Genomic DNA, 144,179 nt, shown 5'->3' on the forward strand with positions numbered 1-144,179 from the left:
GAAGCAAGCGTTGCAGAACTTTATGAAGTTCAAGTATCGCACGACCCACGCATGAGAGTGGGCCAGCGAAGAGTCCTTTCTAGGATTCCAGACCCTGTTGGCGATCTCCCTCGATGCCATACAGTTCGGTACCAGTACCTCACTTTGAAAAGGAGGGGATGTCACGTGACACATCCAACCTTATGTGTCCGTGGACAAGCTACAGCATGACCAGGGTTCAGTTCAGTCAAGTCAGTCTAGAATAGGAAGTGATCTGGCACTTTTGTGAGTCTGTTTGTAGACCGTGTATGTCCACACACTTAGATTAGATGCATATCCTCTCGTTGCACACATCATGATCATCAACATTCCTATCAGAGCCCATCAGGAGCATTTTCCAGTGCACAGAACCTATTTTTCCTATTTTTGATATTTTCCACTTATTATTTTTAAGTGACTTTTGTTGGAATGTAGGTAGGGCAATTTTGCTAAGTTGTATAAATAGAAACCTAGCGCTAGCACTTTCTGGAGAAGAGGTAGCAGGAGCATCTTGCTTAACAGACAACTTCTCAGTAGAACCCCATCAAAAGACCTAGCGTTTGCAAACTGCAACACCTAGCGTTTTTTGCATCAGATCAGCCAGCGTTTTTGCATGGCAACCACCTAGCAACAGAACCACAACAGATCAGCCCAACGTTATGAGATTTCCACCACAAGAAGACATTCCAACCACTAGCATTTTTGCATCAGCCTGAGACCAGCAATGTTTTGCAGATCTTCGAGACAAGACCTCAGTTAGCATCAGCGTTTTCAGTTTTCAGCAGTCAGTACCCGCAGTAGAACCCCCAAGCCTCGCAGATTTCACCTTCTCGCAGCAGATCCTCGCTACACGATCAGATCCCGCATAGTTTGCAGTTTCAGCCTGAAAAATGCAGATTTCAGCATCTACGTTTTCAGCACGTCGTCGTCGCATCGTCGTCATTGTCGTCATCACTAACATAGAGTCAATATTCAACAGATAAAGATTTTGCAGATTTCAGCCATTAGCATTTTCAGATTTCAACCCGTCTCGTCGTTGTCCTCATCGTCGTTGACATCGTCGACAAGTCCAAGCATTGTAGAGATTTGTGCAATCATAAGTAGACCGCTCTCGCCGTAGAGAGTGGGGCCTTCGGAGGAGGGTTTTACAACTTCCCTGTGTCCTATTCTCTTCTCTCTCTATCTCTCAATCTCAACACCTTCACGCACAGTGTCTATTCACTTTTTTTGTGATCAATTGCACCCTCTCTCAGTAAAGAACGGAAGGCTCCCCCTTCCCTAAGTAAAAAAAGGAACCTTGAGCAAAGTTCGGAGCACTCATCTTGAGAAAGTTCAACATTCATTCCGCTACACCTTACACCATGATATTTAAAGATATTGCCCACGAATATCTTGACCATGTGTTCTGGCTTTATCTTCTTCTTGACAGGAATGAATGCGTCTGCTTACAAATCCCATCATTGCCTATTTGCGTTCTTGGAAGGTCAAAGATAAAGTTCATCGCTATGCTTTCCCATGGCCTATTAGGGATCGTTAATGGCTGCAACAATCCCAATTTCTTTTGCCGGTCAAATTTGAATTTTTGGATACTAAGCATGATCTTACAAATGTGTCAACATCTTGACGTAAAGCTGGCCAATAGAAAAATACCTCAATGCCTTTCACTGTCACATCAATTCCATGATGCCCAGCATATGGTGGAGCACGGCTTTCCATCAAAACTTTTCGCTGTGCTCAGTGCTTCATGGCACCGGATCGGGTTGATTCGGTGGCGGATATGGTACGGATCGAAGAGATCAACGGTTCCCGGCTACCCGACACGCGCAGCCCTCTTGGCTTGGAGGGAGATTCTTGAGGATTCTTGCAGGCATTGGAGAACTCCAGAGGTTGAAGACAAAGAGCAGAAAAAGCTTTAGTGAGCTCAAGAGTTTTAGAAACTCAGCAGGTCTACACAGAGCCTGTGGTGTGGTGTGTGTAGAAACACACAAACTCACTCTACTGTGCAGATCGAGCAGTCACAGGGGAATGAGAGGGTGAGTACACCCGGGAGCAAGCAAAAGAGCTTGGAGCTGTGGTGTGTAACACACACACACACACACCACGGCATCGCAACAGTAGAAACCAAGACAATTGGGAAATTTGGAGCTCGTGAGTAAGGATTGGGGGAAGAAAGTGTCGTGCAAGGCAATCGATGGTCAGCTGTGCAGGTCGAGCAGAGGTAGGAGAGCAAAACCCTCTTGCTTGTGTGTGTAGACACACACACATACACCGGCCCGCCATCAAGTCTCTGACAGTCGCCTACTTCGTCAGTTCTTGCAGTCAAAATTGATTTTGTTTTATTTTTCAATCAAACACACCTTGTGTGCAAGGGTGGGTTCCCACGTAGCCACCTCCCCCGACTCCTCGGACCCCGTTTCTCGACCCGTTCTCACACACTCCATGCTGAGAGACTGAGTGAGAGATTAAGAGCGAGTGACAGAAAGATAGCAAGCGAGCCCTCTTTTTCTGGCGTGCGCTCACGTGCACACACAAGCGTTCGCGATGTTTGTGAGCCTTGGCGAGTAAGCCCCGGCATCAGCCCTACATCGGCGTTCTCCTCATCATCGGAGACTCCCGCCTGACGGCGAGAGGCGGCATTGATTTTGATGTTTTTTCTCGGCATCACTCCTCTATGGCTTCGAGCATCGACTATTGGCATCAGTTTACGACACTGATTTAGCGGCTCGGCTTTAGCGTTCTCCTCGACGTTTCGCATCGGCTCGGCATAAGCTTCAACCATCGGCCAGACGGTGAAAGACGGCATCCATTTCGACGGTTTTCTCTAGTTTTGGCCTCGATGGCACATACCGCCACATACGGCTCCGACAGCTCATTCCGGAGCGGGTTTTTCTTAGAGCGCACTCAGCTCTTGGACGGGTTATTTTGGCTGACGTGTTTACCAACCATTGAGGTAGTGTGTGCCAGTTTTCTAGCGGTTTTGCTCACAAGTTGCAGTGCAGCTTGTGAGGAGCACTAGAGAGCAGTTTTTGCACGGTCTTGTGCAGTTTCATGCTATGTATGCATATGTGGATAGAGCTTGAGCTAGATGTAGCTCGCATGTAGCAAGTTTACAGATGTAGCTCACACGTAGCAAGTTTACAGATTGTCAGCGTTTTTGGACAGGTACATGTCTTTAGAGCCACTTGGTCATGAGTGAGTCAGTTTGCCAGGCTTTTGGCATTGCATGTAGACCATTTGTGGATCTGTTTACTAAGACATTGAGTGTCTGTTCTTTATGCAATTTGGTGAGACTTTTTTGAGTTTTTGCTCAGTTTCAAAGAGAAACTTTACCGGATTTTTTCGAGGATTTCTTGCTATGGTTTTATGCGTATTCGCAGTTTGTGCTTGGATGGTTTAGTGGTGGAGCTAGACTTCCACTTTGATAGTGATCGAGTGTTCACTCTCACTTTTGACATGTTTTGTCAGTTTGGACAAAGTTTAGTGTTCTTGTACCCACTCTCGCAGGAGTGAGGATTTGCGTATCCTTGTGTGGCTATAGTACAGGCGGTCACAAGTTTCACAGGTTTTTTGAAAGCAGTTTCTCTTTTGGGATGTGTTTTGCGCTAGTTTGCTCTCTACTTGCGTATATGGTTATGCGCTTTATGCTCGGTTGAGTAGTTTGTCCCAATTTATGCTTGTAGATAGCAGATTATGGAGCTGCTTTTAGGCATAGGTGAGCATCAGTTTTGATGCGTTTGATCATGCTTTCGATGATTGTATAGTGGTCGAGTTACCTCCCACTTTGTTTCCAGTTTTTGGCATGGTTTATGGTTGAGATCGTACTTGAGGTTTTGCTCTCTTTACAGGGGAGATTCTGCCAGGTTTTTCTCTATTTCTCGTCATACTTTGGTTCTTAGCCATTCACTTATGGTTGCAAATATGTGTGACAGTGTAGAGTCCACTGTCGTCACTTTTGAGAGACGGTCGTCTCGTTCTTGTGGATACTTGCGTTGTTGGCATTGCAGTCACACAGGGCACATTAACCGCCGTTGTTTTAGACGTATGAGGCAAAGCGGAGATGTATGCGTAGTGCAGACACGTCTTTGACACAGGTTAGAGAGGCAGTTCCAGTGGCAGTCTACCTAGTGACGGTGATGTCATGCTTGCCTCCAATGCACCTCTTGCAGTTTTGTCTATGGATAGCACACTTTCTCGACAATGGTTACTAGATAGAAATGTTGCTTTCCATGTCACACCGCATCGTGACTGGTTTAACACTTTTTCTAGTGGGAGACTTGGTTGTGTGAACTTGGCCGATGGTTCGGCGTTTGACAAAGAGGGTGCATGCAGCGTTTATATGTCTTTGCCCAGTGGTGCATCATACACGCTACGTCATGTGCGCTACATTCCTCAGCTGAGACAAAGCTTGATCTCAGTGAGATAGTTAGCAGACTTTGGTTGTCAGATATTGCTTAGAGAGTAGTCTTTCCAGATGCATTGTGGTTTATTAGTGATTGCCAGAGGAGCCCACAGCAGCCTGGTATATCCTATGCATGTGTCTGAGGTTTGAGACGGCATAGTCTTGGTTTTGTTGATGGCATGCTTTGAGCGAGAGACGAGATGTGTCTCTTTCAAGGGTCAGCTCCACCATGGTCACGAGACAGAGCAGTTAGCTGTGCAGGTCGTGCTAGTAGACTTCGTAGAGACAGAGATAGAGCGGTAGTGCTCTAGTGAGACAACAGGAGTTGTCAGACTTTGTGGAGGCAGAGGTAGAGCAGGTATGCTTCCTAGAGACACAGACAAGAGCTGACATATATAGAGTTCTTTGATATGCTCATGTTAGAGGCTGATGAGTCGGTATCAAGACGCACATTTTTGCCTATGGGCGAGAGGGACGTAGCTTCCCCAGTGTCGGTGTTGACACATCCGTAAACGCGATGGGTAATCTTGATGATGCAGTGATTGCAGATAGCGCAGGGGAGGCGAGTACAGCCAGGTTTGCGTAGATTTCGTCATCAGGCGTCTCATGTTCAACTTGTTAGTGTCGAGGCCCGATCTAGCAGGTGCAGTGGGAGCATTTGCAGCTGGGATAGTCAGTCGTACGGTGATTGACACTAGCATGATGCTTGGTGGAGCTTTGCAGACCATACAGAGTAGTCTGCAAGATTTACATGCAGGCTCTAGCGTGGGTACGCACACTTGCCTACCACTAGAGCCAATACGACTGCGTGTAGATCGACAGAGTGAGCCAGTGGGCATAGGTTGAGAGAGTCTCTCACCTAGTTTCTTGTACATACTAGTAGTTTAGCTAGTAGGTCTCACTTATCGGTGCATTGCCTTTAAGTGGGAGATTGTTGTGGTAAAGGCGCTCCGTCTTTTGCTCGAGGCTGGACGTCCAGTGTCCGGCCCCCCGTCCACATGTGTACATACCCTTATTCTCATGTATGAGAAAAAGGAGCTCCTCACTACCACTTCTTCATGAGGCTGCTCCGCCCACACCGGCTTGTGCTCTTCCGAGACTCTGTGAAGTTTCCTCTAGCATAAGCTACATCGAATGTTGTATGAAGGTCAAAGCCTTCGTTTGATCCTTAGTTCCCTTGAAAGTCTCAAACTTCACTCCCTGCCCACCTTCCTTGTAATTCTTAGGCTTACTCAAAGGAGTCAAATCATCATAAATAGGTACCCGTAAAGTGGTGCTCCAAGATTGACCATTCGAGCACTCGCATCACCTGTTTTACATATCATAACTGCATTGTGGACATATGGCTTCAAAAAACCAGCCATACCAAACTGTGTTCCAAGCATTCAAAATTGACCATAGGCAAAGCACCTTGAAAACCTGGTTGGACACCCATGTTCCCATACGTAGGGTTAGCTATGTCTGTTTGCATTATCCCAAACACATTCCATGGCATATTACATGTGGAAGGTCCAGCCATAGCTTGAAACATTGAACCACCTCCAAAATAACCAGGGTAGGAAGTAGGTAACGGAACGGTCTGACGTATAGCCTGCTCATTACTCCCTTGACCATTCACGAACAATTCATGTCTAGGTAAAGCAAATTACTTGGGATTAATGGACACCGCTGGTTGCTCAATCACATGGGCTTTCCCTCGAGCATCATGAGTCCTTTGTGCATTGGATATTTCCTTTTCGTGCAACTGCTCAGTCATGCCCTATGTTGGAGCCTGAAAACCATGTGTCGGAGACTGTAAGAACTCCTGCACCCTTGGGTTGTTAGCCAACTGTTGAAACATTTCCATGCAGCTACGCAGTTGAGCTTTGAACAACCTATCCTCTTCTTCAAGAGTTGAAGGAAATTTCCCTGTGCCATGCGAGGAAGATCCCTCTTCAAGTACTTGGGCTCTCTTCTCTCCCATAGCAACAAGCTTTGTGTTGCTTTCACCCACACAAAGATCTCTCTAAGCAAGGCTGGCACTTTCTTGAAAGGGAATGCGCTTCAATGGTGGACCGCATTATTGAATCAGGGTCAAGTCCCAACAACATGGGTCCAATTCAAACAGCTTTTTGCACCTGCATGGCTTACAAACACTTTTGAAGTGGATGTGATAAGAGAATGGCACAAGTTAAATGCTAAACAGTGTGCGAATCTTGAAGAGTACAATAAATAGTTATGGGCCGCACTGTTGCCCTTAACCTCCTATAGGTTTGTGCCATTGTCAGAACAGATTGAGAAGTACTGTTGCAAATTGCCTAGGAAAATCAGGGACTAATGCACAAAGACTATTGTCATGAATATGGCGTAGTTGATTGAGAATGCAAGAGTGGCCAGTAATCTGTCAAAGGGAGATTCCAATGGATTTAACAGGCACAAGAAAGGGTCCCAAGGTAAACAGTTTTCAGCCAAGGGCAATGCTACAGCAAAGCCTTTTGTGCCTCCCACAAAGAAACCCTCCATTGATGATGCTGACACGTCCAAGAAGCCGTCTAAATCTTCTTATGGGCGAGTACAAGGACAAAAAATTGCATTTTTCAGGCAAGTCTTTTGAAGAAAGGAAACCTCTATGAGAGGCAAAGAAATGCTACATTTGTGAAGAGGAGGGACATTTTACGATTGAATGCCCACAAAAGAAGTCATAGGATAAGGATGATAAGTCATAGCATAAAGGGAGCCCAGTACAAGACTCCTAAATTTGGTTGGTGACCAGCCAAACATAGATGCCACGAAACTTTGCAGAGCTTGGGGAAAAGTTAGGGACCATACAGTGCTGGTTTTCTTTGATCCAGGATCTCGTGCAAATTTCATATCACACATCAAAGTTGGGCATTCGTGCAAAGGAGATGGGTGTGCACAAATGATGGGAATGGCAAGTGAAGTAGGTTTGGCATGCCTAAGTCATTCAGAACCTGTTACTCTCATTTTGAGGAAACTTTGTTTTCACATTCAAAGTTATGTGGATGCGGAAGAGTTTCATATTATGCCACTTGAGGGCTGTGATGTGTTATTGGGTAGGTATCCCATGGTGTTACAAGTTACATGCTATGGTGGATCATCCTAGTACATAAAGGAAAGACTCATGTCCTTGATGTAAAGCTTAAAGGCAAGTCTATTCCAGTTGTTTTTGCTTCTGCTATTTTATCTGTAATAAGAATCATCTTTTTGCGTACTTGATCTTTGCATAAGAAATACCTGAAGTTGTATCTAATTTGTCTACCTTACATAAAGATAAGTCAACTTTTTTTAGTGGTTTCAATGATTGTTTTTCGGACTCTTTGCCAAGGGAGTTACCTCTTGAGAAGCCTGAGGATCATACCATAGATCTTGTGCCAGGTTCTAGGCCATCGAATAGACCACCATACAGGGTTAGTGCAGCCTAGCAGAGAGAGATTATGAGTCAAATCAACGAGCTTTTAGAGAAGGGTTGATTCAGCCTAGTTCATCCCATTTTTGTTCGCCTATACTCCTAGTGCAGAAGAAGGATGGTTCATGGCACATGTGCATTGACTACCGCGCTTTGAATAAGAATACCATCAAGAACAGGTTCCCCATACCGAGGATAGATGACATCCTTGATCGGCTTGAGCGAGGGTCAGTGTTTACCAGGATAGACCTAAAGAGTGGGTACCACCAGATACGCATTAGGCCAGAAGATGTCCATAAGACTGCGTTCAGGACAACATTTGGTCTTTATGAGTTTCTTGTCATTCCATTCGGTCTCACAAATGCTCTTGCCACGTTCACTAGAATGATGGATAGAATATTTAGACCACATAGAAACTTCGTGGGTACCTTCTTTGATGACATGATTGTCTACTCACAGTATGAAGAGGAGTACAGGTATCACTTGACCGATTACGTAAGAATAGGCTACTCATTGATGCGAAGAAGAGTGAATTCTTTTTGGAAGAGATTCACTTCCTTGGGCAAATTGTTTCAAAGGATAGGGTATGCATGGATCCCCCCAAAGTGGAAGCAATTAGGTCATGGCCAGACTTGAAGTTCGTACATGATATCCAAAGATTTCTAGGCTTATGTTCCTACTACAGGAGGTTCATCCAAAATTTTGCTGAGATTGCTTCTTTACTCCATGCATTGCAAGGGGAAGGAGTTACTTTCAAGTGGACAACCAAGGAAATTCTAGCATTCAAACACTTGAAAGAGAAGCTGACTTCAGATTTGGTAATCATTTTGCCAGATCTTTCGAAACCTTTTGTGGTTGAGTGTGATGCATGTGGCCACAGTCTTGGTGCAATTCTAATGCTAAATGGCCGAGTAGTCGCATATGAGAGCAAAATTCTTTTGAAGACCGAAAGTAACCTGCAAGTTTATGAGAAAGAATTGCCGGCACTAATTCACGCTCTCACAAGTTGGAAACATTATCTGCTAGGGGCTGATTTTGTTGTCCAAAACAGATCATGAAACCTTGCGATATTTTCTCACACAAACAAAGTTGTTTGAGAAACACATGCGATGGGCAAACATCTTGTAAATGTTCTATTTTCAAATTGAGCATATGCAAAGGGAAAAAAACGTAGTGGTTTTGCAAGGATTTATGATCAGCTTGTTGATGGGCAACATCATGAGCACTATATGCTTAAGAATGACTTTCTCATGATGCATGGAAAGTTATGTGTTACTAAGCTCCGCCACCCCCAAACCAAAGCTCTGTTACCACTTGTGAGTGTGCGTGTGTGGTGCGGTGCGTGCGAGGAAGGGGAAACAAGCCGGTGTGGGTGGAGCAGCCGCAGGAAAAAGTTGTAGTGAGGAGCTCCTTATTCTCATGTATATGAAGAATAAGGGTATGTACACATGTGGGCGAGTGGCCGAACACTGGACGTCCGGCCTCGGGCAAAAGGCGGAGCGCCTTTACCCCAACAAGAATGTCACTGCGCACACGAAGACCACGACCTTGTAGGCCCCAAGCGTCCCTTTCGGTATTTCTTTATTCAATTAAGAATAGACAATCCGGACACGTCGATCAAAGTCTCATAAAGCTGTCCAAACTTGGCAAGTGCTGAATTGCACGTTTCTGACCCAATTTTGGCAACATAACAAAGCCAAATCTCCTGTAGGTCAAAAGTACTTGTGTAGGACGGATTCCCTTGCAATTTAGAAGTTGTCTGGTGAGCTGCAATAGAATTTCAGTGTGTTGTAATTCCTTGTTTTGTCACTATTAGGTGCCCAAAGCCCTGTACAAGCATGCCAAGGCCTTCTCAATGCTCCCTTGGTGCTCTCTTGCAGATTAGGTGCGAAACCCTAAACCTAAAAAAAACACAGCAGGCTGTAATTCTCTGTTTTGAATCGTTTTTAGTGGAGCAAACAGCCTACGTGTGTCCCACAGGCTCCCGCAAGCAACGCAACAGTTCCCTTGTGATTTGAACAGATTCTCACGCGAGAAAACTCTCCAAATTCGCAATCTTTCATGATGGAACTGTGCGTACCTATCGAGAACTAGCAATTAGCTAATCCGGTTCCTGTTTAGAAGGCTCTTGCCTGTGCAAACGCGCATAAAACGCCAGAACTGTACATAGTCAACCGAGAAGCCTAACTAGTGGGGCATTACAATATGTGCAAAGGGGAGAGAGAGATGCACGAGAGCAAATCATCGCGCTACATGAGACAAAGAAGAAGGTAAGCTTTCCATTAAAGCTGTGAACCTACACCCACTACTCTCTCTCTCTCTCTCTCTCTCTCTCTCTCACACACACACACACACACACACACACACACACACACACACACACACACACTGTAAATGCACACTTGTATTAAAAATCAGCCTCTACTCTCAAAAATGGGTGCCCCCTCTTGGGATGGATCTGGCAAAACACCGCGGAGCCGCCAAGTGTCCAGTTTGCCCCTTTGGTTTAATTCCCCTAGTTCCCACCAACTTATAAAGTTGTAAGTGACTTGCCGAGTGGCCCAAATTCCATTTGGCGTACATAGGCTTCCATACTCATTAGAATTCAGTGCTAACTAGCCCGACCTATCCCAGACTGATCGACCTAAGCTCCCGCCGTGAGAAACCTATTTGGCTGCAGCCGTTTCACACGGGCCATGCAATGTCCACTTGCACTTTTACAAGGGTTTTGGGGAAAACAAGTAAAAATAAAACAAATAAAAATATGTAGTACATATTTAAAGAAGGCAACATGAAAAAAACTTGCATACCATCACACATTAATGTTGAAACAGTATGGATGAAAGTTTTAAGTGATGGAACTCTTGATCATGGATGAAAGTTTTAAGTGATGGAACTCTTGATCATCAGACCAATCAACAAGAAACTTCGAAGGAGCAAGAAACAAAACAACACAGAAGGAAAAGGCAAAGAGCTAGCTTTGGCAGGATAAAAAAGAACAACAGCTCTGTCAAAAGCTGGCACTTTAGAACCAGCAGCAAAGAAAAGAAAGACCACAGACTTGTTGGCGCAACTCCGTGCAAAATTGAAGAGGCCAACAAAGAAAACACCATCTAGTGATATTGACTAGACCAAAGATACTTTAGCGGATAAGGCAATTGAGTTGCCCAACACTCCACCAGAGTCCACGATGGAAAAAGACAAGCCCACGACGAGCAAAGATAGTGTGCCTGTGAGTGCTTCCTAGACCAGACAACTACAAATAAAGCCACTTCTGATAAGGGAAAAGGTAGTGTGCCGGAGGGAGCACTTCTCAGACTCAGACGGCTCCAGTAGTGCTTGCACAAGCTCTTCGCTGTCGTCGACATGGCCGACACTCACAAGCGTACTCACACACTCACAAGGTGTTGTGCCTGTTTGCAAAAGTTTTGTTCTTGGAGGCCTGGCCGCTCCCTTTGCTTTGTTGCACTCCTCCGAACCTCTTCCTCTTCTCACCACCAAAAAGAAAAAAATCCCTTCCCTCGTCGAAGGTGAAGCCCCTCCTTTTCTTTTTCACCTTCACTTTCTAAAATAAGCCCATCTAGCGCTATTGCTCTTTGTAACTCTCCCTCCAAGATCCCCCCCCCCCCCCCCCCCCCCCCCACAGCTCTTGGGGCTCACCTCGTTTTCTTTACTCAACCCTCCAACCATTCTTTCCTTTTGCAAGTCCACCCACCATTTTCTTTTCTCATTTACAACCAAAGAGATTTTTGTGTTTTTTTCCCACATGGTCAGTGCTTCCACCGACTCGAACTCACCGAACACCTATGATTCCACATTGGAATTTTACTTTGCTAACAGCAAACCCCGAGAATTTGTTGCATCTCAACCATCCCTGAGCCCTAGACAACGGGTTATCAAAATGGAAAATTAAGTACGATTTGTCGTCTTTGTGATTATCCGTCAACTTGAAGCGGACGTAACTTAATGCCATCGACTCCAATCGACGAGCCAAAAATTTTGGCTAACCCTATGCAATCCATATGACATTCTAGAATCCAATCGAAGCCCAAAATCTCTCGACATGCACGCTTCCCTATGGGGGCGAGTTGGCCCTTGACGGGCCCCTAGCAAACATTCGATTGCACATATCTTTCTTTTTGAAGCTTCGATTGAAAATCCAAGAAGACCAGCATGCTCCACAACTTGAGCTCTACACCTCTATCTACCCTAGCTTTGACCATGTGTCATCACCTGCCTTATCCGTTGGGGACCTGCAAAGCTTTCTAACTTGGAACTTCAATATCTTCCACCACGAGTCTCCATTTGACGAGTCATCTAGACAGGCTTTTAGAACGTCTCAGGCACTACACCCTCGGGCACTATTCTAGCACTTTGGACATTTGGACCTATCACCCAAGTTGGACCTTCCTTGGAGCCTTCTTGGACCAAAAACCCACATTAAACATGCATTTCCATTGGCCTTTGCCTGCCCATGCCTTACATACCAACCCTAACATTTGGCCTTGCACCTATAGGCATGCATAGCCTTGTATACCACCGCTTCTAGCTCGAACCAACTTTGTTTGCACCAACCTGAATTTGAAGCACAATGTACTCTTGGATATAGAGGCCTTAAAAGGAATGGTCACTCTTCTTGAGGAGGAGGAGGAGGAGGACGGGTAGCAATAAGAGAAGATCCGTGAGGAGGCTACACTCTTGGAAGGAGGGAAAAGCAGCACAAAGCTGCAAGGAAAAATTTAGGAGCTCCGGAGAATAGAGAGCGACAAGCAGAGCTAATGCAGGGTGGAATAAGTAGAATGAGAAAAGCAAGCAGAGTTTTTGGGAAGGCCGATAAGAAGTCTAGCTGGTTGCTACGAGTTCTCTCCGTCGTTCCCAGCATGTGGTGCATCAATTAGGTGGCCATGGTGATGCCTACGCGTGGCTCTTGCTCGATGGTACGCGGCCCTTGCCCGACCATGTAACATGGCTAATATTTGGAAGGGATAAGCACCTCCCCCTGTGGGCCCTATGGTGTGTCGAAAAAAAAAAGTCTAGTTAATTGGACTTTAATTTCTTATTCAATTTAATTAACTTTTCATATAGGAGCCGCTTCCACTTTTAATTAAGTGCATATTGGACTTCAATTATAAAGAATCCATGAGTCTCGTAACTTGTTGCTAAACACTATTTCATTAATTAATTTGTTTGGCAGATTCGCTTAGACCTTAAGTATTGAATCCAAACTCTGAGCTGGATATCATGCACACGCCAACTCGTCTGTTCTGTATCCCTCCCTCTCTACATGGGGCTCCTGCGACCTTCGCCCCCTGGCGGATCTCCATCTCACCCTGTTGGACCTGCTAGCAGTCTCTTCGCGACCTCCTACAATGCCCCTGCAACATCCCCCAATGGCTCCATTGCGATCTCCCCTTCCCGCTTGAGTTCCCAACCTGCCTCATGTGCATGCCCTAGTCCTTCTGCTGCGCTGCCCTGACCACCTCCGTAGCTCCTCCCATCGCGCACAATCAAGAGACACAGCATACCGACGGAGATAGAGAGAGAGTAACATGCAGCATCCGAGCTGCGCTATTCTGCTGCACGAATCCAACAGTTGCCCCGCCTCATCGCGTCATCAGCACTCAGAACGTTCGTGCAGACCAGAGAGAGAGAGAGAGAGAGAGAGAGAGAGAGAGAGAGAGAGAGCCCTCATGCGCAAGGTGGCCATCATGAGGCGACCCAAGTGTCACCACCTCCCTGGCTCCCATTTTTGACCCGAAGACGAAATGGAGAATCTGACGAGATTCCTAGTAATTTGACCTGCTTTCCAAGATTGGGACAACATACTTGTTGGTTTATGATTGAAGAAACCACTCTTCACTATTTCTCTAGACATCAAAGCAAATCTTTTCTAGACAACAAAGCAAAGGATTCTTATTGTAAACTCAAAATTCATGAAAAGGACGAGGAAGTTATTAGAGGTTCTTTTAAGTTCAAAGAGGACTAAAGCAAGTGAAGGCAAAGTTTGTGCTTGTGAAGGATGGCATAGACACTACCAGCTGAGATGCAGTCCAATCTAGTAGTAGCCAAATTCCAATCAGAGAAACGAGAGTCCACATCCAAAGGAGGAATGGGTGAGTAAACAACAAGCATCCTTTAAATCTCGTGCCAGAGAGGAGAATAGTAAAGACCCAACCGAAAGTGGGACACTGCATCAGCGAATGAAAGAACATAACCCGAGTCATCAACCACCTGATGCACCTGACAGATTCCTTTTTGGGAAAGAAAATACGCTTTGCGAGGAGATCGTTGAACCAAAGTTGATGCGAAAGCCCTGCTCCACTGCAGACTCTCCAAGCGAAGAGAGTTACTCACAAAATATTGTCGACCATTCCAAGCCAAATGTGAAGTGACAACCTTCCAATCAACAAGTAGAGAAGAAGTAAAGGGACATCTAGGAATGTGTCCTTCAAGCTTCCCAAAAACAACATCCCAATAAGTCGGTTTCCAGTGACCAAAAGATGGGGTGACAATGTGTGTACACAAATGTGTGACCATGAGAGCCCAGGGTTGCTGTTGCTCCACCAAAACTGGCAACAACATAACTTTCCGAGCCAGAAGATGACGTCTCAAGTCCAAAATATTTAACCCTCCAAGCCGCTTGGGAGAACATGGCTTGTCCATAGATAAAAGCCGAAGACCCTTCTTGCTAGAAGAGGTCCGCCAAAAATGCTCTAAAATATTGGACATGAGGGACTGCAAGCGCAACCGAGGCCAAGATAACAAAGGCAAGTAAAACTACACATAAGCCACAAGGATGCATTGCGCAATCCTGCGACGCAAATGAAGTGGCCACGTGGACAGTTTCCAATAATTCAACTTGGAATGCAGACGTTGGAGCACCCAATCCAGTTTTTGCATAGTCGATACATTCCAACCTAGCGTTCAGAAGGTAAAGTCAGGCCATGTAGCCTACCAGTGGAAGTCGAGGAATCCAAATACATAAACAAGGGATGAGTAGCGATCGCATGAAGCAAAGCACTCAGAGGGCAGCCTTGCGTTACCAACCGTCCCAAAGGCCAAGATTCTATGAGAGATCCATCCAGCAAGCCTACAAAAGTGTTGTGTGCATACAAGAAAAGCACGACACGGGATAGCCTAGGCCCAAAGCCCAGGTGTTGCATGGTATCCGCAATATAATCCCAAAGAACAATATCTAATGACTTTTCAATGTCAACCTGCATGACCAAGATATCCTGTCGAGTATATTTTTGCACATTCCATTCCAATGATGACATTCACAAGCTTATCAGTAATTTGATGTCGTGGAATGAAGCCGTATTGAGATTGATGCAAGCCTTCATGCAAAAAGCACTTGAGTCGGTTAGCAATCATTTTGCCATTAATTTATATACCACGGGCATAAGTGTAATAGGCCGCCAATGAGAGAATTCTTCACACAATGCATGCTTAGGTATAAGCTTGAGCAAACCTTCTTTCCAAGAGGAGGGCAATTCCTGTTGTTCCCAAGCTGTATTCATCATGAACAACAGAGGCAACTTCAAATAATCCCAGAAAGACAAGAAAAATTCCACGAGAGAAGCTCTCCATCGACCGAAATCAAGCAAGCTAGCATACAAGTTCGACTCAGTGAAAACAACTTCCAAGTCTTGAGCGTGCCGCATTGAAAGAATGGGAGTAACATGCGATAGAAACATGTGACGCGCTTGGCGAGCTTCTCTCGTGGGAGAAGAAGGGGCCTCAAAAATCTTGCTATAATGAGAGTGTAAGGCTAGTGCTAACTCTCGGAAAGTGGAGGTCCACTCCCTTGACGGTAATTTAACTCTCCGTATAGCTTGAGACTGCTTGGAGTGATGCAAATGCTGGAAGAATTGTTTAGAAACACATCCTTTATCTGCAAAAGCCTGTTGATGAGCTTGAGTCCGCCATTTGACCAATTTTCTCTCATCATTGTGCCGTAACATAACGTGACAGAAAGCAACTCAGTCATTTGAGTGACAGTAAGAGAAGAATGATTAGCCAAGTGCATTATCTGCTACAAGCAAGCATCCTTTGCCTGAATAACCTGTTCCCTTAATTGTGACATATAATCCCTGCCATAATCCTGGATAGCACATTGAACTCGCATAACAAAGCGGAACCAAGCTATGTCCATATCAACATACATCTGGGAGATCAAAGGCGGGATGATATCCACAATCATAGTGCGAAAAGGCTCATGCTTGAGATAAGCATTATTGACATGCAAAAGTCTCTTCTTGGATAGGCGGTCATCAAAAGAGCCAAAATCAAGTTTCAAGCATACGGGAAAACGATATGAGAGACACATAGCATAATCAATCCTCATCTCGCATACAAAGTCATCATACTATTTCATGTGAAAAAGATACCAATCATCCAGCCGAGCGCAATACATAGATTGAGCATTATGCTGAAAAGTGAATCTTGGATCAGTTGCATGCAAAAAGGGCCACAAATCAAGCCCATTACATGTCAACATAAATTTGTCCCATGATTGCCGTTCCATATGAAGCATGTGAGAATGGCCACTAGTATTATCCGCAAGGTTTGGGGCATTATTAAAATCCCTGCAGAGAAAGGCATTGGAACGCCAACAACAAGAGGAGATAGCACTCCACAACTGTGCCCTATCTGTGAAAGCTGTGTATGCATATAATCCTCCAAATTCAAAAACTTCCCCATTAACAATACATTGGATGACCATCCATCTCCCAGCCGGGTCATTGAAAAACAAGGTCAAGAAGATTTTATGTCGAACAAGTATAAGCACTCCAGAATAGCTGGTTGATCCTGGCTGAGCTATCCAACATCCCACAAAGTAATAAGTCTATCCTAAAATTGATGCTGGTTATGCTCTTGAAGAACCACAATGTCCGCTTTACATGTATGTACATAGTGCCAGGTAAGCCGCCACTTGTCATGATTGCATAACCCACGCACACTATAGGAGATGCAATTCAAAGAACTATGCATTCTATATGGTATATACAACGGGCAAGGAAACGAGGGAAAAGGGAGAAAACTCAAGTACCATTGCCCATCGACACATCCTCTTCAGTTGTAGGTACCTGAGGAGGTGGGTCAAGACCTGGACGTGGATGATTGAAAATAAAGGCACCTTGTGATGAAGAGGCTTCTCTTGTAACAACTTCCTTGTAAAAGCGAACCGCCACTGTTTTCATTAGAAGGGAGTTTTTTCGGAGCAACATTCTTCAAAGGGCACACATAATTACGAGAAGATGCCAGAATACGGACTGAAGCAGCTTTAGTGAGTTTCTTGGACACTATCCAAATTTGAGAGATCAAAATCTGTTCTTTTCCTTTGTCTTTAATATTTGGAGAAGCAGAAAGTGCAGACAATTGTAATTGTTTCCCTTTGCCTTTATTCGTCCGAGTTGTCGAGGAGGAGGTTGAAGCACCTTTGGTTTGAACCTCAATAGAAGATTTCAAAGGGATGCGAGGTGGAGGAGTAGGGACGACTGAAAAGGTGATTGCAGATTTGGTTCCGGACATTCGGACTGCATATGACCAAATTTGCCACGACGAAAGCAAGAATCGGCAAACTTGCCCCATTTAAGCTTAAAAGGACGCTTTCTAATCACTGCATCCCCATAATCGATGGAAATACCTGCATGTGGGAATATCTATGTCCCACAGAATAAAAAAACGGTTTGTGTTTGCGTCCAGCTTAGGAGGGCAAACGACTTTGCCTAGCTAAGTAGCCAACAAAGGAAGAAAGTGACGCCAAGTGCGAGAAAAGTCAACCACCTCAACCCAAACGGAACACTGAGACTCTGATAGTCCTTGATGAGGGCCCAGGACAGTACATGAATCATTTGCGTATTGAAAAAAAGAGGAGACATTTCAACCAGAGCATTCCGAGCATCCATGTTGGCCAGTAAGACTTCATAGAACCCTCATGCGCCGAAGGAAACCCCTCGGACTGGTTGCCGTTTGAGTAGGAAATCAACCCATTGGCCTACATCCTGAGCCGTATGCATTCTACCCGGGAAAAAAAGAATCACCGCGTTAAGTGCATATTGAGCAACAGGATCCATAAACTCCTATATAGGGATGTGCACTTCCATGACGGGAGCGGATCCTTCCGAGGCTTGACCTGTATCCTCGAAGTCCTCATGCAAACATTCTTTGATAAGGCTTAAAGCATCCATACCCGACAATTCCATGGCTTTCCGACGCTTGTATATACACTGATGAGTCGAATCGATGTGAAGCTCACACACACACACACACACACACACACACACACACACACACACACACACACACACACACACACACACTTTTTTGGGGTTTTTTATATTTGACTGCTATTGACACAGACACACACACACACAGACTGGTTGTACAGAAACACTCACACCTCTCTATCTCACACAAAATGACAGAAGGACCGCGTGCAAGCGAAATCAAACTTTAACCACTACCGGCGCGCTATGAAGGGCCTACAGAGGGTAGATGTTGGCAGAACAAAGTCGCGCGATTGACGAGTGGCAGAAGGATTTACCACTCACCCAAATCCCCTAAGTGTGCGCGCACACACACACACACACACTCGACAGCATACCCTACAACATGACTGCACACCCGGCTGGCTGCAACAGCAAGCCACACAAGTCGCAGGCAAGGAACAAGGTGTGCAGCAGGCAGCAGAGTCTCCTGCGAGCTACAGAGAGCACGCGCAAGGGAGCTGAGGACGTTGTTGGAGATCGCGCAGGTGGACATGGGGGGCTTAGGGTTCAACTCAGCAGTCCCACGATCTCTCAAATACGCACCTCTCTCTCTCTCTCACACACACACACACACACACACACACCAACCCAAACACCTCTCACCCTCTCAAATCATCGTGCCCCTTTCTCTCTCTTGATCTCTCTCTTCTATTGAACATACTCTTAATCTTGCTATCAATTAATTGGAACGATGGTAGAAGACTACCGAATTGGTGGGCGCCATCACATGACGATGCTTATCATATCTACGACGTATTGGTCACATAAGGTTCATAGATGAGGTTCTTGCCATGATATACTATACTGGGTCTATTTTGAGTTTATTATTAATTAATTCATCCCCAAGATTCCGTCTTATTAACCTTAGGAAAGCTAAAGCCTCCCGCTTCTCCTCCGTTCCTGCGCTCACGCCTACCCGTCGCTTCTGATCTCGAACTCCCTCAGCATTGTGCCTCCTAGCAGACCCCTCCAAGCTCTTTGCATTCAAGACAAAACCTCTCTTGAGGAAAGCCTCTCCCCCGCTTGGAGCGTGCAGAGAAATGAGACACATATAGACAAGCAATGCGAGGCATAACAAAATGAAAACCTTTGTGTGTGTGTGTGTGTGTGTGTGTTCACACAAAATCTGTGTGTCTCCCCTGGCCAAGCAAAAAACCATGGTCATGCTCCAATAATCGGAGGCAAGTTGGATGATCTATTGTCCGAGTAGCATGCCCTACTGTGCAAGGCATTGCTCATTTCACAAATGGCCAGGCATGATGAGCAACGACTCCAACCGAAAGTTTAGCACCAACAAGCGACCAAATGATTGTTTAGCTTGCAAAGAGGCGCCAACGCAATTGGGGCACAGAGGCGCCATTGCCTATGAGGAACCATCGAACTGCGCCTCCAATATCAATGCCTCAGAGCCACATATGTCCCTTCTCCACAACCACTTTCCCTTTTGCTCCATCTGCAACTCGAATGACCTTGCACTCTCATGTGCCCCGGTGCACCTTCAAGGCGCTATAGTGGAGCCCTCCCATTTATCGTCCCGAGCGAACTACAGCAGGAAGAGGCAAGATCGAATCCAACTGCCATGCAACTCGCCCTGCAAGCAGAACCTGCGCATTCTCCTCTCTCTCTCTCTCAAAAGAAAATCTCCCGCCACTACTGCAAACGTTGCATCCGCTATGAATGGTCTTGTATAGTTTTTTTGGTCTCGGATTGAGATTATCAATGCTACTACATGGTGGTTACATCTCCATGGTCTGCAAGTCTTGGGCTATTAATGCTAAGCTAGATCCAATAATTTGTGATTCATGTTTCTGGACATTTTTAAATTCTTTTAGAATTTACTATTCTTCAAGGCTCGTGTGACTTTCAACAACTTATGGTACATAGTTTCAAATATTATTTACAAAGAAAGACATGCCATGCCTACTTCACTACTTGAAATTATGTATTTACAATGCATGAATAGGCTTATATATTGTGTAATTCCTAGTGCCTAATACGTGCTATTTGCTACTAAGGCTTTAAAGGAATAAAGCCTTAGTAGCAGATTATATAGTATTACAAGTGGTTTTGATGTCTACACACATTGATTTGTATAGTTTTTGTTGTTGGCATAGGCATCTGCGTTACTACCAAATAGATGGTTTATGAGGGGGTGAGTGATAAAGAAGAGGAGAGACAACCTTCTCGAGGCTGACCAAATAGGACCCTACAACAACTGCTTGAATGTGCCAAACGTATTGGACCACACCATGCCATAAACCTTGAATTAAGATGTGCTCTTGTTTCTCATGGGGATAAGTATCTATTTTTGTTGTATCCTTATTCTCCATTCTCCCTTTCCTTTCCCCTCCCCTTCGGCATTATCACACACACATGATTATCTCATGCTTTTCAAAATTGAATAAGAGAGTTGACTATATAAACTGATCATTTTCTCAAACCCAAGTACATCACATATGAGAGTTACTTCTTACGATAATGAGAGAGACTGTTAAACACAAGGAGACACAACCTTTGCTACGCCTACCAAGTAAGAGGACCCTACCAATCTCTCAACCGTGCTCAACACATTCTGCCACACAATGTTTGTCATAGAGGCAGTATCACAAACCTTCAACTAAGATATGCTTTTGGGGTCGATTGGGGAGCAGCATAATTTTGTGTTGTATCAATGGTATCCTTTTCCCTTTTGTTTCCCCCTGGTGCATTTTCTTTTCTTTTTTTTTTAATAGCAAAACTCACAATTGTGAGTGAATTATATTGAATAGCCCAAAAAATTACAAGGTCTTGTCATGCTCATGTTAAGCCATGACAACATTCAGGGACCATAATTACATCGGTTATCAAGGCAACCACCCCTACCAACCTACCCTCTTATCCTTGATACACAAGGTCCATAATCTTGTCATTTTGAGATCTTTTATTTACCGATGGCCAAGATTTGCCCCCATCCTAGGCATTCCATCTGCTGACAACAAGGCACAAGTAGTCCTAAACCAATCCTCCAAGTGTTGCTTGCGCCCGAGTGTCCATGTTAGCACTTTGCTTTCTTGTATAGTTTCTGCGAAGCTTGCCACCTCAAAACCTCTTTCAAACACATGGCGGTTCCTTGTCTGCCATACATTATGTAAGAAGAAGTATCTGACGATCTTAGTGCTGATGAGGAGTGCTGGACTACCTGAATTCTTACCTCCAAGAAATAGGTCAATCTTAAAAAAACTAATTTTCCATGTTCTTTGGACCCACTTGCATATTTTCCCTACGAGCCCTTTGATAGTTGGGCAGTCCATGAATAGGTGGGCTAGATCTTCACTAGCCAACCTGCACCCCAAGCATCAATCTGACGCAATCCCTCTCTCCTGAATCTTCACCCCCGTCGATAAAGCACCCCAAATAACCTTCCATAAGAAAACCTTTATGTGCTACGAAACCTTTGGCTTCCATATGTTCTCCATAACATACTCCCACCTTTCCTCCGGCCATTATTCCCCCCTTTGCATTTTCACATAGACCAATTATTCCCTCATATCTTTTAAACTCCTAATCACACATGGCTCTACTGAATTCGTCATATACTCAAAGCCAAGCATATTACAGATGAGAGTTAGCTCATAGTGTAGTAGGACAATCAAAGCTAGAAAAGTTTACTAAGAACACTATACATAGCTCTCAACTCATTAGGACCCCCAATCTCGGATAAATAAAAATCCTATCAAAACATCTTAAGTCCATAGGTGAAGGGTGAGTTTAGAAAAAGAAAAGACACATGAAAGTTGAAAGTCAAAAGACTTTTTGTGTCCATATAAAGAGAGGTAGTCTAGTGCACTTGTGTCTCTCTTCTCTTTTGTTTTTCTTTCAATGTTTTCTTGTGGAGTGTTTTTTAAGCATGTGGGCAGTGTTTTTTCTTTTGGAAGCCATTAAAAATACCTTATAAAGGTGTTATGAGTCTTTGCCATTATATTCTCCAAAAGAAGAAACACCAAATAAGTAATGGGATAGGGCAGGGACCATTCCCCTGATATGTGCGACCACATGGCAATTGACGGAGGCTGGGATCCATGGTGGGAGCACATATTATGAGGGAAAGGCTCTCGCTGAAGGGGTAGAAAAAGGACCTTTCCTCGTAAAAAGTGCGACCCCATGGCGACCGACGACCGACGACCGACGGGGAGCCAGGAGGCATGGCAGGAGCAACTTTTACAGAGGGAAAGGTCAACAAAAGACCTTTCCCAGCCGTCAAGGTCTAACAGAGGGGGGCCAAGCACTGGACTATGACTATGACGAGCGCGCGCAGTCCTACAGCGCAAGTACAAGCAACCATTTTTCCGCATGCTAAGGAATCTCAAAATGATTGCCAAATATTGCCATGCATTATTACGCGCGCTGACTTGTCGGCATCTGACAGCAAAGAGCAAACATTAATGTACGTAATTGCTACTAGATGAGCGGCTGAGATCCCCTACCCCGCGACCCTGGACCTTGACGGTCGGGGGTCAAGGGGCCGTCTATCCTGCTGCCATTACTAGATAGAATAAACATGTAGCGCTGCTGGATGATTGCCAAGTCAACGTTCGGAATCTGAAAAATGTAGCTGACAGTCTGCACGCCACTGTACGATCTCCAGCTCAGCACCCGTAATCAGCGTTGCCTCCTCCAATCATTTTCAACATCATTTCCAATCATTGCATGGCAAGTCAACGCTCGTAATAATCCACCGTTTCCTCTAATCCAAGTCAACACGCGTAATCCTTCCTCGCTTCGCTGTCTCCCCCAATCATTGTGGAACACCTCAGTGCACGTAATTTTACAGAGCTCACTGCATGGCCCCCCTCCCCCCGACCCTTGATGGCCGGAAATGGTCATTTAATGACCATTCCCATAATATTGACTCCCACCATGGCTCTCGGCCTCCACCGGTCGCCATGGGGTCGTTAATATTATGAAGAATGGTCAAACAATGACCATTCCCTGCCCCATCAAGGTCGGGACTCGGGGGGCAGCAGATGTGCGCCCTCCATCCCCTTGCCTTTCCTACTCAGAAAATCGGATGTGACCGTCAGATGATTAACTCAGCAATCGGAATTGCCAGAAGCTACATTCAATCAGCACACCAATCAGGGTTATCCAACTCAGCATGCAGAATGTCACAGAGCTATGCACAGTCTGCAGCTCAACCAGATCTCTCCACCTCAGCACTGGGAATATGGCAGGTCAGCAGCTGGAATGGGATGAGGTGATGCCACCTCAGCACACATAATATTGCGGATAATGGTCGGTTCTCTCTGCGTGCGTACCTGATTATAGGTGTAATTGAATCATCAAAATGATGACAGCACCACCCTGCAGAGTTCCTATGGAAGCTCTCTGTTGCAGCTACAGCTACTTCCATCATAGCCAGACATCTCTCTTTCTCTCTCACACATGACATCACATGGACACTGGCACGCTTATGTATATTGTTGTGGTACACACACAGACCATCTCTCTCTCTCTCTCTCTCTCTCTCTCTCTCTCTCTCTCTCTCTCTCTCTCAGTTTGGCCGCCTATCACGAGCAATATCGACCTGCAATGTCATCCACATCGCACAGAATTTGACTCTAACTCTAGGGACGCACATGATGGCCGAAATGTCATGATGAACACAAGAAGACATCAGCAGCAGGAGAAGAGGTGGCCTTCCCTGCATTTCCCTGCCATGATGACGTCGATGATGATATAAGCAGGCAGGCAGGCTGTACGGCTACCTCTTGAGTATGATGATGATGATGTGCGTGATGAATGCTTTGCATATGCTGATGACTACTCTCATGGTGGCATGGGCTCCTCAGCTCCGCCATCTTCTCTTTGCTGCAGGGGCGTATGTCATCCAGGAAAAGCATGCTCTGCCTCCAATCCCTGTCTCTGCTTCTCATGGTCCCCCCTCCTCCCGACCCTCGACGGCCGGGAATGGTCTTTTGGTGACCATTCCCCATAATGTTGACTCCCACATGGCTCCTGGCCTCCGCCGGTCGCCGTGTGGTCGTCAACATTATGGGAAATGGTCACTAAATGATCATTCCCTACCCCGTCACAGTCAGGGGGAAGGGGGCCAGTATATGCAGGTCAATTACTGTGCGTGCTGGTGCCTCCAAAAGCGAAAAAAACTACACACAGTTATTGCAAATACTGCACAATATTCTGTCTGCTCAGATGGTGCAGATCAGGCAGCTTCAAAATTCCGCTCCCTGACTTCGCACAGATTAGGTGCTGCACTGATTCCTGACGCAGGATGAGTTGGCATGATGTCATCGGCAAGCAATGGATTCGTGCCTTGTCAGTAGCCAGAATACTGATGAACAGCGGCAAACATTATGGTGAGGACGGAAACTTACGCATCTGACATCTTGAATTGATACAAGATATGGCATGTGATGTTTACAAAGACCCTTCAGGTAACAGAGTACAAAATTCAAGAAAGGTCAGTGGAATTTGCACTACAAAAAGAAAATGCACTCAGCCGAGAGAGAGAGAGAGAGAGAGAGAGAGAGAGAGAGAGAGAGAGAGAGAGAGGCCGAAAGCTCATTAATGAAAGAATCAAAAAATTCAAAACTTTCCGTAGCCATACACTTGAGTCCCATTCGCTTTCAGCAGGCGAGTTGATATTGCTGTGCAGTCAGTGCCCGGGCGATTACAACTTCCACCCTGCTTATCAAGGGACCAGTAAAATACAACGTGACCTCTCTCTGTAGAGAAGAGTTTTGTGCTTGGGTGGATGATGAATGGAGCTCCGCCTATCTCGCAAAATAGCTAAAATCATCCGGTTGAGCAGCACAAGCTTGTTGACAGCAGGCGAGCACAGCATCACAAACCTTGACAAATCATAATGTATGTCTGTCTGGACTCTTGTCTTAGCCAGAGCTTATCTGTCTAGACAATGTTACATCGTCACTAATGCTTCCTTTCCTGTTCATGCACTTCTTGGTATCATAACCTTGTAGCCACGTTTTGCTTGATCTTAAAGGCCCAGAGAGGCTGTGCCTCCTAAATGAGTTGGAGTGACGCCTAAAAAACCGTGCAGAAGTCGATAAAACCACAGATATGGAAAGAGGTCCACTTGGGACAGACCCCGCTGCTGCATGGCTATGGCTAGGACCCGAATCATAGTCTATAGAGACAAAGGACGTGTTATCAGGCAGCTCAGTCTCCTCCTCCTTTTGCTCCATCCACCCCTGCCCAACATCTGCCCTGGTTTCACTTTCAGCCAACGAGTCTTCTATTTGGCTGCCATTGCTAGAGCCAGTTCCATTATGTATGTCTGAATCATTATATACTAGTTTTAATGCTTGTACCACTTCACCCATAAATGGGCGATGAGAAACTTCTGGCTGCACACACATGGATGCTATGGCTGCTACCTTAGCTAGGTTGTCAAGAGGATAGTTACTCCTCAACGCCGGATCGACAAGAACTTCCAATCCTTCCCTGCTTGTAAGAAGGGGTCTGGCCCAAGTCACAAGATTCTCCTGCCCAGGAGGTTGCGACATGTCAACAGGTTTTCTGCCTGACAGCAACTCCAACAGCACTACCCCATAGCTGTACACATCACTTTTTACAAGCAAATGCCCTGTCATTGCATACTCAGGGGCTACATACCTGCAAGAATGGTAACAAATTAGTAATCTAGAAAGACTATTGTCTGAAAATTCTCATGTTAGACACAGTGATTTTATCTACCCGAAGGTCCCCATTACTCTGGTAGAAAGGTGCCCGCTGCCTTCATCTGGAGCAGCCTTTGCCAGCCCAAAGTCAGAAACCTTCGGATTAAATTCATTCTCCAAGAGAATGTTGCTTGCCTTGAAGTCACGATGAATGACGCGAGGGTTTGAATCTTCATGAAGATAAGCCAATCCTCGAGCTGCACCAAGAGCTATTTTCATGCGAGCCTCCCAATCTAGTGTGGAGGTCTCCTTGTCAATACCTGAAATCAAGTAGCAGTGACAATCAAGCTGCATGAAACAGAACAGACTGATAGAAACATCCAAGCTCTACAAACATTTCAAAAGAGTCGTTCAGAGCAGCCAGTTAAGCACCATGAAGATGAGACTCCACACTCCCATTTGGGATCAGCTCATACACCAGGCAGCGGTTGTGCTCTTCTGTACATATTCCAATCAGCTTCACCAAGTTGCGGTGATGAAGACGACTCAGCATCTCTACCTCTGCAATGAATTCTTTCCCTCCATGCTGATTATCACGAGTGAGAACTTTGACCGCAACCTTTTGTCCATCTTCTAAGACCCCGGAGTAAACCCTGCCAAAGCCACCCTCTCCAATCACATTGTCTGATCGGAACCTGCCAGTAGCCCTGTCCAGCTCCACGAACGTGAAGGTTCTTGCAGTGCTCACATATGCCGCTATACTTGAAGTAAATGAGATTGAAGTTGAGCTTCCCATTTCGCTTGACAACGCAGCTGTCCAAACCACAACACATCTTGCTCTCTCTCACTTCTTCCTCTCTCTCTCTCTCTCTCTCTCTCTCTCTCTCTCTCTGTTCTTAGGGTTTTGTCACTTCTTCTTTGTTGTTTTTAGGGTTTCGAAATTGCTTTTTGGCTGTTGTTAAGGTTTCGTCACTATTTTTTTCTGTTTTAAGGGTTTCGAAACTGTTTTTTGGCTGTTTTTTTGGGGTTTCGTCACTGTTTTTTTTTTTTAAAAGGGTTTCAAATCTGTGTTTTGCTGTTTTTTAAGGTTTCACAAGCGTTTCTTGCTATTTTTAGGGTTTCTTGTAATTTTTTGTTGTTTTAGTATCTCTCTCTCTCTTGCGCGTGAAATTCTTGCGCGTGAGCAGTTCGCGAATACTCCTGCGCGCTGCTGCAACCCACTGCACCTGCGCCAGCAGGTGTATGTGAGTGTGTGTGTGCGTGCGTGTGTGTGGGCAAGAGATTCCTGCACGTTCCTCAGCTTTTGGGCGCCCCTCAGACTGTGTGGTCTGTTCGTCCGTGACCTGCTATAGCAGTTAGTACTCAGCCCTGCACAGCTTAACCCTACTGTGGGCTCGCCCCCTGTCAGTCATTCAACGACCTGCTGCATCCTCAGCGCCACTACAGTCAAGGCAGTCAGTACAGAACATAACAGTTAAGATTTTGCAGGCTTTAAAATTTGTTCTCTTCCCCTCTTCTTCACAATATGAAGAGAGGGTAGCTACGAAGCCAACCATGTCTTCCCCCATCATCAAGACGCCGACACCGACAAAGAAGACAACGTCCTTCATGCTCACGAATAAGAGGCTTGCACAATTGGAGAAGGACATGAAGGAATGGCGGATGGAGAGAGAAATATGGAAGGAGGAGAAAGCCAACTTCATCAAGCTATGGAACGAAGAGAAGGAGGACATGAGAGCGGAAATCCAAAATCTCAAAGAGGAGAAGGAGAGAAGGGAACGGGAGAACGAGAAGGAGAGGGAGAGATGGAGGAAAGAGCAAGAAGAGATGAAGGCACAAATCGATCTCCTTCATGCTTCCCTCACATCCCTCACCCCCGAGGAAGGAGAGATTAAAGGGGAGGCTAAGGAAGCCCTCAAGGAGGAGATCACCAAAGCCCTCACCGCAAGCATTGAGGACAAATTAGAGGCCACCAAAGAAGGATGGGTCGAAGTAGTCAAAAAGAACATCAAGAAGGTAGCAAGAGAGGAAGCCCAAAAAGATGAAGTACTCATCGTACACACAACCATCGAAGAGGAGAAGATGCGACAAGCTCGCCGTCTCAATGTGCGAGTGACCGGCATCAAAGAAGAAGAAGGGTCTACACCCGAAAGCGATGGGAAAGCTTTATGCAAGAAAGTGGGATACAAGGAAGAAGAGATCCCTTTCTCCAAAGTTTGGAGAGCCGGCAAAGATCCAAAGAAAAGAGCTCTCATCCTCCAATTCGCCTCCGAGGAGTCTCGAACTTCCTTCCTCCGAAAGAGGGTCATCCTGAGAGGGATCGACGGCCCACCGATTTATCTAGATGATGACCTCACAAAGATGCAACAAGATCACCGTCGCGCGTGCATGCCTCGAGTCCACCAAGCCCGCAAAGAAGGGAAGAAGGCAGTATATCGGGATGGTAGGGTTATCATTGATGGCAAGACCATCGCATAGGGACTCGCGGCCTGTGGGACACACGAGGAGATTCATGTCACGGTTTGGAATTGCAATGGAGACTTATGGACACACCCAGAGAGACTTGAGGAGGTGATGAGAGGTCGAGACATCATTCTACTTACAGAGACACACGAGAGCCCGGAGAGAGGGTTACCACGGATACATGGATTTCAGTGGGAGTCTCTACATCGAGGATGTATGCGCCAGCACACCACTCGCGGCTCAGGAGGAGTGGCCATACTCTTTAGACAGGGGCTTCACAGCAGACTACAGATTGTTGCCCGGGACCCACAGGCCCGCTACATGTGGATTCGCCTCGAGCTCTCACGAGACAGGATCGTCTACATTGCCCTTTGCTATTTTGCTCCCACAGGCTCCAGATTCGCCCCTATTGAGCAGGAGTCACCGTACGCATGCCTCACGGAGGAGATTATGGAGTACTCCACACTGGGCGAAGTCTTCCTTATGGGAGACTTCAATGCTCGTACACGCAGTGAGCAGTGTGAGACATATGACCATGAGGACCCAGAGACACTACACACTCTAGATGAGGAGGCTACTAGGAGAGACACAGCAGACAGAGCTCCAGTCACAGCTTATGGACGACATCTACTTCGACTTGGCTCCCAGCACCGTCTCGTTATTTATAACGGGATGGTCCAGTGGCCCACCTCAGGGGGCCTGACTTGTATGCCACATGGAGTTGCAGAAGGAGGGGGGAGTACAGTCGACTATATTCTGGGACCCAGGGAGGCTACACACCTTATCACATCCTTCACCATTCCACCCATACCCATCGGAGCCGACCACACATACCTCTCTTTCTCTATCACCGGAGATACCATCACACACAGCTCCACAACACGCACTCCACACACCACCATCCATTTCACACATGAGTTAGCCTCTATTTACTCGGCCAAGGTCGAACATGGCCTATGTCTCCTCCACCCATCCACACCACTCTCAGTTCTCACATCACATATCTCTTCCGTTCTCCACACTTCAGCTATTAGCTCTTTTCCACACACCACTCACACAGGACGCACTCCCCCCCCCGGGGCTATGCCTCAGAACCGCTGGTATGATGATGAGTGCAGAGAGCTATACCGACGCCTCCAGGCACGACAAGCCTTAGGAGAGATCACAGAGAGAGAGGCCAGACGGCATATGAAGACGCTGACACGCCAAAAGCGGCGAGCATTCGAAGAGGCACAGGAGCTTGAGCTATACCGCCTATTCATGAGCATGGATAGCGCGACGGCATGGCGCACCCTACGCGAGCCACGTCCGACTACAGCTATTGAGGATCCACAGATATGGCATGATTATGCAGAGCGACTTTATGAAGTGCCAGGGCAGCCTCCTATTCCACAACCACACGAGCCTCGCCCCACGTGCTCCTCCTTCTTTACGGCAGAGATGGTAGAGAGGGCCATACGCCGCATGCAGCACAGACGATCAGCTGACCATACTGGATTACAGAGTGAGCACATCATTTATGCGGCCTCCACTATAGCCCCGTTGATTGCACATGTCTTCAACCGGGCTATAGGGGAGGGCTTCCCAGAGGAGTGGACACAGCACACCATAGTGCCTATCCACAAATCTGGCGACACCCTGGACCCAGGGAACTACAGGACTATCATGATTGGCCACACGATGGCCAAGCTATATGGAGCAGTACTTGAGGCACAGCTCAGCTGCTACGCAGAGATCGAGGGTTTACGAGCTCCAGGCCAAGCAGGTTTCAGACGAGCTTTCTCCACCATTGACCACATCTTCGTTCTGCGCTGCCTCATTGATGGGGCAAAGGCGCGGAAGAAGAGGCTTTACTGCTGCTTTGTGGACTTCCGCAAGGCCTTTGACACAGTCCCACGCGAGAGACTCTTCCAGCGCCTTCACAGCATTGGGGTACCAACAGAGATGATTTGGGCCATATATGCTCTATATGAGAGGGTGGCGGGTCGGGTTCGTTGCCCAGGCGGTTTTTCAGAGACCATTGCTAGCACCATTGGTGTTAAGCAAGGATGCCCACTCTCCCCGACACTCTTTGGGCTATACATCGACGAGATCTCCGACTACATACTACGAGCAGGGGGAGAGGGGAGCGACTTAGCAGGTACTCCGGTCCACATCATGTTATATGCTGATGATATTGTGTTGATTTCAGAGTCACCCGAGGGCTTGCAACGCCATCTTGAGGCCTTGGACGAATTCAGCACAAACAGGGGGTTGACTGTGAACCTTGGCAAAACCAAGGTTATGATCTTTCACACATCCAGTGCAGTGAGGAGCGCCGCCACCTTCACAGCAGCAGGAGGACAGGTTGATGTAGTCACCTCCTATGTCTACCTTGGCATCACATTCACCAGCCTACCAGGACCCTTCACTATGAGGCAGGCTGCTGTTGACAGGCTCACCCGAGGATATGCAGCTCTGGCCATGCTAGAGCGGAGGTGCCACCAGGCACACTTTCAGGAGCCCCGCACGAAGGGGTGGCTTTTCGACACCTTAGTCACCCCGGCCTTGATGTACTCGGCGGCAGTATGGGCACCAGGATTGACAGCTGACCAGTGGACACAACTTGAGAGACCACAGGTATATATGATCTCACGCTTGCTCCGCAGCAAGAAGACAGTGCCACACGACATTATTAGAGCCGAGCTCGCCACACCACCTATGGTTGTAGAGGCACTATTCCAGACAGTTTGCTTCATCCAGAGGATGAGAGAGCTACCTCCTGACAGACTTACCCGTAGAGCATTTGAGGCAGCTATACAGCTATCAGAGAGTGGACATGAGAGAGCATGGTACTCACAGGTCAGAGCATGGTTTGAGGGACACGGTCTTGACATGGAGAGCCTACCACCATTCCAGTACGACCCCCACTCACCATATGTTCACCTCTCTCGCAGTGAGAGGAACTTGGTATTGAGACAGGATCTGTGGCAGCTATACACTAGGAGAGTCTGGGCGGCACCTAGCTTGGGGACGAGGATGTCAGATTACAGAGACCAGTTTCTCACCATATTATCTGGGGGGTTCATACAGAGACCACGCTACATGGACACATATATGCCACATAGCTCACGGGTGGCGATTGGTCAGCTGAGAGTGGCTTCACACAGGTTAGAGATTGAGATCGGGAGACATACTGGTGTTCCGAGGGGGGAGCGAATCTGCAGAGCCTGCACAGAGGAGGTGGAGAGTGAGGAGCACTTTGTATGTAGATGCAGAGCATACACTGAGATCAGAGGCAGGTATGAGGCCCTATTTAGAGGACAGCCCACTCTCCGAGAGATCATGGAATCTCGAGATCAGAGACAGCTCGGACGTTTCTTACTAGAGATACAGAGCCATCGGGACACACTACTACAGCCACACACAGCTACACAGACAGAGGGGAGACAATCGCAACTCACAGACTTCTTTCAGAGGATTTCCGCCCCCCCCTCACCAGACACTCAGAGGGGAGTGACACTCCCACAGGCGGAGGTGAACCGAGCTAGACGACGACCACGAGTCACAGGCTACAGGGGCGCGAGCTCCCACCACCGACAGATCGAGGAGATCCGAGCCCGGGAGCGCCGTGCCACTGAGGAGCGAGTGGCTCAGATGAGGGCTGACCCGACCGCTTTCATCCGGGTAGCCTTGGCACCAGACCCACCCATGTACCACATCTTACACCCCCCCATTAGTACAGGATGGAGCTAGATAGCTTGATGCATTCTCATGATTGTACTACCTTGAGCATACAGACATGCATATACCCCTAGAGATAGAGCTCCATCCCTCCTCAGATACTCCACTACCTACTTTCAGCTCAGTTCAGTTTTGTATCAATTTTGTTTCATTTGTCTTTCCGATAGACGGATGACATACACACAATGTACATTTGATTTGTCTCATAGGCCGATTTCGGCCTGACATAGACGTTAAAAATCTTTCTTTCTTTCTTTCTTTCTTTCTCTCTCTCTCTCTCTCTCTCTCTCTCTCTCTCTCTCTCTCTCTCTATATATATATATATATATATATATATATATATATATATATATATATATATAATGGAGAAACGAAGTGAAAGAGTGGAGGAAGGAGAGAAGCACTATTCTTCAAAGATGGACTGAAGAAAGAGATGGCATGTGTAGGAAGATCGCTTCGCTCGAGGAGAAAGTGGTCATCCGAAATCTATAAGCAAAAAGTGGGCGGCTCGAAGAAGGCGAAATTCAGCCATCCATGATGGAAGAATTGAAACCATGAGAGAAGAAATACGGGCTATCAAGGAGGTGAGGAGAAGAAGTCATGGGCCACGGTCATCTCCACAACATAAAAGAAAGTAGAGGAGGCCGAAAAATGGATTGAGGTTGCCAAGAAAGGGAAAGCTCCTTGTACACCCACTCTTATTAACATGACCTTCGAAGAGGAACAAAGAAGGCAAGAAAGGGAAAGCTCCTTGTACACCCACTCTTATTAACATGACCTTTGAAGAGGAACAAAGAAGGAGGATGTGCGCTCTACATGTGAGGGTAACCGGCCTCAAGGACATAAACAATGTGAAAAAGAGGTCACGACCCTCACATCCACGACCACGATAGGGGTGGACAAGCCTTCACACACAAAGGCATGGAGAGTGGGCAAGAAGAGTGATGGCCGGGAGCATCTTCAAAAGGGAGAGCTCTCATATTACGCTTCCCCTCATTGGAAGAGAAGAAGGAATTCTTGGGAAGGAGACCTACTCTCAAGAAGACAGGTATTTTCCTCGATGATGATCTCACTCTCTCACTGCTTGCGCATATGAGAGAGGTAATGCCAGAGTTTACGACGACAAGGGAGAAGGGAAAGATGGCCTTTTACAGAGATGGTCGGGTGATGATTGCAGAGCAGCGCTCCACATGACGATGTGAGACCTATGGGACCACATTGAAGATGGCTACTTGAAATTGTAATGGATCTATGAGGTTGGACGTTAGTGCCTTTGAGGATAGTTTCAGAGACAGGTACATTGTTTTCTTCTCGGAGACTCATCAGGCCCTTGGAAAGCTTATGCCACATGTGGTGGGATACAGATGGGAGACAGCCCACAGGATAATCGCGAGATCTGAGCATGGGAGTAGAGGTTCAAGAGGAGCAGCAATGCTATTTGGGGAGAAGTTACAACCACTACTACATATTGTACGGAGAGATGATCATGCTAGATACATGTGGGTGAGGCTCAGAGCTGACACAGGCCGATTTCTATACATTGCCATATGTTACTCCCCCCCCTTATACGTCAATATATGCTCCATCCAAAGGACAATCGCCTTTCTCTACACTATATGATGATATATGGGAGTTTTCTAGGGATGGTGATATCATCCTCCTAGGGGACTTCAATGCCCGAATGGACAAATCTCAGACAGTCTCTACGACGCTTCAGATGAGATGCTTAAAGAGCTGGATGTGGGTGAGTTGGGGCTTGACAAATGCTCACATGATAGAGAGCAGACGGAGTATGGGAGATACCTCCCAGAGATGACAACTGCACATGAGTTAACCATACTTAATGGCTTACAGCGATTTCTTGGAGCAGTCGGTTTCACATGCTTTCCACACAGACACGAGGTTAGTACAGTGGACTATGTTATGGCACAGCCGAGCTTTATTGCTTGTATTCAAGATTTCCTAGTGGGAGCCATACCAGTGGGCGTAGCAGTAGATCATGCACTTTTGACATTGTCTGTACAGTGTACTATGAGATACGGGGCCGTTTCCACTGCTTATTCAGAGAGGGTTTTGTTCCTTTCTCTAGGGTCATGAGTTGTGAAGATCAAACATGTCTTGGGCTAGATCTACTTGAGTTACACAAATATAAAGACACTTGCCATATATACATGCCATAGATGATTTAGTCTGGTAAGCACTCTTTTATCATCGCATGTATCCGCAAGAAAGACTGTCAAAACATGTGTACAAATGACTTAATGAGACCTTTATAGTTTTGTCAAACAATGTACACTGCTATTGCACTGAATCCATGAGTACATTTGATGTGCTAGTTCTATCATTACCCCTCCTTTGCAGACGTTGGGTTGGGACATACGTAGGCTGTAACCCAAAGGCCTCAAGGTAAAGCTGCAATACATTTGGTGACTCTGACAGTTCATGCTCTTTCATCCACTTTGCATCCATAGGTCGATAGTTCTTGAACTTCACCAAATAGCATCTTGCAATCTGTCCCTTAATTTTTACTTGTGCAAAAGGATCTTGCCTCCGCAAATGAGAATAATTCCGAAACACTATAGTGTGAGACCTCTCCCTATCTCATCTTGGTTCATACTTGCAAACCCTAAAAACGCAACAAAAAATCAGCCCTAATTTGACCACATTTTGGTAGGGCGAACATGCGGAATTTCCTGTCTGTCCTGTGAAGAGGAACCCTCTTCCCTGATGTCATCTGTCCTGTCAGCCATAGTGTAATTCCAGGTTCCTCTACTTTATGTCTTTACCAAGTCTTTACCAAAAACAACCGAGGCTCCCTTCTTGAGGAAAAAGTGATTCAAGTCCCGACAACGGAACCATGAAACTCGGCCCGTAGGGCGGTAGACGTTGGCTTTCACCCAATAACTTTACTTTAACTTTACGACCCAAAGGAACTTCACGAATAAGCATGTGACTGGAATTCAACACTTCAAGACAAACCACGGCCTAGCAACTAGAGCGCTACCAAGTAGAGAACGACACCTTATTGGCCCCAAAGACTGGCACCCCTTTCCATATTTCTTTATTCTTATTATACTAGAGAAAAACCTATAAGCTTCTACAAGCTGTCTCACTTTTATAGGGCTGAAATTCCTTTACTCCAACCCGATTTCGGCAACATAACCATAGTAGAAGTCTCCACGGACAAAATCCCAAGCAAACATTGACTTTCCACGCACTTTAGAGCTCTTTGTAAAACCTGGTGAGAAATTGCACCTCACTGAATTCCTGTTTTGCGCTCCAATCCGCGTGCTGATTACTTTTCTGGGTAGCCCTCGAGCTCTCACACCTGTAGGGTCACTTGCCCCTTGAATTAGACGAGATTCCTTGCAAAAAATCTCTCTAAATTGTCATGTTCAAGCACCCAATGCTTTCTCGAGACTCTCCTGACAAATAAACGATCCGAACGCTTTCACCTAACCCTCACCAAGCTATCCAAACCTGTCCATGGCTGTAATTACAGCCATGGACAGGTTTTTGACCCAATTTCGCCAACATAACGGCATAAATATCCCTGTAGGTCAACAGTACACGTCAAGGACACTTTCCCTTGTGGTATGGAAGCTTTCAAGTGAGCTGCAAGTCAATTTCAGCATGCTGTGATTTTTCGTTTTGCCATTGTTAGGTGCCTATTGCCATGTACATGCATCCCCATGCCTTTCCGAGGCTCCCCTGGCAATTCCCTGCAGTTTAGGTGCAAAGGTGCGAAACCCTAAACCTGCAAAAAAACACACCAGGCTGTAATTCTGTGTTTTGGACGGTTTCGAGCGGAGCGAGCACGCCCATAGTTGCCACGGAGTTTCCAAACATTTTGTTTGAAACGAGTTTTAGTAGTTTCGAAACGGTTTCGTCTGAGAAAGAAACGCCAAAACAGAAGTTTCGTGCAAACTAAAGAAATGTACGTAAGTTTAAGTGGTATAAACTGAGATCTATGTTTTAAGCATTACTTTACAATTAGACATGAAAAAGAGAGAGAATAGGACTAACTTTTATCACTAGAAGCAAGACAGAAGCTACATTCTCACATTGAGAATTTCATGACTAAAACAAAGAACAAGAGGCTTCAAGGTTTACATGTAACATGAGCCTTGACTTTACCTTTGAAAAGTCCAAACTCATAGAGAAACGTTTCGTACGTTTCATGAGTGAAGAAACGCGTTTCTTGGCAACACTGAGCACGCCTACGCGTGTCTCAAGTGCTCCCGCACGCAATTGGACAGTTCCCTTGTAAATCGGACAAGTTTTCACGTGAGAAAACTCTCTGTTTTCGTATTCCTTCGCGACGGAACTGTGCGTACCTGAAGGGGATTAGTAATTAGCTAATCCGATTCCTATAGAGAAGGCTCTTGCCTTGGCAAACGTGCATAAAACCCCAGAACTGTAAATGGTCATTTGAGAAGCCCAACTAGAGGGGCATTATCATATGTGCAAAGGGGGGAGAGAGATGTGCGAGAGCAAATCATCGCGCTACATAGAGCAAGGGAGAAGGCAAGCTTTCCATTAAAGCTGTGAGCACCTGCACCCACTACTCACACACACAATAGCACTTAATGAAGAAAATCAGCCTCCTCTCTCAATTTGGGCGCCCCCCTCTTCATGCAAATCTGGCAGAATGATCTGGAGCCGCCATGTGTCCCTTATTCCTCTGTTGAGTTGATTTCCTAGTACCCACCAACTTATAAGTGTCGTGAGGGGCCTAAATGACTTTGAACTGAGCCTAGACACCCTTTTACTGCTCGGATTCCAGTGCTGATTGGCCTGACCAACTTGTGGTGACTTGCCCTTCCCAATTGCCGGTGAAACTCTCGGTCGTCCACCGTTCCAAACTGGCCATACAATGTCCGGCCATTTGCAACTTCAAAAAGAGGGTCCCAAAAATTAAACAAAAATCATCGGAAAGAAACCAACTCAAGTTAGCAATTACGATGTCCTCGTGACAATTCTAGTAGTAGTATCTTTGTTCTAGTTCTTTTGTACCCAGACATGGTATTAGATTCACCATTTTGTAAAAGATTGGTCTCATAGGTCATTTTGGCCTTCTGAAGACGTTAATATAACATTTCATTTCATTTCATTTCATATCTCTCTCTCTCTCTCTCTCTCTCTCTCTCTCTCTCTCTCTCTCTCTCTCTCTCTCTCTCTGTGTGAATGCGAGGCTGAACTCTCTGGCGGGCTGAGCGCGAGGGTCTCTCTGCAGCGAGGAGGACAGTTCTCTCTCTGGCGGGCTGCTGAGCGCGAGGCTGAAGGGGCCCTGCAGACAGCAGCAAACCCTAGCGTGCGACACGGATACGCAGAGTTCATTTTATCTCTCTCTCTCTCTCTCTCTCTCTCTCTCTCTCTCTCTCTCTCTCTCTCTCTCTCTCTCTCCTCGGATTATTCCTACTTGAGATTCAGAGACATAGAGACGCTCTATTGAATGGGCAAAGACAGAGACAGTCCCAGAGACGCATCTCAGATTTCTTCAGTCTGAATACCACAGAGTCAGAGGGGACACCACTACCAGAGAGCTCGGGTCCCACCCATACACACATCAGCGGTACTCTCATTGATCGAGCTACAGAGTTAGGGAGATCGAGACGACCGCGACTGAGGAGGGGAGCCACGCAGCACCGGCGGAGATTGCGGCAGAGGATCCACAGGATTCTAGCACGACACCCAGAATGTCGATCGGGAAAGGCTTCATTCTACTGCTATATTGTATCATGGTGACACTTATCCCCATTTTGTACCTTTATGGTGATACCATTGCTCAGCCTACCAGCCACCCATAGGAGTCGGTAGCATTCCTATCAGTTCTTTGTTTGTAGTTTTCTTGTTTGTACCCAGACTTGGTACTAGACTCATCATTGTAATCAGTTGGCCTCATAGGTCACTTTGGCCTCTTGTAGATGTTAATATATCATTTCATCTCTCTCTCTCTCTCTCTCTCTCTCTCTCTCTCTCTCTCTCTCTCTCTCTCAGGAGCAGGTCGCGGGGTAGCAGGTTGCGCCCCTACATCCCAGGTTTCGCGTACATGGAGCAGGCCTCCCACCGAGCGGGGGCTGCTTTCGGATACCACAAGTCACGCCCTGGAAGGGCTGTTTTCATCACACTATTGCAGGTCGGAGCAGCCACAATAGGGCTGTGCTCGGAATATCACAGAGGGCTCTATCTCGAGCTCTTGCAGCGGGGCAGTACCTCAGAAGGGGGCTGCGAACAGGTACATTTTGCGCCCTGAGCGGGCCTGTTGATTGCGCGGGTTATCTCCAGCAGGGGGTTGCGTAGACGCTCTTTTCCTACAGGGGTTAAAGCTAGGGTAGACCCGCTGGGGACTGCATCATCTACATTCAGCAGGGTACATGCTTTGCGCCCTTCGGGGTAGCCTTCACTTGCAGGCATTCTCAAGCAACCAGGGGCTGCGTGATATGAGCAGGACAGCTTTGGACAGTGCTGGGAGTTAAGGTATCTGGCGCAAGGCCCTCTTATCATCTGAGGATTTACTGCATAAAAGCTGGATTGCAACAGCTGTTGGTCAGTTACGCAGGCGAAAACAATGCCGACGGAGACATCATACGTGTAGACGTCGGCAAGAGCGCACAGGCGGCATCATCATACGCGTAGGCGGCAACAACATTCACACAGGTAGGCGCTTTTACTCCATACGTGTAGGAGGGCCATCATACGCGTAGGTCGTCATTCTACGCGTAGGTCAGGCATCCTACATGTAGCTGGTAAGACATCATACGCGTAGCTCAGCTGGATATCATATGCGACATCATACGCGTAGGTTTCAGTGGAAAATTCTGTGCGCGAAATAGTAAGTGAACCCGATACATCTCTTGAACGACAAAGCATGGAAGCAATCTATTCTGCACAAGACACGGATGCCGTCAATGTCTCACCTGTTTGTAAGTCGCGAGCAAAGGTAACCTTCATGCTCACGAACAAGCGGATGGCGCAGATGGAGAGGGAAATGAAGGAGTGGAAAACAGAGATGGAAGGATGGTGGAAGGAGAAGGCCAACCTCCTTCAAATGGTCTTCAATGAAGGCGCACAATGGAAGAAGGAGAAAGAGAGCCTTAACGAAGAAATACAACCACTCAAAGAAGAAGTCTCAGCCCTCAAACAGGAGCTCGCTGATAGAGTAAGATGTGGACTAGAGGAAGGCGAATTTCAGCCCTCGGTAATAGATGAAATCAAGGAAATCAAGGAACAGGTAAGGATGATCACAAAGGAAGAAAAACTGAGTGTGGCAAAGAAATCTTCATGGGGGAGATGATAACAAGGACACAGAAAAAGGCGGACGAGGCCGAAAAATGGATTGAGGTCGCCAAGAAAGGGAAAGGCCAAGAAACTCCTTGTACACCGATGCTTATCAACATGACTCTCAAAGAGGAACAAAGAAGGCAGATGCGAGCATTGCATATGAGAGGGACTGGTCTCAAGGACATAAACAATGTGGAGAAAGAGGTCACAAGCCTTACATCCATGATGGGCATGGAGAAGCCTCTGCACACAAAGGCATGGAGGGTAGGTGAGAAAAGTGATGGCACGCGAGAGTCTTCAAAAGGGAGAGCTCTCATACTACGCTTCCCCTCGTTGGAAGAGAAGAAGGAATTCTTGAGGAAGAGGTCTACTCTCAAAAAGACAAGTATTTTCCTTGGTGATGACCTGACTCTCTCACAGCTCGCACATATGAGAGAGGTAATGCCAGAGATTACAGCGAGAAGGGAGAAGGGAAAGATGGCCTTCTATAGAGATGGACGGGTGGTGATTTTAGAGCGGCGCACTGCATGACGGTGCGAGATATATGGGACCACGTTGAAGATGGCTACCTGGAATTGTAATGGGTCTATGAGGTTGGACGTGGGTGCATTTGAGGACAGTTTCAAAGACAAGGATATTGTATTCTTCTCAGAGACTCATCAAGCCCCTGGACAGGTGATGCCACGTGGTGGGATACAGATGGGAGACAACTCACAGGACAAATGCGAGATCTGAGCATGGGAATAGAGGTTCAAGAGGAGTAGTAGTGCTATTCAGAGAGGAACTACAACCATTACTGCATATTGTACGAAGAGATGATCATGCTAGATACATGTGGGTAAGACTCAGAGCTGACACAGGTCGATTCCTATATATTGCCATATGTTACTTTCCTCCCAGTAAATCAGTGTATGCTGCATCCAGAGGGCAGTCACCTTTCTCTATATTAGATGATGACATATGGGAGTTCTCTAGGGATGGTGATATCATTCTCCTAGGGGACTTCAATGCCCAAACTGGCAACTCGCAGACAATCTGCTATGACACTTCAGATGAGATGCTTAGAGAGTTGGATGTGGGTGAGTTGGGACTTGACAGATGCTCACATGATAGAGAGCAGACGGAATATGGGAGATACCTCATGGAACTGACGACTACACATGGATTAGCTATACTTAATGGCTTACAGCGATTTCCTGGAGCAGCCGGTTTCACATGCTTTCCACACAGACATGGGGCCAGTATAGTGGATTATGTTATGACACAACCGAGCTTTATCCCCTCCATTCAGGATCTCACAGTGGGAACCAGGCCAGTGGACATAGCAGTAGATCATGCTCTCTTGACACTGTCCTTCAAATTTCAATATAGTACAACCCAGACATCAGGAGGCAAGTCACACATCCGCTATAGATTTACTCCAGAGATTGATTTCGTTTATATAGAGGAGATTTGGGACCGTCTATTGGAAGGCACAGATGGTACAAATGATACACGCCTCTCCGTGGAGGAGTGCACCACTCTACTGACTGAGACACTACATGCGGCTGCATCAGTGGCATACCCACACACTCAGCCGGGCAAGAGACGACATTCTGGGAGCATGCCCCAGAATAGTTGGTCTCATGAGGAATGCAGAGAGATGAGAGCCCAACTTCAGAGGGATCTTCTTTTAGGAGTCATCACTTACAGACAGTCTCGGATTGCTTTCTGACACCTTGTGCGACGGAAGAAGCGAGCTAACCTAGCTTAGATGGAACGAGACTTATATCAGATGTTCTTCAGTAGGGACTCAGGATAGGCATGCCGACTCTTCCATGAGCACTCCCCTCCCCCAGTGATTACTTCACTTGATGTGTGGGGCCAATATGCGACATCATTATATAGAGTTCCTGGACAGGAACCCCTTCCAGACCCTACCAAGCCTTGCCCAGCTACGAGCACTTTCTTTACACCTGAGATGGTACAAAGGGCCATCGACGGGATGAGGACCGGGAAGGCTTATGATCATGACGGTCTAGTAGCAGAGCACTTATACATGCCAGGGATATGCTGATGGAGGTTCTCGCAGTGTTGTTCAATCATGCCATGTGTGAGGGATTACCTGAGACTTGGAGGTTGTCTAATATTGTGCCCATCTGCAAGGCTGGGGACCCTACAGAGCTTGGGAACTACCGCACTATTATGGTTGGACACACATTGGCACGGTTGTATGCATCTATTCTGGAGAACCACTTGAGTAATTGGGCAGAGGGCGAGGGTGTACGAGCAAAGGGTCAGGCCGGCTTCAGGAGGGGTTTCTCCACTCTTGATGATATTCTGACACTCAGGGCCATCATTGAGGAGGGCAGATCACATGGCAGACGGATCAATTGTAGCTTTGTGGATTTTCGCAAAGCATTTGACATGGTACCAAGAGCTCGATTGATGCACGGACTGCAGGAGATGGAGGTGCCCATAGAGGTGATTTGGGGGATTATGGCTTTGTACAGATCAGTGGTAGGACATGTACGCACTCCGGAAGGGGTATCTGATTTAGTTCACTCTACTATTGGAGTGAAACAGGGCTACCCATTGTCTCCTACTCTATTTGGTATGTATGTTGATGAGGTGTCTGAGTACATTGACAAAGAGAGTGACAGGGGTGCCAAGCTGGCAGGGACGTGGATCCCATTGTTGCTATATGCTGATGATATTGTGCTGATATCTGACTCACCAGAAGGTATGCACCGACATCTGGATACACTACGCAATTTTGTAGAGGATAGTGGACTGTGTGTAAACCTAGGTAAAACCAAGGTTATGGTGTTTAACACCACACCGCAATGGATTAGGAGATCAATATCTACTTTCAAATATGGTCAGGAGATTGTGGAGTATACAGATGCATACACTTACTTGGGGGTAGTCTTTACTGGGCCGAGATTTTCTTTGAGAAGAGAAGCAGAGACTAGACTAACTAGAGCTGGTGCGGCTTTGGGAGGAATGGAGAGGATGTGTTCGCAGGTTCAGTTCTAGCACCCTAGGACAAAGTTATGGCTCTTTGATACTTTGGTTGCTTCTACTATGTTATATGGAATGTAGGTTTGGGGACCTTCTATAGGCCAGGATGGCTGGAGGCGTATGGAGAAGCCCCTGGTATCTATGATCTCTCGGCTGATTAGAGCCAAGGCGTCCGCATCGCATGATATCATTCGAGCGGAATTAGATGCCCCCCCTATGGAGATTGAGGCGCTTACCAGATCAGTCTCCTTTGTACACAGTCTGTGGGATACTACCAAAGACAGATATGCCAGGGTGGCTCTAGAGTCCTCCAGACATTTAGCTCTTTAAGGGGATACACCATGCTGGTTTGCACAGATGGCATCATGGTTTCAGACACATGATTTCACCATGGACAGGTTGCCTCCTTTTCAATACTCTCTACAGACACCCTTGAGGTCTCTGACACGGGTAGAGATTAATAGACTTATTCGTCAGGATCTGAACCAGTTGGACACGAGGAGGACATGGATAGAGCCGTTACAGGAGTTGGGGACAAAGATGGCTTTCTATAGAGAGCATCTTCTCCACCTCACATGGGATGGGTTTGTGATTCGACCTAGCTATATGGACACGCATCTTTCTCATGGTTTGCGTTGTGCCATTGGCCAGATACACACGTCCTCACATCAGCTCGAGATTGAGACTGGCAGATTCAGAGAGACACCAGCAGATAGCAGGATATGCAGCTTATGCCATCTAGAGCCAGAGACAGAAGTACATTACATATGTCATTGCACAGTGTACTATGAGATACGAGGCCGTTTTCATTGTCTATTCAGAGAAGGTTTTGGGCCTCTATCTAGGGTCATGAGTTATGAGGATCAGAGATGTCTTCGGCTATGTCTACTTGAGTTACACAAGCATAGAGAAACTTTACTGAGGAGAGCTGAAGAGAGACAACCCCAGAGACAGATCACAGATTTCTTTACAGTAGATATTGTACACCCAGAAGAACAGACAGAGGAGCAACCAACAGTGGAGAGGTCTACCCGCACTACTGGCATTCTCATAGACCGAGCATTGGAGCTAGGGAGATCTAGACGACCCCGATGGAGAAGAGGAGCTACACAGTTTCGAAGGAGGCTACAGCAAAGGATTCGAGCCATACTCTTTCGTCGTCCAGAGTGCAGATGAAGATGGATCTCTACTCCCCTCCCATATTGTCTTCACATTGTACTGCTTAGTTTAGGATCCCGCTAGATCTAGAAAGATTCCATATGTTTTATGTGTGGGGGCCATACAAATGATCGATCAATGGAAGATGGTCAGCTATCATGAGCAAACTACTTTCAACCTTCCAGTCATCCCAATGCAATCCAACTGCTAGAATGAGTACCTGAGTACTTACTCATTGCTGTTGCTGATGTACACTCAAGCGCAACAACTGTCTACTATGAATGGTCAAATCACAGGGTTGCAACTAAAATTGCTTATGGGCAATCAACCTTCCTACAAATGGATGTAAGGACTAGTAGGCGTTCTCTTCTTCGAAGAAGGTTTAGATATTGTATGAGAAGTAGTAGTAGTATAATCAGGAGACTATGATAGGAAAGAGATAGAGGCATCCTTGCTTTTATTCATCAGAGAGATTTCTTTTTCTTGGCCCTTGCTCTTTGTAGGCCATTTGTTCCAATCCAAAGATCCCTTGTGCGTTGCAGCACCTCTTTCCACGTTTTCCTCTTGCGGGTTGTTACCACCGGCAGTGTTTTCTTGACGCCCATCAGCATATGTTCCTTGCCGCTTCATGATTCCGTCAAAACCTTCTGGACAACCGGTAGTGTGAAAGCTGCTGCAATTCCGCGAAATGAACTTATACTTGCTAAAGTTCTTCTTCAGTGGTTCTCCCTTGACTCGTGATGGTTCTTTCCCGGAATCGTCCTTCTTTGCAGAAAAACAGAGGTGACTGAGCCCTAATACCTCTCAAAAATGGGAGAGCACACAAAGAATCAACAACCTTTCATGTGAGAAATCTCGTCTGATTCAAAGGGCAAGCAGCCCTATAGGTGCGGGAGCTTGAGGACTTGCTACGGATGCAACCAGCTCGCGAAACGGACCCCAAATAGGGAATAACAGCCTGCTGTGTATTTTTGCAGGTTTAGGGTTTTGGCCCTAAACGGTCCCTAATATCCCCAGGAGGTCCGGGGACGCGAGGGGACAGCTGTAGAGGCATTTTCAGGGCAGAAAACAGAGAATTCAGCGTGCTGCAGATTCTCGCCAGGTTTTGCAAAGTGTCCGTATGTGTCGGGAAAGTCATCTATTGCGTGGGGATACTGCTCTGAAGCGTCCTACTACAATTATGTTGCCGAAATTGGGCCAGAACAAGTGGATTTCAGCCTGGATTATGCAGGACAACTCGTAGAAAATCACAGGTTTTATTCCCTCTGTTAAAGTATAAAGAAATACCGAAAGGGGCGCCAATTTTGGGGCCTACAAGATGTCGGCGTCTGCTCGGAGCATTCTAGCTCCTAGCCGTGTGTGTGCTTAAGTGTTAATTCCCATCGCAGGTTTCCTTTCCACGTTCTCTCTATGTGTGTCTAAAGTAAAAAATTTCGGGTGAAAGCCAAAGCCTACCGCCCTACGAGCCGGTTTCAAGGTTCCGTTGTGCCGGGACATCAATCACTTTTTCCTCAAGAAGTGAGCTGGTTGTTTTGGGTAAAGACACAAAGTACAGGAACGCAGAATTACAATATGGCCGACAAAGGGAAGGGCATTATGGAAGAGGGTTCCTCTTCGAAGGACAGGCAGGAAATTCCTATGGTCTTTGAAATTGGCAAGAGCTCACGGCCACGTCAGACTGTACCTCCTGTTAATGTGAATGTCGCTCCAGTAGTAGTACAGGGCTTATGTCTGGGCAACTTGGGGATGATGCGTTCAGGACTCAATTAGTTGCCGCGGTGAATGTCTTTTCGCAAATGGTGCAGAATCCAAGGTTTATGGAGTTCTTGCAAGCGCCACCAGTGCAATAGCAAAATAGGCAACCTACACCACATACAAAGCTTGTTGAGGCTCAAGCCCAAGTTCTTCATCAACTCAGCAGGATAGGGAACACTCGCATGTTGCGGAGGCAGGGGCTCCAAAACAGGTTCCTTCCCCGTGCTTGAACAAGTGGCTAGAACGCCTATTCCACAAGTTATGCCGATTCAGCCCGCCACCTTTCAGAGCCCGCATGCTATCTTGAATGGACAGGGAACTAGTTACCAGGCAACGCACCCCGTTTTTCCACCACCCACGACACATCCTAGGTAATTCGGGGGTGGATCGGTGTTCTTTGCAAAGTATGGCTGGTTATGCGCCTAGAGCCATACATGCCAAGAACAGTGTTTGGGGGTATACAAGGCATGGTGCCAAACCCCATGTACGGTAGCATTGGCATGCAGCAAGGTTTTCAGTGCAACCAAGGCCAGTTTGGGGTGCCACAGGGTCATTTTGGCATGGCTTGTTTCTTTGGACAACAGCCAGATATCGCACCTCTGACGCAAAATGTTAATGGCCAAGATGTGCCGATCATGCCTACTGTAGTGCCCACATTGCATACCAATCCTTATGACAACTTGGGGGCACTAGAAAAGCCGAAAGCTTACAAAGAAGGTGGTGCAGCTGTAAAGTTCAGCACTTTCAATGGCTTCGAGGATAAAGGCTCTCACTTTCCTCTAGCAGTTTAATACAGCTTATGCAAGAGAGAATTTTACGGAGGCCTCTAAGGTCACGAAAGTTGCCACTTTCTTAAAGGACAATGCGCTTACATGGTGGACGACATTGTTAATGCAAGAACAGGCACCCGCCAGTTGGGTCTACTTTAAGCAAATGTTTGCATCTGCTTGGCTGTCAAATGAATTTGAAGCCGACGTCATGACAGATTGGCACCAGCTTGCTTCGGCTACATGCAAGAGCTTGCTGGAGTACAATCGGAGGTTTTGTAAAGCATTACTCTCAATGACCTCCTACAGATTTGTGCCATTGACAGAGAAGATAGAGAAGTATTGTACTGGTCTTGCAACGAGGAAAAGAGGGAAGCCAAAGAAAAAATCAGCGAAGAAGCCCTTTGTGAAAACGGCTCCTGAAGCGTCAGAAGGGTCAAAAAAGGCCACCAAAGATAAGGATTCAGTCGGGACTTCTGGAACGCAGACAAAGAAACAGAAAAGGAAGCCTTTTGTGCGCAAGTCGCGCGAGGAAAAGAAGGTCCTAATGGCTGAAAATAAATGCTTTATATGCGAGCAGCCTAGTCACTTTGCTAACAACTGTCCACAAAGGAAAAGACCAGTTGACTCAGATGATAAAGAGGACAAGAAAGGCAAGAAGCCTAAATACACGGCAAGTTTGGTGCCAGATATGGAGGGTGACAGGCTTAGTACAGATGCCAGTGAGTTATGCAAGGAATGGGGTAAAGTTAGGGATCAGACGGCACTCATCTTCTTTGATCCAGGTGCCAAAACAAACTTTATCTCACCTGAGTTAGCTATGAAGCTGGGCATCAGAGCTGAAGAGATGGGGTACACAGCACAGGCAGGGTTGGCATGTCCTGCTACTCAGAATGTGTTACTCCCATTATTAGAAAGCTGCGTCTGCATATTCAATCATATGTAGAGACGGAAGAATTTTATATCATGCCATTGGAAGGGTGCGGTGTGCTACTTGGAATTCCATGGATGTTCAGAGTGCATGGCATACTGGATGCCTTCGGCAAGACGATCACCCTTCAGCATAGGGGCAAAACTCATGTTTTGGATGTAAAGCTCAAAGGGGAGTCTGTCCCTATTGTATCTGCTTCTGCTATCACTTTTGTAATAAAGAATCATCTTTCTGTGTACTTGATTTTTGCACGTAATGTCTCAAATAATTCTCAATCAAATTTATCTGTGTTAGATAAAGAAAGGTTAGCATTTTTGCGAGAGTTTAGTGACTTTTTCTCTCATTCATTACCGTCGCAATTGCTGCCAGAGAGACCTAAGGACCATCGGATAGATTTGATGCCAGGGTGTAGCTCACCAAATAGACCTCCCTACAGGGTTAGCGTAGCCCGAAAGAAAGAGATTATGGGCCAGGTTGAGGAGTTATTAGAGAAGGGGCTGATTCAGCTTAGTTCTTCACCCTTTTGCTCCCTAGTGCAGAAAAAGGATGGTTCATGGCGCATGTGTATTGATTACCGTGCGTTGAATAAGAATACCATCAAGAATAGGTTTCTTATTCCTAGAATTCATGATATTCTCGATCGTTTAGAGGGTGCTACAATTTTCAGCAAGATAGACCGTAAGAGTGGGTACCATCAGATTCATATAAGGCCAGAGGATGTGCACAAGACTGCATTCAGAACGACATTTGGTCTTTATGAGTTTCTAGTGATGCCATTTGGGCTAACAAGTGCTTCTGCCACGGTCAACAGAATGATGGACCGGATTTTCCGCTCGCATCAACAGTTTGTTTGGACATTCGTCGATGACATGATAGTCTATTCGAGGAACGAAGAGGAGCACAAGAAACGAAGTAATTCCTCCGTTCTAAATCTTAGACTCCACGGTCAATTCCTTCCCATTGGCAAAATCCAAGAGACCAGCTCTCAATCCTGATACCTTTCATGTCTATACTCAGAGCGTGAGCTCCGCAAACCGTTCCGGAATCCGTTTCCCGAATCCCCGAGCATAGGCCAAAGCCTCCTTGTTGCTTCTCCATAATAAAGTACCTGCAAAAAAGCACAAACACAAAAGCAATGAATTGAGTGTATGCAAAACTTTCACCTGTCGCTCCTAGTACGTGAAAGCGATCTCGGTACTCCAACTTGTCGCGATCACTTGCGGTTCCAACACAGTAGCGCTTCCTTCCTGGCTGCTTTTGGCAGGTTTTGGGGGCACCTCCTTTTTGGCCAGCTTTATTTAATAAGTGGTTGCCCACTAATTAAATGGGCAGCCAATCACTTATTATAATAAGTGTACCTTTTCAAAACTCAAATAAAATTTGTGAGCTGAAAACTAATGCTACACAGCACTCCTGAGGCCTCCCTGGATGCAACCTCATGCACAAATGCAATGCAAACATAGATTTCCTTGCAAGAAAGAATCTCGTTTTCCGAAAAGCACTTAAAAACATGCTGCTTATTTTATGAAAAGCTTCTTTGAACCCATCGTTATTCTTGTGCTTACATCTTTACACGTAATCCTTTAACAAGTTCGGATTTCCTCCCACACCAATGGAATATTCTCTATCCGATGCTCCCATAATCCATCCTGTGATCCATCGGGAATATCCATTTCCCGATCTCTTCTATAGAACTTACGGAGCAACTCCTTCACGATGCTTAATGTCACCCATCATAAGACACATGAGAGATGTTCGTTCATAATGGCTTTTATCAGTTCCAATACATCTATAGTTCCTAGCTTTTAACAATTCGAGTACACATTCAAATATCCTAATTTTATTAAATAGAAATTACTCAACAAATAAGAAAATAGTCCATTTAGCAACATCATATCCACCCAAATGGCTGCGAGAATGTCCACAATAGAGGACAGTGCAACACTGAGAACTAGCCGGCACAAGCTCGCCACACATTCCACAATGTAATCGCAACTAGCGTGCAAGACACCTCATCTCATAACCAAACAGCATCAAGCCACACATCTCGTCTAGATATCATACTCAAGGTACCCATGAGATACCCTCATGTTGTCTACATAAAAACTAGATCTGTGGCAGCACCCTCAAAAAATAAAAGAACGCAAGGACAATGCGTCAACCATGAGGCTACTCCCCACGTAAGAAATCCAAACTGGACCCCTGCTCTCGAAAGAAGTAATGCAAGAGCTCTGCAAACAAGGAGTGATTTGAAGCATCCCCAAACCAGTGGCTGGGAGTCTCCACAATCCTACCTGTACAACGTATACATTTCAATCGAATCGACCTCAAAATTGGCTATCATCGTATCAAGATTGCTCTTGAGATGTATACAAGACCGCATTTAGAACGTCCTTTGGATTGAACGAGTATTTGGTGCCTTTTGGTCTCACAAATGCTCCTGCAACAATCAACATGATGATGGACAAGATTTTTCGAGAGTATAGGTCATTTATGGGCACGTTTTTCGACAATATCATCGTATTCTCCAAGAATGTGGCAGAGCATCGACAGCAACTACTACAAGTTTTTCACGCATTGAGGCAATATCTGTTGGTGGTGAATGGAAAGAAGAGTGAGTTTTTCTTACATGAGATTAACTTTTTGGGACACATCATCTTTGCGGAGGGTGTCAAAATGGATCCGGTCAAAGCTGAGACCATCACAAACTACCCAGATTTAAAGAATGTTAATGAGGTTCGCAGCTTTCTGGGTTTGTGTTTGTACTATCGGTGTTTCATTCGAAAGTTTGCGAAGATTGCTTCTTCTCTACATGCTTTGATACAAAAAAAGGGTTCCTTTGACATGGGGACCATTTGAGATTGCAGCCTTTAAAACTCTCACAGAGAAGTTGACGATTGCCCAGTATTCGTTTGGCCAGACTTGAAAAAGCCATTTGAGGTATACTGTGATGCATGCGGCAGCAGTCTGGGAGCGGTCTTGATGCAAGAAGGCCATGTTGTAGCCTATGAGAGCAGAATGTTTTCTAAAGGAGAACGGGTTGCATAGATTTACAAGGAGTTGTTGATAGTTATCCATGCTCTTACTCGGTGGTGACACTTTCTTCTTGGAGTCGACACTACAGTGTTCAATGATCATCAAAGTTTACGCTATTTCTTGTCCCAAAAACAGCTTTCGGACAAGCACCACAAACAGCTTTTGGACAAGCACCACAAACATTTTGTCACAATTTCATATTCAGATTGTCCATGTTCAAGGACAAAAGAATGTGGCGACGGATGCACTGTCTTGTAAACCTCTAATCTTGGCTATTTCGGCAGTTCATCTTCACAGTTTCGAGGATATGGTAGATCAGTACGCCACAGATCCGGATTTTGCAGACATCTTTGACCGGTTACAGAGTGGGAAAGTAGTTAGGGGCTATTTACTCAAGAAAGGCTATTTGATGCGAAAGAATTTGTTGTGTGTTACACAAGCACTAAGAAATAAGGTTTTGACAAAGTGCCACTCTCCACCTTTTTCGGGCCATCGCAGCATTGAGACCACCTTGAAGGTGTGAAACGGCTTTTCTATTGGCCGAGGCTCAAAAAGGATGTGGATGACTTTGTTTGAAGTTGTTTGATATGCTAGCAGGTCAAGTTCGACAAGCATAAGGCACCAGGTCTTTTGCGACCTTTACCCATATATAGCCGACCTTGGGAAAGTATAGCAATGGATTTTATTTTTGTTCTTCCCAAGACTCAGAGTGGGCACATTAATATTTGGACAGTCATCAACCAATTTAGCAAGCAGGCTCACTTTATTCCACTCAAAAAGACGATAAAGCCAGATCATTTGGCTAAACTGTTTGTCTCGCAAATATTACGACTTCAAGGCATGCCTCAGTCTATAGTTTCAGATAGAGGTCCCCGTTTTACGAGTTTGTTTTGGAGGGCAATCTGGGAGAATATTGGTACTCGGTTACAATTCTCGTTCTCTTTCCACCCGCAGACTGATGGGTAATCGGAGATTGCACGTTCAGTGGTTCTGGACTTTCTGAAGTCTTACATCTCTGATCAAAAAGCTCAGTGGCAAAGTTTTTGCCTTTGGTGGAATTTGCCTACAACAACACAATGCACATGTCTACGGGGAAGGCGCCATTTGAGATCACTAAGGGTAGTAAGAAGGTTCCACCTAGTCTAAGCACCAAGGATAAGATTTTTAAAGCAGATCAGTATGTTCAAGATTGGGAGACTACTTTTGCAAAGGTGCATGAGGCTCTTGAGAAGTCTCAAGCAAGGCATAAGAAAGCAATGGACAAGCATCGACGTGACTTGCAATTGAAGGAAGATGATTGGGTGCTTCTACGGTTTTGAGAAGGCACGCCTACAGAAACGAAAGGGTAAGGAGCGACTTTCCCCAAAGTTAAGTATGAGGTCCTTTCCGATTTAGAAAAAGATAAATGATGTGTCCTTCAGACCGAAGTTACTAGATACTTGGAAGATTCATAATGCATTTCCTGTGAGTCTGTTCAAACCTTTCAAAGGTGAGGTGTTAGTGGATAGGGAGCGTGAGGAGCAACTTGAAGTGGAAGAGATAGAGGAGATTCTCGTTCCAGAACAAATATTGGCTTACAATACACATGTATTTAGTCAAGTTAAAAAACTATCCGGCATTGGATGCGAAATAGATGGAGGAGGACCTACCAGACACTCCTCGGATTCTAGAGCTTTACCTTGAGGCTTTTGTTCTAACTTCGTCTATTCCAAGAGTTACCGATGATGAGCAGGTTGAATATGGTGCAGTGCGAATAGCACAAGAGGATAGTTACTCCGCTCCTTCGTCACAGATCACCCAGATGGATTAAAGTCACTGATTTCTCTTGAGATTTCAGGGATATTGATGGGCTGACAGTATTCTGTTGTATGACTTTAAGAAAAGAAGTACTTTGAAAAGGGAATTCCTTAAATGAATTTGATGCATGTGCTCTCTCTTGTGTGTGATATTTTAATGTATTATTGAAAGACGAAATAATTGTAGCATTATGGTCTTGTTCACTTGAGGGGTGATGTGGATATGATAAACAAGATTTAGCCAATCTCGATATTTGCTAGAGATCATGAGATCTCGATGTGATTTCTAAATACATTACGATGATCATGATTCTCATCAAAGATCTCGACGGGGATAGTAATGCGAATGTCGTGTTCCTCCAAGTATTGGATATGTGTTGTTTAGTGCGTCGGTACTTAGAGTCAGTGTATACTAAAGTGGTTGTTGGCTTATGTTGGTTTTGCAGGCGTGATTGAGGGCGATTACATTTCTTTCAAGAGGGAGTATGTCACAAAGTGATAACATGGCATGACCTAATGGACACACTCCAGAAAGAAAGTGGTCAGAGCCTTGCTGAAAGATACAGAAGAAGTTGTAGCAACTTGCAAAACCAATCCGAGAAACTTATGGGTCCTGTCCAATGGGGCCCAGAGGGACTAAAGGCTAAGAAGGCACGCATAGAGGGTGACATCTGTATGGACCCGCAAATTGCCCTGCTGACGTGGCTGAATTTCTGCAATTTACGTTGTTGACATGGCACTTCTACAGCATTCCCCGATTTGCGCTCGATGCTGGAGCGCTAGCTTTTGAAACCCAGATGCTTTTAGACTTGAAGCTTTTCATGTACACTGCTTTTGGAAGCCCGAGAGCCTATATAAAAAAGTGCCAGAGCCTCAAACTGAGGTAGATACCCTCGGGAGCACTACTGAGACGAGGACCCTCGGACATTGTACTTTGTAAAGCATTAATAATAAAGGAATACCGAAAGGGGCCCCAGTCTTTGGGGTCAATCTCTCTGGGCGTGGAACTTCGTCGTGCCGTATCGTCTCTCTCTCAGTTTTCTCACGTGTGTTGTGGTAGATTCCCGACTTGGAGTGTCCAAGTCTGTTACATCTAGATGCGACTGAAGAAGCAACAGATTGCACATGTTATGCAGTTGATGCGCACGAAGCTTTGCTACTAGTCCTCGTAGCGGCTTTCTTTGGTTGGTTGAGCATTGGTGGCCAATCAGGTGTCGTAGGCCTTTGCTTGGTACATTGCATCATGTTGGACACAGCATGAGGGAGTTATGGTGCAGTTGAGGCACTTGATTCAGAATTTCCTATTTGGGGGATTAGAAGACACTCGTGACACTCAAGCTAGCATTCGATGGTCCTCAGTGATTCTTCCCTGTGCAAGGGGTGGTTTGGACCTCAACAGCTAGGGCAGCAATTACACATTGATTGGGCAATTTGGGATGACCGTCTAGCGAGCTCGACGAGCACCCGGTGTCGTGATAGATTGCTGCTTGCAAATGTCTTGGCAGAGACAAAGAGGAAAATGATCATATAGGATAAAGGAATGATCAATCCTTATCTTGCATACAAACGTATCATATTGTTGAGCCTCATAAAATCGAGCGATCCAGCCGTGCATGATACATTGAGTGTGCATTGTAGGTGAAAGTATAATCCCTCTCTGTAAACTGAGTGCAAGTCCACAAATCCAAAAGACCCACATCACTGACCATATTATTCCCAGAAGAATATTCAAAACTTAGCATATGTGAATGACCAGATGTGTTGTCGGTGCTTGTAGAAGCATTATTTAAATCGCCACACCAATGCATATGATCGCCAAGGGTATTTTAGCCAAGTCTTGCCAAAGATGACTTCTTTAAGCTGAAGCAATGTAAGCATATATACCAACCATTTCCACTACGTTTTGAACTACCATCCACCTCCCCTTAGAATCATTGTGGCTAAAATGGATGTAATTCATGACGTACCATCATCAAAACACCGGAATAACAATCCATGCCAGCATGAGCAATCCAAAATCCCGCAAAGTAAGAAGATGGACCAGCAAATTCATGCTAATTATGTTGCTCTAAAACTACAATATCTGCTTTGCATGTATGTACATAATGTCACAACCCACGCACATATATGTGAAACATCTGAGGTGTGCATCTGTACAATGTTTACAAGGGAAACGCAAGATGATAACATCAAGAAGTGGAGCCCATTGGCACATCTGCATCCATGCCAACGACCATCAAAGGAGAATCAAAATGCATTCCTTGCAAAGGAGGGAGTTGCAAAGTTGAAGACAAGGTTGTGGTATTAAGCAAGCCATTTTTATAAGAGTGGACTACTCTATTCCATGCTTCAACCAGCCTCCACTTTTTCCTTCAGAAGAAGGCACGTAGTTTCTTGATGTAAGCGGAAGATTGAAGTCAAGGCTTAGCCATCTTCTTAGTGGTTTGCCAACCATCATTGGAATCAACCAACTTGGGTTTGCCTTTAGTGTCCATCTACACACTAGACTGTGCATTTTGCAAGAGCTTATTTTTAGCTTTCTCCAGTTGAGGCTCGAAGTTTCCATTTGATTCTCCCATCTTTGTTTTCATGGATGAGAAAGAAGGAAAAACAACATTATTTTCTCCTCCCGGAACAACAGAAGGAGGTAGTTGCAATAGAGGTTCTGGGCATTCACATTGCATGTGTCCAAATTTACTACAACGGAAACATGAGCCTGCAAATTTACCCCATTTGAGTTTGAATGGCCTTTTTTCCCACCGATGGATCGCCAAAATTGACCACGATTCCAATGGGTGTAGGCTTATCTGTATCCCAAAGCACACAAAATCAATTGAAGTTGGCATCCAAATTTGGGGGGCAGATCGCTTTGCCTAACTGAGTGGCCAATAAAGGTAGAAAAAGTTTCAATGTACGAGGAAATCCAACTATTTCCACCCAGACTGGACACCTATGACGGATCAAACTTTCATGATCTTTAGTAAGGACCCGTGGCAATACAAGCGTCCATATCTGTCAACAAGACCTCATAAAAGCCTCTCGCACCAAAATATACCCCTTTGATCGCTTGACGTTTGAGCAAAAAGTCAACCCTCTCACCCACATCCTATGCGTACGGCATTTTGCCCACGAAAAACAAGATCACTGCATTCAATGCATACTGGGCAACCGGATCCATAAGTTCTTGAGCTGGAATGAGCACCTCAAGGGTAGCTTCTTGGCTTTCCCAGTCATCCACGAAGTCCTCAAATAAACATGCTTTGATGACTCTCGCCGCTTCCATTGAAGTAATATCTCTATGTTTCCTGCATTTGTACACTACTTCTTCGGCCATAAAACGATAATAAACCACTGCTGAATACGCCTAGGGTATCTGTAAGTAAGTTGCACACCAAGGTAACTATATATCAAACTGCCTAAGAGAAGATAAAGGAAAACCACTATAGAAGCTGCTGGGACAGATGAATATGTACATTAATCCAAAGGCGTCAAACCTCAAACTGCATGCGAGACAAAACTGACAACAAAATTTGTAGGCTGACAGCCTAGGACTTAACAAGGGCACGATAAAGAGCTGCTCCCAAAATCAAGCTGAGCATGCAAAGGCAGTCATGTGGCGCTGCTTGTGAAGTCAGACAGGCTGCAACAAAGAGGCAAGGCCGTCGGCTGCTGAAAAGGCGATGCTAGCAACTGCAGCCACTGCAGGACAGCAGTGCGCAAACTCGGTTGGCAGCAAGGAGCAATCTCTAGCGCGAACAGCAAGAGACGGACGGCGGGCAGCTAGCAGGTCACGCCACAAATGCAACAAGGAAAGCAGATCGCTCTCTCCACACACACACACGCACGCCCGCACACAGTAAAAAGGTACAATAGGCGGAGCGTTGTGATGCTCCGAAAGCTAGAACAATCAAAGAAAATCATGTAAGCTTCAAGAGAGATATCTCCCGCATCATAAGCATAAATAATGCAACGCTTGTCCAAGCGAAAACTTGAAGTAAGGGAAAGGGTCAATTTGTAATGCATGAAACATCCGAGAGTTGCGTTGGTGCCATATGGTCCACATAACCCAAAATCTGACCCAACTAAAAAAGATCTCAAACAGAGACTGGGGCCTTTGAAGAACTCCAAAAATCCAAAATCGTTTATAAAAGATTTTAGATGGGAAATGAAGGCGCAAAGCAAAGGAGGCCTGATTAATGGGAGCAACGGCAACCCCAAAGCAAATGCGTAACACACTCGTCAGCCCCATGACACCGGACACAACGAGCGGAAGCAATGCGTCGTGCATGCAACAAAGTACCAACCGGTAGAGCACCCACCCTGCATCTCCACAAGAAAATGCGTTCCTTGAGTGGTGAGTGATTCTTCCAAATGCAAGAGAGTATTCTTTGCCACCACAATTGAGATCTGGAGAGTGACCACAATTGATTTCCATGAGCCACAGTACATGCATCAGACTGCAACAAGGCATAAACAGACCCAGGGGATATGCAGTCCATGCTAATATGGCCGAGAATCGAGATACCAATCAGCAAATGCGTAACAAACTCATCAGCCCCATGACGCCGGACACAACAAGCAGAAGTAATGCGTCGTGCATGCAACAAAGTACCAATCGGTAGAGCACCCATCCTGCATCTCCACAAGAAAATACGTTCCTTGAGTGGTAAGTGAATCTTCCAAATGTGAGAGAGCGTTTTTTGCCACCACAATTGAGATTTGGAGAGTGACCACAATTGATTTCCATGAGCCACAATTCATGCATCAGACTGCAACAAGGCATAAACAGACCCAACGGATATGCAGTCCATCCTAATATAGCCACGATGCCAATCAGAAAGCCAAGAGTCCCCAAGCAGTGGAGGCACTGGAGAACATCAACAAGTAGCTACTGAATTTTCTGCCACAAATGTCAATAATGAGCTCCCAACTCATAACGAAGAGCAGGCGTGCGCACGCACGCACGCACGCACACATTTATACATACATAAGTACAACCATGCACAAATCCATGGAGCGATTCTTTGGAGACACTACCTGATCTTTTGGTCCTAGCAGACACAACAGGACCAGCTTCAACAAGTCGGCGACCTTTACAACAACCAACTTTCAGCAGGACAAACCACAAAGCTCCAAGAATAAACACTAGAGCAATGGCTGCAGATAATGTGATGACAGCAATGGTACCGACACCCAGCTTGTGACCTTTAGTTTTGACAACTACTCCAACAGGATTCTCTCGAGCGGGTGCTCCAGGCTGGCCTCCCAGAGCAGTCTGCTGAGTAGGCGGTGATGGCGGAAGTCCTTCAAGTCATATTGAAATATTAGTATTTCCAGATAGAAACGAGCCATAAAACAAACAAAAGCACTGCAGAATTACCTGGATACTGGACATATAGGACGCTGTAATTGCCAAATAGCGTCAGATTGAGAACTACTTCATGTTTCCAAAACTTCTCGTATATGATTAGAGCGGTTAAGTTGTCAAATCCTTGATCCAGCGGCACCAAATTGACATCTACTACAGAGTTGTCTGGGTCTTGGCTGTCTGCATTTGCTCCAACAATTTCAACCTGATTGGGAGAAAGTACTGTACTTTCAGCAAGATTTGCTGCAAGTACAGATATTAGAGGAAAAAGAGAGTAGAGGGGCACAGTCAGCTCAATCCTGACTTGAATTGGATGGACACATCCACATGGAGACATAAAAGGTGTCTTTGTTAAAGGAGGCAAACATACAATGGCACCGCAATCTGCAAAACATCAGCATTGTCAGTTAGAATGTATTGAGAGCCCCTGCTTGACATAAGAGTTGTATATTGAGACATCCGCAGTTCACCCTTGCAACAGAAGATTAACAATTCTTTAAGCTACCCTATTTTACCTTCCATAGGTGGAGTGGGTGATGAAGGCTTGGGTGAAACTGATGGAGGGGATGAAGGTTTGTGGGCAGCTGGTGAAGGCTTGGGCACCACTGGTGATGATGGGCTTCTTCTGCGTGGGGGTGGTGATTGTCTCCATTTAACTGGTGGTGGAGAAGACGGAATGGTTGGGCCTGCAGTAGCACGTCACCCAAAAGGAAGATAAATGTTGTCATCTTTGTGACCAAATCCCCTTCATACAACATTCTTAAAACACACTGAACCCGTCAACGTTCACAAAATGCCTACCAAGTTTACCTGGCTGTGGGCTACGGGGTATTTTAGAGTAAGATGGTGGCGTATGTGAGGACCTCTGCCTGGGAGAGGATGGGACACTTGAATTGTTGGACTCCTTATGTGGCGATGGTGGTGGTGAAAGAAGTTGTGGCCCGTGGGGCCTTCGTGGAAAAGAGGGTGATGCGGGTCTGATTGGTTTAATTGTGTGGCGTGCCTGCTGTCGTGTTACATACTCCCTGGGAGCAGGAGCAGGAGCAGGGGAGGGAGTATGATGGTGGTGATGCTTGCTGTCTCGAGCAGTTGGGAGTGGGGATGATTCCTGTAGTGGCGCCTGCAATGGTACTATTGGTTTTAAACTAAGAGCTGTATGGAAGTGGCTGATAGCGGAGGCAAATGGTGCTACTTCAAGCAACCTTGCGTGCTGGGAAAACGTTGGTGTTGCCAATTGGAGGAACCTTGAGGAACGTTGGCGAGCGTCGTCCCTTGAAGGTTCGGACACTTGAAAACTGTCTAGAGTAGCCAAAACACTGACGCTTTACGAAACAATATCATCACTGAAATCTTTCAATCATACATAAGTTTAGTTGATAAGCAACTGGATTACCTTCACACTTCTTCCGCACAAAGTGCTGAATGTTTTCCTCGTTTAACTCATGTGCTCCATCTGCAAACCAAAAAACCGCCAAAAATGACACTTTGGTCAGGGCATTTTTTTATTTTCACTCTGTGTTATATTTTTCTCACGTTTAGGGTCAAAAGAAAAAGGAAAAGACGCTGTGAGTACTTTAATCATCATCCTCTCGATTACTATTAGTATTGGGCTCCATGAGCTACAAGAGACTAAGGATTAGGATTTTAAAAAATTGAATTAAGAACTTGTAGTTGACATCTGAATAGCACTCACAGCTACCCATCGAATTTAAAACCTTCACAAAAAGCCATAAATTCATAGTTACCCAGAATGGGGAGCAAGGTACGGCAACAGGCATGAAATGCCATTCCCTTTTACGGATACTCGTATTGAAACACGGAACAGGAAGTTGGAACGGGAACGGGGAACAGAGACCTCAAAATGCCCATTCCCTGTAGCTAAGCATAAATTGCATGTTGAGTCAAAACGCAGCCTATTCATGCAATCTTAAATCCATGACATCCTCAAAAACGCGGAGTCCATTTTTGTATAAACCAGCAATGGACCTGAAAATTTTCATATGCATACCCTTCGTACGGGTGGGGTTGTAATTTGGAGGTCATTCACAGCCAAAGGTTACCACTAGTTGCTCCTGCTTCACTCTTATATGGCACGTGATTGGAGACTGGGATGTGTCTTCAGATCTATGAATGTTGCTCACTTGCAGGAGGTGGTTGGCTTGGTCGGCTGTAAGTGTGACTAAAAGACTATTTGATTGCGCACGAGGGTTCGAAGGGGGGAGTTGCTCACTTGGATTTCTAGATCGGGGTGAAAAATGGTGGCTCTCTACATCACTAGCAGGAAATTCTGAGAGTCAACCCATAGATGGATATGCAGAATGCATCATAAAAGAGGAATATTGAACTGGGGCCAAGCTTTGAGTGTGAGTTTCTTTAAGGATTCTTGCTATCTCAGTATGCACTCATAGTATCTTCCCTTCTTGGGTTTGGTCAAGATAGAGGAAGAACACAAACCTCCATGGTTGAAATAAAGGAATTTACTAAATACTAGGCTCACAAACAACAAAACACGAGCTCTATGAGTGTGGTGATCAACAGAGTGTTTTGATGCTCTCCATCCTTTCCTTTTGTTAAGATAAGTTATAACCTCTTCAACAGTTTTTGTAGATATTACCTAGGCTGACTGTGGTTCCCCCAAATTGGTTGTCTTCTTTCTATTCTACCTCTTCTTGCTCTCTAAGAATGTTCTCCATACTTTGCACCTATGCTTCTAACATTCAGATTCTTCCTCTTTCTGGTTGATGTTTGCTTCCATGGCTACTACTTGTTGCAATTCCTTCGATTCCTTGAATCGATAGATCTCCCATGGTGTGTTTATTCAGTGGAGGCAATATTGATGGCATGCTTAAAGCAAGGTCGGAGGCAAAGCTACTTCGTGAAAAGATGCTGGCCATGTTTGCAGCTTAAGTGGGATTGGATTAGGGCTACCCACCCCTGTAGCAACCCTGTGCAGGAGTGCCAATCATTTCACTTGGTTGGCGCTGGCAGATATCTTGGGTCTCATGTGGGTATTTATGTACAGCCTAAGCAGCAATTTGAGCTGGCCTTACAATCTATCTAAAGAAAGCTTTGCCATTGGTCTTCTATGCATTTGTCATTGGCTGGCAGGGCTTTGATTGTATAGCAGGTTCTTCTCGTACGAGCCTGGTTTACTACTCCCATTTGACTTAGCACCCTAGGGCCTAGAGTTGTGTCGCAGTTGCGGTGCTTAGTGTGGCATTTTTCTCGCCGTAGATTTGCATCCTTTTTTGGGGTACATCATGAGAAAAGGATAGAGTGGATGTGGATAATTTTGGAGGGACAACCTAGGGGTTTCACAGTCCCTTGGCTTTTGTGAGATGACTGGAGGTTTTTAGAGCAGACGCTTGGAGATTGTGGTTTACTCTACATCGCTTGATGTGGATAGAGCTTTGGGCAGATTTGCGTAGGCTTACCACAAGCCAGATAGCTCAATTCACTCACTCATTGAGTATCTTTATCCTTAGATGTAACTTGTGGTTTGGTTTGGGACTTTTCCCCATGATATCATTGTATATCTTTCGAGGTATTAACCATGATTATATAAGGGTGTTTTGCAAAATCTTGAAACCAGACAGTTTCACGTCACAACGTTTAAAAATACTTCTTTTGATAGCAACGCTGCTGCTTTTCAACAGAAAGGTTGTTAGTAAAGTGAGAAGTGACGAAAGAGCTTGTAGCAACACGAGCAGCGAGACGAGAGCCTAGCAGAGCAGCTGGCCAAGAGTAGCAACAACAACCGGGCAAGAGCAAGAGGCAGCAAAGCCTCGAGAACAACAGCCAGGCAAGAGCAGGAGCGAAGGAGGAGCTTCATGTCCAGCCTTGGAATGTATTGATTGCAAGCAGCAGGAATGGGGCAAGAGCAAGAGGTAGCAAATCCGTGAGCACAACAGCCAGGCAAGAGCAGGAGGAGCTTGATGTCGAGAACGCCATTGCCTTCAAATGTACTGACTGCAAGATATGGACAACATGGGCAGCACAAAAACTCGGGGATCATGGAGGGTTGTGGGTTGAGAACATGGGTGTTGAGGAGAGACATGATAGAGTGTGTGTTGACTCCGAAGCTGGGGCCGTCGGGATGTAAGCTCAGTAGCGCCGCAAATATTCAAAGACAAAAATGGGAGCTGCTTGTCGGATGGTGAAGGGGCTTGCACAGGAGAGTTTAGTGGCGGAGCTGCGAGGGCAGCACAGGAGATATGAGCAAAGCACGGCAAAGGCAGACACAAGATGGAAGGCAGCTCAGCAATGGAGAAGTGCTTGGTTGTAACATAGGCTGACGGTTGCATCCCGAATTGCATATACAACATTGGCGTGGCCCAGCTCGAATAGGAGATGGTTGGCAGAGCAGGAACAGTGAAATCTGGTGGGGCCAGCACCAGTGTACAGTGGCATGAGCAATAAGAAGATAGAGAAGAAGGGAGTTGGAGAGGATCTTGTCAAGGGAAGCAGGTTAGGGTGGATTGAAGGGAGACCAATGACATGGATGTGCGATTACAGTAGCGTTAACAATAGGTTCAGTGAGGGAGAACGGCAGCAAGGCACAGTCGAAAGAGGGAGCTGACATTGGCAGTTGAAGTGCGCAAAAAGGAGGAGAGTAATCGTGGCAGAAGGAAAAGGGTCAGTAGAGGAGTTGGTGAGCACACATGTGGGAGAATTAGTAGTTCGGGACTTTGGGATGTTGTGTCACCAAAACTGTATGTTTATTGTGCAATGCCATAGAAGAAAACCTCACAAAGTTGCATTCCAAACTCGTATTTTTCATTCTTCCCATACCATACAATAAATACGCGTAATGGTATTAGCACTTAATGTACCGGGGTCCGGTTGTCACTTATACGCACTCATCAATACACACATGCATGTATGCATGCATGTATATTAGGTTGTAGACATACGTATGTATATGTGCATATGTGTGCATGTATGTTGGTGTGTATGCATGCATATTCACATGTATGCAACCATGCCTAAGCAGACATGTATGCCTATTTTTAATCAGTAGTTAACGTATTTATTGTACTGGTAGTGTTTACCCATATTGTACCACGTTTATAATTGTTTTTTCCGTACCGTATTTATCGTACCTATCCACCTTGACACCTCACAACAAGCAAACAGGTTTTGGAGATCATGAGAATTGTCGATATGAAACCAGATGTAGTGTTGTTCACTTCATTTATCTTGTTTGCGAACTTGGTGAAGGCAAGGCGACTAGGAGCGATGGATGAGGAAACTCTGATCCTTATATTAACCTTATCAATAAAAGAAAATCAGAGTCTGGGACCAATACTTTGGAAAGAATCATGATTTCTTCGATGGGAATTGGTTTGATCTTTGAGATATCCTTGTTAGAGTTCCTCTTAATAGTCATGTTAACAGCCTTTCAACATTCTTGACTAAAAGAGGTCCAAGGCCAAGTCAAAGTGCTGTGTTTGGATGGGGAACACAAGTTTATGAAGCTTTCTTTGAGGCAACTCTTTTTAAGTGATGAGAAGTTGAGAGAAAGAAGTATAGAAATGCATTTGATCCATTCGGAATGCCGATATTTTGTTTGTTGTTGTTCCTGAACTATTCACGATCACAATTTGAGATCAAGAGGGTAGAGAATCTATTGAAGCTTAATTGTGTTGCCAAATATGGATTGAATGAGTTTAAGCGGACATTGTTAATGACAATCTCCAGCCTTGATGGAATGAGAAATACATATTCGAGGTCTATGACCCATGCTCAATGCTTACGGTGGGTAGCGGTCCAAAACAAGAAGGCCAAGATCTCGAGGTCAAGATATGCTTCTCTACAAGGGGAACCTCTCGTCTGTATACAAACTTGTATCCCTACTTGTGTTGAGCGCATCTTGTACCAAGAGATTAGAAGCATTGGAACTTGTTGTGGCCTTTTTTGTTACTTCCACCTTTAGTAGTATGCAAACCTACACAATTCTTGCTACCTTAGAAGCAATATTTGTATCCACGCACCATTTTACAGCAAGATCGTCATCATGCCACTATATTGGAAAAACTTCAAGGTAATGAATTCCCCTTGATGCATTGCATTTCCTTAAAAAGGTGACTCTCCTATATTGGAGGAGAAGCAAATACGGCCCTTCAACATTGGAGGAGAAGCATATATGACCCTTCAACATTGGAGGAGAAAACAAGTATACGCGAGTAGGGCATCTTCTACGGTTTATAATAATTGGGTGAGAACGGTGCCACCTCCCCGCCATACATATGTATTCTTTTTTTTTTGAGTGGGTGTCACACCTCAATAGAAAAGAATTTGTATCCTTTCTCTATTAATTTTAAATTTTACAAGTGTGTTTTCTTTTTGTAAAACAAGATAGCTAGAGCAGTGCACCTTAGTATGATCACCCATGAGTAGTCACAGGTTATGGTGGACCCACACAGTGGGTTAGAACATAGATAGTGCACACTCCCACCTAGATAACCCAATAGAGCGCCTGTGACTCGTGCATATCGGGATCATACTTGCACATAGAAAGGGTTGATGCCTTGGAGTGTGGGCTAGATCTGCCTGAAAATACAGTTACAATCAACAAAATAGAATGATCATGAAGATTGCTCATTATGGACATGTGGGTTGAATGCATTGAATGCTTTATCTCCTCATAAAGATGTTAAATCCATGTTTTGAAGCAAAAACCGTATTGTACTCGGAAAGAGCTTTCAATTGATACCTATATTAATGTGTGTTTTTAGCAGTTCCAAGATAGAAGCTTCTAGCAGATTCTAAAAGGGAGATTCTAGAAGGAAGGTTCGAAAAGGAGGACACGTGGCAGGACACATGTCACAAACTTTCCAAAAGATAAGACACTTGTCAAAAAGCTTTTAAAGGAAAAGACAAGTGTGTGGATACTTGTCAAAAAGATTTCAGAGGAAGAGACAAGTGTGTGGACACTTGTCATGCCAACTTTATCTTTTACTAAACACTTGTCACAATCCTCTTCGACTTTTCTCCTTTCCCTTGAGGCAATTCCTCTATAAATAAAACCTCTTTCCCTTCTATTTTCCCGTCTCTTAGTTGCTGAATTTACCTCTACCATCAACTCAAGAAACCCCCTTCATTACTGTCACCATCTCTCTCTATGCTTACTATTCCTTCATCCTCAAGAAGCCATCTCTCTCTCTCTCTCTCTCTCTCTCTCTCTCTCTCTCTCTCTCTCTCTCTCTCTCTCTCTCTCTCTCTCTATCCTAGTTTAATTTATTTTGTTAATCTGACTTTGTATAAGATACACCGCATTGTAACTTTCTAGTCTCATAGGTCACTTTGGCCTTTTGAAGACGTTAATATAACATTTCATTTCTCTCTCTCTCTCTCTCTCTCTCTCTCTCTCTCTCTCTCTCTCTCTCTCTCTCTCTTGTTGTTTTTCAAGGCAGCACCATAGTTATCGGGAATCGGATCTTACATGGCTTGGAACGTCGAAACCGCGTTTCGACAGGCTTTAGAAGTTGGGAACGTCCCGAAACGTTTGGGCGTTCCGACAGGTAAACAATCGCCAGAACGGGAGGTCCGGAACGTCTCGAAATAGCTAGGCAACGGAAAGTCCTCAACGGCTATAAACGAGCAGAAACATGCAGATTCTGGGTGTCTTATTTTTGGCAACCCTTATAAATTGCCCCCCCAATCTCACCCCTTTCATTCACAAGTGCAACAAGCTCTCAAGCTCTCTCTCTCCCTCGAGGCTTGCTCTCAAGCTCTACCCTCAAGCTCTCAAGCTCTCTCCCTTGGACTTGCCCTCAAGGCTTGAACGGGGTCAAGACTCAAGCCTCTCTCTCAACTTTCAATCCCTCTCTCTCAAGCTCTCTCTCTCAATTTTCAAACGCTCAAGGAGCAAGCTCTCTCTTTCTCGGATAATCCAATTATCCATGGCCTCTTCTTCTCATACAACCCACTCCGTTCATGCGAACAACACCCAAAAGGCGAAGCAATGGTCGTGGTGGGACGAAGTGACCTTAGAGGGCACCTTGTCGACGGCCAGAGGTTCTTGTGCATGGACATGCAAGCTATGCTCTTACACGCGGAAAAGGGGACATGACAAAGTGAGGACACACTTTCTTCGAGTGTCGGGACATGAGGTGAGATTTTGCACCGACATAACCATCGAGAAGAGGAAGGAGCTTGAGGAAAATCGATAATTCAACCATAAAGCCAAGCCCGTACACAAAGGTATCGACCCAAAGATCCTCATTTTCCCTTCTTCTCTATCCGGTGCCAATGGTGGTGGACCTTTATCGGATCTGATTCATAGCCAAAGAACCCTTGCCACCCTTGGCACCCAAAGAAGAAGGCGGCTTTGAACAAAACAAGGCGTTTTCCTCATTGCTGACGGGTGGAGCGATACAAGGAAGAGATCTATACATGACCTTGTCGCATACTCAAGTGGAGAGATGTACTTTGTGCACTCTCATGATGCCACCAAGCGCGGCAAGTCCGCCGATATCCTCTCTGCACGGTGGACAGCGGCCATAGGAACGATTGGTAAGCAACACGTGGTGGCCTTTGTCACAGATGGGGAGGCATCAAACAGAGCAACAGCAGCTATTGTAGAGGGCCACTATTCTCTGCATGTGACAGTGTACTTTTGCATGGCACACTGCTTGAACAACCTTCTAAAAGACATCAAGAAGCTAGAATGGATCGCTCCAGTCATTGCTGATGCAGTGAAGATTGTTACTTTCATCAACAATCACAACTTGGTTCGGAGCAAGTATCTCAGGAGGTCAGGCGGCAAAGTGCTTCTAAAGTATTCAGACACCCGCTTCGCATTAAACTTTCTTTTTGTGCACAGGTTGTCTTAATGTCAAAATATGGTCCGACAGGTCTTCATCAGTGATGAGTTCACTACCTCCCCTTATGGAGAGACAGTTGCAGGGATTTTGTGCAAGGAGAAGGCATAGGATCTTGAGTTCTGGAAGGAGTTCAAGAGTCTAGACGCACAGGTAAAACCGGTGGTCCATTTCCTTCGAGTTCTAGATGGCATGGATCCATGTATTGGCAACGTTTATGAGCCAATGGACCGCATGATCGAGCAGCTTGTACAGCTTGAGCCGAAAGCACTGCGATATGAGGAGATCCATGGACTATGCAGCTCGAGGTGAAATTCATATGCCTCTCCTTTACAGGGGCAGCATACATGGTGGATCCAGAGTTCCAAGGTGCAAGGCAAGAGACAGATAGAGAAGTCATGAACCAATTTACAGAGATCTTAAACAAGATGGTCCTAGACAGAGATGGGCGACGCATTGTCAGAGATCAGTTGAGATAGTACAGAGAGATGCGGGAGTCATTTGGCAATCTAGATGCCCAGATTGATCGCAGGAAGATGGGTTCAGTGCTATGATGCGAGGACTATGGCTATGATGGCCATGAGCTTCATAGATCGGCGATCCATATTCTCAGCTAGTAACTTAGTACCTCACGCTTGGAGCAATTGTGCACTACCTTTAGCCACATTGCTTCCAAGAAGAGAAAACGGCTTGGAGTCTTTGTAAGCGCAAATTTGAAAATGCTATGCAAGAGTGGAGGTAAACAGACAGATCCTTTTACATAGTGGGAGATGGAGCAAGAGGCTCCACAAGAGGCACCGACACCAAGTACTTCATATATGGCTGAGGTCGAGCCGGGCCTAGAGCTCGATGATGAGGAATGGGTCAAACAATATGACAAAACGGTGCCCCGACGTACGACCATAACATTTAATGAGAGAATCATCAATGGGAGTGTCCTGAGAAACTTTGGGCACAATCGGTGTTATCATTCATTGCATTGACAGATATAGTGGGTGCTGTGGGTTCTTTAGATTCATTCGATTCAAGCTTAGGACATGTTCGTTTTATGTGACCCTTATTGTGACAATGAAAACAACGACCTTCCTTAGAATACGTGCTTTGTTCTTCCGACGTGATGTATCCTCCTACAATTCCTTGTGCTACCTTTTCATCTGGAGTAAGCTTAGGTTTAGCAGTTGTGTTAGCCTTACCCTTAGATTCATTGGAAGAATTCTTTGATGAGAGACTGTTGCAAGATTGGTTAGAAGAGTTATCATTCTTACCGTTCTTATCCTTTTGCGGGTTCTGAAAAGTCCGTGAGGTACTTGTGGAAGTCTTGTTCTCCTTAGGCTTTCCCTTGTTGTGCTCCATCTCCTATACGAGAGCAATCGCTACCGTCTTGTTGAGATCCGCGGGGTCAAAGACTTCAACATCAAACTTGATATATTCGTCCAACCCAAAGAGAAAAGCCTCTTTGCGCTCATCATCCGACTTGCGTAATTGAGTGCCTAGCTGCAAAACACAGTTAGAAAAAGACGTGACCAGCATACCATGTTGCTTGAGATTACGCCAATCCTCTTTCAATCGTGCGAGGTACTGAGGTGGCATAAACCGCGCCTTGAGCTTGTCTTGGAAATCAGCCCAACTAAAAGAGAGGGGCGTGAAATCGGCCGCTGCCTCTAGGTGCGCGGCTAGCTGTGCCTCTTGCCATGCATGGTACCAATTGATGGCATCACCGACAAGGTACATAGCTGCCATCAAAACTTTGCTATTTCCTGTCTTCTTAGTTGTCGCAAAAAAAGCATTAAATTGATGCAACCAAGAATGAATCACTGTAGCATCCATCTTACCATCATACTTACTGAAAGTCAGCTTCTCTGTGACTGGATGGTTGGAATCCGCATCGTGGCTTGCACCACTTGATGAACTCCCACGATCTTTGGGTGGTTCGGTCTTCGAGGCTAACATGTGGGAAATAAATTCTTGATTGCGAATCTCCCTTTGAGCTTCTCGTTCATCGCGCTCGCGTTCGAAAGCAAGTCGATTTTCTTCTTGTTTTGCGCCTAGTTTTGCGTTTCTTTCATCGCGCTCACGCTCATGAGCAAGTCGCTCACGTTCCTGAGCAAGGCGATTTGCTTCTTGTCTATCCATCATGGCCATCATCTGCTTGACCATTTCCTCCATAGGGTTTGGTGCACTTGGTGGCGTAGATGGCGAAGGGGGAGGGTTGAAGAAATCATCTCCGGGTGGGGACGAGTCTTCGTCGCCTCTCTCATCGTCATCACCTATATACGAAGTATCCATTCCACTTCGGGTCACGACCATGCACTATAATCTTGGGGTCTTAAGCTCGCGAGGAACTTGGGTTCTTGAGGGTCTTGAGGTTCTTGAGGTCCTTGATTCGTGAGAATCTTGGGTTCTTGAGGATCTTGAGGTTCTTGAGTATTGAGGGTCTTGGGTTCTTGGGGTTCTTGAGGTTTTCTTTCGCTTGCAAATTGCGTTGAAGAAGGATCTTCTCTTCACCCGAGTTCTACTCCTTTTTGCGGGCGCATCCCTTGGCGGCCTTGCGCTCACACCAAGGTTGCTTTTTCCCACCTCACGTCGATTGGCCGACCCCTAAGTGCACGGTCCGCTCTCAATGAGTGAAAAGAGACACAAGGAGAGGCTGGACAAGCCCTTCTTTCTTGGGATTCTTGTCACTCTTCAACAAAACACGATTAGGAATCGCCACGCCCAAGTAAACTTGGGTTCGTGCGATTGCAACAAGCAAAAAATTTTATTGTGGTTCTTGTGGTTCTTTCCTTGAGTAATGCAGAACACTTCCAAAGCTCTGATACCAATGTTAGGTGCAACGGAATGAATGTTGTATTTTCTCAAGATTAGTGATCTTTATTGCTCAAGGTTCCTTTAAGTTCTTAGGGAAGGAGAGAGCCTTCCGTCTTTATGGAGAGTGTTATGATCACGAACAAAGTGAGTGGATACTGTGCATGCAGTGAATGAGACTGAGAGAAGGAGAGAGAAGAGATACGACACCCAAGAGTTTGTAAAACCCTCCTCCAAAGGCCCCACTCTCGTCGGTGAGAGTGGTCTACTTTGATTGCACAAAGGTGTACAATGCGAATGCAATGGACTGATGCAACTTGGACTATGCCGATGACGACGACGACTTGATGGCTGAAATCTGAGATCTTCTAATCGCTGAATTTCGGGACTGTTTAGGTGGCTGAAAATGACTGTTTTGGCTGCATTTTTATGGCTGAAAATGGGGGAACGTCTGCAACCAACTTGGGGCTGACTTGCTACTGTGTCATAGGCTGAAAACTGTGTGTATATGCTGTGGTAAGGGCTGAGAATAAAAAACGCTGATGTCCTTTGCTGCTAGCCAAAAACACCAGGCTGTTCTGGATCAGAAAACCAAAACGCTGATGTGCTCTAATGCTTGCAAAAACGCTACTGCTGATCTGGGGAAAAACGCTAGGGCTGAATGGTGCTTGGGGGGGGGGGGCGATCATGCAAGGGATCTGTTGTTGCCGGCGGGAACTGCAATGGAAAACACTGGCTGGTGCTGAGAAAACGCTGAGGATGGAAACTTGCCCGGCAAGGATGGGATCCAAAAACGTTGGGAGTGTTGGGGGGTACTGCTGAGAAGTTGCCTGTTGAGCGGGAAGCTCCTGCTGCCTTTGCTACCAGAAAGTGCTAACTTGGGTTTGCTTATATATTAACTTAGCAAAATTGCCCTACCTACTTTTGTTGGAAAGTCACTTAAAAATATTAAGTGAAAATAACCAAAAATAGGAAAAATAGGCTAAATGTACTGGAAAATTCCCCTGACTGAATCTGATGGATTCTCAAGGGAATACTGATGATCATGTTGTGTGCAACCGGAGGATATGCATCAATGCTAAGTGAATGGGCATGCACGGTCTACGAATACACTCACAAAAGTGCCAGATCACTGCTAATCTAAACTAATTTGACTGACGGGAACCCTGCTATAGTGTAGCTTGTCCACAGACACATAGGGTTGGGATGTGTCACGTGACATTTGGGTTGAGTAGAAATCTATTTCCTTCGGGGAGGGTTGCCCATCTTCAACCCTCACTCTGTCTCGTCTCTTTGAAGTGTTGTGATCAATATTTTGTCAAGATCTTTAAGCATTAAGCACTCTTAGTTGTACGGGGCTCTTACAGTGGGCTCGGCATGAGAGCACGTATTGCATTGTCAGGTGCAGCGGAAGTGTTTAAGGCTTTTGCTCGGATCTACTACTCCGCACACAAACACAAGGGTTGCTTTCCTTCGCTCAAAAGAACTGAACTGAATTGAATAGAGAGAGAGAGAGAGAGAGAGAGAGAGAGAGAGAGAGAGAGAGATGACACCGCATGTCGAGTCCTAACCACCCTCAAGGGCCCCCTTACTATGTTGCGAGACCAAGTACTTGCTTTATTACTTGCACAAAATGCTGATACAATGACTAAATGCTGAGATGCTAATGGGTACTTGATGCAGATGCTTGGTACTGCGAGTACTTTGGGTATTGAGGGTACTTGGGTGCTAAGGACACGGAGGTCCTCATGATCCCTACGTTGAGCTAGGCAGGAGCCAAGACAAAACGTAAGGGGTTGTAGGTGTTGGGGTACTGCGTCGACGACAACGACGACGATGAGGGGTATTGGTATTGCGGTGTTGTTGAGGTGCTAATGGGTATTGTTGGAGATGCTTAGTACTACGACAACGATGATGATGACGATGACGACGAGGTTGTGGCCTGATCTGATATTACCGAGGACGACGATGGGCTGAGAACTAAAAATGTTGAAGATGAAGTTGACTGAAATCTGAAAACGCTGGTGGTAATGCCGCGGCAAGGACTGCAGCCGCGACAAGGCCATGCTCAAAATGTTGAGGGGCTGAAATCTGATGGCGATCATAGGACTGAAAACGATGATAGCTGGTGGAGAAAATGCTAGTTGATGGCTGCCCAGGCACTAGTACTGTTGAAAGGCTCTTCTATTGCTCCTCTGCCTTCTATTGACGCCCAAAGGGCATCTTTTATAGGTCCTTTAGCCAATTTTCCTACCTACTTTTAATAAATGTCATGTCAAAGTGTCACAAACTGGTGACATGGCAGGCCCCCGAACACACACACCCCCCTGCTGGTAGAATCTCCTTAAAATGCACCGACAGGCTAACGTGGCAAACTGTACGGACGCCCGCACATTCCGTTGACTACTGACGTGGCGGATTCTCCGCAAAACATGATGACATGGTAGTGCGTACGATTTTCCGGAAATAATGCTGGCTGAATTTCACAGTTTTTGGGTTACAGTTGTTAAGAAGCTTTTGAGTTTAAACTTTTTTGGGGCTCAGCTTTTGGGCATCCCTTTCAAAAATAAATAAGTCCAAGGGCCTCATTACTTAGGGCATTTGGACGCAGAGTCTGAGTGTGAGTTCCCGCGGACTCTCTTGTACTTTGCACACAGATTAATATAGAAAGAAATACCGAAAGGGGCACTAGTCTTTGAGGCCAATACCTTTGGGCACGGAAATACGCTGGGCCGTTTCGTCTTTTGTGAATTGTTTTAAAGTGAATCTCTGCAGTGTCGTGGAAGAATCTAGACTTTGGGTGTCCAAGTTTGTTACAGTGGTATCAGAGCGTGGCCAATATCTCTTCTACTGAAAAATCTGATCCTTTCCTCGCAAACACTAATGGATTCCAAGAAGAATCAGTCGACTTCTTCTGCATCTGCTAATGCGGGAGGAGATCACGAAGAAGATTCAACTGAATTAACAGAGAAAGAGTACGGGCCACCTCGGCCTACTCACTACGAACCTCAAGAGATGGAACGTCGACAGCAGGCTAACAAGTGCACAAAGCAGATGATTAAATTTGCAAAGGATCCTCAGTTTGCAAATTTTTTGTCTCATTAATCTATCGCAGAAGTGTACACCCACTGGTAGAAAGCCACAGAACCACCCATCAAACCGGCAATCAAGAAACCTCCTTCTCCAAGGATGTTTACAGAACAAGAATTACAAGAGGTGATTCATACACAAATCAGTCGGCTTTTGGACGCAAAACCGATCCAAAAAGCAAGCGAAAAAAACGAGGGAAGGGGATTGACTACCCTGGTTATTTGGGCCGTCAATCTTCTTTTGCATCTGCAAGAAAGCAAAAGAAGCATGTACGATTTGAAGGACTATCGAGTTCTTCTTCTTCTCCTTCTTCTTCTTCTTCTTCTTACAGTTCTTCTAGCTCTTCTGACTCGAGCGAGAAGGACAGAAAAGGCAAAAAGCGAAGCAAAAAACAAAGCTTCGGAAAGGGCAAAAAAAAGGCATAGAAACCCAAATTTCGCCTAGTTCTGACAATTCTACAGAGGAGTCATCCTCTAACAGTTCGGACTCCGATGACCATATATACCTTCATAAGTTCAGAATAGTCTGAACTCACGAATTATAAGAGGGAATAAAGCACTCATAAAACTATAAAAGCAAGAGACACACGAAAAGAAGAGAAAAACAAAAACAAACAAACAAACAAACTAAATCACTTTGTTTGCTTCGAAACAAAACTAGATAAAACAAAACATTATTAACTTAAAAATGTTTTTAGAAAAGGCATGTGTAAAATAAGTTGACGCAACTTACTTAATCCTAGAAATCACACTCCACACAACAACTTCTAAAGGAACAAATTCTTAAGTCCCGATGTAAGCTACTTGTCCAAACAAGAAGAATAAAATTATCACCTTTATCATGCATAGCTTAAACAAGAGCTATAACATCCCTACTCACGTCGTCAGTGACCAAGAGTAGGTGCAAGTTTGTATAGAGGTCATTTATGCTTTGAAAATACTCTTTAAAACCAAACGATGACCATATGTTTTATGCAAAGAAGAAGCATTTTTACAAAGCCAACCAATACGACGTCTTGGAAGACAAGAAAGCAAAAGAATTCAAAGAAGGTGGACAGTCAATTAAATTTGAATCCTTTTCTGGGTTCCGAGATGCTCTGAGGGCTTTGGCCTTCATTCAACAGTTTGACATAGCCTTCTCTGGAGGGCACTACGCAGAGCACTCCAAGACTAGGAGGGCTGCATCTTTCCTTAAAGTCAATGCTCGAACATGGTGGTCCACTCTTCTTCTGAGGAAGGAAGCTACAATCAAGTGGTTGATATTCAAAAGGCTCTTTATATCTTCTTGGCTAACTCAGGAGTACAAACGAGATATACGAACCGCTTGGAACCATCTTCAAATGACCAAGAGAGATTCTTTGGACGCTTATTGCGAGAGATTTTGGGACTCTTTTCTACCAACCTCTTCATTTAAGAAGGTCTCTTTTAAGGAACACATTGAGCAGTTTTGCTGCAGACTCCCTACATAGACCCAAGACTACAACCTGAAACAAAAGTCAAATTCTATTCAAGAATTAATGGGTCGTGCGAAACGGGGGGTTTCTCGATACATTTGGGAAATTTGACTTACCCCACTGAGATCTTGACTCAAAGAACCCGACAGACCTCTAACAACAAATGTAGAAAGAAAAAGACTTCTCAAGAAAAGAAGGATAAGGATACATGACCCTGGCTCACTCTTCGAGAGAAGGCCAATTATATCAGAGAGGGGAAGTGTTTTGTTTGCGGGGAACATGGGCACATCCCCGCAAAGTGCCCCAAAAAGGCACAGCAAGAACAAACTGAAGAAGGCCAAAGAGTTCGAGAGCAACAGAGGAACGTGGTAGACAAGGAAAGATGAAAGCACGACTCGTACCAGATTGCATGGGTACTGACCCAAGCGTGATTGATGAAAGTACAAAACTTTGCCGAGCAAGGGGCAAAGTGAAAGATCAAGAAACCTTGATTTTCTTCGATGGAGGAGCCAAGGCCAACTTCATTTCACCTGAATTGGCAACGCGGCTCGAGATTACACCCGACAGAATGGGACCACCAACAGAGGCAATTCTAGCGACACCCGGACGGGACATAGCCAATGGCCATTACACCTCTCATTGGCAAGCTTCGGTTGCATTGTCAGGGGTATTTAGGGCACAAGGACTTTTACATAATGCCCTTGGAAGGTTGTAACGTCCTCCTAGGACTTCATTGGTACCATAAGAACAACGCCGTGGTGGATTATCGGGCAAAGACAGCAATGTTGACTAATGAAAAGGGCTGAAAAATTGTAGTTGATGTAAAATTGAAGGGCGATTTCGTCCCTATTGTATCGGCTTTGGCCATTGCTAAATTCATAAAATCCTGTCTCTTTCTTTACTCGATCTACTTGAAAGAGTTAAATGATGAACACGGAACGAACATGTCTGAACTTGATAGAGCACGCCAAGATTTTCTCCACACTCATGCTGATTGCTTCTCTAAGGGCCCGCTAGGCGAGTTGCCCCCATCTCGGGGTGAGGATCACACCATTGATCTGATTCCTGGAAGCACACCACCGAACCGGCCACCTTACAGTGTTAGCCGAGCCCAAAATGAAGAAATCATCAACCAAGTACAAGACCTTCTAAAAAAGGGTCTGATCCAGCCGAGTACTTCACCTTACTGCTCTCCGGTGTTGTTGGTATTAAAGAAAGACGGATCTTGGAGAATGTGCATTGATTACAGAGCTCACAATAAACTCACCATCAAGAGCAAATTTTCGATTCCAAGGATCGATGATATTCTTGACCGGCTTCAGGGTTCCTCTTGTTTTACCGAAATTGATTTGAGAACGAACATCATCAGATCCGAATCGTGGCAAGAGATGTCTACAAGATAGCCTTTCGGACAAGCTTCGGTTTGTATGAATTTTTGGTGATGCCTTCAGGCCTTACCAATGCTTCAGCGACTTCCAACCGATTGATGGATAGGATAGGATTTTCAAAGAGTATATGAAACCAGCCCGTAGGGCGGTAGACTTTGTCTTTCACCCGAAACTTTACTTTAGATTTTAGGACACAAAGGAACTTCACGAATAAGCATGTGACTCGAATTCAACACTTCAAGACAAACAACGGCCTAGCAGCTACAACGCTACCAAGTAGACGACACCCAGTTGGCCCCAAAGACTGGCGCCCCTCTTGGTATTTCTTTATTCTTATTATACTTGAGAAAAACCTGTAACCTTCTACAAGCTGACCCACTTTTTATCGGGCTGAAATTCCTCTACTCTAACCTGATTTTGGCAACATAACCACAGTAGAAGTCTCCACGGACAAAATTCCAAGTACACGCTGACTTTCCACGCACTTAAGAGCACGAGCACTTCACAAAACCTGGTGAGAAATTGCAGCTCGCAGAATTCTTTGTTTTGCGCTCTGATCCACGTGCCAATCGCTTTTGTGGATAGCCCTCGAGCTCTCCTAGCTGTAGGGTCACTTGCCTCTTGTATTAGATGAGATTCCTCGCGGGAAATCTCTCTAAATTGTCCTGTACAAGCACCCAATGCTTTCCCGAGGCTCCCCTGGCAAATAAACGATGCGAATGCTTGCACCTAACCCTCACAAAGCTCTCCAAACCTGTCCATGGCAATAATTGCAGGTTTTGGACCCAATTTTGCCAACATAACCGCGCAAAAATCCCTGTAGGTCAAGAGTACACGTCAAGGACACTTGCCCTTGCGGTATGGAAGCTTCCAATGAGCTGCAGGTCAATTTTGGCATGCTGCATTTTTCTGTTAGGTGCCTACTGTCCTTGTACATGCATCCCAAGGCCTTTTCGACCTTCCCTAGCGATTCCCTGCAGTTAAAGTGCGAAACCCTACACCTGCAGAAAAACACAACAGGCTGTAATTCTCTGTTTTGGACCGTTTCGAGCAAAGCGAGCAAGCCTACGCGTGTCTCAGGTGCTCCCGCACGCAATGGGACACTTCCCTTTCAAATTGGATGAGTTTTCACACGAGAAAACTCTCCGTTTTCGCATTCCTTCGCGATGGAACTGTGCGTACCTAAAGGGGATTAGCAATTGGCTAATCCGGTTCTTATACAGAAGGCTCTTGCCTTGGCAAACGCGCATAAACCACCGGAACTGTACATGGTCATCTCAGAAGCCCAAATAGTGGTCATTTGAGAACTGTACATGGTCATCTGAGAAGCCCAACTAGTGGGCATTACCATATGTGCAAAGGGGAGAGATATGTACAAGAGCAAATCGTAGTGCTACATAGAGCAAGGGAGAAGGCAAGCTTTCTATTAAAGCTGTGATCACCTGCACCCACTACTCACACACACTGTAGCACTCTTATATGCTAAAATCAGCCCTGTCTCTTAAAATTGGGCACCCCCTCTTGCTGGTGCTTCTGGCAAATGCATCTGGAGCCCCCATGTGTCCAAGTTACCTCTTTTGAGTTAATTCCCTAGTACCCACTGACTTATAGGTGTAGCGAGGGGCCTAAATGACTTTGAACTGAGCCTAGACACCCTTTTACTACTCGGATTCCAGTGCCAATTGGCCCGACCAACTCGTGGTGACCTGCCCTTCCCGACTGCGGGTGAAACTTTGGGCCGTCGACCGTTTCACACTGGCCATACAATGTCCGGCCATTTGCAACTTCAAAAAGAGGGTCCCAAGAATTAAACAAAAATCATCGAAAAGAAACCAACAACTCAAGTTAGCAATTGCCACGTCCTCGTGACATACCACCCTCTTAAAATTGCAAATGTCCTCAATTGCATGCCATAGATGATTTAGTGTGAGAAGCACCCTTTTATCATCGCATGTGTCCGCAACAAAGACTGTAAAAACACCTGTACAGATGACTTAATGAGACCTTCATACTTTTGTCAAACAATGTACAATGCTATTGCATTGAATCCATGAGTACATTTCATGTGCTAGTTCTATCATTACCCCTCCTTTGCAGACGTTGGGTTGGGGCATACGGAGGCTGTAACCCAAAGGCCTCAAGGTAAAGCTGCAATACATTTGGTGACTCTGATAGTTCATGCTCTTCCATTCACTTTGCATCCATAGGTGGATAGTTCTTGAACTTCACCAAATAGCATCTTGCAACTTGTCCCTTAACTTTTACCTATGCAAGAGGCTCTTGCCTCTGCAAACGAGCATAATTCCACAACACTATACCGTACTACCCACGACCAATTAAGCTCAAATTTCAAGATAATTTTTCAATGCGTCAAAGAATCCAAGCAATCGCCTCAGAGAATCGGCAAGTAGAGTGCCACTTGGTAGACCCACATCACTCCCGCAGGAGATCTAGTGGCCAGTCTACCATCGTGAGACCTCTTCCTATCTCATTCCGATTCATACTTGCAAACCCTAAAAACGCAGCAGAAAATCGGTCCTAATTTGACCACTTTTTGGCACGGAAAACGTTGAAAAGGTTATGTAGGAACATGCAGAATTTCCTGTTTGTCCTGTGAAGAGGAACCCTCTTCCTAAGTGCATCCGGCCTCTCAGCCATAGTGTAATTCCAGGTTCCTGTGCTTTGTGTCTTTGATTAAAAACCAACTGAGGCTCACTTCTTGAGGAAAAACTGATTCTATCCCGGCGACGGAACCATGAAATCGGCCCGTAGGTCGGTAGATTTTGGCTTTCACCCGAAACGTTACTTTAGGCTTTTGGACACAAAGAAACTTCACGAATAAGCCTGTTGATTGGAATTCAACACTTCAAGACATTTCACGACTTGGTAGCTAGAGCGCTACCAGTTGGCCCCAAACACTAGCGCCCCTTTTGGTATTTCTTTATTCTTATTATACTTGAGAAAAACCTGTAAACTTCTACAAGCTCTCCCACTTTTATCGAACTGAAATTCCTCTACTCTGACCCGATTACGACAACATAACCACAATAGAAGTCTCCACGAACAAAGTTCCAAGTACACGGTGACTTTCCACGCACTCAAGAGCACTTCACAACCTGGCGAGAAATTGCACCTCGCTGAATTCTCTGTTTTGCGCTCCGATCCGCGTGCCAATGGCTTTTGCGGATAGCCCTCGAGCTCTCGCAACTGTAGGGTCACTTGTTCCTTGTATTAGATGAGATTCCTCATAGGCAATCTCTCTAAATTGTCATGTCAAGCACCCAATGCTTTCCCGAAGCTCCCCTGGCAAATAAACAATCTGAACGCTTGCACCTAACCGTCACCAAGCTCTCCAAACCTGCCACGCCTATAATTGCAAGTTTTTGACCCAATTTCCCCAACGTAACGGTGCAAAAATCCCTATAGGTCAAAGGTACACGTCAAGGACACTTTCCCTTGCAAGTATAGAAGCTTTCAATAAGCTACAGGTCAATTTCAGCATGCTGTAATTTTCTGTTTTGCCACTATTAGGTGCCTACTACCCTATACACCATCCCAAGGCCTTTCCGAGGCTCCCCTGGCGATTCCTCGCAATTTAGGTACGAAACCCTAAACCTGCAGAAAAACACAAAAGGCTACAATTCTCTTTTTTGAACCGTTTCGAGTGAAGCGAGTATGCCTACGCGTGTCTCAGGTGCTCCCGCACGCAATGGGACGGTTCCCTTTCAAATCGGACGAGTTTTCACACGAGAAAACTCTCCGTTTTCGCAATCCTTCGCAATGGAACTGTGCGTACCTGAAGGGGATTAGCAATAAGCTAATCCGATTCCTGTACAGAAGGCTCTTGCCTTGGCAAATGCACGTAAACCCCCAGAATTGTACATGGTCATCTGAGAAGCCCAACTAGTGGGACATTAACATATGTGCAAAGGGGAGAGAGATATACGCGAGAGCAAATCGTCGCGCTACATAGAGCAAGGCAGAAGGCAAGCTTTCCATTAAAGTTGTGATCACCGACACCCACTACTCACACACACTGTAGCACTCTTATGAGCTGAAATCAATCCCCTCTCTTGACATGGGCGCCCCCTCTTGCTGATGCTTCTGGCAAATGCATCTGGAGCCGCCATGTGTCCAGTTTGCCTCTTCTGAGTTAATTCCCTAGTATCCACTGACTTACAAGTGTAGCGAGGGGCCTAAATGACTTGGAATTGAGCCTAAACACCCTTTTACTGCTCAGATTCCACTGTCGATTGCCCTGACCAACTCGTGGTGACTTGCCCTTCCCGCCTGCGGGTGAAACTCTCGCCCATCGACTGTTTCACACTGGCCATACAATGTTCGATCATTTGCAACTTAAAAAAGAGGGTCCCAAAAATTAAACAAAAATCATCGGAAAGAAACCAACAACTCAAATTAGCAATGGACACGTCCTCGTGACTGTATAAATCATTTGTCGGCACTTTCTTTGATGACATTATAGTCTTCTCCAAGGATGAAGAAGAACATAGACACCATCTGCTACAGGTCTTTTAAGCATTGCGAGATCACAAGTTAGTTATCAATGCCAGAAAGAGTGAATTTTTATTGCCGAAGATACACTTTTTGGGACAGATCGTCTCAACGACAGGAGTACATATGGACCCGGCCAAGATTGAGACTATACGTGATTGGCCTGATTTAAAGAAGGTTCGTGAAGTTAGAAGCTTCTTGGCTTTGTGCTCTTATCGGCGGTTCATTCCAAAGTTTGCAAAGGTAGCTTTTCCTTTGCACATTTTGACAAAGGAAGGAGTCCCTTTCTCGTGGGGACCCACAGAGGTGACTGCCTTTCAAACATTGAAAGAGAAATTGACTACTACACCAGTATTGACTTGCCGGATTTGCAAAAGTCATTTGAAGAATATTGTGATGCTTGTGGTCGTAGTTTGGGAGCGGTGTTGATGCAAGAAGGCCATGTGATTGCCTATGAAAGCCGATTGTTTTCATGGCTAGAATTGATAGCACAAATTTATCATAAAGAGCTTTTGTGTCATGATTGTGATGTACTCTTTGTCTTGGTAAAATTCCCGAAAATGAAAATGATTGATTTGTACTTGACTTGTTTAAGTGCCGGTTGTTTGAGTGCACGAATTGAAAGACGAAATGACTGCAACATTTCGGTCTCATAAATCTCTATAGACGTGATTGCAATAAGGATTAGTTAATCGGGCATCCGTGAGGTCCGGAATGGATCTAGATGCGATTACTAAATACATTGCCGATTGATCATGGTCTGAGATTTGGAATGAATTTGTATGTGATTTTGTCCTGTGATGTCAAGTGATGTCCGATGATGTGACTGTCGTCTTGTACAAGTGCTAGATGTGTCGTGTCTAGTGCGTAGGTACTAACAATCAATATCTACTAAGACAGTTCATGGCCTTTGTCTGTTTTGCAGGCGTGATCGAGAGCAATTACAATTCTTTCGAGAGGGGGATATGTCACAACCTGGTGATGTGGCAGTCCCCCCCCCCCCCCCCCCTCGGGACACACACACCCTACTGGTAGAATCTCCGTAAAATGTGCTGACAGGTTGACGTGGCAAACTATACGGGTACCGGCAAAATCTGTTGACTGCTGACGTAGCAGATTCTTCGCAAAACGCGCTGACGTGGCAGTGCGTACAGATTTCCAAAAATTACGCTAGCTAAATTTGGCAGCTTTTGGGTTACAATTGCTTTGAAGTTTAACCTTTTTGGGGCTTTGCTTTTGGGCATCCCTTGTAAGAATAAATAAGTCCAAGGGGCTCATTACTCAGGGCATCTGGACGCAGAGTCTGAGTGTGAGTTCCCGCGGACTCTCTTGTACTTTGCACACAGATTAATATTAAAAGAAATACCGAAAGGGGCACTAGTCTTTGGGGCCAATACCTCTGGGCACGGAACTATGCCAGGCCGTGTCGTCTTTTGAGAACTGTTTTAGAGTGAATCTCTACTGTATCGCGGTAGAATCTATAGTTGGGGTGCCTAAGTTTGTTACACAAAGTCACGTATAATTAAATGATTGAAGTGACTATTCATATGCCTATATGCTTAAGTGACTTAACTGTGCAAGTAAGGGTATGCAACTATGACCAACCTGGGCATGCACGTTCTGCTAGAGGCTCACAAGGGTGCCAGACTAGGTCCTAAGCTAAGATTGACGTTGCACTATAGCAGAAGCTTGTCCATGTGGCGCAAGTGCAGTGCGCATGTGACTTGCCCCCGTGTTAAAGGTGAGGCATAACTGCCGAACTTCGAAGTTTGGATTCTTTTTGTACCTCTGATGTCGAATTCCTCCCATGCTTGTGGATAAAGAAACCGATGAAAACTCCTCCAAACTTTCGGATACTCCGGATTTAAGTATTGTTGCGATGTAAACACCAACCATACGACTTAGCTACTTACTACTGTCACAGAATGCAGAGGAAAGCAATTTGATGTCACTGGTTACCAATATGGTCGGAAAGGCCATAAGAAGCCACATTGCAGGCACTTTAAGAAAGAGCAATAAAGGAAGAAGAATGCGGGTGACAAGAAGAAAAAAGATGACAAGGCACATGTATCTGATAGTTCCACGAACAAGGAGAAGGTCAATGTAATCTCCAATGTGGTGATTGAGGAATTGTCTGACATAGATGATAATTAGTGTGCCAGTGTCTCCTATGGATACCCAATTTTATCATGCATAGGACATGCAAATCACCAAGGGTGATGTCATTGATGCTTTATTGTCTATGAGTGATGCCCCAATCTTGAATAGTGAACTGAGGTGCCTCCATCTCGAGAGTAATTTGCCACTTTTGATGCAGGCAGTTATGGCAAAGTTCAAACAAAAAATCTAGATTAGAAAATAGTTTAGGAGATATGTAATATTTCAAAAAACATACAAGCTTACAAACTGTAACACACTCTTGATGTGGAATCATTAATCAAGAATCAATTGTCTACTCTATAGGACAAGTCTCTTACAGATACAAGTATGAATTCTATGATACGCCCCTAATAGGTCTCATTATTATGGTTTTTATAGGGATGTAGTGACTAGTTTTGGTAGAAAAAGAAAATTCTAAGTTCCCAAGAGTGATTAATGGTTTTTTTGTTTTATTTCTTGAACGGTTGGTTCTTAGGCTTCTTGTTTACTAAGGAGCCTATCCAGGTAGATGAAACCAAGCGGTACTTGTCAAAAGTCCTTGCTCGTTGTCCCCCACAAAAGGCAGCTATGGGTGGGATGTTAAACTCGTGATGGAAAGTTGTCGTCCCTACAGAGGTTGACCTTGCTCCCTTTCCGAGTAACATTCGCATCCCGGTGGCAAAGAGATGCTGTAGAGAGTGAAGGACACGCTGATCGTGGGCCCCCATAATTTCCGCGCCATAACAAATCACTGCATACATGCATGTCTTAAAAACCGTCAATCGAGACCATATAGGGATGGCTCGGTTTGCCAGCAGGTGTTGACGTGCGAATAGGCTTTTCCTCCCCTTGTCCGCTCGTTCCTTGACGATGCGTTCAATGGAGAAGGTCGAGTCCACGTCGATGCCAAGGTACTTGTACGTTTCACCTACTGCAACCATCTCACCACAGAATAAAGATCCTCATAGAAAGATCCTGCAGGTCTCCGTGGAACACTGTGACCATGCATTTTTCAATTCCAAAGGTCATGCCCCAGGTCTTTGCCCATTCACTTACCTTGTGAAGGCTCGCTTGTAGGCTTTCACGAGAGTTGGCAAGTAGAATCAAGTCGAGAGCAAAAGGATGTCACCTGCACATCTAACCCTATGTGTACGTGGACAAGCTACTTCATGACAGGGGTTCAGATAGCCTAGCTTAGGAAATGATCTAACACTTTTTCGAGTCTGTTCGCAAACCGTGCATGCCCAGGCTGCATATCCTCCGGTTGCACACAGCATGATCATCAACATTACCATCAGAATCCATGAGGGGAATATGCCAATGCATTAAACCTATTTTCCCTATTTTTGACATTTTTCACTTATTTATTACGTGACTTTTGTTGGAAACTAGGTAGGGCAATTTGACTAAGTAAATATATAAGCAACCTAGGGCTAGCACTATCTGGCAGAAGAAGAAGGAGAGCAACAAGCACTCAGTGTAGCAAGCCTCTGGAGAACCTTCTCAAGCAAGACTTCCCCCAACCTGGAACCTGGCATTTTCACCTAAACACACGAGCGTTTTCAGCCTAGCCCCATCAGCGTTTTCAGCCTGGTGCCCTTAGCATTTTCAGCAAAGGATTCCCGCGTCATTCAGCCCCTGCACTTAGTGTTTTTCCAGCCCCTGCATTGGCGATTCTGCAACCAGCAGCAAAACAGCGTTTAAACGACTAGCAGACCAGCGTTTTTACAAGCATGAACCAGCGTTTTTAGAAGGACAACATCAGACCTCAGCACTCCCAACGTTTTTGAAGCCTGCTGTCCAGCGATTTCAGCCATAAGAAACAGCGATTTTTCAGCCTAAGGAACAGCGTTTTTCTCAGCCATCAAGCTAGCAGATCAGCCCCCGACTTGGTGCAACAGTTACCGACTCAAAGCACTCAGTTTTCAGCCCTAGTCTCGTCCTTGTCATCCACACCGTCGACCTCGACATAGCAAGCATTTAGACTCATTGCATCAACCATTGTACCAGATTGTGCAATCAATACTAGACCACTCTCGCCATCAAGAGTGGGGCCCTTGGAGGAGGGTTTGACAACTTCCCGGTGTCGATTCTCTTCTCTCTCTATCTCTCAATCTCATGCACCTTCACGCACAGTGTCCATTCACTTTGTTTGTGTCCATTGCACTCTCTCATTAAAGAACAGAAGGCTCTCCCTTCCATAAGTAAAAGGAACCTTGAGCACGATCAAATCACTCATCTTGAGCAAAGTTCAACATTCATTCCGCTGCACCTTACAATGGTATCAGAGCTTTGACAGTGTTCTGTATCATTCAAGGAAAAAAACACAAGAACCACAATTTTTTTTTTCTTGTTGCAGTCGCACGTAACCCAAGTCCTCTTGGGCGTGTCGATTCCTAATCGTGTTTTTGAAGAGTGACAGGAATTCCAAGAAAGAAGGGCTTGTCCAGCCTCCCCTTGTTTCTCTTTTCAGTCATTGAGAGCGGACCGTGCACTTAGTGGCCGGCCAATCAACGTGAGGTGGGAAAAAGCAACCTTGGTGTGAGCGTAAGACCGCCAGGGGGTGCGCCCGCAGAAAAGAGCAAACTAGGGTGAAGAGAAGATCCTTCTCTAACACAGACTGCAAGCGAAAGAAAAACCTCAAGACCCTGAAGAGCCTCAAGAACTCAAGACCCCCAAGAACCCAAGAACCCAAGTTCCTCGTGAACTTAAGAACCAAAGATCACAGTGTATGGTCATCACTCGAAGCGGAATATATACTTCGCATGGAAGTGATGGGCATGAAAGTAGTGAAGAAGAATTTCCTCACCATGGAGGTTTTCCTGACCCTCCCCCTTCGCCATCTACGCCAGGGATTGCACCAAATCCTATGAAGGCTTTGGTGAAGTCGATGATGGACTTGATGGCACAACAAGAAGCGACTCGCATTGCCTTGGAACGCGAGCGCAATGCACGCAAAGAAAGAAAAGCACAAAGAAAGGAGGCAGCCGAAGAAAGACGAGCGACCTTGGAGGCCGATCGTGAGGTTCAGAGAGACCTAAGCACGCAAGAATTGGTTCGACAGGTTCTCGCCTCGAAGTCCGAGCCAGCCAAAGATGTTGGTAGTTTATCAAGTGGCGCAAGCCGAGATTCGGACTCCAACAACCCAGTCATAGAGAAGATCTAGTTCAACAAGTATGATCGTAAGATGGATGCTACGGTTATTCATTCTTGATTGCATCAATTTAATGCTTATTTTGCAGCAACTAAGAAGACAAGAAATAGCAAAGTTTTGACGGGAGCTATGTACCTTGTCGGTGATGCCATCAATTGGTACCACACATGGCAAGAGGCACAGTTAGCCGCGCACCTAGAGGAAGCCGACGCATTCACACCCCTTTCCTTCAAGTGGGCCGATTTCCATGACAAGCTCAAGGCGCGGATTATGCCCCCACAATACCTAGCATGGTTGAAGGACAATTGGTGCGGTCTCAAGCAAAATTGTATGCCACTTATGTCTTTCTCTAATCGTGTTTTGCAGCTCGGCACTCAATTACGCAAATCGGATGCGGAGCGCAAGGAGGCATTCCTTTATGGTTTGGACAAGTATATCAAGTGCGATGTCGAGTTCTCAATTCAATCGATCTCAACAAGGCGGTAGTGATTCCTCTCAATTGATTGAGCGGAAAATACGTTCACTTTCAATGCCAAATGTGACTCTCCCATTGTCATTCGTGGAGAGCAAGTTGTTCATTCTCCATCTCTTATATCTAATGTGCAGGCGAAGATTAAAAGGATTCAGGAGAAAGAGACTCTCTTAGTCTTTTCTTCTCCAAAGCATGACACACAGGATTTGCATGATGATAAGCATGATGATTTTGAATGATAATGATGAGCATGAAGATTTGGATGACAATGACAAGCATGATGATTTGCATGATGATTAAGATGTGTTTTCTCACAAGCATGATGATTTGTATGATCACGACGTGATTGTTCACAAGGATGATGGTTTAGTTGATGCTTTTTCTAGCGAAGCTAACCTCATTGCAAATTCGATCAATCACAAAGAACCGATCTTGGCTCTCGAGTCGAGGTCCAAAGAACCCCCACAGGAAGTACTATGCGTTCGCATGATTAGTCAACACGCATTGTTCGAGTGTTTCATTCGTGATCGTTTCCCGTATTTTAGTCCGCGTCTATATGTGATCCCTTTTCCTAGGCATAACATATTCTCATTGAGCACATTTCACTCATCAATGAGCACGGATATATGCGGATTCTTCATGAAAAGTTGTAAAGTATGTATTCAAGGAGGTCACATTCCATGTCTATTCCTTGGCGCGACACAGTTGTAGAAAGAGCACAAGTCAAAAAGACAAGTTTCGATCTCATTGTTTACATGTGTGTGGTGAATGGTTTGGCACTCCGTCTATTTGTTCATCGACATTGCATGCACAGTCTTTGAAAAAGACAAGAGTATTTCTAGTCACTTTACATGGAATAGATATGTTCATGTTTTTGTGTTGAGAGTGGTTTCAGGAATTTTCAGCCTTGGAGATTCTTGAAGACGATGGACCTACGTCCATAGACAAAGTTGAAGCATCGAAGGAGCTACAGATGATTTTGTGTCGCTTTCGGCGTGGCCCAAAGAAGTAAGAGTTGTAGACCTTCATGAAGTTCAAGTATCGCATGACCCACGCATCAGAGGGGGCCAACGAAGAGTCCTTTCCAGGATTCCAGAAGTTGTTGGCGATCTCCCTCAACGCCATACAGTTCGGTATCAGTACCTCACTTTGAAAAAGAGGGGATGTCACGTGCACACCTAACCCTGTGTGTACGTGGACAAGCTACTTCATGACAGGGGTTCAGATAGCCTAGCTTAGGAAGTGATCTGACACTTTTGTGAGTCTGTTCGCAGACCGTGCATGCCCAAGCACTTAGAGTAGATGCATATCCTCCGGTTGCACATAGCATGATCATCAGCATTACCATCAGAATCCATCAGGGAAATTTGCCAGTGCATCAAACCTATTTTCCCTATTTTTGACATTTTTCACTTATTTATTAAGTGACTTTTGTTGGGAACTAGGTAGGGCAAGTTGACTAAGTAAATATATAAGCAACCTAGGGCTAGCACTATCTGGCAGAAGAAGAAGGAGAGCAACAAGCACTCAGTGCAGCAAGCCTCTGGAGAACCTTCTCAAGCAAGACTTCCCCCAACCTGGAACCTGGCGCTTTTACCTAAACACACGAGCGTTTTCAGCCTAGACCCATCAGCGTTTTCAGCCTGGTGCCCTTAGCGTTTTCAGCAAAGGATTCCCGCGTCATTCAGCCCCTGCACTTAGCGTTTTTCCAGCCCCTGCATTGGCGATTCTGCACCAGCAAAACAGCGTTTAAACGACTGGCAAATCAGCGTTTTTACAAGCATGAACCAGTGTTTTTGGAAGGACAACATCAGATCTCAGCACTCCCAGTGTTTTTGAAGCCTGCTGTCCAGTGATTTCAGCCATGAGAAAACAGCGTTTTTCTCAGCCATCAAGCTAGCAGATCAGCCCCCGACTTGGTGCAACAGTTACCGACTCGAAGCACTCAGTTTTCAGCCCTTGTCTCGTCCTCATCGTCCACACCGTCGACCTCGACATAGCAAGCATTTAGACTCATTGCATCAGCCATTGTACCAGATTGTGCAATCAATAGTAGACCACTCTCGCCATCAAGAGTGGGGCCCTTGGAGGAGGGTTTGACAACTTCCCCGTGTCGTATTCTCTTCTCTCTCTATCTCTCAGTCTCATGCACCTTCACGCACACTATCCATTCACTTTGTTTGTGTCCATTGCACTCTCTCATTCAAGAACGGAAGGCTCTCCCTTCCATAAGTAAAAGGAACCTTAAAGACGATCGGATCACTCATCTTGAGCAAAGTTCAACATTCATCCACTGCACCTTACAAAGGAGTCCTTTAATTCTCTTGAGAAGAGTAGGTACTTCCACGCCCCATGTTTCCGCATCTGCATCTAGAATATCATTGATATATATATTGAATAGACAGGGCGATCCCGGGCATCCTTGGCAGACTCCTCGCTGCACCAGAATCGAATCCGGCAGTCGTTCCATGTGTTGGACTTTAACAGAGGTGGACCTGTAGAGCGCTTGGAAAAATCTAAGTGCTCGACCTTGCAGCCACCACAGCGAGCTTCAAGAACAACGCCTCGTGCAATACTGTGTCATATGCCTTTTTGAAATCAATGTAGGCCACATAAGTTGGTTTCCCATCCTTTTGACGGAGTTTCACGATCAAATTCATTTATGGTTTTGTAATGTAAATTTTTTAATATACCCACATACAATACGATCCATATATACCAGTCCAGGTACCATACAACTATACACTATCATTATGATGAACAGATCCGTGCGTTATCATATCCTCCCTTGGAGCTGATGGTTATTTTATCTTGTGGATGATACATACCATATGTCTATTCCTTGCACTTTCCTTTAATGGTGAAAGGGGCTAGCCCAACAAGGCTCCAAGGGATCGATACATAGGTGATGTAATGGGACGGCACACGTGCCAACTGAAAAGAACGGACTAGAACAGTCTTTTAGCACTTCAAAACGACTGAACAAAAAAAGAGAGGATCTACACGAGACACAAAGTGGGGGAGTTCCACTCCAAGATGGCAATGGCCCCGTACATTGGCGCCCCTTTCGATATTTAGTTATATTGCTCAACAAGGTACAAGCTCTGGGAGCTCTGCTCAAATTTTCATGCGGTAGTATGCCAGAGAAAGAGCCTACACCATATATTTATAGGCCCTTGGCTTGTTCAAAAGCAGTTACATGAAAAGTAAAACTTCTAAAAGCTGCACGACCAAAATCTAGCGCCCAGAAAGTTGTCAATGCATAATCCAGGATGTTTGTATAGTTTGCCACGTCATCATATTTTAGGCTAATTTGACTATAGGAAGTGTTTTTAGGGTTTTAGGCCCCTTGGCCACTGATCTCGAAGTTGGTTTGTCTCTAGACGAGGTCTTCTTCTTCCTCTTCTTCTGCTAGGGTTTAGGCCCCTTGGAAACATTCTAGTACGACAATTCTAATAGTAGAGCAATTCTAGTACGACAATTCTGGTAGTTGTATCCCGTTTGGAAACATTCAAAGCATCTGGCTTCTGTAGTAGGGTTTCTCGTTGACACGATGTCAAACGAGTCTTTTAAATTGAAGTGTTAAGAGAATCTTGAGGATTTGTTCGTTGTGATCAAGGATTTTGACTGTTGGTCGGTTGATCTTCCATAGCAAATTCCAATTTTCCTTTCATAAGTTGGTAACCAACCGGAGCATGGTCCGTAAGTTCTTGCATGGTAGATACTTGCTTAGATAGACAATATTCTTGTAGAGGTAATGGCAGTCCAATGGTATAGCACTTGCATTGGTCCTCCAAGGTGATCAACTTGAGAAAGACACCGTAAGGTAAATATCGAGAAACCTTTGGTTCTCGTCTTCCATTGTTTCCGTGGCAAGCATTTTTAGCTTATCCCAGTCTGCCAAAAGCTGCACTTCAAACAGGGATATCATGTGGCTTCGAGCAAAAAACTTCTTGAAAGCTTGCAAAGTCCTTGGAGCATGCGGCTTGGCAGCTATGGAACTCCACCACTTCATAGCATTATCTTTGAGAAATCCGGTGGCTTGAGAGATCTTTGATTTTTCTATGTAGTTCCCCAAGGCATAGATGTTCTCAAATTGTTGTAGTAACTAATGTTGCAGCAAAGCCTTTTGAGCCTCCCACAAAGAAGCCCTCCACTGAAGAAGGTGATACGTCCAAGGAGCAGTCTAAATCTTCTTCGGGACGAGGACAAGGGCAAAACAGGCATTTTTCTGGCAAAACTTTTGAAGAAAGGAAAGCTCTTAGGGAGGCCAAGAAATGCTACATTTGTGAACAGAAAGGACATTTTGCAAATGAATGCCCACAGAAGAAGTCACAAGATAAGGATGACAAGTCGGACCATAAAGGGAAGAAGCCAAAGCCAAGTGCAAGACTTGTTCCAGATTTGGTTGGAGACCGACCAAACACAGATGCCACGGAGCTGTGCAGAGCTTGGGGCAAAGTTAGAGACCAGACAGTGCTGGTTTTCTTTGATCCAGAAGCCCGTGCAAATTTCATATCACCAGAATTGGCATCAAAAGTTGGGCCTTCGTGCAGAGGAGATGGGTATGACAGGGGAAGCAGGTTTGGCATGCCCAGGTCATTCAAAGCCTGTTACTCCCATTTTGGGAAAGCTTCGTCTGCACATTCAGAGTTGTGGATGCGGAAGAATTTCATATTATGCCACTTGAGGGTTGTGATGTGTTACTGGGTATCCCATGGTGTTACAGGTTGCATGCTATGGTGGATACCTACAATAAAAAGATTACCCTTGTACATAAAGAAAAGACTCATGTCCTTGATGTAAAGCTTAAAGGCGAATCTGTTCCAGTTGTTTCTCCTTCTGCTATTTCATCTGTAATAAAGAATCATCTTTCTGTGTACTTGATCTTTGCAAAAGAAGTACCTCAAGTTGTATCTAATTTGTCTACCTTAGATAAAGAAAGGTCAACTTTTTTGAGTGGTTTCAGTGATTTTTTTCGGACTCTTTGCCAGGGGAGTTACCTCCTGAGAGACCTGAGAATCATACTATAGATCTTGTGCCAGGTTCTAGTCCACCGAATAGACCACCATACAGGGTTAGTGCAACCCAACAGAAAGAGATTATGAGTCAGGTTAACGAGCTTTTAGAGAAGGGGCTGATTCAGCCCAGTTCATCCCCTTTTTGTTCGCCTGTACTCTTAGTGCAGAAGAAGGATGGTTCATGGCGCATGTGCATTGACTATCGCGCCTTGAATAAGAATACCATCAAGAACAGGTTCCCCATACCGAGGATAGATGACATTCTTGATCGGCTTGAGGGAGCGTCATTGTTTACAAGAATAGACCTAAAGAGTGGGTACCATCAGATACGCATTAGGCCAGAAGATGTCCATAAGACTGCCTTCGGGACAACATTTGGTCTCTATGAGTTTCTTGTTATGCCATTTGGTCTCACAAATGCTCCTGCCACGTTTAATAGAATGATGGACAGAATTTTTAGACCACATAGAAACTTCGTGGGTACCTTCTTTGATGACATGATTGTCTACTCGAAGTCTGAAGAGGAGCATAGGGATTACTTGACTGCAGTTTTCAATGAGTTACGTAACAACAGGCTACTCATTAATGTGAAGAAGAGTGAATTCTTTTTGCAAGAGATTCACTTCCTTGGGCACATTGTTTCAAAGGATGGGGTATGCATGGATCCCGCTAAAGTGGAAGCAATTAGGTCATGGCCAGACTTGAAGTCCGTACATGACATTCGAAGCTTTCTAGGCTTATGTTCCTACTACAGGAGGTTCATTCGAAATTTTGTTGAGATTACTTCTCCACTCCATGCACTTCAAGGAAAAGGAGTTACTTTCAAGTGGACAGCCACGGAAATTTTAGCGTTCAAACACTTGAAAGAGAAGCTGACTTCAAATCCGGTAATCATTTTGCCAGATCTTTTCGAAACCTTTAGTGGTTCAATGTGATGCGCGTGGCCATAATCTTGGTGCAGTTCTAATGCAAAATGGCCGAGTAGTCGCATATGAAAGCAGAATTCTTTTGAAGATTGAAAGAAACTTGCAAGTCTATGAGAAAGAATTGCCGGCAGTAATTCATGCTCTCACTAGTTGGAAACACTATCTGCTAGGGGCTGATTTTGTTGTCCAAACGGATCATCAAACCTTGCAATATTTTCTCACACAGACGAAGTTGTTTGAGAAGCACATGCGATGGGAAAACATCTTGTCAATGTTCCATTTTCAGATTGTGCATATGCAAGGGAAAAAGAACGTGGTGGCTGATGCGTTGTCACGAAAGCCCCAAATTTCAGCAATGTCAATTCCGTACCATTGTGAACTAGACAAAATGAAGACACGATATGCTGAAGATTCAGATTTTGCAAGGATCTATGACCAGCTTGTTGATGGGCAACATCATGAGCACTATATGCTTAAGAATGACTTTCTCATGATGCATGGAAAGTTATGCGTTACTAAACAGTTACCGCCAAAGATTTTGATGGAAAGTCATGCTCCATCTTATGCTGGGCATCGTGGAATTGATGCGACAATTTGACGCATTCTTCTATTGGCCAGCTTTGCGTCAAGATGTTGATACGTTTGTAAGATCATGGTTAGTTTGCCAAAAAGTCAAATTTGACAGGCAAAAGCAACCGGGATTGTTGCAACCATTGCCGATCCCAGATAGGCCATGGGAAAGCATAGCAATGGACTTTATCTTTGATCTTCCAAGGACGCAAACAGGCAATGATGGGATTTGAACTATCATTTGTAGGTCCAGTAAGCACGCCCATTTCATTCCTGTGAAGAAGAAGATAAAGCCAAAACACATGGTCAAGATATTCATGAGCAATATCTTTAAATATCACGGGATGCCTCAGTCAATTGTCAGTGACAGGGATCCATGTATGACGAGTCTTTTCTGGAAGGCATTGTTTGAGAACATGGGCACTACGCTAAAGTTCTCTTCTTCGTTTCATCCGCAAACTGATGGACAGTCAGAAGAGGCAAATTCTATTGTCTTGGACCTGCTCAAATGTTATGTGGCAGAGCACAAGGCAACTTGGGAACACCATCTTCCATTGGTGGAATATGCTTACAATAACACTGTGCATACGTCAACAGGTAAGGCACCATTTGAGATAGTGGAAGGAGGGAAGAAAGTCCCGCCCATTTTGCAGACTAAGGACAAGATATTTGAGGCAGACAAGTATGTGCAAGATATGGATGAAACATGCAAGAAGATAAAGATTGCTCTTGAGAAGACTCGGGCTAAGCAAAAGAAAGCTGTTGATCGTCACCGTCGTGAACTTGTATTTTCACATGGTGATTGGGTGCTTTTGCGCTTTGAAAAGGCCAGGTTAAGGAAAAGGAAAGGCAAGGAACGTTTGTTTCCTAAGCTCAGTATGCGATATTATGATCCTTTTAAGATTTCAGAAAAGATCAACGATGTAGCTTACAGGTTAAAGCTACCACAAGGGTGGAAAATACATAATGCTTTTCATGTCAACCTTCTGAGACCCTTTGTTGGTGATGTGCCAAAGAATATGCTTGATGAGAAACAACCCGAAGTGAAAGAATTGGATGAAATCCTTGTTCTTGAACAGATATTGGCACATAAAGAAAGAAAGGTTAGAGGAAAGCTTACAAGACGCTATTTGGTGAAGTTCAAGAACTATCCATCGTTGGATGCCAAATGGATGGAAGAGTCTGAATTGATTGATTCACCTCAGCTATTGCAATTGTATCTTGAAGCCTTTTAGATGGAACCCACAGTGACTTGATGTAGCCTTTTTGGAGCAAGGCAAGAGCATGGTTCATGATGGTCAAGAGAGTAGTTAAGCAATTGTATCTACTCTTTCCATACAGAATTTACCTAGAGAAGTTTGTGGTTGAGAGTACACTAGAAGACTTCTATGCTTGTTATATGTGTTGTAGCCAGGTTGGTGGGATTGTTTAATCAACCAACGCTACATTTCCGGAAGCATGTATATCTTGGATTCCCATCATAGAATATGTGTGATATCAAGAGATACCGCATGTATTATTGGCATGCAAGCGAGGTCGCTTGCAGTATTTCAAGGGTGGGGTGTGTCACCAGGAGGTGTATTTTTCCTGTTGCCTTCAATAAATAAGTACTGGATATTTTTATTTATTTTTATTTTTACTTGTTTCACCGGGACCCTTGAAAAGGTGCAAGTGGACATTGCATGGTTAGTGTGAAACGGCTGCGGTCGAGTAGGTTTCTCACATCGGGAGTCTAGGTCGATCGGTCAGGGACTACTCGGGCCAGTTAGCACTGAATTCTGATGAGCATGGAAGCCTGTGCCCGCCAAACGAAATCTGGGCCACTCGGAAAGTCACTTACAACTTTATAAGTGAGTGGGAACTAGGGAATTAACTCAAAGGGGCAAAATGGACACTTGGCAGGAGGAGGTCAATCTGCAGGACACCTCAACAAGAGGAGGCGCCCAATTTGAGAGGGGCTGAATTTTACACACAAGTGACCTACAGTGTGTGTGAGTAGTGGGTGCAGGTCTACAGCTTTAATGGAAAGCTTGCCTTCTCCTCTGTCTCATGTAGCGTGATGATTTGCTCTCGTGCATCTCTCTCCCCCCTTTGGAACATATGGTCTCACTAGTTGGGCTACTCAGATGAGCATGTACAGTTCTGGGGGTTTATGCGCGTTTGCCAAGGCAAGAGCCTTCTGAACAGGAACCGGATTAGCTAATTGCTAATCCCCCACAGGTACGCACAGTTTCATCGCGAAAGATTGCGAGTTTGGAGAGTTTTCTCGTGTGAAAACTCGTCCAATTCACAGGGGAACTGTCCCATTGTGTGCGGGAGCCCTTGGGACGCGCGCAGGCGTGTTCGCTCCGCTAAAAACGATCCGAAACAGGGAATTACAACTTGCTGTGTTTTTTTGCAGGTTTAGGGTTTCGCACCTAAACTGCAAGGGAACACTGGGGGAGCCTCGTGAGAGCCTTGGGACGCGTGTACAGGCTTTTGGGCACCCGACAGTGAAAAACAGAGAATTACAGCCCGCTGAATTTTTGTGACAGCTGACCAGAAAGATTCTAGATAGCGAGGGAATCCGTCCTAGACAGGTGCTTTTGACCTACAGGGGTTTTGGCGCCGTTATGCTGCCGAAATCAGGCCGAAAACCTTCAGCCTTCGCCAAGTTTGGACAGCTTTGTGAAAGCTTGTGCTAAGTGGTCGGATCGTCCACCTTAATTTCAATAAAGAAACACTGAAAGGGACGCGGGCCTACAGGGTGTCGATCTCGTGTGCGCAGTGACATTCTAATCGCTGGACGCAACTGTGTTCTCTTCCCTTCTCAGTGCTCTATGTAAAGTTAACAGGTAATTCAAATAGTACCGCCCTCTACATTGTATAGGCCGGTTATAGCAAAACTCACACATCTAGGATGTAAAGCTTAGAGGGGAGTCTCTCCCTATTGTATCAACTTCCTCTATCACTTCTATAATTAAAAATCATCTTTCTCCGTGCTTTATTTTTGCACGTGATGTTTTAGATAATTGTCAGTCAAAATTATCTGTGTTAGATAGAGAAAGATCCGCATTTTTTGCGAGAGTTTAATGACTTTTTTTCTAACTCGTTACCATTTCAATTACCACCAGAGAGGCCTGAAGATCATGCAATAGATTTGGTGCCAAGTTGTAGCCCACCAAATGGACCTCCCTACAAGGTTAGTGCGGCCAAGCAAAAAGAGACTATGAGCCAAGTTGAGGAGCTGTTAGAAAAAGGGTTGATTCAACCTAGTTCTTCACCCTTTTGCTCCCGAGTGCTTCTAGTGCAGAAGAAGGATGGCTCTTGTGTATTAAATACCATGCGTTGAATAAGAATGCTAGCAAGAACAGGTTTCCTATTCCAGAAATTGATAATATTCTTGACCGTTCAAGGGTGCTGCAATTTTCAACATGATAGACCTTAAGAGTGGATAACATCAGATTCGTATCAGACCTGAGGATGTGCACAAGACTTCGTTTAGAACAACATTTGGTCTATATGAGTTTCTAGTGATGCCATTTGGTCTTACAAATGCTCTTGCTACGTTTAATAGAATGATAGATTAAATTTTCCACCCACATCAAAAGTTTGTTGACACATTCTTTGATGACTTGATAGTCTTGAAGAATGAAGAAGGGCATAGTCACTTCACCGTTGTGTTTGCAGAGCTTCGCAGTTACAGGTTGCTCATCAATCCCAAGAAAAGTGATTTCTTTTTGGAAGAGATCCACTCTCTAGGCCATATAGTGTTAAAGGATGGTGTTCGAATGGATCTTGCCAAGGTTGAAGCAATCAAGACATGGCCAGATTTGAAGGTTGTGCATGATGTCCATAGCTTCTTGGGATTGCATTCTTACTACAGAAGGTTTATCCGAAATTTTGCCAAGATTGCTTCACTACTACATGCTTTGCAAAAGAAAGAGATCACTTTCAAGTCGACACATAGGGAGATTTCAGCTTTTAATCTCTTGAAAGAAAAGGTGACTTCAGATTCTGTAACTATAGTGTCAGATCTCAAGAAGTCATTTGTGGTCCAATGTGATGCGTGTGTGATACGTGTAGCAATAGAATAGGGGCAATATTAATGCAAGATGGTAGCATAGTAGCTTACTAAAGCAAAATCTTGCAAGGGCCAGAAAAGACTGTACAAATCTATGCGAAAGAATCTCATGAGAAAGAGCTACTGGCTTTGATTCATGCGCTTTCAAGTTGGAAACACTACCTGCTAGGTGCTGATTTTGTTGTCCAAACAGATCATTAGACCTTGTGATACTTCTTCACACAGTCAAAGTTATCTGAAAAGCATATGCGATGGGCAAACATTCTCTCTATGTTCCACTTTCAGATTGTACATGTGGAAGGCAAGAAGAATGTTGTGGCTAATGCGTTATCAAGAAAGCCACAAATTTCAGCTGTGTCAATTCCTTATCATCATGAGCTTGATGACATGAAGGAACAGTATGCTAATGATGAAGATTTTGCAAGCATATTTGAGCAATTGCAAGATGGATAACGCAACGAGCATTATCTCCTCATGGACAGTTTCATGATGATGCATGGCAGACTATGTGTCACTAGGCCATTGTGACATAAAGTTATGGTAGAAAGTCATGTCCCACCATATACAGGACATCGTGGTATAGATGCCACAGTGAAAGCAATCGAGACATTCTTTTACTGGCCTACTTTGAGGAGAGATGTGGATGCCTATGTGCAAGCATGCGTGATTTGCCAAAAAGGTCAAGTTTAGCAGGCAAAAGGAACCAGGGTTGCTACAATCATTGCCTGTTCCAGATAAGCCATGGAAAAGTATTGTTATGGATTTTATCTTTGATCTTCCAAGAATGTCGACAAGAAATGAAAGTATATAGACCATTATTTGCAGGTTTAGCAAACATGCCCATTTTATTTATGTCGGGAAGAAGATAAAATTTGATCAAATGGCGCAATTGTTTATGTACAATGTGTTTTAGTACCATGGTATGCCACAGTCTATTATCAATGATCGTGATCCTCATATGACAAGCCTATTTTGGAGAGGCTTATTTGAAAACATGGGCACTACGCTGAAGTTTTCATCCACAAACTGATGGGCAATCAAAAGAGGCTAATTCTATTGTCTTAGGTTTGCTTAAGTTCTATGTGTCAGATAATAAGGGCAAGTGGGAACCTATGCTCGAGTATGCATATAACAATACGGTGCATTTAACAACAGGCAAGGCACGTTTTGAAATTGTTGAGAGTGGCAAAAAGGTTCCTCCCATTTTGGAGACAAAGCACAAGATTTTGAAGCAGATCGATATGTAGAGAACATAGATAAAATGTATCAGAAAATCAAGCTTGCCTTAGAGAGGACTCGAGCAAAGCAAAAAAAGGTTGTTAATCATCATCATCGTGAACTCTTGCTTTCACGCGAAACGGAGTCTGCATCAGGGAATTACAACCTGCTGTGTATTTTTGCAGGTTTAGAGTTTTGACCCTTTTTTATCCCTAATAGTCCCGGGAGTTGCAGGGAAGCTAGAATACAAGTGTTCTAGTGCATTTAGAGGACGAAAACAGAGAATTCAGCATGCTGTAATTTCTCGCCAGGTTTGGGAAAGTGCTCTAATGCGCCAAAAAAGTCACCTATGTCATGGGGATTTTGTCTGTGAAGCCTCCTACAGCTGTTATGCTACCGAAATTGGGCTAAAATAGGCAATTTTCAGCCCAATAAGAGTGGGACAGCACGTGAGGGATTACAGGTTTTTCTCCAAAGTTAATTGAATAAAGAAATACCAAAAGGGGCGCCAACCTCTGGGGCCAGCACAGTGTCACTGTCTGCTTGGGAGCATTCTAGATACCAAGCCGTGGTTTGTTCGAAGTGCTAAATTCCAGTCACAAGTTTATTCGAGTATTTGCAAGTAAAAATCAGGTGAAAGCTAAAGTCTACCGCCCTTTAGTGAGTCTATGGGCCAGTTTCAGCACACCACCACATTCAAACCATAGTAGGCAGAAACGGTCTTCAAGTAGGGTTATTTGTTGATAGTATAGTCAAAGAGACTCTAATATAAGTAATCACACAATGCTAAGATTCCATTATTTAGGTGTTTTTAATGCCTCCCGCTGTGCACCGTTCCCGTTCTTGGTCCTTGGCAAGTTGGCCGTTCCCATTCCGGGGGGGGGGCAATTTGTGTTCTCTTGCTGTGTTCCGGGTAAGTCTGCCTCAAGCCCCTAGATCGTTGGCATTAGCAGACCACAAAGCTATGGAGACCTAACCCATAGGCAAAAGCAACATAACCATGAAATAGAGAAAGAGATAGGGGGCGGGGACAACCCCTACTACACATACCAGAAGCCCGTGGGACTTGTGCCAATTGATGGCAAAACCCTTGGCTAGACAAAAGATTGAAAGCATTTGACGTATGTGCATATAATGCGAGAAAGGCAAAGACTCATCTGCATACTCCTCATCCAAGAGGTATAGCCCCTCCACATATGAAGACTGCAAAAGGTATGGAGACATGCCCCATAGGTAGAGCAGGTAGAGCGACATAGCCTCAGCAAAAAAGAGAAAGAGATAGAGAGTGAGGGGGCAACCCTGCCACACCGATTGGGACAAGCCAAAACAGTGGCCTCTCTCTTAGGCACAATGGAACAGTGCAACCAAGCAATTCACAGGCATAATCGTTGGAAACTGTAAGAAAGGTTTGATTGTGTGGCGTAGTTATACTTTTATATTGTGCTTGCTTTGTAAACGGTACTTGCTCTCAAAATTCTGCGGGAACAATTGTGTGAAAGAGATGACGACTATTCCCTATACGTACATATCTCCGCAGATGCTAGAGCCTAGCATACCTCTACAATAAATTACGTAGCAAACCAAAAGGATCGTTCCTTTTATTTAGATTTCACGATTTCAAAAAATCAAGCCGAACACACCAAATCACGGAATGCGAGAGAATAGAGCATACCATGGCCAAAGACTTGAAAGTTGACAAAAATTAGAATCGAAAGGTGGAGCAATGAAAACATGGTTTGCAACTCTATCCTAGGTGCCAATCATTGTCCTCTTCAATGTAGTGAAGCGACACTGAACCACGAAATAGCCACATCTTCCTTACAACTGCAACTGCTGTTACTCTTATGAGCAAGCTCTTCAGAGTCCATTGCAATTCTGGCGGCCCAGTTTGGTGAAGAAGCAACTTCAATGTGCTCTCACCTTGTCCGATTGTCTTGCAAGTGCTTTGTTTGTATTTGCTCGTCCACGCGCTCCTTGTGTCTTTGAGGTTCTCTGTTCATCCTTGCTGTAAGTTACGTCCCAAAAACCCTGCTGTTTGGGTTTCCTCATGCGTTGTCAGATAATGTGCGCGCTGGTGGATACCGAATACTTAGAGATTAAACAGGTGAATGCAGGAATGGAGCATGTAGATATGCATTTTGCTGTTTATCCAAAAACCCCACAAGCCAAAAAAACTTCTAATTTGTGAAAAAAAGAGAGGGAGTCGACGGCCAGGGACGGGTTCTAGGTGCAAAAGTTGTGCGAGCAGGGGGAGCAGGCTGCAATCTCTCTATCTGACAGCTTAGGAAGTGGAAAGCAGAAGAACAAGCGATAATTCCTGCTTTTGTGTGGAGAGACTTGGGGGTTGGGGGGGGGGAAGGAGGCCAATGTCAGAAAGCACAGAAACCAGAAAGGACAAGTGCGAGGCGCACGCACTTTAACCTCAGAAAAGGAGGGAGAAATGAGAAGTGGAGTAGAAAGGGGCAGGCCACAGGAGTCCAGGAGAGTCTCCTGGTCACAAGGAATGCCTCCTCTCAAGACCTTCAATACAAGCTGTTCCGGCACACTCTCATGCGCTGTGACGTAGTAGCATGCACCTGCTTCGTTCGGCTGCACCTGAGAGAACGCAGCGAAGACCTTGAGGCTTGAGGACAGCAGCAGCAGAGAGTGATGAAAGAAGAGGGAATTTTGACATGGTGATGACTGAGGTGGGGCTGGTGGAAAGGAAACTGGTGAGGTGTGTGCAGCGCGTTAAAAGCGGTCAGGTTTTGTGTGCTGGTTTCCATTTCGCTAAAAGTGCACAGAAGTGGCTTTCAATTGGGTGCGGGGCCCCACGCACAGCCAGCTCAGAGTTCGTTTCTGCTCTCAACCACTTTCACTTTTTTTGCCACTCTCCCCAGGGATGTGATCGACGGCCCATATTCAAATCGGTCCTGTCGTTGAATCTCGGCGGTTGATTTGTTAAAAAATAATCCCAGAATTGTGAAAGTAGTCCGAGAAAAACTAATCTTGGGATACAGGGCTTAATATTGGGATGCCCCACCCCCTTGCACGCCTTATATTCAAATTCAAATCTGAGTCGTCGTTTAATCTCGGCCGTTGATTTGTGTAAAAAAACTAATCTCAGAATTGTGAGATTAGTGCGAGAAAAAACTAATCTTGGGATACAGGGCTTAATACTGGGACGCCCCACCCGTTGCACACCCGATTTGAACCCTCGCGAACAAAGTGAGAGCTCAACGCCTTAACCATCATGCTCGGGTAAGTACTTTGCTTTAGATGTGGGACCATGTGGTTAAAGTTCTAAAAAAACTCATTTCAGGAAATCTAAAGAACTAATTCGGGATCCCGAGATTAGTTTTATAGATCCACGGATGAGATTTAGCGACGGCCTCGATTTGAATATGTGCCATTGATCCCATGGTTTGTGAGGGTAGGTTAGGCTATGTATCTCCCACACTCAACCATCAACCACTCACGACTCTCCCACTGAGCCACTGCCCAAATTTAAAACCCAAAGTAGTAAGGGTGGCAGTGGCCTAAAAATTGTAAGACTCGAGAGGCCTTTGACGTACTTACACGAGCCAAGGGAAGACACATACACTCCAAGCTGGCTCAATTCCATTGGGTAAAAGTGAAGAAGGGGTTTTCTAAATCCACCATAGCGCGCGCACGCGCGCTTACTTGAAAACGATAACTATCGCCCACTTTTTAGTGAGAAGTGCAAGCAGCATGGTTTGATCGCATATCAAATGGTTCGTCTTCACGTACGCAACTGCCACACTATCATTGATTGGTTGCAACATGAGATGTTGCTTTCGTACAAACTAATTCCGTTGTCTGTGGTGAACAGGGAGCATTGAGATGGTGCCACATGAGAAGCAAAAGAAACTCTCTAAGTGTTGATTTGGCTTTCTACATTTAAAGGCCCAAACAAAAATTACTATGCAATGGAAGGCCTAGGTTGTTTTTTCCCTTCGTTGATTTTTTAACATTTTTTTGTGGAGGTGACATGACCTCTCTTGATTTGATCTCGAGACTAGGGAAACTCTTAAGAGATGGAGAAGGAGAGACCTTAAGCTTTAACAAGCACACACACGCACGTACACACAAGGGAGCACACACTGAGATGGAAGTTGAACCTTGTTCTTCCTCCTCCTCATTATTACAAGGATAAGAAGTCTACAATGCATAAAAGAGATAATATAGCATACGAAGAAACTGGTACAATGGTCTAGTTTGAACCTTTAGTGAGTGAAATGGATAGATAAATGTACTATCACTCCCATAGGTAGACCAAGTTGGCGTAGTCCAGTTGTACTATCACTATCAAGGATATGGATATCCACCAAGAGACGGCAATGATGAGGATTGTCAATGATAGTAATCCAAGAGTAGCACATGTTGAGCTTGACATGTCAACACTCCCCCTAAAGCTCAATGCTATCTCCTATACTCCAAGTATCGCTCACAAAACTACCGCAAATTTTCCACTCCAAGGGTAATGCACCTGGGTTCCAAGCCAACTTTATGCCGGTAAGGTTGTCACAATAGATGACAACCAACCTATGTACATGTACAACATTCTAAACTAGCAACTTGCTACCTCACATGCCGCCACTGTAGAACACCTATACTTTGCCTCTGTACTCGATAGGGCAATCATAGGTTACTTCTTGCTACTCCATGTAATAACAGCACTCTCAAGTGAAAACATGGATCCGCTGGTAGACCTACAATCATGCTACCATCCCAATATGCACCTATGTAACCATAGAGTTGCAACTCCGCATGAGTCCTATAAAAAAGTGCACGATCCAAAGTAGAGCTCACATAGTGCAATGCCTCACTGCATCTAAGTATGGCTTTTTGGGAGACCACATAAATTGTCCCACCAATTCAATTGTGTAACTCAAGTATGGACATGAAATAATCAAGTAGATCGAGCTACCCACAATCTTCTTGTACATTGTAGCATTCTCACGTACTTGACTTGCATCATTCCCTAACTTCAAATTCTAATATAAGGGCATTGCAATAGGCTTACAATCAACCATACCTAACTTTGTCAACATGTCCAAAGCATTTGGCCTTTGTGACAGCCATACACCCTCTTGTGTGTGAATAACCTCAATGCGCAAAAAGAAACGCAAATCTCCCAAGCCTTTCATCACAAATTCTTGCATAAGTAGAGCTTGTGCACCCTCTACTTCAACCACATTAACACCACCAACAATCAAGTCATCCACATAGATGAAAAATAATTACAATTCCTACATCATTCTTTCACACATACAAAGAATGATCTAAATCAGACATCCAGAAACCAAAAGAGATGAGGAACGCCACAATCCTCTCATACCAAACTCTTGATGCTTGCTTCAAGCCATATAATGCTTTTTTTGACCTACATACAATGTCACATCATCATATACACAATCGCTATTCAAGAAAGTATTCTTTACATCCATGTGTTTCAATACCCATCTTAAAGTTGTAACCACTACATCTACTCATAATCAATCTCATATGTTTGTGCATAACCCTTGGCCACAAACCTTGCTTTTTATCTACTCACACTACCATCAAAATTGTGCTTTATCTCATTGACCCACTTACATGCAATTGATTGCTTTCTTTCCCACTAGCAATGGCACCAAGTCCCATATTCCATTTAAATCAAGGAAAACCATCTCCTCATCCATAGCTTGCCACATTTTTTGCATTGTCAATAGCATCCTCAAAACAAGTGGGTTCTACCTCCTCTATAATCTTTGCCACATGTGCACAATGGCGAGCCATAGAACTCTCATAAGTCAATCTCTCTATATGACATCTTATTCTCTTATAACAACATAGTCCAAGATCACTTCCCGGTGCCTTATTCCCTGCTTGCACCTTGACCAAGCTGGTGAGGGAAGATGTATATATAGTAAGTGATGGCCAAGGGCACTTAAGGGAATAACCAAACACGCATTTTTATGCCTTTTGGGTCAAGCTTGCTTCTCCAACTCATGTGGCACATGCACATAAGCAATACAAGAAAACACTTTGAAGCTTGAGACGTCACGTTTGTCACCACTAAACCTCTCTTCAGGTGTCATCTCATGCACTACAAAAGTAGGGATAGTATTCATAACGTAAACACTTGTAGGAATAGCCTCAACCCCATAACAATGAGACATGTTCTTCTCATTCATCATTGCTCTATCAACTTCTATCATGTGCTTGTTCTTCTGCTCAGCAACACCGTTTTGCAATGGAGGCCTGCAGAAAAATTGTCTCTGAATTCCATGCTATTCCTAAATAACTATTAAACTCATTTGAGAAGCATTTTCCCCCTCCATCTAACCTCAAGCACTTTATCTGTTTCGCAGTCTATTTTTCAACCATAGCCTTGAAATTCTGAAAGTGCATAAATACCTCGCTTTTTTGCTTCATGAAATAGATCCATACCTTCCTTGTGTGGTCATCAATGAGGCTCACATATTACTTGTATCCACCCATAGACACAGTCTTCACGTGACGCCATACATTTGTTTGTACTAATTCCAATACATCCCTCCTTACATGCTTATCATGAGGAAAGGACGTTTTTTCTTGCTTTTCAAACTAAGAGGGTTCAAAATTTTCAGCATTTAAGCAACTTAAAATGCCGGCAAACATGTGACCATCTCCTTAGTTTGTCTTCAGCCACTATAGATTCACATGACCAATTTACTTGTGTAAGATTTCTATATCTGCAACAATTCTTGTACCTTGTGCAACATGATAGCATTCACCTTTGGCACATTTACATTTAAAGTGAACATTCTTCCCACCTTCTTTCCTTGTGTAACCAAATTTCCGTTCTTCTTGTACTCTTCAATATACAGACCATAGGAATTAAACCTAACCTGCAAACCATACATACAGACCATAGGAATCAAACCTAACTTGCCAAGTCTATTCAAAACAGAAACTAAATTCTTTGTAATATTAGGTACATGTAGTACCTCAGCTAGGTGCTTTACTTTACCATCTATCACAAACAATGATACATATCCTATGTGCATAATGGGATTTGCAGTATCATCCTTAGTATCTACATAACATGGAATTTGCAAAGTCTGCATTTCCTTGAACCACTTTGATGAGTGTGTCGGGAGCGAAAGCCATGCATGTGGGTGCATGTGGAGGAGATTGTGTAGAGAGACATTTGTGTGTGCATGGATAAGAGGGCAATGATCCCTCACTCCTTATTCACTATATCTTCTAAAGGATACCTTGGTCAGTGGTAATCATTGGGCGATTGAACATGGGACATGCCGCCCGGGGCAAGGCACATGCTGCCTTTAACCCAACATACTCCAACTTAAAGACAAATGTGTTGATAAGTGGATCCTACTTGGTAACTACCCATATATACAAGAAATAGGTGAGAGACTCTCTCAGTCTATGCCCACTAGCTTGCTCATTTGATCCACATGCAGTTGGATCGACTCTAGTGATAGGTGAGCATGTGTATGCTAGAGCTTGCATATCTTGCACGACTAGTGGGTCCTACTAGCTAATTTCTAGTAGGTATACACAAGAAATATAGGTGAGAGACTCTCTCAACCTATGTTCAAGAACTCACTCACTGGATCTACATGCAATAATATCAGGTCTAGTGATAGGCGAGCATGCATATCCATGTTAGAGCTTGCATGCAAATCTCGTAGACATCTCATTATAGTATGTATAGCTCCACAATGCATCATGCAAGTGTCAATCAATGTATGACTAAGAATACCCTGCAAATGCTCCCACTACGGCTGCTAGATCGGGCCTTGACACTAGTAGGTTGTACATGAGATGCCCGAACCAGACAAAATCTCCAATTATCTTAGCTCTCCCAGCCACCTCATTGCTATCTGTATACTTGGTATCATTAGGACTACTCGTCACATATGGATGTGTCATACCTGACATTAGGATGGTCATCAAATCATCCATAGGTGGATCTACATGTCTTGACATCACCATATCAGCCTCTAGCATGAGCATACCACAGAACTCCGTTTTATCCACCTCTGACTATGTCTCCAAGGAGCAAAGACACTCTACCTTTGTCTGCATTGACTTTGATGACACCTGGTGCATCTCTTAGAGCACTGCCTCTCTACCTTTGTATCTCTAGAGCCTAAAAGCTCCATCTCCTGAGCATATTGGAGATCACTTGCAAACGAGACATGTTTTGTCTCTTGCTCATCACATGCCAACACCAAAATTGAGACTATGTCATCTTGTACCTCAGATACATGCATAGGATAGAACAAGCCACTGTAAGCTCCCCTCACAATCACTAGTAATTTACAATGCATCTCAAAATATTTCACTCTAAGCAGATAGCCATAATTTGCTAGTTGTCTAACCAAGATCAATTTTTGTGCGATCTCAGGAACATAATGCACACATCATAGCATAAAAGATAGATGCACCATTGGGCATAATGACAAGCATAGAAGTTGTGTTCCTAAATGCTGACAGTGTTAGCATTCTTAAATATTGAAAAGGAAAATCAATGAATCTATTGTACTCTCTATGTCAAATGTTTCACCATCAGTTGGATGAACACGGCCAAGTCTCCCACCAGAGAAGGTGTTAAACCACTCACAATAAGATATGATGTGGAAGAATGCACAATCATCGAGCAACCAAAGGGAATAAGTGCCACATGTAGTAGACATGTAAGCAAGAGGGATATTAGATGTAAATGTGACATCACCATTGATGGCATACTTAGCTACCTCTCTAGTCTATGTCAAAACCCCACATGCATTATGATGCATACATCTTTGCTGCTACCTCAGACATCTAAAATGGCGACACCTAATGTGCCATGTGTGATTGCAACGCCAACAACGTATAAATCGGCATAAATGAAACCTACGTCTCTCAGGAGTCATCTCTGCCGTCTCTAAAACATCACACGTATCTACTACATCCGTCAAGAAACCAAAATCCCCATATGCATCAAAAGTGTATGGCAATAAAATCAAAACTATGGCGATAATTTGACTGAGTCTCCCCTATAAACTGTGCAAAATGTCAATCAAAATCTCAACCATAAATTGCATCAATTCATATGCAACGTTTAGCTCAATATAGCTCAACCAAAAGCGTACAGAAGCAGTATCCACCCAACCTCTACCAAACCAGTAGAGTATGTGCTTAATCAAGTGTCAAGTGATAACATAATCCACAAGCTATCATACACCTAGCTCTCCAAAACCTACAAAGAGAAGCAAGACAAAACCTATGGGTCAAAGCAAAATGCAAAAACCTTTCAAAATAAAATCGTCTCAATCACAAATCCAAACGGGCATACATATGCCAAAAGCACGGCAATAAAGCTCACATTTATCTACAAATGCCAAACATGACAAAACATGCATGAATCTTGTGCATTAAACTCTCTAAAATGTTCCACACAATCATATATGAGCACATAACATGTGCATCGTAATCACACTGAAAACCTGTGAGTAGAAGACCTTGGGCAGAAAGTCCATCGACCAGAAAGTATACACGCTAGAATCTTACACACTACCTCACTAATGAGAAAGCTCATATGTCAGAAATTAGACACATGGAAGAGCCAACCACTTGTAACCTCATACTGTCCTCTGAGCTTTGTGCCCGAGAAAGCATATCTTTCAAAATTATGTGATGGTCCAAGATGTACTTGAGTGGTTAATGATGTCCAGGATCCATAGTCACTTGTGAGAAAATTGCTCTAAAATACCGTTGGATCTATGGGAGTGTCGATGTGTGTCATGGATGAGTTGATACCGTCAGATTTGTGCGAGTATCAACGTGTCTTAGGGAAAAGTTGATGCCTGTAAGAAGATTGTCGCATCCAAGGGGATGTAAAAGGATAATCATCGATGGTGAGGCTATGCATCAACAAAGATGCCAAGAGCCGCTTGTGGATGAGGGATGTCAAAAAATCAAAGCCAAAGATGATTGCCAGTGTGTATACGACCATGAGTATGTATTGCACACACAATCCAAAGAGCTTGTGTGTGTGTGCACGTTCAAACCAAAATCCCAAGCCGAAATGCCAAATATGGCAAAGCCAACAGCTTGAGTGTGTGTGTGTGTGTGTGTATGATCACACCCATTAATCCAAAGATGCTCTCATAGAATCTGAAACCTCCCATGTAGCTCTCTAAGGGGAGTACAAGACCAAAGATGCTCACCGCAAGATCTCGCATGATATATGCATGTGTGTGTGTTGGACTCACACTCCCAAGGCTTACTCCCATACACCTCTGTATATTCACTGCTACAACAAATCTCCCACTGGAACACAAGGCAAAAATTGACAATCTCGAACATAATAAGTCTGCCTTGCATTATCTTTGAGCTTATGTTAATTGAGAAAAAAAAATCAACGTTGCACTATGCTTCCATTGCGTATGTGCTACCTTCTCAACGTTAATTTATTGATTATGCTTGCTTTTTTCTCACAGTTTCCAAATCCATTTCTTGCTCGCTTGCAAATTTGGAAAACGTCTATGAGCTTTTTCTTGCAGTAATTTACCCACGCTGCTCCTTTGCTCATATGCTGTAAGATAGCCCGCTTACAAATCTTCTATGCTCAATAGAGAGTCTTAATTTCTTGCTTCTTTGCACAATAGTCTTGAGTCTTAGCATGGCAAAGCTTGTGCACACACCAAGACATTGGGTAGACACCACAGAGACTTCCGAGCTCTAATACCAATTGATGAGCACATCAATAACGGAAGCGATGCGTGCGGGTACACATGCATGAGAGTGCGTGCAGGGACATCGTGTGGGTGAACTAGAGGACAATGGTGCCTCACTCCTTAATATAAATAAATAAATAAATAAATATATATATATATATATATATATATATATATATATATATATATATATATTAAAGAATAAGGGGTCAGTGGCAGTCATTCGACACTGCGACATCGAACGTCTGACATGGGGCAAGGCACATGCCGCCTTTACCCCAACACTCCCCATCACTGATCATGTGATTTGACACGCCTGGATCACGATATCACAAGACTTTGCCACATTTGTAGACATAATTGTTAGCATGTGTTGCATCATAAATAGCATATCACACTCATCTACATTTCTACTAGTGGTTGCATAATTATTTTTATGATCTCTTGTCTTGATAGTCGCGTTCAAAGTGACCATGTTCCCTTCAATTGTATCATGCAACATTCAAAACCCAAGGCGGTCACTTTTTAAAATACGTATCATATCGTGTGAGTTAACTGGAGAAGATCATTAATAGTCCAAAATGTATACTTTTATGTATACGTTAGAGGAGGGTGGGGTTTTAAAAATCGGCTCACAATGTAATTATAATACCTGTAGTGGGCATTATCATTAATCTCCTGAGCGCACGTATTATAGGGAGCTTTTCATGAGTGACCGCCCAATATTCCCATCTTGTCCTGTATTGTTGTGTTGTGCATGTCCACGGCCTCTTCTTGGGCTCCCCTGTCTCGAAAATTTCCTTGGACGCTTGTGTTCTATCTCTGGAAATTATTTTGCTATTGTGTTGGGTGGTTGTCTCTTCCTTGACGATGCCCGTGACTTGTACCATGCCCTCTTCCTCTTCCTTTGTTGTCGTTGAAGATGGCCTATTCGTAATTATTTATGCCTTTGTAGAGGGCTCTTTCTCAAGTTCCTTCTCTTCAATGATCAACAAGGACACTAAATCAGTAAATGCAAAATTGTTCTCTCGAAGGTCAATATTAATCTTAAATTGCTTGTATCGACCTAAATCTCGCAAACATATCTCCACCATATATTTATCCATCATTTATAACACCAACCGATGCAAGGGACTCCCATATATTCTTTATCTTCAATGAATAGTCATTGATATACATATTTTTCTTCTATATTGTATTCAACTTGGTCTTCAACTACAACTTCCTTGTTTTTATGTTGGTCACATCCAATGATAGGCCAAGCCTCCTTCGGGGTCTAAGCATCTTGTATGTGCCCAATTATAGTGTAGTGCACACTCACAGAAAGCTAATGCATGACCTTTCGAGCTCCTTGGTTCCAATCCTTAAAAGTCTTTTATATGCATAGAAATTGTACCATGATTTGGTAACATTAGTGCTTTCTCATGCTCTTCATCAATGTACTCCCAATCTTAAAGTCTTTTATATGCATAGCAATTGCACCATGCTTTGGTAACACTCGTGCTTTCTCACACTCTCTATCCGTGTACTCCCGATAAACTTTACCCATCAAGAAATAGATCATTTTGGACTTCCAATTATGGAATTTGTTCTTGTATAGCTTCTCGCTAACAATCTGGTTAAGTCCATCATTGCTCGATGAACTTTGCTACTCTTCATTACCTCTGAGCAGCCTGCTAAAAATAGTAAGTTACCTTCTCTACCCAAATATATGTACATACACCTATTCTATAGTACAAAACAATATCTAGGTGTCACACAGTCAAAACAGAGCCTTTTGCACCACCGAAATGTAGATTTGCAAAAACCCAAACTTAGTATTCCTGCATCCGAAAGCATTCTAACTCCAAATTGGGGGTCGAAATGCCCGGATCAAAAATTTGGTTGCATAGTTGTGGTCCAAAAAATTGTTCACAAACCCAAGATTCACAATCTCCAAAAAGAAGCACTTCAATAGGAGGTCGTTTGTTTGGTCATGGCTCCCATAAATCCCAAGGGTGTAGTATCAACACATGAGGGAGTAGAATGGGGAGATCCTTAACCTTGAATGCTTCTTTTGTTGCTCCAAGCTCTTGAGACACAGCCAAGGTATGATACTATATTAAGAGAAAAAGAAGGAGAGAGATTGAGCTCTTGCGAGCGTGCACACACACACACACACACACACACACACACACACAGTGAAGAGTGTGTGCACGGATGCGTGCATGCTCGATGTGCTATGCAAGGAAGGAGAACGCATAGTATTTTCGATGGAGCTGTCAGTGAGGATTAACCCCTCACCTCTCCTTATTGCTCTATATGATCAAAAGAATCGATAATGTCAGTACAATCAGTGTGATGGGTCTCCAACCAATTTGTCTAAAGCCTAACAATCTCCCACTTGAAGGCCAATGTGGCCCAAATGGCTATAGATGTAAATATGGTTCATTTGTACAACCGTGAATCAATCCTGTGGCTTCACCGTACACCCATAATCTCCATGCAATGTGCAGACTGCTTGGAGGGAAGGCTCTTCATGAGAGTATCTATAGGGTTATCATTTGTATGAACTTTGACTAGCTCAATGTGCTTGCTAGCCACTATGTCGCATATCACATGATAACGAACTTCTATGTGTTTTGATTTGGAGCAAAAACTAGGTTATTCTGCTAACGCAATCGCACTTTGACTATCCCAATGCAGCACTGGGATCTAAGAAATGCCAAAATCTCCCACTAGGCAAGCTAACCACACAACTTCCTTTCTAGCATAAAAAATTACCACATACTCCATCTCCGTGGCGAAAGATGATGTACACTTTTGGAGACATGATCTCCATGACGTGGATCTTCAACTATCCACATAACCCAAATAATCTGCATCCGTGTAACCCACAATGGATGCATCACTATTCCCAAAGCATAAGCACTTGTTTGCCAAACCTTTAAGATATTTGAAGATGTAGTTCAATGCTTTCGAATGTTTTTTGCCAAGATTTGCCATAAATCTTGTAACCAATTCCACTACAAAAGCAATGTCTGTGCTCGTGGACACCAAGGCATACATGAGATTGCCAACTATTGAAGAATATGGCACCTTGGTCATTTTTGCTTTTTCAACCTTGGGAGCATCATTCTTGCTAAGTTTTGTATATGCATGCATTGGGGTACTCAATGTAGCTTTCTCCCCTGCATTTAAAAGTTGCAAGACCTTGTGGATATACATTTCCTGAGACAATTCCAATATTCCATGTTTTCTATCCCTCTTGATATGCATAACAAGAAAGTGACGTGCATCTCCAAAATCCTTCATAAAAAAATGCTTGCGTGCTAAGTGATTCTTCAAGATGGCAATCTCGTCTTTGGATTTCTTGGTAATGAACATATAATTGACTTAAAGTATCAAAATGATAAGTGAACCATCATTCAACATCTGCATATAGAAGCAAAGGTCTTCCTAGCTCCTTTCATACCCTTGGGGCTACATGTATTTGTTAAGCTATATGTACCACTGCCTTGAGTCTTGCTTTAGGCCATCAGTGTCTTACATAATCTACACCACACTTCTACCCTCGTAGGCTTCTCAGGTTTGACTTAAGAACCCTGTGTTTATTTCATGTAGACATCTTCTTCAAGATTCCCATGAAGGAAAGTTGTCTTCATGTCCATTTGGATAGAGATGTGTCCTCTGTGGTTACTAATCCAAGCGCAAGATGCAACGTGGTCATATTGACCACTAGAGGAAAAATCTCATCGAAGGCCACGCCTTTCTTTTGCTTAAAACCCTTAGCAACCAATCTTCGAGATTCCCATGAAGGAAAGTGATCTTCATGTCCATTTGGACAAAGTTGTTTCCTTAGTGGCTATTAATCCAAGCGCAAGGTGCAACATAGTCATATTGACCACTGGAGAAAAAATCTTATCAAAGTCCATGCCTTTCTTTTTCTTGAAAAATCTCATCGAAGTCCACACCTTCTTTTGCTTAAAACCCTTAACAACCAATCTAGCCTTGTACTTAGGCTCGGGATCCTTTGTCGTGTACTTCTTCTTGTACACCCATTTGCAGGGCAAGGCTTGTTTGTCATTGGGAAATTGTGTCAATTCCCAAGTTCCATTAGCCACAATTGAGTTGTACTTAGATTAAATTGCCTACTCCCACTTCACACTATCTTCCATCTCAATAGCCTCTTGGTAGAAGGTAGGCTCTGCATAGTTAGTGACCAATAGATAATCTAATCTTAGCTAAAATTGATGAGGGGCACAAGAGAGACATGTAGTTCTCCTCACTACCTGACTGTTGGATTCTCCTCTCTTAGGAGCTTCACTAGCTCTCTTTGGAGCAAGACTAGTGGTAGGTATATGACTAATGGACTTAGTTGTTTGCAGAATTGGACTTGAGGCTATGTCCTCAAATTTTACTTTGCAATATTCAATCTCTTTCATGGGTTGTCTATGCATCTTTGATTCATTAAAGATCACTTGTGAAGTGCGAATAACTCTTCAAGATTCTGGGTGTAAGAGACGATAACCCATCTCTCCCTCTACACCGTAACCAATGAAGATGCATTTGTGTGACTTGGGCTCTAGATTCTTTCTAAGCTCTTTAGGAATATGTGAGAATGCCTCACACCCAAATAAATGTAATCAATCATAATTAGGCTTCTTGCTTGTCTCATCTTGTGTGGAATCTTGTGCTTCAATGGTGTACTAGGCTACCTATTGATTATATGCACTACTTTCGTATTAGTCTCTTCCCAAAAATCTTGAGGTAAATTTACCATAGATACCATGGAAGTGACCCTCTCTCAAATAGTCTTATTCATGCGCTCAAAATCTCCATTTTGAGTAGGTGTATACGGTGTAGTAAACTACCTCCTAATGTCTTGTTTGCTATAGATGTCCTTAAACTCAGTGTTGGAGACATATTGTCCCCTATTGTCAGTGCACGAAGCCTTTTACTTCTTGCCTGATTGGTTCTTGAACATACCTAGGAACTTTTGAAAGACACTAAAGACTTTGTCTTTCCTCTTCAAGAGGCAGACCCACACCTTTTGAGTAGAGTTTTGTATCAAACTTTATCCATTTTTCAGCTGTAAAACTTCTTTGTAGACTATATTTGTAGTGTAAACCATTAGCTCTACGGCTTCAATTATATTTGATCTTTAGGTATCATCAAGAGTTATTTTGACGGTGGAGGAAGATGTCAAGTGAGATATTGCAATATGTAGCTAACAGTGAGTGAAACTTGGCATAGTTAAATACAAAACCAAAACTTTGAGTGTTTGATTTGGGGACTTGTTGTTTATCTCATTCTAAATGCAAGCCTCACAAGAAACGGTCTATGCTTTCTTTCAAAAGGTAGTCCATGAGAAGGCCCCTATAATGAATACCGTTTCTCCAATACATGACATTGTGATGAAAATGCTTACATCATATAAGCCTTGTTCCATTGCACAAACCATGTCTAAGCTTCAATTTTGCAAAGGAGCTTAATTGGAGCATTCCTTTTGAATTGCAAGAGAGTGGTGGAGACCACGAGCGTGTTTTTATGGCAAGCATTTCATGGCATCTGCTTGTTGAGAATCCTGCCAGCAGATTAACAAAGATTCCTTAAAGAGGTTCCAACCCCACGTTATTGAAATTGACTCTCTCTCTCAATAAATAGTCTTCATTACTAAAAATAAGAGTTGCTTGCACCAAAGTCATTACAATTGCCAACATAAAATGTGGCTAAGGGTATGAGGGTGCGGGACGTCAAAGAATGTAACAAGTCTGGATCCACGGTGTAGTGGTCAAGCCTATACCTTGGTTCCTCCTCATGTTCGGTGAGGGACTTAGTGACACTTGGGGCCATGAGGAGGCATCCATTGGTGAGGTGTTGGAGAGGGATGAGGTGTTGGAGAGGGATACGTATTGCCACAAGCTTGAAAAGAAGAAATTGCAAATGACTCTACCATCCCTCTCCCCCCCCCCCCCCCCCCCCCCCCCCCCCCCCCCCCCCCCCCCCCCCCCCCCCCTGTGTGTGTGTGTGTGTGTGTGCGCGGGCATGCTACTCGCACTCATGATATAATTGTACAGAATATTGCTCTCTCTCTCTCTCTCTCTCTCTCTCTCTCTCTCTCTCCCTCTCTCTTTCTCTCTCTGTTTGCTACTCCCACTCATGATATAATTGTACACAATATTGTTTAACCGTACTTAAGACTAAGTTTAGTAAGAAGCCCAATCTCAAATATCAATAAATTAAAAAAGTTCCAAAAGGTATTACCATATGCATGTGGTAGTGATGTGTGTGAACACGCTAACGACCACTGGGACATTTTTACCCTCACCAGGAGGTTTTCTCCCCCGTGCATTGTATATACGCCCATCACTATAGGGCTATCTTATCTTTCCATTTCACACTAAGTAATATACTCTCTGTTGTGTGCATTGAGCTTCCTTCGTCTTCTCTAAGCTGTGTGTGTTTCTGTGCAACCCTATTTCCAACAATTGGTATCATAGTAGGTTGCATCCTTCCGAGCTTAGTCGTGAGCGTTGCCAGCACATGCTTGCTCACTTTATTAGATTTTACTGAGCTTTGGTGAGCATTAGCAGGAGGTCGACACATACTTTGAGAAAGCTTGTAGAGTCTTTTATGCTCAGGTTTTTGATTCGGACTCATTTTGGCCTTCGTTTCCCCTACAAGCAGTGCTATGCATGCAATTTTGTCATTTTGTGCAAAATTTTTATTAGTGCTTTTTTTAAAATTACAAGTCGGTCCTTACAATCTTCTACATATAGGACGTGTTGGTCCCACTTCATTTCTCCTCTTTTTGGGCAGTTTTCACTCCAGGTGCAGTCATTTGCCATGGCTGACAACTACGCATATGAGTTCAAGATGTTTGTTGTTGAGGATAGATTGGATGGGGAAAATGACCCTATGTAGGCTTACATGATGCAACATGTCATTGTGTTAAAGGGCATTTGGAATATTATGTAGGACATTGATGTACGTCCTAGTTCTGAGGATGTAGGTGATGTTGAGGATGTTGCAGGTTTTGGTGGCAAGGTTGCTATTGCCAGAGTTGTTTTTCCTACGACTGAGCAAGCTCGTTGGGATGTAACAGATGCACATGCTCATGCGTTGATTGCATTTTCTATGAAGCGCACTATTACTTCTCACATTCATTCATTCGACTCCAGCTCTTTACCTCATTGTGGCTGATCTTTATGCAAGTCGCAATGAGGTAAAGAGCTGGAGTCGAAGATTGTGCATGAGGAAGATGAGATGGACACTTTCATTATTGGTTTCAAGGATATTAATGAGCAACTTATTTTTGTAGTCGAAGTCATTTATGACAATTCCCTTGTGCAGGCTCTTCTTAATGCTTTGCTAGATTCTTACCAGACTTTTGCTAGTAGATGAAGACTTATGACCCAAGGAAATCCAGAAGTTGTCAAGTTTGATGCATTATGCACATTTTTGTTGCAAGAGTCACTTTCCAAAAAAAAAAGGGCTAAACAGTGTGCAATGGAGAAGGCCTTTATTGTTGCTCAAAGAAAAGATGGTAACAGCAACGTAGCCACTTCTCTTGGTTCTTCGGCGAGTGGAAAATCACATGTTTCCAATGCTTCTATCGGAAACACCTCATCTGGGAATTCTGGTGAAAAGGGCAAAAAGAAGATGCGTTGCCATTATTGTAAATATAATGATCACTGATCAAGAAATGTCTAAAATTGAAGGCTAAAGAGGCTAAGGAGAATGAGGTTGGTTCCACTACAACTGTAGCTACTGTTGACTCTTCTATGAAAGAAGATTGTGATGGTGATGTTGATGCATAATGGGCTTTTAATGCAGAGTGCACTTATGATCCTTATGTCCATGATGCATGTATGTCAGTTGTTGCATATGCTCATGTGTGTTACTTTGACAGTGGTGCTACAAAGCACATTACCTCTCATCGTGACTCGTTTACCTCTCTCGAGGATGTCCCTCATGGGAATTTAGTGACTCGTGCCAACAATACCACTTATCCGGTCAAGGGAGTTGGAAGGATTGTGCTGATTGCTGTGAATGGCAGTTCTTTCACATTTGTTGATGCACTTTATGTACCTAGGATCAAGAAAAGCCTTTTGTCTGTATTTGCACTTGTTAAACTGGGCCTAGTTGTGAAATTTGTGGATGACAGATGTACAGTTCATGATCTCAAATTTGGTGATGAGATTTTTGCATCATGCATTTTATGTTGTGGGATGTATAAGCTCACCTCCCTCTCCCTCTCCCTCTCCTTTTCTCTCTCCCATGAATAGCCTTCTCACTCTAACTTCCTCTTTCTCTCTCTTTCTTTGGAAAAAGTGTGATCAATAGCCTCTCTCTCTCTCTCTCTCTCTCTCTCTCTCTTTGATTTATTGGGATATCCACGATATTTCCTTGTGGGCCTCTAAATGTACCTTGTTACACTGCCATTCCTTCTCTTTCCAATGTGGCACCCAAGCCTTAGTTGGCTTCAGTGTCTCTTCGGGTATTGTGTATGGTTCAGTGGCTGCAATGATATTCTTTAAGGACGGCCTTTTCTTTTTTTCTGGTGATTTGTGATCATTTTGGTACTTTGTGAGCCTGTATCCTAGTACTCTACTATATAAGTTTTCCAAAGATCTTTTCGAAGATTTTTTTAATGCTTTGTGCACATGCACACATGGCAAGCATATTCTTCATGAGATAGCAAGGACCAAGCATTATCTACCTTGGAATATACGTTACAATAGTATGGAAACAACTTCCATACTTCTTTACAATAACAAATAAAGATCGATCATGTTCCTTTTAGGATGATAGTGGATTGCTAAGTGAGGAGACAATGTTGAATGCACAAGAACAAAGGGATTTGGTTGCTAAGGTCTTTAGAAGTTATAAGGATGCATACATACAACACGATGGTTGTTAAGAGGGAAAGTGATGAAGAGATTGGTCATAATAATGATGCCTACATTATTGGATGATTTCAACGAGAATGATGTAGGGTTTTATCACATTTTTTGCACCTTTAAAATACACTTCATGGAAAATATATTGGACATTTTGCAAAGAGATCCTGTGGACATCACATCTCTAACCAACTTATCAAATGTTTTAATCTTTTAAGAAGCACTATTTGTGTGATTCGTTTGCATATGGATTTAAACATTATAAGAGGACTCAATGCTAAAAATGAGGCAGTCTTTCTCAAAGACAATGGTTTCTTTAATATTCATGCATTGCAATTTTCTTCTTTGGCACCAAATCTTACAAGTGGAAGCTCCTACAAGAATTGTGTTGTACTTCCACAAAGCTATGCTAGAGAGTTGATTGTAGGGATTGATGCTAAGTTTAATGATTTGAGATAATTCAATGTGGATAAATTGTTCTCTTTTACGAGCTTTGGTAACAATTCTACTACACGAGGGCTAACCCAGAAGGTGTCTTTGGAAAGCTTTTGTGCAAAGTGTGGAGAAAGTCATAAGAAACTCATTGAAGGATTTGAGTATGAATTTGAGATATACTGATTTTTCTTTTTGCATAAGACAAATTGAAGTAATTGGTTTTATGTTGTATAGGAGCATTGTTATCAAGTTTAATGGTTTGATTCATTAGTCAATATTATGAAGCTTTGGAAAGCATGCTTGTAATCTTAATGAGTGAATACAGGAACAAGTGAATGAGGTTTCTCCAAACAAAATCACATTAAACACGAAAAATGCAGTTTGACATCAACAACTTTGAAGAACCTCATGTTTTTATCATTGTAAGCACCTAACAATTTGCATGAAGCTATGCATGAGATACGGGTGTGCCAAAAGTTTTGCAAAATTAGAGATGTGGCTACATTGCTTATCTTTTGTGGAGAACATTGATGGCGAGGACAATGCATAGGTATTTGTGATTACAAAAGTCTTGATTTTGCCCTTGCAATGAGTATTGTTTTTTTTTAGCTTTCATTTTTCTTGAATGAAGTTGTTTATATATTGTGTACTTATTTCCATGTGAGGATATACTTGTTTAAAGATCAACCATCACACGGATTCTCTCTCATCACGAACTTCTGGTAGCATTTGGCCTCTATCTCATCTTATGAGTTTCTTATGTGTAGGACCATCTAGAGGCTTTGTTTGAGTTATCAAAAGAGAGATATTTAGATGAACAGATCTTTAATCTCCTCTCATTTGTTGGAATTCTACACGCGTGGGGAAGGAGACCACGAGCTTGGAGTAGGGGGGATGTAGAGAGAGACGAAGAACAACATGCATAAAACACTCTCTTACTTGAAGATGACTTTAAAACACTTTTATAGATCCCATCACTCAATTAAGCGTAAACAACTCTCTAGCATATGAATTAGAGTAGCTCTCAGCACTCTCTTGGATAAACAACAAAATCTCATACATATTGTAATTCCAAGCCATGCAACTATGAAAGTAGCAACTTGCTTGCGTTGTTAAAATTTAATGAAGTTTTGATTTAGCATACACTCCAAAGATGGTATAATCTACAATTACCTTTCAAAAGAGTACGCAAGATTATGATAAAAAAACCACCTCTACCTTTCCAAAATCTTCAATACGCTTCTCCAATTCAATTTGAATCAAAGGCAAAGTTGATCCTAAAAATTTAAGCCAAATAGAAGGTGAATTCATAAATTTTGAAAGTAGGTGTCTAAATTGATACTAAAAATTTGAGGCTTTTATGGTTTAATATGCTTGTAAAGAAATCTTTGAAGAAGACTTATCGAGATACTTAGAGCTTTCAACGATGATGTGAAGATCCTCTTGTAGCAAAGATTAATGTGGTCACCTTTCAAAGTGTGAAAGCAAGAAAAAAAAAGTAGAGTTCAAAACATGGTAGATTTGCAGAAACGTAGCATATTCTCCTTGTTGTTGTGGGTTGTAGAGGGAAAATTTGGAGATGTTACAGTGTCAAAAGCTATTTGTATAGTCGGGGATGACCCTATTGATGGTGGTTGAAAACAATTTGATGTTGTTTGAGAGGTTCCTTCTCCCCTCTGCAAGTGGTGCTTCCTGTAAGTGCTTTGAGTCAAGGCACAAGGCTATGGAGGTAGAAACTCAAAGCCAAGCTTCGCTACCATTTTAAAATTCCACTGGAGTGAGGCAGGAGACCATGAGCTTAGAGAGAGAGAGAGAGAGAGAGAGAGAGAGAGAGAGAGAGAGAGAGGTATATAGTTGCATTATGGCCAATTTGCCCGAATGGCACACGGGGAGGTTTTGAAGAAACATAAAACTGTGCCATCGCGCCACTCAACTACTTCTTGAAAAAGTTGAGAGAGAGAGAGAGAGAGAGAGAGAGAGAGAGAGAGAGAGAGAGAGAGAGAGAGAGAGAGAGAAGTATAATTGCATCTTGCCAATTGTCTTGAAAAGATGACCATTCACCAATTCAACAAATGCACCAACACTTCTCTGGTCCTACTGTAAAATGGTTCTTGGCTCTAAGTTTTTAATGCCTATGGCATTATTCGAGACAACAATAAATTCAAGCTTCTAAATGAATGTAAAGCAAGAGTTTCCTCTAGCTGCAAAGAGGAGAAGTATTGCACCATTTTCAACAAATGCAGATCTACGTTGTTTCTCTAGATGTAGCCATGTATTTGTTTAATATTAATTAAAGCACGAATATTTTTAATGAGCTTCCCATTTGAGATGCCAACTTTTGGAATACGTTCATCAAAGCATATATTCTATGAGACAAGGGTCAAGAAGCTTTGGGCAGTTCCATCCAAAGTGAAGTGAGAGTTTCTCTCATGAGGGAATCACATATGCTTGCATCTTGAAGGCATGCAGAACTATGCAAGACATTGATTTTGGCAAACAAATTCATTGTAAGATTATAAGTTTGGGGCTATAGAAAAAAGATTTTTGCTTTGCAAAGCTTTGGTGACAATTATGTGAAATGTGGTTTACTTTTGGAAGCACAAAATATCTTCATGAGCTTCCTATCCATGGATGCAGGCTCTTGGTACACTTTCATAGCAAGATATGTCCAACAAGGAAGGGTCAACCAGAAAGCAATGGGTTTTTTTTAGCAAATGTTGAGCGAGAAACTTTGTCTCTCGCAAAGGCAAGATTATTGGGTTGTTTTCTATGACTATGGAGCAAGGGTTTGATTCCAAATGTAGTTATGCATCGGTATAGGTATGAAGACACAAAGGAATTTTGATGAACTTGCTCTTTGGGGTAAAAGATATTGGAATACATGGGATGGAGAATATGTTGAAAAAAAGAAGGGCAAGGAATCTTAACATTGTAGTTATGCATCCATATAATTATGAAGACACAAATTAGTTATGCATCGGTATAGGTATGAAGACACAAAGGAATTTTGATGAACTTGCTCTTTGGGATAAAAGATCTTGGAATACATGGGATGGAGAATATGTTGAAAAAACGAAGGGCAAGGAATCTTTACATTGTTTTCTTTAGAGGTGAAAGAAGGGCTTCTCTCCATAGGAAACCACTTATTCTTGCATCTTGAAGGCATATGATTTAATGCAAGGCATTAATACAGACAAAATAGAATAAAATATCTTATTGTTGCTATGAGAAAATGTTTTACTTTGCAGAGCTTTGGTCGGCATGTATGCCAAATGTGGTTTACAAATGAAATCATGAACATCTATTCATGAGCTTTGTTGCATGACCCAATCGATTTGCTGCGTTTTAGTAACGTGCCAATCGATAGGATATTCTAAGTGCTTGACCACCACAAGCGGATCGAGAATCTCTCCAGGCCACAAAAGATGATGCGAGTCACAAGCAGCAAGAGACAAGAGTTTATATTTCCCAAAAGTTAACCTTGAGGCTTATTGCCAAGCCAAATGTATCCAATGCCTTTACAATTTCATGCACATCATCCTGGTTATTACGAGGCATGAACAAGGAACCATCAGCATAGGCCTGCCTTGCGAATCCAATCCCATTGGGTAACTTCAGCCCATGAAGACGACCGAGGGAAGTCAAGTGATCCAAATAGAATAACAAAGGATGAGTGGCAATGGCATACAACAAGGCGCTTAGCGGGCAACCCTGTATTACAGAGCATCCAAGAGGCCAAGGTTCTGTCAGCTCTCCATCAAGGTGGCCTGAAGATGTACTACAAGCATACAAGAAGTATACGACATTGACCATCTTTGGACCAAAACCAAGGGCCCGCATTGTAGCCGCAATGAAATCCCATTGAACCGTATGGAAAGCCTTTTCAATGTCGAATTGCATTACGAGAACATCCTGCTGTGTATACTTGTCATATTCCATTCCAATTAATACATTAGCCAGATTATCCAAAATCTGGCAACGAGGAATGAAACCATACTGCGCGGAATGGATACCAGCCGTAAGAGGTTCCTTGATACAACTCACAATGATTTTAGCCAAGATTTTATATATAACCGGCATAAGAGAAATCAGTTGCCAATGCGAGAATTGATCACAAAGCTCTTGTTTAGGCAGCAACTTCAACAAACCCTCTTTCCAAGACATTGGCAAATCCTGTTTCGCCCACGCAGTGTTCATCATATAAAGTAAAGGTTTTTTTAGAGGTTCCGAGAAAGAGAGAAAAAATTGTACAATTAGCTCGTCCCAAGTAGGCAAACGCCATCTTCCAAGAGCACGCAATGGTGAGTGCAATTCTTTCTCTGTAATATCCGCCGACAACAAAAGTTGGCGACATGAATAGCTTCAGCGGCTGTCGGGGGGGGGGGGGGGGGGGGGGGGGTTGCGGCAAAAACAGTCCTAAAATGGGACACTATGGCATCCGCAAGCTCACGCTTTGAGGCTGTCCATGCTCCTGGTCGGAACATAACCCGCTTAATAGTTTGAGAGGCCTTTGAATCATGTAAGTGTTTGAAACTGCTTTGAGGCACATCCCTTGTCCAAAAACGCTCGATGTCAAGCACGAGTCTACCATTTATGCAATTTTTGTTTATCATTATGCTACAGATACACCTAGGCCCGACAGAGGGCCGTGGATTCACTTCTTGACAACAAACGTGTGTGAGCTAAGAATTGGAGCTTTTGATACACATGCTTGGCGTCCTCAACATCCCCATGTAATTGAAACATGTATGCTTGCCATATTCCTGAATTACACTCTGCACACGCACAACAAAGCAAACCTAGGCAACATCAGGATCAAGATACATTTGGGCAACCAAAGGGGGATAACATCATAGATCATCTCATGAAATGCTTCTTGCAAAAGATATGCATTGTTGATGTGCAACAGATGTTTCTTAGAAAGCGGCTGATCATAATGTAGTTGCCCAAAGCGCAATAACATCATAACATGAGCATGGTCAGATAAAAGTAGAGAACGCTATATGCTCATTTCGCATACAAACTCATCAAATTGTTGCATGCCGAGGACATACCACTGATCTAGTCTTGCACGATATGCAGAAAAAGCATTATGTTGAAATGTATACCCCGAAGCATTAGGATGCAAGAGGGTCCACAAGTCCAACATCCTGTACATGTAGCGAGATTTGTCCAGGCGTGCAATTCTATGCTTAGCATGTACAAATGTCCTGTGGTGTTATCACATGAAGCGGGTGCATTGTTAAAATTACCACAAAGCAGCGCATTGGAAAGCCATGAATAAGAAGATATGTCACGCCACAAAACAGCTCGTTGTCCCAAGGTCGTATGCGCATAAACACCACCATATTCATACAGCTGGCCATTGATCGTGCATTGGACGACCTGCTGGATCATATACGCCAGAATTGGCTGCAACGCATGCCTAACCATAATCAGAACTTCGAACATCGCAACAAACCAGCATATGCTATCTAGTATCTCACAAAGCATGAGGATTGCCCAACATATTCATGTTGGTTACGCTCTTGCAAAACAACAATGTCTGCCTTACATGCATGTACATAGTGCCAGGCTAATCTCCACTTATCAAGGTTACATAACCCACGCACATTATATGAAATGCATTTAACACAACTATGCATTCAAGTGATATGTAGAGAGGCAAAGTAAGGACCCTAGGGACTAAGTTGACATGTCCATGAGCACAAAATCAACAATCGACAACTCAACCAGAGTGTTCTCCATGCCTGTCTCAGAGAGGCAACAAGGCTTGAAGGTGCTTGAGAAGTCCCATGAACCACTGCATCCCTATAAGACTGCACCACCTTATTCCATGCATCCGCAAGAGAGTGCAATTATCATTACAAGGAAGAGGTTTTTGCCCCGCAGATTTTACTTTAGGTTGTACATAATTACGAGAAGAAAGCTGCGAACGCATCTTAACAGTCTTCTTGGGGGTTACCCAAGGAGATAGTCCGCATTTTTCCCTTTGTTTTGGTTTCAAGAGTAGATACCGACTTTCCTTTACCCAAATGATTGGGGAAAGCAACAGGTTTAACCTTGCCTTTATCCACAGATAAGGCATCAGGCAATACAGAAGGTGCAACAAGGGCAGATCTGGGATTAGGGACCTCTCTCATTAGAAACCGCATGGTGAGGGTCAGCTCAAGGAGTGGGTTGCAAATTAGGCTGAGAACATTCAGATTGCATGTCTTTAAATTTCCCACAGCGAAAACATGAATCTGCAAATTTACCCCATATGAGATTTAAAGAGTGTTTCCCAATGGGTGGGTCCCCCAAATTGATAGTAATTCCCTCAGGGGTGAAAGAACATCCGTGTCCCAAAGCACATAGAAGCGATTTGTATTGGCATCGAGTTTGGGAGGACAAATCACTTTTCCCAAATGAGAGGCGAGCATAGGAAGAAAGTGGGACCAAGTGTGTGGAAAATCAAGGATTTCCACCCAGACGGGGCACTTATGATGGAAGGCTTTGATAGTCCGTGGTAAGTGCCCACGGCAATACATCTGTCATCTGAGTACCAAAAAAGGGAGGAGACTACTCAAGAAACATGTTACGGGCATCAATGTCTGCTAGCAAAACTTCATAGAATCCTCTGGCACCAAAGTAAACGCCTCGAACCGCTTGTCGCTTAAGAAGGAAGTCTACCCACTGACCCACGTCTTGTGCCGTGGGCATCCTGCCCGGGAAGAATTGAATAACTGCATTCAAAGCATATTGTGCCACTGGGTCCATCAATGCTTGAACGGGAATGAGCACTTTAGTAGCGGGGTCCACCCCTCCCAAGCATCCTGTGCACCTTCAAAATCCTCTAACAGATAGGCTCGGATTTCACCCATTTTCGAAGACTCAGGTGCCATCTGTTTTCTACGTTTGTATGAGCTAATAAAGGGCGCACCAAAATTTGACATACGCTGAGAACCTGGCGATTTTGTACTACTAATTACCAAAACCAAAGAAACAAATTTATGTACACTGCCTACAATACTGTGCCAAAAAAACTCTGCTGTACACAAGGTTGCTTACTGAAAATAAACTGCGACTAAGCAGGAGATATGAGAACACGTTTTCTGTGTGCAGATGAACACCAAACTCCACAGTGAGACTCTAACCAAGGACGAGAACAGTAGGGTTCTCTGCTGATAATCTGTGCAGGTTGCTGAAGGTACTTGAATTGACGACTGCCACACGTGCGTGTACACACGCACGCACACACATACACACACATACCTTTAGTTCTATAGACACGCAGGGCTGCCCAACAGGCTGTTGCAACAGGACGTGCTAAGGCTAAACAAGTTGGAGCTGACGTTGCCACACAGGCAGAGCTTGCCCAGACTGACCTGCCGCTGGCTGCTCATTTGTGTAGGGGGAAATATGCGCACAGGTGCTAAACCCACTCTCTCTCTCTCTCTCTCTCTCACTCACACACACACACACACACACACACACACACAGACACACACACTTTTTTTGTAAATTGATTGGTTAATTTACTAGTGGGAAACCTCAAAGCGAGGAAAACCCACTGAAAATATCATATACAAGGGGAAGAGCACATAACTCCTCATCTTTAGAGCGTAGCTAAAAACATTCATATCAAAGCTGATGCATCTCTAAGGTGATATCACCAACTTCCAAAGCAAAGCGTAACGATTGCCGAAGAGAAAGCCTGAACAGAGGGAATGGATCCGCATGAGTACGATGGAACATGTACGCATTACGCTGACTCCACACGGTCCAGAAAGCCCAGTATCTGACCCACATGAAGAAGACCGCAAAACGCTGTAACGTCGGTGAGAAAATGCCAAATGCTCATAACCTTTTGTGAAAGACAACCCCAGGAAAACGAAGCCGCATACGCGCCGATATATGGCGAAGGAAGTCTCTAGTAACACAGCAATCCCACAACAAGTGACAAATATCCTCTTTTGCAGTCGAGCAACGAATGCAAGAAGAAGGATGAATATGATGCACCTGAAGAAAAGTGCCAACGGGAAGCACTCCAAGAAAAAAACGCCAAATAAACAGATGCTCCTTCAAAGGCAAATGGATTTTCCACAAGGTAGAGATGAGCCTCCTCCACTAGAGGTCAGATTTGTGCATACGCCAAATGGCATTACAATGACCATCAAGCCATGGTCGTGGTAGAAGAATAGCATAAATTTGATCTGCAGAAATAGATTGAAAAGGCGTTTCCCGAAAGGCCCAATCAAACATGCGATCACCATAAGGCAATAGATTGAAAAGGCGTTTCCCGAAAGGCCCAATCAAACATGCGATCACCATAAGGCAAAGGTGAAACAAGCAAAAAGTCGAGCAACATGCTTTGAAGCTCTCTCCAAAACTGACGGTAATGCATGCCCAACCCAAAACGACGAGTAGCAAAGGAAAACTCAAAAGTATATCCAGCCTCATCAACCACATCCTCAACCACACGAATGCCATGACCAAAGAGAAAATAAGCATGACAAGGTGAGCGGTCAACCAAAGTAAGAGAGAATGCCTGGCTCCAATGGAGACTTTCCAATTGGATGGAATCACCTTCCTGCCGAGGATTCCATGATAAATGCATCGTAACCTCTTTCCAAGTAGACACTAAAGAGGAAGCAAGTGGACATCCAAGAATGTGCCCTTCCATCTTGCCAAAAACCACCTCCCAGAGAGAGGGTTGCCAATGGCCAAAAGTAGAAGTAACAACGTGCTGACCGAGGAATGCAAACATCAAAGTCCAAGGCTGAATTTGCTGCACAAGAGTGGGCAACAACATAGCTTTCTGTGCAAACTCATGCCTGCGCAAATCCAAGATATTAAGTCCACCAAAACGTTTAGGAGTGCAAAGCTTCTCCATCGACATCAAGCGTAAGCCTTTTTTCGTAGCATGAGTCCGCCACAAATGGGACATAATGTCCGACATAAGAGAATCAAGACATCGGCGAGGCCAATGCATCAATGGCAAAAAGAACTGAACATATGCCAACAGGATACTCTGAAAAATTCGCAGACGAACATGCAAGGGCCAAGTAGAAAGCTTCCAGTAATGCAATTTGACATTCAAGCGTTGCCTGACCCAATCGACTTTCTGAGAGTGAGTAACATTCCATCCAATTGGATAACCCAAATGCCTAGTGATCACATTTGAAGACACAATCTCACTTGGCCACAACAGACTATGCCAATCACAAGAACGGAGAGGCAGAAGCTTCGAGTTACAAAAGTTGACTTTAAGCCCAGCCGTAATGCCAAACAGTTCCAAGGCTTCCATAATCACCTTGACATCTGCCTGCTGATTACGAGGCATAAATAACGAATCATCAGCGTAAGCTTGGCCAACAAATGTACGACCCGAAGGTAACCGCAGACCATGCAGACTCTGAATAGAGGTCAAGTGATCAAGATAAGTCAACAACGGGTGAGTAGCAACATCGTACAACAGAGCACTAAGAGGGCAGCCCTGCCTGACCGAACAACCAAGAGGCCAAGATTCAGTTAATTCACCTTCTAATATGCGTGAAGATGCGCTACATGCATACAAAAAATAAACCACATTGGCGAATTTAAGACCAAACCCTAAACACGTCATGGTGGCAACAATGAAGTCCCACTGTATAGTGTCAAAGGCCTTTTCAATGTCAACTTGCATAACCAACACATCTTGTTGAGTGTACTTAGCGTACTCCATGCCAATCAAAACATTAGCCAGATTATCCATAATCTGGCAATGTGGAATGAAACCATATTGAGCCCGATGGAGTCCTACAAAAATATGGTCCTTAATGCGGTGCACCAACATCTTAGCCAATATCTTATAAACCACTGGCATCAAAGTAATCGGACGCCAATGAGAGAATCGCTCACAAAGCGCTTGCTTAGGCAGCAATTTAAGTAAACCTTCTTTCCAAGATATCGGCAAATCTTGTTTCTCCCATGCCGCATTAATCATGTAAAGCAGTGGATGCTCAAGATCCTCCGAGAAGGAAAGGAAAAATTCCACAATAAGCCCATCCTAGTCGGGAGACCGCCAGCGGCCCAAAGCAAGCAACACACTATGCAATTCTGAAGCAGTGAAGGGGTCCTCAAGACCACATAGTATCTCTAATGAGAAGGGTGATGACACTATGTTAAGAGAAGAACTATTAAGTGTTCTTAGTAAATTTCTTATTGATAGAGATTCCTAGGTATGCATAATTCTTGCAAGTCCCACATGTGTCACAATAGGTAAGAGAGCATTTACATTCTCCTTAGCCCATGATGCTCAATGGAAAACACCAATGTCATGTGAGCAAGTGAGGATTTGAAATGTGCAAACAAGACAAGGTAAGTAATCTTTCCATGGCCAAAATTATTTTCATGGTTTAAAAAGTAATAAGAAGGCTAGTTGCTCATTGACCATTCCTCCATCTTCTTCAAATCTAGTTATCGTGATGGTGGTTTAATTTTATATACTATTGTTGGACTCCCCACATGTTTTTATGATGATTTGTCAAGAAATGATTTTGAGGAAATGCAAACAGGCTTAGCTAATCCCATGTGAAGGAATATTGGCATGCAACTAGGCTTTCATGATGTTTATGGACACATTAGAGTGGGTGCAAGACACTTTGGTATGTTTGGTATTTCTCGCCCTCATGCGGGAAATACATATATTCTAGAAAAAAAGTGAGGTAAGACAAAGAAGAAAATTTGGAAGACCATTTTGTACTGAGTCATTTATGACTTTTTGATATCCTTGCCAACGCTAAAAGATTACAAGGAATTTGTTATAGCAATGAAATTTGAGACTCTCAGTGGAACACAAGATGAGCCAAAAGTTGTAGCATTCACACAGCAATGTGATGTATCTTTCTTTCAACCATGCAAAGTGCGTAGACAAAGTTTGTTGATTCAAATGAAGGGAAAGGAATTCTTTTTCCTAAAGCTAAGTATTCAACAGCCTTGTATTAATATGGGCCTTTTCAAGTTTTGGACAAGATTGGTGGTGTAGCTTACATGTTAAAGCCAGTATAAGGTTTAAAACAACATAATGCATTTCACACGAGCCTTTTTGGGCCTTTTATGGGAAATGCGACACAAGATATACCTTAAATTACTACTCAAATATACATAGCATAGGCCATTTGTGCAAATAAACCATGTATCATAGTCAATCCATACATCAATAGTGCAAAACAGTGAGCCTTTTTGGACCTTTTATTGGTGATGTGCCAGAAGATATGTCTTAAAATACTAGTCAAATATACATAACATAGGCCATTTGTGGAAACAAATCATGTATCATAGCAATCAATCCATAGGTCAATAGTGCAAAATAGTAAGTCATATTAAACACCGGGAAAACTTTTCTGAGCAAAGCTCACCTATCTCTCTTTTGCACCATGTCCTTTTCCTACCCAACATGCCATTACTCCACGCTAAACCATCCAAATCTCAAGCCCTTTTAAACCTTGTGAAAGACTGAAAACAAATACCCTTAAAGTATGCGATTATCATAGGGCAATCAATGATGCTTAAAAGATAGAGATATATATATTGAAAGTTTGTGTCTTGGATATATTAAAAGATATATATTAAATGTAAGCTTAGTTTTTATCAATAAGGACCCTCACTTGATTTGAGCTTTAAATTAGTATTGTCACGCATGGAGGTGTTCAAGAGGAGGAGGGTGCCATCAAAGGCTAGTTACAAGGTATGAAGAGCTAAGAAAGTAGTCACAATAGACATATCCATATATCATGCTAACAACTTGTATGGCTATAAGACAATTAATGTATGCAAAGGAGACATTGCACTAATCTTCAATTATGTCCGCATTAATCTTCAGTTTTGCAGCTAGTGGAAACCATAGTTTTATCATATGGAAATCATACGACATACGCATATGGGTATAAAAGTCTAATTGAAGTATGATACAAAGCCATGGCATGAAATGCATGCGACTAAAATAATTTAAGAAAAGAGAAGAAATACTAGAAAAATCAATGAAGCGACATAGTTTGAACCCAAGCTTTTAATTTTGTCAATAAGCCAACTTGTTTCATGAAGAACATCCCTTAGTTGTTAAAATGACATGTGAAACATTCAACAAAACAAAGTTGTAGCCTATCACAATGTCAAACATATGAGTTCAAGCTGAGAGCAGATGCAAAAGAACACAACAAACAATAGCAAGGCTAGTCAATTATGAGCCGTCTCATTTGCATCTCTGATTCAACCTATTTCCAATCAAAGAGAGCATTCTCATCATCATCCACAAAATCCGCATCATTGAACTCATTGGATTGGACTACATTTAAAGAAGAAGCCCTACCACAATTGGCTCCTTGAATCTCCTCCTCTGCATCTCATGTATCCCTTGAAGAGTACTCAAGCAATCATAATTCTTTTCTTCTTTAAGAATTTCTAATGTTATCTCTCAAAATCTCACTCTTTGATCTTAGATATGAGGCAAAGGTTTGTGTCAATAAAAACAAGCTTTTATGTATGTGAAGGCTTGAGCTTGTTTCTTCTTTTCATATGAATGAGCAAAAACATACTTCAATTTCTCTCAAATGGTGAAGCACAAGTTCTTTCAGAAAGGACACGAATGGCCAATTGCTATAAGTTTGGTGTGCATTCCCCAAATGTATCCCACCATTTTAAACCTTTTTGCATGCAATCGGATAAGCAAATGAGCATCTCTCACATTTGTACTCATCAAACGCATCCAAAATTTTACCTTGCAAATCTTTATCACCGTTTTGTAAGCATTAAGAACATTCATCCATCTATCATGCACTTCTACATCTACATCTTTCCAGTTTCCTTTCTAAACAAGATGCAAAGATAGCCCACTACATGCAATGGTGTATGCGACTAAAAAATCAACAACTTATGCAAAATATCCTTCACCTCCCTTAACTTTCTAGCATGAACACTTTTAGTGTTGTCAAACTTCTCAACCAACGATTAACGAGCTCATATACAAAAGGTATCAATATTTTTTCGGAAAATGGATCCATAGATAGAGCTAACCAGTTGAGATTGAAGCCAACTTAAGGGCAACAATAAGGAGTTGATATGAACCACTTACAAATCAATTATGGCAATTCAAGATATCCTCCTCTACAACACGCTACTCAATTCGATAGCTTTGACATCTTCATACTTCTTTTCCTAAATTCGATTAATAAATAGCGCTTCTAAACCAATTCTTGGATTTTGAAATAAAACCGACATGTAACCAACTTTAAAAGAAAAAAGCCAACTTACATAGGGATTTGCCGCTCCTACAAGTCTTAGACTTTCTTCACCAAGACTATGGTGCTCCACTTTGGCGAAGGAAGCCTTCATCATTCTTTGAGAGGTAGGGCTAATTAGGCCTCTTGTTATCTCGGAGACTGACGCCACGAGGCTATAGTTGAAGCATGGAGATGGACACTACATAGTATAGCTACCCTAGCTATTGTGAATCAAGACTCAGATTTTCTCAAATCCCACCTTCCAATTCCAAGTTCTCTCAAATATGCACGATATGCAAGCAACAATTCTACTCGTTGCTTCACCCCTCAAATTGCATTCCATGAAAGCGTTGCTATTTTTTCCCCTTAAGTTTGGTAACTATGGTCACTTTTTCCACATATACAAACGAGTTTCATACACTTGCAAACGTAAGCTTTCTGCAAACGCTTGTACCTTCTTGCATATGTGTTGAAAAGAATTTATGGTGGCATTTTCCAACACACTAGGAGATAAAAGCACTTGAAGTCACTCGCCAATGTTTGTACCGAATCATTAGTGTAAGCTGCTCTAGTCACTCTAATTTTGTGGGGGTCTATTTTTTTTAATCACTTATAGAAAGCCCTTAAAACAACTCGAGACTCCATGGACTGCTTCAAGGGGTTCCCCCCCTAAAGAGAGCTCCCATCCCATAGCTCCAAAGAATCAACACTAAGAAGAAGAGAAGAGAAGTTTTAATGTCATAAGGAGCAAAGAGCCTATTATCCTCATCGCCGCGGTCTACTGAAATGCATCGATGGTATCGTGCAACAACCTCCGTCGCAAGGGTGGTTACGCTCCCCGATATGAGATACGCCGTTTGCGAGGATCGGCTTCTGCGGCGGCCGGGGTGTGGCCGGTTCCGTTGTCTTGAGAAAGGGTCGTCGACGAGTCGAGCTGTTTCGGAATGCATCCCTAAGTGGGTGGTAGATTCCATCCAAGGCTAAATACGGGAAATGGAGGCCGCGGGTGTGCCCCGGTCGGATGCGGAACGACGAGAGCTGATCTGCCGCTCGACGCGAGGCCTTGGTCAGCGTGGGTTCGTCGGCGGAACAAGTGCGGGCTTTCGTCAGTCCCCCAATACCGTCGTGTTGATCGAGGCATGAAGTGCGTGCTACTCGTGGTGGACTTTACGCACTTGTGTGCTCGAGACGCTGGTGCTCTGGGCTTTCCATCGGACCCGTCTTGAAACATGGACCAAGGAGTCTAACATGTACGCAAGCCGGTTGGTGGCAAACCCACGGAGGCGCAAGTAATGTGACTGGTGGGATCCCCCTCGGGGGTGCACTATCTACCGAGCATGATCTTCACTGAAAGGTTTGAGTGGGAGTGTACCTGCTGGGACCCGAAAGATGGTGAACTATACCTGAGTAGGGCGAAGCCAAAGGAAACTCTAGTGGAGGCTCTTAGCGATAGTGACGTGCAAATCATGGGCAGACTTGGGTATAGGGGCGAAAGGCTAATCGAACCATCTAGTAGCTGGTTGCCTCCAAAGTTTCCCTCAGGATAGATGGAGCTCTTCACAGTTTTATAAGGTAAAGCGAATGATTAGAGGCATCGGGGGTGAAACACCCTCGACCTATTCTCAAACTTTAAATAGGTAAGCGGTTGGGTTGCTCTGTTGAACCACGATGCGGAATGCGAGCTCTAAGTGGGCCATTTTTGGTAAGTAGAACTGGTGATGCGGGATGAACCAAAAGCCGGGTTACGGTGCCGAACTGCGCGCTAACCTAGATCACACAAAGGGTGTTGATTGATTCAGCAAGACGGTGGTCATGGAAGTCGAAATCCGCTAAGGAGTGTGTAACAACTAAACTGCCGAATCAACTAGCCCCAAAAATGGATGGCGCTCAAGCATGCGACCTATACCCAGCCATCGGGGCGAGTGCGAGACCTCGATGAGTAGGAGGGTGTGGGGGTCGTGGAGCAGCTATGGGAGTGAGCCCGAGTGAAACGGCCCCTAGTGCAGATCTTGATGGTAGTAGCTAATATTCAAATGAGAACTTTGAAGACCGAAGTGGAGAAAGGTTCCATGTAAACATTAATTGGACATGGGTTAGTCGATCCTAAGAAATGGGGCAGTCCTGTGTCAAGGACGCAATGTGCACCATTCACCAAAAGGGAATCGGGTTAATATTCCCAAACCGGGACGTGGCGGTGGATGGCAACGTGATCGAATCGGGAGACACCGGCGGAGGCCTCGGGAAGAGTTCTCTTTTCTTTTTAACAGCTTGTCCACCTTGAAATTGAATCACCCGGAGATAGGGTCCAACGGTTGGTAAAGCATCACACGTCTCGCAGTGTCCGTTGCGCTCCCAACGGCCCGTGAAACTCTGGAGGAACGAGTGCCGATCATGCCCGGTCGTAAGCATAAGATGAAATAGTCTCAAAATTTTATCATGGATTTGCTTCATCTTGTCAAAGGGTATATGCTTCTCTTCAAAGAATATCAAAGTTTAAATCAACAAAGGTACAAAATTTGTGGCCTGGTGGTCTGGTACTAAGGTGCATATGTGGCTAGCTTGGGTCCAAGTGACTGGTAAGTTTAGTATCATAGTAGCAATAGGAGCTATCTAGTTGAGTTACATTATTCTTGCCTTGAAGCTATTGTGCATGCTTAAGAAATACCAAGCTAACTTGATTAACACACTTGGTTACATATAAGTTGCATGATGGCAATCTTTACAACGACACGTACCATTGGAAACTTTCATGCTATCCACAATTAGAGTTTGACTTTTTTAAATCAACATATTCTAGTTCTAGAACTCCCAATGAAGCATTTTCACCTTCCAAAGAAAAAACAAGAAAAGCAAACACCGCAAAAATTGGAGCTTGGAGAGAGAGAGAGAGAGAGAGAGAGAGAGAGAGAGAGAGAGTTTAAATTTATGACAATTTAAGGTCCCTTGTTTAGCCTCGCACAATTTTCTTAGCTCACTTTTTTCTTACTTCCAGTTTTTGTGGACAACAAATGACAGAGCTCCCTTAACCTTCAAGGTAGGGGAGAAACTAGAAGAAAACCCGATCTATATAGAAATCTAGACACAGTCAGTCTCCTTGTAAGAAGCACTACTCATTGCTATGGTTACGAGAAGTAGGAGGAACATCACACAATCACATGCTAATATAAAAGTGGTCCTCCAAGGGAGATGCTTGCTCTAAAAAAACAATTGGATGCAACTACAAAGGCCCTAACAATAGAATAGCAAGAACTAGAAAAAACAATTGGATGCAACTGTAAAGGCCCTAACAATAGAATAGCAAGAACCAGCTAGGCTTAGGTAGACCTAAATTAAAAGCTAAAGGTTACGGAAGATGTCTTGGCCCCTAAATAATAACAAGAGGCTACAAATCTAACCAAATGACTATTGAGGAAACACTTGTAGAGTTGAATCTCTAGCCAAGGCTATGAATGAGATGAGCTACACTTAAAGCAACAATTGCAAGATGAAAGGGATCAACATATTAAAAAAGTAAAGGAGCTCCAGCCCAAAAGATAGAAGCAGATTGGCTCAAAGCAAGTTTTATCCATTTAGCCTCCATAGAAAGGTTTTTAATACCTAAAATAGTCCTCTTGACATTTGAACAAGGCTTGGAAGTCTTAAGAGAAGAGAGAAAACCATGGAAGTTTGTCAAACCGCCTTTGAGTCTCTTTTAGTTGCACATATAAGAGAAGTGGTGGAAGCAAAAGTAGTTAATACAATGAAGGATTTGTGGATTTACAAACTAGATGATGATCTCATCTATTTGCCTATGGATATCCTTCAAATGAAGATTAGTCGAGATTAAGAGAAGTGGGAGATGCAGCATTCCACGCCCACTTGAGGTGGTTATGAGCTACCAAATTACCCCGCAAAATGTTTACCAAAGCTTTTCAAGATTGCCTGCCTAAATGGAGAAAGGAGTGGTTCTAGAGCTTTACAGAATATAGGAAAATCTATTATGATTTGACTCAAGAGTAGTAAGTAGATTCCACCTATTTCCCAAGTCCTTGATGACATACATGGGAGGATCTATGAGTCTTAAGAAGGAAGTTTCCCTTAGCTAAAATTTTGCCAAGGTTTCCTTCCTTACCACCAAAGAAAATGTTGACAAAAGAATGGTTTTTATAGGCTACCAAAGACATGACGAGGATGTATACGAGGATGTGTACATGTTGACAATAGGAAATGGCCTTTGAACCAAATTCTTTATTTGTCAAAGAGCAAATACTACAAGGCTTCTTTGCATGAGCTTAGTTTTTCCCCAGCCACTATTTCTTAGCCACCCATGGTGTACATGTTGACAATAGGAAATGGCCTTTGAACCAAATGCTTTATTTGTCAAAGAGAAAATACTACAAGGCTTCTTTGCATGAGCTTAGTTTTTCCCCAGCCACTATTTCTCAGCCATAAAAGAGATGGTGTTGAGTGGATTTTTTTAGTACTCTCAGAGGAGGGCGGGGGCGGGGGGTGTCACTACAAAAAAAAAACCCTGTCACGTGGGTTCAATAATAGGGATTATTTAATTCTATTTTTATCTCATTTTCACATATAGAAGGATGTTGGAAAAATATTGTAAAAATATGAGGGATTTATCTCTATCCCTCTATCCGTGGCACCTCCTAAGCTTTGCCCACCATAGCCATTTGCTTGATAGTAGCTAGACTAGGATTGATAGGTTGCTTCCAAGCAATAGACAAGCAAGTAGAGCACAAGTGTTAGCAGTAAGCTAACTCGGATACCATTTTTGGAACTCTCATCGTAAAAACACTTAGTATTTTAATAAATCGGGAATATTGTAACTACTATATGTCAGATAAACCTTGTAATAGATGAGCCAGGGCTACAAGCTTCTAGATTGTATCAACCTGTCATTACCCATCTTTAGTTAGAGCTCCCAGATTACCACCAAAAACCTTGGTTAAGGTATAAAAGCCAATTCTTGTAAGTTAATTTTAAGTTTTGGATAATGAAATACACAGCGTGAGCTAACGACGCTCACTTCTCTCCTTCTCGCGCTTCCTACTCCTTCCCGGGTAGTCGCATTGCAGTCGTGTTTGTTGCATTGCAACCACAGGTAAGAGCTCTACGCATTGACATAAACACTTACGATATTTCGTAGCTTTTGGCGTCGCCGACCCGCGGCATAATTTCATCATAAGTAGGAATTTACACTTCCAAATAAAAAACTAAGCATAGGCGGCGTATTGAGGCATCATTGCTAAGCATTTATGTGCATTCTGGGTCGGAAACGACCAGGTCAAAAATCCACTAGTGTTAATAATCGCGATTTTTGCACTTGACCTAAAGTGGAATTTGAGACTATAAGCATGTGTGCTAAGGTCTTACAAACTTGTCCTAGAAGTTTTGTTACGTTTAGATGTCATTTGATGCTGTAACGGATGTGATTTGTTTGTCGATGAACGATTGGCTTTTGGTGATTTCAGTCACTTGAGTGTAGCTTGAGTTAGATGCGAGTTGTTTGTTGTTTTTCGAGAGATTGACAACCTCTTGTAGCCTCTATGCACTAGTCGAGTCAGCTTCGTTCCATGGATTGCCAATTTAATCGTGGTTCTTGCTAAATATGCAATAAGATATAGGAGTGAGGTTAGACACCCGTCCCACAATTGACGTCGTTGCCGGGGATCGAAGATACCTAAACTAGGAAAAAACACGAGCGTTTTGTGAAGTAATTCTTTAACTTCCTCTAAGATCTCCTAGAGTAAAAACTTTCTTTTTAGAAATCGCATAGTAAGATTGTCGTCTTGTGCTGTGTAGAGGTAGCTTGGAAGTAATCATACTTGCTGAGTGCCTTTAGGATTGTAGGATTGTAGAACTAAATTAGGATTTTGAGAATGATTGATAGACGGGACAAGTCTTAAGATCAATACACAGAAATCCATAAAAAACAAGAAAACGAGTGTTTGTGGAGACTTTCCACAACCCCATTGCATAAGAACCTAGGAGTAGGGTAAGTAGGATCCGAGGTGGATTTTAGAACATTGCTGTCTCCAAAGAATCATTGTGAGTTGTTATTTGAAGTTGCAAAATTTCAGGTCTACGGCTAGAAATAGCACGAAAAGGCTTCAAACCATTCAATATGACTGGAGAGTATGCTTAAAAATTGCATGAACCAATGGATAAGCTCAAGGACACATTGAGGTAGAAATTTCAAGAGTTTGCAAAAACTCAGATTATTTACTTTTCTTGATATTTTAGGAAAAATTAAGTTTTGACTTGATTCATAGGCTCAAAATAACTCATGAAAAGACTGTCCTTTGAAAAAGGTCAAAAACATGTTCATTTTGAGCGTGATCAAGGTTGATACTAGTGACTCATTGCATGTGTACAAACAATTTTGTAAAGGCACATTGAATGGATCACCAAACTGGTAAAAAACTGGGTAAAAACTAAAGTTTGTACTGACTTTTGAGAATTTGAGTGTAAATTGGGAAAAAAATTACCCAAAATCAATGAAATTTGATTGATAGGCTTATATTGATGTGATAGACATGTGTACATGCTCAGTTGACTACAAAGATGCAAAAATTTGTCAGAAGTAAATAATCGTGATTATTTATATTTGCTCCATTTTTAACTTTTTTGACCAATTTAGCATACCACTAGTTTTACCATGTTGTAATAAGCCCACAAACCAAATTTGGTAAGATTTGGATCAGCAAAGTCAGTCTGCGGACACAAAACCGATGACCATTTGACCAAAAATTATCCAAACTTGATGAAACTTGGCTAGAGATCTTAAGTTGAGGTGCTTAATAGATCTCTGTCAAGATTGGGACAAAAACTTGCAAAAATTTAATTGGAGTAAATAATCGTGATTATTTACATCTGCTTCAAAAATTGACAATTTTGCACATTTGAGCATACCACAAGGTCAAACATATCAGGTAGACCACACAAATCAATTTTGGTGAAATTTGGATCATAAAAGTGAGATTTAAGCCAGATTCTTGAAATCAGAGTCTGCGGACACGAAACAGTTGATAAACTTGAACATATTTTATCCAAACTTGTTGAAACTTGTCCAAGAACCTTAACAGGTTGTATACTTGGCAAACCAAGTCAAAAAGTGTAAAAAACTGACAAAAGTAAATAATCACGATTATTTAGTACTGCTACACAGAGATACCAATTTTGACTTTTGGACCTATACAGTGTTAGACCAGCATAATGGCCACCGGGCAATTTTGGGTTCATCGAATCCAAATTGGTACATGTTCACTCAGTTTCCAGCTTACAGATTAATCTTTTGATTTTTGCAAAAGTCGAGTCTGAAAATCTCAATTGCTGACTCCCATAGCTCGAATTTAAGTGATACACATAGACCAATCACAATAGTTAGCAAAAATTACATAGTCTTTGTGAAAGAATAACTAACTTAATCAAAATTGATACAAGAATCAAGTTGCAGCCAAGGAATCAACATCTTGACAGAAGTTGCAATCAAGTCAAGTGGAAATTGACAACAAGTCAATCCGACGGTAAGTACTCTATCTAGGGCTTCACAAGTCTTTATGAACCTTAGATCTGGTCGTGTACTAGGAAATCAAGGCATATTTGGAGAAACCTCTAGTAGAGTATCCACCGAAGAAAGCATGAATCAAGGCAATTTCTTGCACACTATCCTTGAAGAAGTCTCAGACACTTTTTCCGATTCAACATATGAAATGTCTTCCTATTCGACTCACTCAGAAACCGGAACGACAGTGCGCTATAAGTATATACTCTCATTTTATAAGACTAATCGCCATGGAGATGAGGTTACCTGGATCCTAACAAAGAGTATGCTATTCACATTGATGACCATGGTATTGAGTTCGAAGAGGAAATCAGGGCAAACAAATAAGGAAAATGTACACAGATAGAAACAGAACTCAATATTTACAAGTCGAAATCCTCTATGAGGGGACCAAGGCAAGGGAAACCTCAACAGGGACAACCAATTAGACCGCAAAAATGGTGTGCAATCGAGGGTAAATGGACCAACCATGAGACCAATGAGTGCTACTACCGACCAAAGTATGATGGGAATGTTCAGTATGTGTCCATGAGGCCACAAGGACAATCCATGTATAGATATCAGCCTAACGTGGCCTCAGCTCAAAGACCACCGATGGGTATGGAAAGACCTCAACCCGGGTTGGGTCAACAACCTCCGTATCTAGGACATAATGCAGTGCCTATAAAGTACATGCATCCAGAGGGAGTTATAGATGAACGCACTAGTTCCTGTTACACCCTATGCTGAGCCTAGTCCATCTATAGTAATGGTAGAAGGAGATTGGTATAATTCACATCCACCACCAATGGAAGAACCTGTGAACTTATACTCCACTAGATCTTGCACCAATGTCCTATAATCAAGGTGTTAGAACTCCTATGGTAAGACACATGATTAAACCAAGAACGAAAAACTGTCATAACTGTGGTGCAAATGATCATTGAAAAAATGAATGCCCAAAGCCTGACAAGAACCTTAAGCTAGTTGAAGCTTATTGCATACAATGTTGCAAAAAGGGGGGACACTTCACAGAAGATTGTCCTAAAAATCCTTTAAACAAGGGTAAAACAGTAGTGAATGTAGTCCAAGTGATACCTAGTAGCTCATCTGAGAGTGAACCGATTGTTTCAATCAAGGTAATCACCAGAGCCTAGGCTAAGAAAAAGAAACATAACTCCTCTGATGAATCAGAGAATATAAAAATTGCCTCTCAAAAGACCAAAAGAAGTAGAAGCAGAAGCAGAAGCAGAAGCAAGAGGTACGAGATGAGAAAACAAAAACAACGGGCTGAAATTGAGGAGAAAGCAAAACAACTATTTCAGGAAAAGGTGAAAGAAATTGGTAGTGAAATCAAGGAAACCACCGTGAAATCTGGAGGATCAATTTTGGTTGATAAAATTTTTAAGCCTATTAATGCAGCCTTGGAAGCCTACCAAGCAGGACTTAAAGTAGGTCAAAACATGGAAAACAAATGATAAAACTATCCTTCTCTAGACATGGAAGCAGTTAAGCTTGAAGCTTATGAAAATTTGGTAACAATCATGCAAGAAAGGCTGGAAAAACAAAAACCCAAGATCACAAGTATGGCAAAACCTGAGGAGTTTGTGGTAAGAGACAATCAAGAAAAATCCAAAGTGGTGGTAGAACCCAACCTTGAAACAAAAGGGCTAGAACTTATAGCGCTGGACAACGAAGATGCCTTCGACGGAATTCCATTCGTAGAAGAAGACTGGCCATGACACTTATGGAAAAAAGTTAGAGAGATCAATGATGGGAGCCTAACTCTAAAGTCAGCTCCTATAGAGGAAGTTTGGTTAGACAATCTACCTCTTGATATGGACATGGATGTACAATCCTTGTATGGGGATTGCGGGTTTGAAGCTTCAAAAATGTCTAAACCATTGACCTTGAAAACATTACCCTCATACTTGGGAGATAATGAAGATGAATCCATAGTGTGTAGACCACTCAAGTAAAAAGAGCGGAACAGACCTAGAAGTAGACAACATCCATTCATCATGTCTACACCCATCCAATGCACTCTTAATTTGGGAGAACTATTAAAAATCAGACCATATTTATGAAATGATCTATAGAAAACCCTAGAGAAGATGGGAATAATGGGGCTAATCGCAAAAAAATTGGAAAAATTGAAACACGAAATGGACAATAAAGAGATTTGATATGTTCCAATGAAAAATGTCGGAGGATACTACGAAGGGGAAGAAGGAAATACCATCCTTCTAGTGAAATATATGACATAGAAACCATGGCAATACTGGATAGTGGGATAGGCATAGCCATAGCCACGAAAGCAATATGGGAATCCTGGGTACAACCAACCATTAGACAAACTCAAATGAAATTGCAACTGGCTGATGGACACATTGAAAGACCCTTAGGACTGCTTGAAAAAGTGATAGTTAATTCCCATGGGATTGAATAGGAAAGAAGCTTACAGCTTCTTAGATGGCTTTTTGGGTACAATCAACTTTTGGTTGACCAAAAAGAGCAACATAAAACTGCTTTTGCAACGGAATGGGGTATTTTTGCCTATCGGGTTATGCCTTTTGGGTTAACTAATGCTCCTGCCACCTTTCAAAGATTGATGAGCCATGCTTTCAAGAAATATCTTAGGAAATTATTGGAAGTATATATGGATGATCTATGCGTACATTTATCCATCCGGCCTGATAATTTTGAACACCTAAAAAAGGTTCAAAAAATGTAGACTTTATAGGATTTGCTTAGAACTTTAAAAGTGTACATTTATGGGTAGACAAAGAAAAATTCTTGGACTGTCTAAAAATAGCATAGCTACTAACATGGATAAAATTCATGTTATTGTTGGTTTGCCTAGACCAACAACAATCAAGGGGGTTCAAGCCTTCATGGGACATTGTGGATATTACAGACAGACGGTTCATTTACATGTATGCTATAATTGAAAAACCCATGTATAGCTTGATTACACACTTTGAATGGACTGATGAGTGTGAAGAATCCTTCATGAAGCTTAATCAAGCTCTCACTTCAGCTCCAATATTGAGAGCACCATATCGGAATAAGATATTCCACATACATGTAGATGCTTTCAATTTTTCCATAGGGTGTATACTAGCTCAACTAGGAGACAGGAAATTTGATTTTCCTATTTCTTATGCTAGCCGACAGTTGAATATGGCGGAAAAGAATTATATCACCACAGAAAGGGAAGGATTATGGATGATCTATGCCATAAAAAAGTATAGACATTACCTATTAGCAAACAAATTTGTTTTCTTAGTGGACCACAAAGCTTTATTTGTACTTGGTCAACAAGCCATGCAACACAGGAAGAATAGTGAGATGGTTCATCATTCTTCTAGAATTTGATTTCACTGTAGTTGTAAAAAAGGGTACTCTTCATCAAAGAGTAGATCATTTGTCAAGGATTGTTTCAGGGGAACCACCTGAGGGAGTAGACAATGATCTACTGGATGCCTATCTGTTCTCCATGGAAATGATACCTCGATGGTCGAAAAATATGGGATGACCATAACTCAAGTGTACTTTCTATTACAATCGAATTAATCGAGCAATCGGCTATGTATCAATTACTAGCTGGTAGTCTATACAAAAGAAACCGAGATGGAATATTCCTCTTATGCATTAATCCTAAAGAGAAAACCCAATACCTAAGTCAAGCACATATTACCATAGTAGGACTTCACTTTGCGAAAGACCAAACTATGCAAAGGATATTGAGACTTGGAGTATATTGGCCAACTATGAGGAGTGATGTTCACTCTCTTGTAAAGGATTGTACTCAATGTCAAAAACAGACACCCATACCTCATGTAACATTGTTCCAAATGTCACCTTTTCCTAAAGTGGAGTAACTATCTAGCTACTTACTTATCAAGCTAGACATTTCCTGAGGATATGAGTAGATGCCGTCAAAGAGCAATTGAAACTGAAGCAAGAGACTATACTCTTATTAGAATCCAATTATATCGGAGAGGTAAGGATCAACATTTGCGTCCTTGTGCAAATGAAGAGGAATATATTCCAATTATAGAACAAGCACATGCTGGATTAGCTGGAGGTCACTTTTCTAGTGAGACCACTGCAAGAGCAATCTTAATGGCAGGCATATGGTGGCCAACACTTTTTGCAGATGCCAAAGAATATGTTCGAAGGTATAATGCTTGTCAATGAGCAAAAATGCCAACAAGAGTAGATAGCATGCCCTTAAGACCAATGATGGGAGCTAGAGCTTTCGCAAAATGGGGTATAGACTTTGTTGGGCCAATACAACCACCTGCTTATAGAACCCAAGCTCAATATATCATTGTAGCTACAAACTACTTGACCAAGTGGGCCGAGGCTAAGGCAACTCAAAAGAATGATGCCAGAACCACTACCGCATTCTTATATGAGTATGTATTCACGAGATATGGACTGTCAATATAAATTGTCAATGATAGGGAAACTCATTTTCTCAATGAGGTAATCGAGTATCTGCTTAATGAATTTTATGGTCATCCATAACAAATCAACTCCCTATCATCCACAAGCAAATGGACAAGCTGAGCATACGAGTAAAATTCTAAGCTCGATATTGACTAAAGTGGTGAGTTCATGAAGGACAGACTGGGAAATGAATCTCCATGCAGGTCTATGGGCTTATCGAGTTTCATTCAAAACAACTTTAAATGCTACACCCTTTAACCTTGTCTATTGTTTTAATGCCATAATGCCAATAGAATTTCTATTGCTGACATTAAGGGTAGCTAAGGATCTTGAGTGGACTGGACATGAATTGTCAGAGAGAGTTGAAGATTTAGAAAAGCTAGATGAGCAAAGGCTAACTGCTGTAGCTCACATCTATGCACAAAAGCGGAAACAGAAACGGTTCTTTGATTCCCATTTAATCACAAAAATCTTCAAAAAAGGGGACTTAGTTTTAGTCTATTCTCTTAAGCAACACATTCCCAAGTTTAAGAAGAAGAGAAACGGACCGTTTTTCATTGAAGACATATCTCCAAGTGGAGCACTTAAGTTGTCCACCCTAGATGGTGAACCAATGGCTAATTGGTTTAGTGGATGTCGGTTAAAGAAGTACAATTTTCCACTAACCAATGAATTGTTAGAAAGAATGCATGCAACCAAGCAAAGGAAGATAAAACGACCGCAGGTTATTGATGAAGCCCAGGAGGAAGCTCGGCTTCGAGTACTCAAAAGGAAAGCTGCTCTCAAGAATCAACAAATACCTATTCCCATCAACACACTGGAAATAGATGACCGACAATGGGAATTGCAGAAAGATGCAATGTCAATAGATGATGAATGGTTAGATGGAATAGATCTTCGCATCAAAGTACAACTCAACAACCATAGCACCAATGCATTGGTTGATACAGGAGCTAGAGTAAATGCAATCAGTTATTCAACGTACAAGAAAGCAACAAGTCAGTCTTTGACAACATGAATAGCAACTATCAAAGGATGCAACAAGAACCCAACATCAACATTGGGAGTAGTCAACTTGAATGTGATAGTACATGGATGTTTATGCCCTCATCAGTTTGTATGCTTACCAGATGAACACATGAATGAGACGATGATTCTTGAAATTCCGTGGATGCGGATATACAAGGCAGTTTCAGATTGGGATACCAAATAGCTCAAGCTATCACCTAAACGCGGACAACTCATTGTTCCAATTGCACCAAGCAAGGAGGAATGAAAAGGATCTTACCAACAGAACAAACCACAAAGGAATCAATCCTCTCCAACCTATTGACAAGTAAATGCTACAAGTAGCATGCAAGGATTCAGGCAAATTTGGGTACCGAAAGCACAGCTTAAGGAAAAACCGATTCAAATATGGGTGCCCAAAACACCATCGACAAAACCAAAGACGGTTCCAAGGTTCAAAACACAGAGACAAGCATATCCAAGCAAGGAACCTAACATGAAATGGATTTGGAAGAAAAAAGAACACTTATCTTCTCCGCAAACTAGAAAACCAATCAAGCAATGGAGAGTTAAGTCTCAGAAACCTCAACCACACCATTCTAACCAAGATAAACCAAGATATCAATGGTAGGTAAAAGCTCGACAACAGTCATTATTGATACCAACAGCTCAGACAACCAGCTTGCTAAAGCATCCTGATGGTACAATCAAGAAAAGAGCACACAAGCTACAAGATTTTTTCTTTGGAAGACAGCATCAGAAAGCCTCGACATCAGAAACCCTTAAGTTAATTACTCAAGATCCAACTCTTGCAGAGCATAATGGTTTGAACTGCATTGATCTTCAAAGCATGGTAGAACCAACCAAGGCTATGCATAGACACGATTGTTCAACCCATGCACATAGTCGTCCTAGAGTACGCCATCTATGAGGGGTGAAGGGCACTAAGTAATTAAGGGCAATGTTTGAAGAGGGGAGAAAAAGTTTGATGTTAACGTGTGACTTTTTGCCAAATTACCTAATAATGCCCTTATAAATCATCAACACGGGAATTTAATTGACAATATCTCCCCGATGAGTGTAAATAGTGTGTATACTATCAGAAAATCATAAAAAATAGTCCTTTTTGGTTATTTTTCATCATTTTTCTTGATATTGAGACTGAAAAATAGAGAAATCCAACAGAAAACAATAAAGCTATGTTTTTCAATGGATTTTGTTAATTATTGGATTTTTACTTTGCTTT

General features: G+C 43.7%; 2 protein-coding genes and 1 pseudogene across 2 annotated transcripts; 2 read left to right on the forward strand and 1 right to left on the reverse strand.

The window, feature by feature from the left end:
• Positions 1 to 24,641: 24,641 nt before the first annotated feature.
• Positions 24,642 to 99,373, reverse strand: LOC147431875 (receptor-like serine/threonine-protein kinase ALE2). Its single transcript, XM_086494347.1, has 9 exons — positions 98,327 to 99,373; positions 58,412 to 58,471; positions 57,829 to 58,317; positions 57,534 to 57,704; positions 57,031 to 57,402; positions 56,688 to 56,954; positions 26,167 to 26,547; positions 25,811 to 26,054; positions 24,642 to 25,729 (listed from the first exon to the last, which is right to left on the reverse strand). The coding sequence occupies exons 1-9, from the start codon at positions 98,385 to 98,387 to the stop codon at positions 24,985 to 24,987; spliced, it is 2,790 nt and encodes a 929-aa protein (XP_086350473.1). The 5' UTR covers positions 98,388 to 99,373; the 3' UTR covers positions 24,642 to 24,984.
• Positions 39,975 to 40,943, forward strand: LOC147431876 (uncharacterized). The gene has a single exon (XM_086494348.1). The coding sequence runs from the start codon at positions 40,037 to 40,039 to the stop codon at positions 40,916 to 40,918; it is 882 nt and encodes a 293-aa protein (XP_086350474.1). The 5' UTR covers positions 39,975 to 40,036; the 3' UTR covers positions 40,919 to 40,943.
• A 31,285-nt stretch (positions 99,374 to 130,658) lies between the features above and the next one.
• On the forward strand, positions 130,659 to 132,386 carry LOC147431877 (25S ribosomal RNA; annotated as a pseudogene).
• The last annotated feature ends 11,793 nt before the right edge of the window (positions 132,387 to 144,179 follow it).

Source organism: Adiantum capillus-veneris, chromosome 21 (assembly GCF_014529385.1).
Source record: "Adiantum capillus-veneris isolate H3 chromosome 21, ASM1452938v2, whole genome shotgun sequence".
Lineage (NCBI taxonomy): Eukaryota > Viridiplantae > Streptophyta > Polypodiopsida > Polypodiales > Pteridaceae > Adiantum > Adiantum capillus-veneris.

What these genes read in the sequence shown, in the direction of transcription:
- LOC147431875 (XM_086494347.1), bottom strand. Translation starts at nt 98,387, where the DNA reads ATGTTTTCATTGCTCCACCTTTCGATTCTAATTTTTGTCAACTTTCAA. An exon ending in TGTGGAGTCTCATCTTCATG is followed by an intron (nt 26,055 to 26,166) that starts GTGCTTAACTGG and finishes ACTTGATTTCAG; the next exon opens with GTATTGACAAGGAGACCTCC. An exon ending in AGAGTAATGGGGACCTTCGG is followed by an intron (nt 25,730 to 25,810) that starts GTAGATAAAATC and finishes CCATTCTTGCAG; the next exon opens with GTATGTAGCCCCTGAGTATG.
- LOC147431876 (XM_086494348.1), top strand. Translation starts at nt 40,037, where the DNA reads ATGTGGGTAAGACTCAGAGCTGACACAGGTCGATTCCTATATATTGCC.